Source organism: Carettochelys insculpta, chromosome 5 (genome assembly GCF_033958435.1).
Source record: "Carettochelys insculpta isolate YL-2023 chromosome 5, ASM3395843v1, whole genome shotgun sequence".
Classification (NCBI taxonomy): Eukaryota; Metazoa; Chordata; order Testudines; family Carettochelyidae; genus Carettochelys; species Carettochelys insculpta.
The window spans coordinates 52,147,590-52,291,768 of record NC_134141.1 but is presented as its reverse complement, the minus strand read 5'-3'; the positions used below and the strand labels follow the sequence as shown (position 1 = coordinate 52,291,768).

Genomic DNA, 144,179 nt, shown 5'->3' with positions numbered 1-144,179 from the left:
AGATTCAGAATACAGTAGGGCTCAAAATTCATGAGGGCTCCATGTTGAGAACCCTCGCAAATGGTGAATTTCATGAATGCCACTCCTGTCTGGAGCCCCAGGGAAAGCAGCAGTTGCTGGTGCTCCCTGCCCGGAGCCCTGGGGAAGCGTCAGCCACCAGTGCTTTCCACCCCACAGCACCAGGAAGTGGCGGCTGCCAGCGCTCCATGCCCCGGAGCCCTGGGGAAGCGGCCACTGCGGCCACTTGCAAATACTTGAATTTGCGAACCATAGATTCATGAATGTTGAAACCCTCTTGTACACTGTGACGGGGTGCAGTCACAGTTGGCTCCTTAGGATAGAATCATAGAATACTAGAACTGGAAGGGACCTCAAGAGGTCATCAAGTCCAGTCCCCTAACCTTATGGCAGGACCAAACACCATCTATATCAGGGGTCCCCAAACTTTTGGGCATCACACCACCCTTCTTTTTTTTGAGAAACCCTCACACACCCCCACCTCTTCTTCACCATCATCCAACCCCCCTTTTTTTTCAAAAGAATTCAATTTGTAATTCGAAATAAAACACAAACATTTAATATAAAAATGTTATTTAAAGTGAAAAATAAATATAAACAATTTTTCCTGGCCCCTTGCAGGTGCCTGGTGCAGCCCCAGCTGGCCAGCTGCCTGAGCCCCATGCCAGCCACCTGCCCACCTGAGCCCTGTGTTTCCCAGAGCCACCACCCAAGCTGACTGATCCCCATGCTGCTGGGGCCAGTCGCCCACTCACCAGCCACCCACCCACCTGAGCCCCACACTGCTGGGGCCAGCTGCCCAAGCCCCATGAGCTGCCTGCCCAAGCCCCTCTCCTCCCCCAAAGCCAAGCACCACCAGCCACCCACTCTTACCCCATCTCCATACCCCTCCACCAAGCTAGGCATCCACAGCCCCCATCTAATCCCATCCTCTTCCTCCTCTTTTCCCTCCTCCCCAACCCACACAGTCACCTTTGCAGAAGACAGCTAGCTCCACATAAAACTTTGCCAGCTACCTGCTTTTTGTAGCGGCTGTGCCAGGTTGCCCATGTAAAATGGCAGGAGCTGAGAGCAGGAAGCAAAGGCCTGCTCTTTCTTGGGGGATGGGAAATGATGAGGGGAGCTAGGTCACTTCATGTCCCCTCTGTAATTTCTTCACGCAACCCCAATTTGGGAAATCATGATCTATATCGTCCCTGTTAGATATTTATCTCACCTGTTCTTAAATATCTCCAATGATGGAGATTCTACACTCACCCTAGGCAACTTATTCCAGTAATTAACCACCCTGACAATTAGGAATTTTTTCCTAATGTCCAGTCTAAACCTTCCTTGTTTCAATTTAAGCCCATTGCTTCTTCTCCATTTTTTGGAGGCTCAGGAGAATAATTTTTCTCCCTTCCACTTTTAACACCCTTTTAGGTAGTTGAAAGCTAATATCATGTCTCTCAGCCTCCTCCTTTCCAAACTAAACAAACCAGTTTCCTTTAATCTTCTGTCATGGGTCATAGTTTCTAGACCTTTAATTATTTAAGTTGCTCTTCTTTGAACTCTTTTTAATTTCTCCACATCTTTCCTAAAACTTGGGGCCCAGAACTGTACATGGTATCCCAGTTGAGGCCAAATCAATGCAAAGCCCATCCACTACCCTCACTACCAGGAGCTGCACAGGCTCCTGGGGCTGAGGAAGGTAGCCAGCCCAAAGCATATGGTGAACACCTCCGTTCCCTGCCCTGACCCCCCCAGACAGTGGCAAGAAGGTGGGCCCCTCTGGCACCACCAAACCCCCATGCAGAGACCGGCCCACTGAGACCAAGGGCGATGACAGGGGCTCCAGCAACAGGACCCTCGTCATCACCCTCCCCTCTGGAGCACCAAGCCAGGCATCATCCAGCCAGGCCTCACCCCAGCCCCAGGAGGTCACAATCAGTATGTTTGGGAAGGGTAGGACATCGCAAGGGATGGGGACAAGGCCCCTCCCAGAATAGCCCCATTGTCCACACACCTGAGGATGGGGGAGCATGGACTGCTCCTTGCCAAGTGGGAATCCTTGGGCATCCGGGATCCCACAGGCCAACAGACAGCAGGGAGGTGGGGCAGGGGGCAAGGGAGCAGGAGATCCAGCCCCCCTGCCCCGTCCCGCCCCCCGTCAGGTGTCAGCATTCACGGTCTGTCCTCTGTCCCCCCCAGGTACCTCGCCAGCCAGCCAGCCCTGCAGGCCTGAGCAGGCCACAGGTGTGGAAGGCTGGGAGGCCACCCCATCGCCAGAACCTGCATCCCCCCCGCCCCCACGGCCATGGACGGGGCCCTCAGAGACGGCACCGGAGGCACGAGGAGCCAGCCGCCAACCAGGCGGTCATGCAGGAGCTGACCAGGGTGCTGCGGGAATGGCTGGAGGTGGAGCATGGATGCCACGCTTCAGGCCTTGGCTGGCCACCTCGCCCAGCCTCCTGCCCCCTCACCAGCCCATCCCATGGCCACCCCTCCAGCTGCTGCCCAACGTGTGGTGGACCTGTCGCCAGCTGAATAGCTTGAGCTGGCCCGGTGGCTGCTGATGAAGGCAGGCGCTCCTGGCCCAGGCCCAGTGGCCCCTCCTATCTACCCCATGGGGGCAGAACCGGGGCACCCCCAACCCCAGCCCTACCTCCCTATGGTCCCAGTCCCGGCCCTGTCACAGCCCTGCAGGGGACCCTGGTCCCAGGGTGGTAGGGGCAGCCATGGCTGACATGGTTCCTGACCCCCCCATGCCTCAAACCCACTGACCCAACCCCCATCCCAGCCCCCCTCCCAGTTCAGTCCCCCAGCCGAGCACCCTCCCAGTTCAGTCCCCATCCTAGCCCCCCTTTCCAGTCCAGTCCCCCACGTCCCCACTGCCAGCCAGTCCCCCCATGCACATGAAGGTTTCCATATTCCATTCAGCATTGTATGTTAGCTCATTTCCCCCATTAAAGTTTCCCATTTCCACCCTAGCCCATGTCTGTGGTGCTTCCTGGGGAGTGGGGGGGAAGGTGCAGGGTGGTGTGATGTGTGGTGTGGTGTGATGTGTGGCTGTGGGGTGGAGTCAGGGCTGGCCCTGTCTGATGGCCCGGCACAGGGCATCCTGGACCCTGACCCAATCCCTCTGTGCCTCAAGGCACAGGGCAGTGGGCAGCTGCTCATAGCTGACCCCCCAGACTGCGGCTCAGCCCTCCATGAAGGGCTCCTGGCAGCCCTCCACAGAGTTGTGGAGTACACAGCAGGTGGCAATGACTGCAAGGGCATTTGGGAGGCTGACATCCAGCCTAGTGAGGCGGCACTGAAACCTTCCCTTCAGCCTCCCGAACTCCCGCTCGACTGTGCCGCTCGCATGGTTGAGGTGACCATTAAAGATGCCCTGGACCAGCATGGTGTGGCCAATATAGGGCCACATGACCCATGGGTGCAGCAGGTACACGGCATCAGCCATGATGCAGGGGAGCATTGTGATGTCCCCAAGCAGGAGTTCCTGTGGTGGGGACATACATGCCCTCCTGCATCCGGTGTCCCAGCCATGAATTCTGGAACACCTGGGCATCGTGGGCCCTGCCCAGCCACACCACACACAAATCCAGGAAACGGCCCCCAGCATCCACCAGGGCCTGGAGTACCACCAATGGTACCCCTTCCTGTTTACGTCGGTGCCCCCACTGTGGTCTGGAGCCCAAATCGCAATGTGTCCCATCCAGGGCTCCAAAATAGTTTGGGAAGCCCAGGTCCATGAACCCAGCAAGGGTGACATCCAGGTCCCACAGGGTCATGACACATTGCAGAGCACTGTGTTGATGGCTTGGACAACCTGTAGGGGGAAGAGGGGACACGTCCATGAGTACTGGACTGAGGGCCCCCTGCCCCCCACTGGGAGCCTCCTGCCTGGTTGCCCCCCTCCCCGAGGTGGGTCCATGGTGAGGGCTGGCCATAACTCCTTCAGCACTGCTCTGACGACGGCCTTGCCTATGCCAAATTGGTGCGGGCTGTGGGTCCTGGGATGGGTCCTTTAAGGGGGTGGCTGGCTGGGAGCCAGGAAGGGCTTGTCAGTCATGTAACCCACCCCCCATGCCTTCATCATTTCCTGTCTCCTCACTTCAAAGTAGGGAATAGTTGTGTGTGGACATTTAACTTTGAAGTATGGGAAAGCCTACTTTGAAGTAAGGGAGTGTGCATTTTGTGTGTGAACATTCTACTTCGAAGTTGCTTACTTCAAAGTTGTACTTGGAAGTAAGGAACTTCAAAATTATTGTGTAGTGTAGACACAGCCTGAGACTTATGGCATACAGATTCTTACTCTAAAGAACACTTCTTATGTCAGGCAAAATGCACAAACCAGAGCTGTTCTTTTTCTCTGATTTGGGTCAAACAGCCTTTCATAGTCTTTTTATTTTTTTTCTTCTTAGGGTATGTCAGGGAGATTCCAGAGTAGGCGGAAGCCAAAGGAGCTGAAAGATTCCTACTACTTAAATGAATTTTCCCCCAAGTGGAAATACCTTGCTTTAGCACTTCCCCGATGAAAAAATACCCAAGGCCTGTACCAAGTAGCATGGTCTTTTTTAGACCAATCACCTTCTGGACTTACAGGACAAATAAAACCATTTACAAGCCAGCAGGTTGATTGCCCAGTCATCACAGTCCCAGAGACACCATTAATGGTGCTCATTAACGCATTTAAAAGCTATAATCACACATACATTCCATATTTCTAACAAACTAGAATGACATATGCACAAAAAAGGATAGACAGATCCAGTTGATTGTAAACATTGAAAATGATATGTTAAAAGTAGTATTTCGTCCAAAATATCTGAGTTATGCATATTTATATTCACAACTCATTTAGAATAAAACATGGGGTAGTCCATCAAACGTATGCTATTCATTTGTTCAAAGTGGTAGACCATTTACTTCCACTTTGCTGTGTTTGTGCCTTTTATACTGCTTTTGTTGCTTTCCATTTTCACTTTATAAACATCAGAGACTCCAGCACAGGTACTGTGCTTCTGTATATCTAAAAACGTATTAACTAGTTCATAGTTCACTGGTTAAAATAAAGACAGTTTTAAAGGCACCCCATGCCTTTTTTCCCCAGCATTGACATTGGCCTCCAGTTCTCCAATACAGAAATAGTAGGCTAATTTTGAGCATAGCAGACAAATTACAAATTCTACTAAGCGCTAGAAACCTTTTTTTCAGCTTTAAAATTGATTCAGGTGAAAATGGCATGCTCTTGAAATGTTCCAGATTGATAACTTGTACTGATTCACAAAATAGACACTAGCAACATTTAGGCATGTTGCCTCAGCTCACATCTAAAAAGCTAATTCCATGACTTACAGAATTATTCAAATTTCATCCCTGTTCAATTCTTGGACTTCATTAAGAATACAATAAATCAGTTCAATTTATGGGTTTGACTTTTTGTGTTGGGGACATATTTCCACTAGTAATTGAACAGAGAATTCTTTCACATAAGTCACTTTATGATATGCATCCAGTAATAGATTTCACATTCTTCTTTTATTAAAAGAAAATACCTAATATCTTCAGCTCACATTTTGGTTATGCCTTTATTTCAGCGACCATCCTCAGTATATTCTGAATTCTGCAAAATCAATAATAAATTGGGAAATTCAGAGGAAGAAAATATTCCTTTCTTTATTATTCACTTATAACAAATCGGCTAAAAAAATCTCAGTGAGATATAGCTGTCTTTTTTCAGTGAGAATACTGGCAAAACAGCAGAACAGAAGGCAAATTGGATTTATCCAGTGACTTCCATTAGGAAGCAGATACTGACATTAGTTTTTAGGTTACACAGAGAGGGGTTAACCTTATTCTAAAGAGGCTATTTTTCCATCACTAGTCATTTCTATTTCTCATTTCTTTTTACTACTTGGAGTCTGGGGGCTTTGTGGGTCAGGGAGGTGCAATGATTAATTAGCCAAACAATGCCTTCAAGTAGCTGGCATTTCTTGTTTGGATGTGACAGGATAACACAATGTTTCAATGTTGCACGCAAGAGAGGATGTTAGGGAACTGTGCATCCTGAAAAAAATTATCGAGAGAGAGAGACTCACAATGCACGAGAAAAGGGATGAATGAGAAGCTGGGAGCCCAGATTGAGTGCTTCAAAAGGACTATGGAAGGGGAATACAGTGTTAATTGTCCTGACCTGTGATACCAGACATGGAGTACCCTTAACATTTTGCTGGGATAGCCAGCTAAATTAACAGTGCTATAAAACAATGCTACTTCACTTTTCAGAAAGGGGATCTCTATCATCCCTAAAGAGACAAACTCATAGTGGCATTTTGACTGAAACTGGTCACTATTTTTACATGTTTTCTCATTATAATTCATCAACGTTTCACAGGTGCAGTGTGGAACTTCTGGTGAGAAAGCAAAACCCATCTTACAAAAGTTGTATTGTAGGATGCAATCCAGAAAAGAGAGGGGTTCTATCAGTGCTTTTCCAGTAAACTTAGAGGCACAATGTTCTTCTGCTGCGGCTCTCATGTCAAGATGCTTCCAAGTCAGCATATAAGTATGCGGTCCCCTGTTCTACTGCCAGTAGACTGCCTGTTCTACTCAGCATGGGTGAAGGTTTTTGATCCTACCACTCTGCCTACAATTCATCTCATTTTCTGAAGGATGAATCCAACAAAACTACCCATCCTAAATTTTTCCAGAATCACCTGCTTGGTATGTCCAGCCCCATCCCAGAACATTCAGAGAAATAATGGGGGTTGTTTGCCCCTTTAAAAGAGGGACACGCACAATAAACCTTATTGACTTAACTAGACTAAATGTGCCCTTCCCTTCAATTACAGCTCTGAGTTGGTTTATTGTAAAAAGTTTATTAATTAAAGGACAAAGGTTACAGATACAAATGGAAAGAATAAAAGTTTGATCTATGAACAAAGGTAAAATGTACTACTTGCTAAGACCTAACAAACTACAGCTTTATTCATTGCAGTTCCTTACCAATCTTCTATTCCCAGAGACGGCTTGAAGGACCCATCTTTCCCAGCTCGCAAGAACTCTGTCCAGTGATGGATGCCAAGATGGCTTCTCCTCCTTCCAGATATTTCCCCTCAAATTACTGTTGTGTCTCCTTATTCAGAAGGACCTTATGCTATCTTCTCCTACTTGTGGGCTTCCCAATTGCCTGCTGATGTGTATATAAATGGAGGTTCCATTGTTTATCATCAGACTTTGCTTAATTTCATTGGAAAGAGGAAGAAAGTCATCTACCTACTTGGAGGGAACCTGTTTCTTTCTGTGTTTGGTCACAGACTTAAGATTATCATTGCATATTCATATGTCCCTCATATAGTATAAACACCTTTCTGACAATGATAATAATCAGTAACATTAACTTTCAGAAAAGACCTCACAGTTATAAAAGTGCCATATAATATTGTACACAATTGATTTAATTACTTATCATTTGAGGCACCCTCTCCCATCTTTACAGTCTGGATAAAGTTACCAATTCCTGCTGGACGTACATACTATTACGTCCTTTCCCCCTTTATTTACTTGTATGTCTGCCAACTAGGCTGGTCAGAGAAGCAGACACATGTTGGCTACGTTTACACTTACAAAAAACTTGGAAATGGCCACGCTAATGGCCAAATTGAAGAATACTAAGGAGGCACTGAAATGACTGTTCAGCACCTCATTAGCATGCTGCCAGCCACAACACATTGAAAGTGCTGCAGTTCACTCTCCCGCGGCTCGTCTACACGGGGGTCCTTTTCAAAAGGACCCTGCCAACATCAAAATCCCCTTATTCCTACCAGCCTAGTTGTCAGCCACACAAGTAAATAAACCAAGGGCCTGTTGAAGTGTCATGGCTGGCAGCATGCTAATGAGGCGCTGAATAGTCATTTCAGCTCCTCCTTAGTAGTCTTTGATTTGGCCATTAGCATGGCCATTTCCAAGTTTTTTGTAAGTGTAGACATGGCCATTATTACCTGGGGCATTGGTATTCTTAATGGTCACTGGTAATGATTGTTAAAATTGGTATTTTAACAGGTAATTTCAAAATTTGTAATTTAATTAGCTTGGTACTTTATATTTGGTATTATAATTCAATTTGTACTGCAACATAATAATCTAGCACTAAAGTAAAATTTCAGAAAAGTAATTTTGAAATGAAAATTTAAACAAGTCAATTCCAATGAGGTCCGAGCATGCCTTATTGAAATGAAGCATTTCAATATTTTTGCCCTCAATAAAATGTTGAAATCAACACTTTCCCATGGAGCATTTTAATTGTTTTTCTACTGGAAAATGCCAGTTCAACAAATTCCACTGGAAAGTGTTTAATGGTCTATACACAGTATTTTAATAGTAGATTGTTCTTGACTGGGTATTTCAGCTACAGAAATTCCTCTTAGTACTTGCAGGTAGAACTGTTGAAAACATTTTCACAGCCCCTGAAGTCACTGGCAAAATTTTTTGAATATTCCTTCCAGAGATCAGAAGATGCATTATAATTTCCCTGACTAATGAGGTAACCATAGTGGTTGGTTATGAACTATTATAAGAACTGAAAGTTAAGACGTAACAACTTTTTACATTACCAAGATCTGGAATATCTAAATGTACAATCTAAATGCTGTTTTTGTGATCAAATGATTAAATGAGTAATTACCAGGTTTAATGCCTTTTGCGATACTGATCCTGTTATAAACTGTCTCTTGAAAACTGATATTCCTTCCACTGAACAGAATTATCAAAAGGCTGTCTGTATTATTATTTTTAGCGTGAGCATCTGGGGTCTCAGTATTAACATTAATCAGAATTTATTAACTCTAGCATTAAGCTGTAAGGTCCTTCTGGATTGTGAATGCGAAACACAATTAAATGAAAATCCTTCTATTATCTTTTCAGCTACAGACTCACATGAAAAATGAGTGCATATCCCTTGATGTCCTGAAACTTACTGACAGAACTTGATAAATAAGAAAAAAGTTTGTTCCCCTTTAGTCCCATTAAAACCAGCCAGAATGTGATGGGGTTTTTTTGTTGTTAAGTGTGAAGAGTACAATTATTTTGACATTGCAGGTAATGTTTAACAAGTAGAACAGACAAGTGTCGTAGCATTTTCATTATTATTACTACTATGCACATTTCTAAATGCCAATTCGTGTAGTACAGAGGTCCCCAAACTATGAGGTGTACCCCTCTATGTCAATGCAGAAGAACTTGGGGATTCATGGCAGGGCCCAGGCCAGTCTCTATTCAGGATGGGGAGGAAGTACTACCCAGCACTTCCCCAGCCCCAGAGCTGGCCGGTTCTGCCAGCAGCTGTGTCCTTGGCTCCCAGACATACCATGGCTCTGCTCCTGGTCCTGCCCCAACTTTGGCTACTCACCATGGCTCCATTCCCAGCCCAGGACCAAGGCTGGGAGGCAGGACCAGAAGAAGAGCATCCTCCCTCCCCTGCAGCTCATTTGCAACTCCACTCCTGCCTCCCAGCCTTGTCCCCTGGCTGAGGTTCCAGCTCTGACCCCACTCCCAGCCTCACTCCTAGCTATGGCCTCTGTCTCAATACCTTTTTATCTCTGACCACACACACACACACCAGCCACAGCCCTACTTCTAGCTCCAGTGAGGAGAAGTCAGGTTGCAGGCAAGTGTTGAAATATCCTCACCTGAGGTGATTAATGTCCCTGGTCATGGGCTGTAGTGTCTGTGTGTTCCTCCCCGCATCTTAACCAAAAACCTTAGGAACTGAGCATTTAAACATCTATGTTGTTTCATTCGTGACTTTATTCCCTATCAAACCCATAGAAGCTCTTTGTAAAAGGTTTACTGTAAAAATCCCCTTTAAAAACACTATAAAGGGCTGTGTAATATGAAGTAAACAAAACTGAGTTGAAAATGACAGTTGGTGTTAATATTCATAAGTGATAGTTAATATGTATAAGTTGAAGTTTGAAATCTTAATCAATTGGTTAGTTTTCGATACCTTATGAATATGTAACAGAACTTTCTTTGGTTGCCGTGGTAACCAAAGTGCAACAAGGTTTTCAACTAGGTCCTCACTGGCTCTATAAAGTTAGAAGCCAGAGGCCACTGAACTTCACTTGCTTGCTTGCTGGCTTGCTTCACTTGCACTTGGACAGTCGCATGGGAGCGGCTGAAGAGAGCTGATCACTAGAGAGCTAAGAAATCACTAGAAGAAAGAAGGTGACAAGCGTCGTGTCAATCATCGTACCCCAGCCGCCGTGGGATGTCGAAGACACGAAGAGGACGACTACAGGAACTCGGACTGAGTGCCCATAGTCATCGAGGGACGTAGAAGAGCTTCTGCTTGCCACCATCTTTGAAGGCTCTGGTGTTTTTACCCGGAGGGTTTGTCTCAGCAGGTGACACCACCTGACGAGCGGACGCCCTGTGACAGGGACAAACCGCAGCAGCGGTCCTGCCCTTCCCCTCATCGACCATTGCCAGTGGCCAGTGATGGGAATTAAAGCCTGTTTTTCTACAGGAGGTTTTTTGTTAACCAAGTTGGTGCTTTTTCCTCCTGTTCTTTGTTTTCTCCTCTTTCTGTCAGGCCTTGTGCGGCACTGTAAAAATGCACCTGTGCTGGCCATCACTTCCTAGCTCCTGTAAGAGGAGATTGCAGGCCCAGCGCCTGGAGACAGATCTGGGAAAGAGGTAAACCAAAGTGTATTTGTCATGAGGGGTCTAATGTGTTTATTTTATGCTTGCTGCTGTATATTTGCATGTTGTTGGATGTGTTAAATATATAGTGTTGTTAGATTTAAAATAACAGCAGCATATTAAAAGTAATAGGCTGGGACTGCCCCAGGCCTTACTAATGTGACTCAGATTTTGTAACCCCTAAACACTCTAATTTAAATGTAAAGCACAGGGGGCTATATTTAAAACCAGCCAGAGAGCTAACACATACAACATATTAGAATAAGGAATTACATTTTATCTAACCCTTAAAGGGACAGAGCTTATATATTGTTTAAACTTTAACCCGTAAAGGGTGGACCCAAAATCTAAGGATCCACTGTAAGAGGTGGTCCCGAATTTGGGGTGATTAAGGGAGTACCGTAAAAAGGTAGCTCTAATTGTGAATTGTCCAAAGAGGCAACCCAAAAACTAGGAGTCACCCAAAGAGGGACTCCAAATTAAGGTATAGTTGGATCCATCGTAGGAGGTGAGCTCTCCACTATACCTCGGGAGCTGTCCTAACAAGGTAGCCCCATAAGATCTGCTCCCCCCTTTATCGAGAGGGAGGTTGAGCGACCGGAGCAACCGTAGGAGGGAACTCTGGGAATTGGGTCAAGAACCAAAGAGCTCTCCCATACCTGTTGTGTGGGAATAACACCCCACAGCTGGCTATATATTATATTATCCTAAAGCTCTGTATTCTAACAACTTTCCCTTTTCAGCACACAAAGAAGACAGCAATGAAAATCCTGGGATGTGCAGTAAGTAAGAGAGTTTAGTTAAAGGTGCTACTTGTCGCAGCGTTTAGAGTTCGAAGGCTCTAGTTTTGAAATAAAAACCCCTGTGCTAAGACTGGTAGTGTGAGGGAAATATTTAGTCTGTAGCTAAGATTACTCAGTCGCCCTGTTTTTTGTCTGCCTTGTGCAACTTTAAATAAACTAGTCTTGGTTTCACCTTTAAGAAAAAGTCTAACTCCTTCTTTCAGCGAAAACACCAAACCACAGATCCACATCACAACCCTGTATAACCCTATTGGACTGGCCATCGTAGACAGCAGCCTGGGTTGCAGGGTAAAACCCAGAAGGGTATTCCCTCGGGAGATTTAGGTTATTCGCACTTTTGTGCGCCATGCCTCAGTTTCCCCTGTCGCATGGAATCTCCTTGGCAAGCTCTTGTTTGCTCGATAGCAAGTATACAGAGGGCATGACCCACAAAAGTTTGGGGACCACTGCTGTAGCATCCAGTGTATTATGTAAATATAGGAGTATATTATTTCACTCAAGAAAGAGGATCAAACATCTTGCCCCCCGATACATAAATTAAATCAATTTCCTATAAAAAAAAGAGAATCAGATCTACCCAGTTTATTTCCTAGAGCATCCACCTAAATCCATTTGTCACTCATCTTGTTGTGTCCTAAAAGAGGTAACAATTGGGATCAACTTGACCCCAGGAATTAGTTATAAATTTCACCTGGGTGTGTCTCTCCTTTGAAAACACTCTGACCACCACCATTCAAACTTCAGTCTAACTGCCACAAATGGATTCACAATAAGAGTTACTCTCTCAGATTAGTTTGAAAGCCCTAAACTGGCTTGTCTGTTAAAGACCAGTGGCTAGAGCCTTGGTACAACTAAGACTCCAAAACTCCTTCCCTATACTTCAACACAGCTTTCCTCCCTTTTCCCAGTGCATCACACCCCTGTTTTCAGACTTGAATGTCCAACTTTCTCTACACTCCCCTTCTGAAGGAAGATTCTGCCCTTTTCACAAGGACATTGTGGGGGCAAAAGATTGAAGTACAGTCATGTTCATCAGATCACTAGCGTATGGAAATATTTTGTATTTCCTGGGACAGGCTTTAAGGATGTAGGTCTTCCTCTGGACACGGTGCAGTTAAGTTTTTTTTCCATTAGCCTGGCTGTTCCAAATGTCAGTCTCTTTCTCAAAAAATAGCCCTTGGCTTCCTCACTCAGGGCTGGACAAGCAGGCTGGGCTTCCCCACTGAATAATGGAGCTTTTTTGTATATACTCATATATAGCCCTCCTCTTTATTCACCTAACCATGGGTAAGAATGTTGAGGATTTCTTAATGAAGAGTCAACATTATTCTGTCTCTCACTGGAGAATATCCTTCCCCACCTGTGCGAGCAGCTGGTTTACCAAACCAGAACACTGTCAGAAAAACTCCATCTTACACCTACTGTTTTGTTCCTCTGCTTCTAGCTCAGAAATAAAGCTTTTCTCCTTGGGAGGTGCAAAAGCAGGCATGCACACACACAATGCCCTTCTCTTTCCTGCATTGCAATGATAGTTCCAATAACTGTCCTGCCCTCTAAAGAGTTTATCCATGACTCTCAAAAGAAACCTTCTTCCCTTCTGGGATTAAAGTCAACTTTACCTTGAGAATGGGATACCAGGTTACCACTTATCATCTTTTTCTCCTTTTTCACCCTGCAGCTGGGGATGATAGGTTACTGAGGCCAGCTGCAGGAGCTACCACACCCTTCTCTGTCTGCTTCTATACCTTGAAGAGCCAATCCGTGAAAGAGGGTTCAGCTAGAGCCACTCCAATGTTTTCAAGCTGATGAAAGTAAAGTAGTAATAGATGAAATTTCATTACATTAATGCCAAAGCTTGATTGCCTGAATTGTAACATATACTTGTGGGTGGGCTTGACTATCCTTGGCCCCTGGACCCTACTCCAGTTAGAGGGGTTCAACATGGACAAAAAAGTTCCCATCCTTCATCCTCCACCCTAAATAAATTCAGAACCCAGGAAATGAGATTTAATGGATAGGATAAAAAGCAAGAATGATGCAATACTTGAGACTACTTACTTAAAGCTACATGTGGATTAAGGTACATGCACATGCACACATTCTCTCTATCAAAAGCATCATCCACTCCATGCAAACTAAAATAGACTCCGGTCAAAATTCAACCACTGCCATCTTCAGAGCTGTGACTCAGTCTAAGCCTTGACTGGAATTTCTCATGCAAGAGGTTCTATGTGGCAAAAATAAAATTATAGCTGTTCACCCATGAGCTTTTAAAACACTTTTGCCAAGAAGAGGAGATTGGACAGAGGCCAATAATTAATAGACTTCATGCATAAAGAGAGAAGACTTTTTAATGAAAGGAATAATTGCAGCCCTATTGAACTGAGAAGGAACTCTTCTGAACCGGGGCAGTTATAATTGCAGTAAAGTATGATGTAAGAGGACACAAAAAAGTTAAAGCAAGGACAGGGTTGCAAAGAAGAGAGGGGAAGACTGGGCATTAACTATTCACATTGAAAGGCTTATCTTCTGTGTATGGCATATGTAGAGGCTGTATAGGAACTAACAGGTAGAACTGGGTGGGGAAAATACTTTCTCTGCTCTGTGTGAGATCAAGATTTTGAAATGTTTTCATTATCCTGAACTTAGACAAAAAGTTGGCATCTTCAAAGTTTTCACAGCATATAAAAATTCAGGTCAGGTCAGAAAGTTTTCTTTTGATTTTGTGAGTCAGAGAGGCCAGCAGGAAGCATGCAGACATACCCTATGAAACCAAAGATCAGCTGGAGAGTTGGTCGCTGGAGCTAGGTTCTGCTTTTTATACCATCTGAGAGCACCCCTCACCATGCTTTAGACATGAAGGGAAAACAGGGTTCTGGCTGAGAGGAGCAGCAAGTAGGTGGAGCCTGGCTTCTCCTGCCTCATTCCTGCAGTCCTGGTGCACTGGGCACAAGGAGGGAGAGGTATGTTGCACCAAGTAGGCAGGGTAGCAAATGATTCCCCCTAAAGAAAAAGTCACAACTATGTCACAGTTCCTCCTATGGTTGTCCTAGACCAAGACAGCTATGAACCCCCCTTGGACTGGGTTGTGACCTGGTTGTTTTCATTGTTCTGTTTGCAATTGCAATGGATACATCTGGGCACTGAAACTGGGGACCTGTGGCAAAAACCCTACCCAATAATGTTCTCTAGTTTGGCATAGAACATATTCAATGCATGCACGACATTTATACTGCAAGCAGTAATTCTATTTTTATATATAGAATATTGTGTGTGGCAACAGTAGTACACTGAAGTGTCTGTGTTTCTTTCAAAGTGTCAGATTTTCAGTTGTTTTCATTTTACTTGTTTTTTGTTGGGTTATTTTAATTTATATCATTGTCCTCCATGGAATATTTCTTATCTGCTTAAGATTGCTTAACAACCGCACTCCAAAATAAACAAGGGCAACATTTTTAATCACACTATTGATATTTTTGGTGATAACTGCCCTCCTGTAAGACACAATCTTCTAGTGCTTCAATAAAATTTGGTGTAATATTAACAGGTAAAATCTTTTGTTCTTATTTGCATCCTGGTTTAAGGCTCTGGCTTGCAAAAATAATTTAGCATCTTGAAAATTATCTATTTCATATTTAAATTAGCATTGGTCCTGGTCCTAGGACATGAGGATCACCTGCAGCTCTCACTAGGTTTGTCCCCACAAAGAAAATGTTATAACTTACAAGCGTTATAATGTCCCAGGTTGCTGATGTCAACTGCCCATTGTTTAACTCAGGGTACAAGGAAAGGATTTGTTGACATATATAATGTATAAATATTTAGTTGGAAGGAAGCTGACTGATGACATCTTGGCACTGTAGAGAAAGCACTACCATAGTAATAACCTCTTTGCCCCTACTCAGCTCCTTATCTTGTGCATATTGTTTGCCTCCATGCTGCTGTTCAGATCCACCGGCTCCTGCCTGATCTTTATATCTGCAGGTATCCTCATCCACAGTTCATTTTTGCAAACACAGATGTGGATACAAATTTTGTACCTAGTACTCTGCAAATCTGCATATATCAACTTTATATCTGCAGGTGTCTGTATTCGCAGTTGTTGATGCAGGTATCAACAGCTGCTTTTTGTTGATATAAATGTGGATGAGGATACTTAAATGCTTGTCTTTTGTAAAAAACTATAGCCAACATCCTCAACTTAAAATGATTTTTCTAAATTTGCTAATTGTTGTCATACCTACCATTAGGAGTTTTGAAAGAAGTCATCCTGCAATCCGTTCTAAGAGTTGCTCCATGGTCTGTGTGCTACCAAATCAGCAAGAAGCATTTTATAGTCTTTGGTTGGGATGCAGATGTGGTATAGCCTATAATGAATAAAGTTCTAGCAAAAAAGAAAGCCAGAAAATAGTTAAACTGCATTTAGAGTCTCTTGTCAACCAGGATACTAGAAAATAATCTCAGTAGCACCATTAACAGCCTCACAAAAATGGAGGTGGGAAACAGTTCCATCTTCTTCTCTGAATTTTTAGCCAGCAGCATCCTAGCACTTCAGTCAGTTGTTGAATATCAAATCCAGATTCCACAAGGCAAAGCATACAGTACTATACTTCAGAACAAGCACAAAATGCAAACCACAAAATAAGGTGTTACTTAAATCTAGCACATCTAAGATGTCAGCATATGCAATTCACTAGTACTGAATAATCAGATGAACTTTGCATCCTGGATTGTGGGCCGCTTATTTTTTAAAACTGTCTTTACATTTTTGAACCAATATTCATACTCTGATGCACAACATAAGGGGTTTGAATTATTTTGATGCTGGAAGGTCTTATCTAATAGTGGGGATCCTGTTGAGTTCATTATTGAAGTTGTCTTTCTTTTAATGAATATTTCCTGCTGTTCTCACACAGAACAAACTCAGGAGGCTGGTTTGTCTGAGGCTGTGGGAAGTGATGATGGAATTATTTCTCATTTTCATTACGGTATCGAATACCAGAGGATGGGGTAGAAATGTTTAACCCAGTTGATGAACGTGGAGTTGGAGCCAAGAAAATGGGGCTCTACAGAAAAACCATGCATCTGACCACTCCATGCTGTGGTTTGAGACACCTGTCTGAGTGGAGAGGGAGTGAGATCACAATCAACTGGCAAGCTCACCTCAGCATTTACTTGCGAATCCATTTGTTGATTGATGTTTGACACATACATCCTTGTACATTGCTGTTTTTGAATGCAAATGGTTGTATTTTATACATCAACATTACATAAGCAGAAGTCATCTGTAAAAATCATTAGCACTCTCTTCTGATAGAATCTGTAGAAGCAGATAATGTGCATACATCATCTTGCTAAGACAAGACCCAAAGAAATGTATGTTTTCTAATATTTGCAGCCAATTAAAGGTTTTGAGTATTCCTTTATTAATCAGTAAAAGAGTAGCTTTATTAGAGACAAATAATGAAAGGACGCCTTTATTTTCTTCTGAAATTTCTACTGTTTACTTGAGACAAAACTAAGTTTAAGGATGGTTCAAATTCACGGGTGATATATTTCACTGCACTGGAGTGGAAGCAGGAAATGGTCCCTCTAGTCTTAAAACAAGAGCCTGCAAAGTGCTGTCATTCTGACAACTGTCAGCCCTTATATATATATATATGCTTTGAACTTTGTGCCCAACCAATTGTTTTCTTCCTTTGTATAGAAACCAATCTTGAACGTATAGAGATAAGAGTACTGATGAGATGAATAGAAATGTGCACTTAACCAAGCAAAGCACCTAAAGTCACTGCTGGTATGTCAAAAACTACCTGCTTTCCAGAGGTAGCCAGGTCACCAATCAACTTCAAGTAATCAGGGCAGATGTACAGTCTAAGTCAGTACCAGCTTCAAATCTCTACATGAAAGAGTGGTGCTCTGTACATAGGCAGCCATGATGGTCTGTCATATTACATTAAGAAACTAGCCTACCCCTTCCCAATATGAATTGATGTCCTGACCTGTACAGCAGCTAAAAGGTAGTAGAATGGATGCATACAGTCAGTGTTTATTTTATATGTTCAGAAGCTGGGATGCTGACTGTTCTCTGTACTGTGTGCATATAGAGGATGAGAAGAGGTTGCCAGCCATCTATATTATTTCTGGATGACTTGCCATGTCTGATCAAAATTAAAAGGAAAGACTTTCTAATAAGATGGGTGAACTGGAGTACCTCATATCAAAGGAGGAAGTTGACATAATAGGCATCACAGAAACATGGTGGAATGAGGACAATCAGTGGGACACTATCATACCAGGATATAAATTATATCGGAAAGACAGAACAGGTCGTGCGGGTGGCGGAGTGGTACTGTATGTGAAGGATAATATAGAATCAAATGAAGCAAAAATCCTAAAGGAATCAAAATGTTCCATAGAATCATTATGAATAACAATTCATTCCTCTAATATGAATATGGCATTAGGAATATATTACCGACCACCTAACCAGGACAGTGATAGTGATGCTGAAATGTTAAGGGAGATTAGAGAGGCTATCAAAATAAAAAACACAGTAATAATAGGAGATTTCAATTATCCCCATATTGATTGGGTACATGTCACCTCAGGACAGGATTCAGAGATTAAATTTCTTGATGCCTTAAATGACTGCTTCTTGGAGCAGCTAGTACAGGAACCCACAAGGGGAGAGTCAATTCTCGATCTAGTCCTGACTGGAATGCAGGATCTGGTCCAAGAGGTAACTGTTACTGGACCACTTGGAAATAGTGACCACAATATAATAACTTTTAATATTCCTGTGTTGGGAAGAACACCGCAGCGGTCAAACACTCCGGCATTTAATTTCAAAAAAGGGGAATTACACTAAAATGAGGAAGCTAGTTAAACAGAAACTAAAAGGTAGAGTAACTAAACTAAGATCCCTGGAAGCTGCATGGAAACTGTTTAAAGACACCATACTAGAGGCCCAACTTAAATGTATACCCCAAATAAAAAAACACAGTAAGAGACCTAACAAAGAACCACCATGGCTTAACAGCCATGTTAAAAAGGCAGTGAGAGAGAAAAGGGCAGCTTTTAAAAAGTGGAAGTCAAATCCTAGTGAGGAAAATAGAAAGGAACACAAACACTCCCAAATTAAGTGTCATAATGTAATATGAAAAGCCAAAAAAGATTTTGAGGAACAGCTAGCCAAAAATTCAAAAAATGATAGTAAAATGTTTTTTAAATACATTAGAAGCAGGAAGCCCGCTAAAAAAGCAGCGGGGCCCTTGGACGATAAAGATATAAAAGGAGCAATCAAGGAAGACAGTGCCATTGCGGAGCGATTAAATGATTTCTTTGCTTCAGTCTTCACGGCTGAGGATGTTACAGAGGTTCCTAAATCTGAGCCAGCCTTTTTAGGTGACAAATCTGAGGAACTCTCCCAGATTGAAGTGACATTAGAGGAGGTTTTGGAGTTAATTGATAAGCTGAATAGTAACAAGTCTCCAGGACCAGACAGTATTCACCCAAGGGTTCTGAAAGAACTCAAATGTGAAATTGTGGAGTTAACAACAGTGGTTTGTAACCTATCCTTTAAATCTGCTTTGGTACCCAATGACTGGAAGACGGCCAATATAACGCCAATATTTAAAAAAGGCTCTAGAGGAGACCCTGGCAATTATAGACCGATAAGTCTAACATCAGTACCAGGAAAATTAGTAGAAACAATAGTAAAGAATAAAATTGCAAGGCACGTAGAAGAGCACGAATTGTTGGGCAAAAGTCAGCATGGTTTCTGCAGAGGGAAGTCATGTCTAACTAATCTATTAGAATTCTTTGAAGGGGTTAATAAACATGCGGACAAGGGGCACCCAGTGGACATAATATACCTAGATTTCCAGAAAGCTTTTGACACAGTCCCACACCAAAGGCTTTTATGTAAATTAGGCAGTCACGGGATAGGAGGAAAGATCCTTTCATGGATCGGGAATTGGTTAACAGACAGAAAACAAAGGGTTGGAATAAATGGTAAATTTTCACAATGGAGGGGGGTAACTAGTGGTGTTCCCCAGGGGTCAGTCCTGGGACCGATCCTGTTCAACTTGTTCATCAATGATCTAGAAAATGAGGTAACCAGTGAGGTGGCAAAGTTTGCAGATGACACCAAGTTGTTCAGGACAGTCAAAACCAAAAGGGATTGTGAAGAACTACAAAAAGATCTCAGCAAACTAAGTGATTGGGCAGCAAAATGGCAAATGAAATTTAATGTGGGTAAGTGTAAGGTAATGCACATTGGAAAAAATAACCCAAATTACACATACAACATGATGGGGTCAAATCTAGCTACGACAGATCAGGAAAGGGATCTTGGAGTTATAGTGGATAGTTCTCTGAAGACATCCACGCAGTGTGCAGCAGCAGTTAGTAAAGCAAATAGGATGTTAGGAATTATTAAGAAAGGGATAGATAATAAGACAAAAGATATCATACTTCCCCTATATAAAACTATGGTACGCCCACATCTTGAGTACTGCATGCAGATGTGGTCTCCTCACCTCAAAAAAGATATATTGGCATTAGAAAAGGTTCAGAAAAGGGCAACTAAGATGATTAGGGGTTTGGAACGGGTCCCATATGGAGAGAGGCTAGAGAGACTGGGACTTTTCAGTTTGGAAAAGAGGCGATTGAGGGGCGATATGATAGAGGTATATAAAATCATGAATGGTGTTGAGAAAGTGAATATAGAAAAATTATTTACTGTTTCCCATAATACAAGAACTAGGGGACACCAAATGAAATTGATGGGTAGTAGGTTCAAAACTAATAAAAGGAAATTTTTCTTCACACAGCGCACAGTCAACCTGTGGAACTCCTTGCCGGAGGAGGCTGTGAAGGCCAGGACTCTGTTAGGGTTTAAAAAAGAGCTCGATAAATTTTTGCAGGTTAGGTCCATAAATGGCTATTAGCCAGGGGTAAAGTATGGTGCCCTAGCCTTCAGTACAAGGGCGGGAGATGGATGGCAGGAGATAAATCACTTGATCATTGTCTTCTCTTCACCTTCTCTGGGGCACCTGGCATTGGCCACTGTCGGCAGATGACATACTGGGCTGGATGGACCTTTGGTCTGACCCAGTATGGCCATTCTTATGATCTTATGACTACACAGCAACCACCCCACTGTAACAAGGGATCACATTCTGCTATGTGTCCAGTGTCTGTTTAACCTTTCATGTTGGCATTTTGTTCAAACACCATTCAATCCTGGGAACTAGTGAGGCAGATCAGCAAAAAAGGAAATGGCTGAGAAAGAATCCAGAAAATCACTGTAGTTTCCATTAATATCCTCTAGCCTTCACCAGTCATTTAAAAGAAATTTCCAGTATCGTACCATGCGACATCAACATGGCAATCAGAGAATTAAGTATCTCATTTTCAAGCCTACCAATGATCTCTCTCATTGTGCTTGTCAATCTTCTTTCCTGGCCTGGAAGTTGGGTATTTTGAATCAACATAGGAAATATTGATTAAAAAAATTGTGATTTTAACTTGTCAACAGGGTTCCCTCTAATTTTTTTCATCCATGAGCAAAATAAATTTTGTTATGGGCAAGGTGGTATGTGCGGATGTGAGCCACCAGTACTAACACCTCAAATCCGTCGATAAAAAGCAATACCCACACTACCAGGACCTCAGGACCCACAACTACAACTAACAGGGCTGGCAAATTACAAAAAAAAGGCAAAGAGACTGGGGTGCGGGGGGGGGGGCAGGTGAGGAAGACCTTCCACCAGCAGAGGGTTTCCACTGACTCCCATCATTTTATGAGCTTTAAAACTGAAACAGGCTAAGCAAGAGGAGGTGGTTTGAGCATTGGCCTGCTAAATCCAGGGTTGTGAGCTCAGCCCTCAAGGGGGCCGTTTAGGGATCTGGGGCAAATATAACAGGTGGCGAAAGGCTGATGCTTGGTCCTGCCTAGAGGGCAGGGCACTGGACTCAATAACATCCTGTCGTCTCTTCCAGCTCTGAGATGTGCACTTCCATAATTTTTTATTAAGAGGAAGATATTCAAAAAGTGAAGTATTTTACCATATTCAAAGCCACCTCAGTTTTAAACTTCAAACCTCCGGTTTGGCCCCTCACAGACAAAACAGCCAAGGACTTTAAACTAACATTTCCTGAAAAATTTGATCAGTGGCATAAAAACTCAAGGGTGGGATTTTCAAAAGCCCTAACTCACTTCAGAGCACGTCCCTCGAAAGTCACTGAAACACTTTGGAAAATCTGAGTTATTTATATATATGGAGAGTACAAGTTTAATGTTTTTTACAAAATTGTTCTAATTCCCCAGATAATTCAGTTCATTCCTACTACCTACCACAAACCATTCTTCCTGGAAGAAACAGGTACATCAAGTGAATTTTTCAACCACACACAAGAAGTCTAGCTTGAATCCAAGCAACCAAGAGTAAATATAATGACAGACATTTGTTTCCTTAGAGTCCTTCCCAGATTAGGCAAGTATATTCAGCATCTCCCTAAATTAGCATTAATTAACCACTAATTCAAATTTAAGAAACATGATTTCAGTTATACAACATATGTAACATATGCAAAATATCATGTACAATAGGATGACAGGATGAGACACATTTAGAGTCTGACTTATTCAGCAACATCTAGAGCAGAAATATGTCAGGTTAGACTATCATGAATTAAAAGGAAAAAAGAACCTACCAAATGTGGGCTAGAAGTAGTTCATGCTCCCATGGAAAATGTCTGATGAGCAACTGAGCTTACAAAACATGAGCAGAAATTTCACTTGATTAGACACTCTGAGAAGATTCCTAGCAGATCTGGATGGGAAATGGTGTGCCTGTTCCGTGAACATTTTCAGAGTTCAAGATATCATCCCATTTCAGACAGGAACAAAAAAGAGAACTTGAAAATGTTTGCAAGCCAAATAATTCCCCCATCCTGGTTGGGTCTACCAAAAGATTTCATGTTAATTGACTTTTTTTTTTTTTTATTTTTAACCTTCCTTTCAATCTAATTAGCTTAATTTTTGAAACAAAGTTGTTTTCAACCAAAACCCCACCCTGATATTATAAACTCTGAAAATGTTAAAACTTTCCATTTTTTTGGGTCAGGAGATTAGTCAGAATCAACCCTGTTTTGGAAACAATTGCAGTTTCAACAAATCAGCGTTTTTCAAAGACAAAAAAGATTAATCTAAAAAGTTGCCACTGGCTCTGATTTCCAGATTTTGCCCCTTGCAGGAATACTGTGCCTCGTGATTTTTTTAGGACCTTTGGTCTGATCAATAAGCAAACCAGGAAGTGAAGTAAGGAGGTGCAAACCTGTATATGCCAGGTGTATATGTGCAAAGAGTGTGTTGAACACCCCCACCCACACACAAATGGGTCACCCCACCACTTCCCCATGCCTCTCCCATTCTGACCCCCTGGCTCCCTCCCCAGCCAACCTGGCCAAGGATTACCTGGGGCAGGGGCAGGTGGAGGTATCAGTGGCTAAGTGCCTTGTGGTGAGTAAAGAGAGTGGGAGGAGCCGAGGGAAGCGATCCTCTGTGGCTGTTGTTGCCCTCTGCCCCAGGTCATACTCTTCCTCCCCCAGCCCAAGTGGGGGGTGGGGTATTGTGGTTGAACAGGGGGACTGTGTCTGGGTTGGGGGTTGTTGGGGCCTTGTGGGGGAGAGTTCAGGTTGAGCAGGGATTGGGTTAAAGGTTCCTGGAGCCGAGGAGGGAGTGGGCTGTTCAGGCTGAGCAGGGGGTGTGCGGAGTGAGGATCTTCAGTCCTAGTAGGAGTGGGGAAGAACCTGCTTGGGGTGGGGTAGGGTGGGGTGAGGTGCAGTGCAGGGGTCGAAACAAGGATGACCCTGCCACTGCAGATCCAGCAGCCATGGTTCCATTTCCATGATTCCTGGCTGTGGTAGTGGCTCAGCTTCACTATGGGCCCCAGCAGCCATGTAAGATACCTCAGCCCCAGGATTGTCCTCCCCTCCCCACACACAATGTACCCTTCCCCCACATTCTCAGGCCCCTGCCCTGTCTCCCTTAACACTCCACTCCAGAGCCCCGCCATGAGCCCCGCAAACCCTGGTGCCTTCTTCTGGGCCTCTTCTCTTGAACCCCTAACATCCCTAGCACCTGCCCTAACTTCTACACCCTCACACACTGCAACCCCCAGCCCTGATCCCCTCATGCACCCCAACCCTGATTCTGCGCCTCCACATCCCCAGCCCCCTACCCTAACTTCTGCATCCCCTCCAATCCTGTACCCTAAGCATCTCCTATACCCCAACCCTGACTCCTGCTCCCCGACATACACTGCTCTGAGCCTCCCATGCTCTATCCCATATTTTTGGGCTATTTCTAATTGACTCCAATGTTTGGTTAGCATCCTGAAGCTGAACTATATTTGGATAATATGCATTTTGGTGTGTTCACTAGCTTGAGTTAGAAAGGGTGTTAACACACATACTCCTAGACTAGTGTTCATTTTCTTTTTATTTGATTTCATATTAAATAAACATCATAAGCATTGCTCCTTGCCCTTATTTTAATATATTTTCTTCCACACCTATGGATCGTTTAAAATATATTTTTAGATTTAGGTTTTTTTTGTTATGCTAGTGGCACAGATCCACATACTACATCAGAAAGGGAGTTGCACATAAGAAAAGTTAACCTGCCCAAAAGAAAATTCAGCCTGTCAGCTTCTATCTTTCACAAATACAAGACAATCAAAACAAGAACACAGTAGTAGAAATTCAGCTGTTGAACATTGCTCCTTAATGTCAGGGAAAGAGTTCAGAGATCTATGCACTAGCATAACAGCAACATCAGCTGTACGTGGAAATCAGGTACTAAAGAAATGGCATTCACTGTGAAAGCTGCACAGTCATGCAGTAACAAGCTCCGTACAGACAAACTTTGATATGCAAACTGTGTGTTTAAGCTTTCCAGAGCTTGTTAGTAACAAAACTAATTTGAATGTGAAAATGATTTAAACTCGAACACTGTTCTTGCAAATCAAATTTCCAAGAACAGATCTTACCTTCATTTCAGACAACTCAAAGAGGGGCAATGTAAAAAACGTGCTTGTGTCATAGGTCACATTTTAATTCAAAAGTATCTATGAAAAAAAACTGACATCTCATTGCATCTGGCCCTGTGGTTATACAGTCATATCTATTGACTTTGGCGACAAACACTTTACACCTGTTTCAGTCAAACTTAACTGCAGGAGGGCTGGATTCCATTCTTTCTGGAGCATCATCAGATGATGTGTTCACACTATTCAATTAATTACCCCCTCTACACTACATTAAAAAACAACAGGGTTGCACAGATGTCATTGTGGGGTAGCATAACTGCAATGTGTGAGGAGGAAAGAGACAACCTTGGCTATCAGAACCTAAGATAATGTTAAGGGCTAGCAGTGTGGGGAAAAAAAAAATCATTACCTAGGGGAATTCAGAGTATCTGACAGGGTAAAAATCAGTATGACATTCAATATGGCACCCAAATGTGTTGCTTGTACAGTTATCTTTTCAGAGTATATTTGCACTTTTCCTTTCCATATCCTTATTTTGTTCTCAATATTGACCAATTTCACAAATCCTGCCTGTCTTAACTAAGCAGAGAGAAGGTTCCACTTGATTGTTTTTCATACCTGATGATGCCAAAACAGAGAAAGGCAGCATTTCAGCAAGCAAAAATATGAATGCCACAATTTTATGTCTTCACGACACTGTTTTGCATTATAAAAAGGCATTTATTGCCAGCATCACCTGTATATTAATATATAACATGATATTTCATCAACAATATGTTTTAATTAAAATATCTATTTTTTCTATATTAGATTTCCCATTGTCCACCCTCACAATCCTTAGTCAGCGTAAATTCAGAAAGGATGCATACAAGAAATGGAAACATGGACAGTTGACTAAACATACGGCTGGAGAATGCCAGGCAGTAATCAGGAAAGCGAAAGCACAATTGGAACTGCAGCTGGCAAAGGGATGTGAAGAGTAACAAGAAGGGTTTCTACAGGCATGTGAACAATAAACAGGTTATCAGAGAACGTGTGGGGCCATTACTGGATGAGGGAGGTAACCTAGTGACAGATGATGCAGGAAAAGTTGAAGTACTCAATGCTTTTTTTGCCTAAGGCATCACGGACAAAATCAACTTCCACATGATGGTCCTAGACAATGTAGTAAGTGAAGGTGGAGGGCAGTCATCTGTGGGGAAGGAACAAGTTCTGAGCTATCTAGAAAAACTAGATGTGCACAAGTCCATGGGTCTGGATTTAATGCACCCCAGGGTACTGAGGGAATTGGCAGAGGTCATTGCTGAACCTTTGGCCATTATCCTTGAAGACTATTGGAGATCAGGGGAGATACTGGATGACTGGAAGAAGGCAATTGTAGTGCCCATCTTTGAAAAAGGAAAGAGGGACAATCCAGGGAACTATAGACCCGTCAGCCTTACCTCAATCCCTGGGAAAATAATGGAGGGAATCCTCAAGGAATCCATTTTGGAGCACTTGGAAGAGGGGAAAGTGATCAAAAGTAGCCAACTTGGATTCACCAGAGGCAAGTCCTGCCTGACCAATCTGATTAGCTTCTATGATGAGGTAACAAGCTCTGTGGACATGGGGAAGTCAGTGGATGTGATATACCTTGACTTCAGCAAGGCTTTTGATATGGTCTCCCACAACATTCTTGTCCATAAGTTAAGGAAATATGGATTGGATCCTTGGACTATAAGATGGATAGAGAGCTGGCTTGATGGTCGGGCCCAACAGGTAGTGGTCAATGGCTCAATATCTGGATGGCGGTCTGTTTCAAGCGGAGTGCCACAAGGCTCAGTGTTTTTCAACATCTTTATTGATGACCTGGATGAGGGACTGGATTGCACTCTCAGCAAGTTTGCAGATGATGCAAAACTAGGGGGAGAGGTAGATTCATTGGAGGGTAGAGAGAGAATCCAGAGGGACCTGGATAAATTGGAGGACTGGGCCAAAAGAAATCTGATGCAGTTCATTAAGGACAAGTGTAGGGTCCTGCACCTGGGGCGGAAGAATCCCAAGCATTGTTACAGGCTGGGGACCGACTGGCTCAGCAGCAGTACGATGGAAAGGGACCTAGGGGTTATGGTGGATGAAAGGCTGGATATGAGTAAACAGTGTGCCCTTGTAGCCAAGAAGGCTAACAGCATACTAGGGTGCATTAGGAGGAGCATTTTGAGCAGATCTAGAGAAGTAGTAATTCCTCTTTATTCAGCACTGGTGAGGCCACATCTGGAATATTGTGTCCAGTTTTGGGCCCCCCAGTATAAAAACAATGCTTCCTCAGTTCTCATCCCCTAGTGCCCCTCCTCTGCTTGCACTACATTGATGACATCTTCATCATCTGGACCCACAGGAAGGAGGCTCTTGAAGAGTTCCACCGTGATTTCAACAGTTTCCACCCCACCATCAACCTCAGACTGGACCAGTCCACAGAAGAGATCCACTTCCTGGACACTACCATGCAAATAAGTGGATGACCATATAAATACCACCCTATCCCGAAAACCCACGGACTGCTATGCTTATCTACACACTTCCAGTTTTCATCAAGGCACACTACACGATCTATTGTATACAGCCAAGCACTAAGGTACAACCACATTTGCTCCAATCCCTCAGAGACAAACATCTACAGGACCTTCACCAAGCTTTCCTGAAACTACAATACCCACCTAAAGAAGTGAAGAAACAGATTGACAGAGACAGACATGTTCCCAGAAGCCACCTGCTACAAGACAGGCACAACAAGGAAAAGAAGAGACCACCACTGGCCATCACATACAGCCCCCAGCTACAGCCTCTCCAGCACAATCAGTGACCTGCAACCCACCCTGGACAATGATCCTTCACTCTCTTGTGATCCTTCACCTTGGGAGACAGGCCTGTCCTTGCCTACAGACAGCCTGCCAACCTTAAACAAATTCTCACCAGCAACTATATATCACAACACAGTAACTCTAAGCCTGGAACCAATCCCTGCAACAAACCTCGCTGCCAACTCTGCTCACATACCTACACCAGCGATATCATCACAGGGCCTAAAATCAACCCTACCATCATGGGCTCCTTTACCTGCACATCTACTAATCTAATATATGCCATCATGTGCCAGCAATGCCCCACTGAAATTTACATAGGTCAAACTGGACAGTCTCTATGTAAAATAACAAATGGACATAAATCAAACATTAGGAGGGTAACATACAAAAACCTTTAGAACATTTCAGTCTCCTTGGACACTCAGTAACAGATTTAAAAGTAGCCGTCTTACAACAAAAAAAATTCATAATTAAAATGGAGAGAGAAATCTCTGAGCTGCAATTCATTTGCAAAATTTGACTCCATCAACCAAGGGTTTAACAGAGAGAGTAGATGGCCCATTGCAAAAGTAGTTTCTCTGCTCTTGAGGGTCACACCTCCACATTAGCATCTGACAATGGGCCACAACCTCCCTGACTGAACTGACTTGTCTTCTCCTTTCTTGATGTTCACTACTCCACATTAACTACTGATAATGGGCCATTTCCACCCTGACTTAATAGACCATGTCAGCTCTGGCTTTCCCCTTTACTGATACCCCCTCTTTAAATCCTCCTCTGAAACCCTCCCTGCCCCCCAACTCATGCATCTGACAAAGCAGGTCTTTGACCATGAAAGCTTATGCTGCAAAATATCTTTAATTTATAAAGGTGCCACAGGGCTTCTTGTTATTTTTGAAAAACAGAAAAACAGCCTCTGTAGTAAACTGCAGCAGCAACATATTCTGCAGTGCACATTTCTGTTAAGTGTCAACAGAGCAGAAGAACTAAAAATGGAGCTAGGAAAAGCCAGGTGTAATAACTAGATTCACTGAGATGAGATGGAAGAGCTATAGCTGTCAGCTGTGTAGTGATCATCCCACATATTATTGTATAACGTAGGAAATCTAATTTGGCGTATATCAAAGAATTGGCTGAGAAACTGGGAATGTCCTGAAAGTCTGGAAGAAAATGATTGATGTCACAGAAGGACATAAAAACTGAGGAACATTCACCAATCAAACAGTTGACATACACCCAGGATTTGAATATTCAAAGGTTTCACGCCCAAACTATTGAACAAAGAGTGACAACAAAAGAGAACCATGAAAAGGTATTGTAAGCAGAATTAGCGTGGTCCTCACAGTATAACCCATTGCATTCAGAAAGCTCAGAGCCAACACTATCATGCCTCCAATAACTCACTGCAGATACTGCATGTATTTCAAGGTACTGTGTTCTGGCAAGTATCTTGCTATTTGTGCTGTAAAATAGGATAAACCAATGGGCAGAAAGTTAGAGAGTGCCTACTGAATTGGAGGAGAGCAGGGGCTCCACTTTCCAGTTACTCCAGAAAAATAAAGGTATCCCACCACTGGTCTTTCATGCCCGAGGCATGAGGAAGGAAAGATGGTTAAAGACACTAAGCCACACCTAAAAAGGGGAGCTGAAGATAAGCGAAAGAGAAACCAGAAGCTGAAAGAGAGCGTGGATCTGGGATAGAGAAGACGTAACGAAGAAATCATGCAGCATAATTTGGAATAGTGTCTGGTTTGGCCTTATGGAAGACCTCCTCTCCCTTCTCTCTCCCACTAAGGGGACAGGTTCCCATGGCTGGGTTCTCTCTCCTTTCACTCCTACCCAACAACCTTTAAATGAGAACATCTGCTGCTACTTGAAAATGAAGAGGAACCTGATGGATTTCTTGATTCTCCTAGAAGCAGTGGGGATGGGGAAGACATGTATGAAGTGGGGGTTTTCAAGAGTAGAAAAGCACCAGATGGGCACATCATTCTGGTTTTAGACAGGAATAGTAAGTACAGTAGCCCTTGTAATATTAGGCCACATCACAGGGATCATAGGATTCTGTTTCTGACTAGGTGACAGAATGCTGGGGCAAGTTAAATACCTAAGTCTCTTCCTGGACCCCCATAAAGTGGGGAACTTCATGAAAAATGTTCTGCTCTTGTGCCATCACTCATTCTTGGTTTGTGGAGTGAGGACTTCACTCTTCAGGGCTCTGATTTTGGTAACTGACACAAAGCACTAAATACAGTTACAAATAAAATTAACTAAAAACTTCTAAGAAGTGTTAAAAATAGAGGGGGAATGGTAGCAGGTGGCAAAATAAAATACAAATTTGTCCCTTTGCTAAAAAGTATTGTTATTCTACTGAAGTTTGTACAATAAACAACCGAGAATTCATTCATTGCTATATAGCAGTCTTGATGGATTAGTAACAAAACAAAAGAGCAGTCCAGTAGCACTTTAAAGACTAACAAAATAATTTATTAGGTGATGAGCTTTCGTGGGACAGACCCACTTCTTCTTCTGTGTGAAAAAGTGGGTCTATCCCATGACAGCTCACCACCTAATAAATTATTTTGTTAGGTCTTTAAAGTGCTACTGGACTGCTCTTTTTTTTTTGATAGAATGTAGACTAACATGGCTCTCTCTTGATGGATTAGTAAATTTCCACATGCAGTTATCTGTATTCAAAAAGCACTCTAGAAAAATTTTTGCAACTTTATTTGTGGGATCAGATTTAAAATTAGTGGTGTTTGTTTTTTCAGGCCAGATAACCTTTTTAGGAAATTTGTGTCCAGCTTATATCTTGGGAAGGCTAGTTCAGCTGAGAGGAGATCAGATCACTGCCTGTTTGTTTGCTTTAATATTTTCAGTGTTTGTTGCGGTGGAATTCTCTCTTCTCTTCCTCTAAAGTTTTGGCCTGCTTACTATCCTCTTCAATGAGAGCGATGAGTGATCAAAAGAGCAATAGTAAGATATATGCAAAATAGTTGATCAAATAATTTATTTTTCAGTTGGTGCCTAACTACAAAAATTGGAAACAAAATATTTTGGTTTGGCCAAAAAAGGTTTCCCCCCTACAACTTCTATTTCATTTTGCTGTGTGTCTGGGTGCTTTCCTTTTTTATATTATTTTTAAAATCTAATTAAAATCCTAAATGAAATGTTATTTCAAAATGCAAAGCTGAAAACACTCGAACAAACTGCTTTGACACTTGAAAGAAAAAATTCCAAAACTACTTGCCAAATTTCACTTTACTATACAAAAAATTTCATTCAACCAAAAAGAGTGCTTTTTGAGGGAGGAATAAACTATTTGTTGGGGAAAAGAATCATTCATCTGTGACAGAGATATTCTCTAGTTTTAGCTGAAAGAAATTATGCAACACTTTTATCTATATGACCTAACTACCTTGATTATTACTAATAAACCTCCCAGATTTCCAAAGTGATAAATATAAGCTCAATATGACAGCTTGTTCACCATTAAATCCCCAAGACTTCTGGGCTTCTCTCACTCCTCTTCAAGTTAACTGCAAAATTTTCATTGGCCTTAATAAGAGCAGTATGTCCAAAGGAATTAAAGGTGTTAGACACTTTACAGAATTGTACCCTGATTTACCTTTAAGGACATAATTTATAGAGAAAATTCATCAGTACCTTCCAGATAAACTGCATTTCTGACTACTTTTTGCTCCTAGAGCCAACTAATGAGATTTCTATGGGTCTCCCTCTTGAACTGAAGACATTACAGCTATCCAAAACAACATATTTTCCTGCTCTGCTTTTGGCATTGTAAGCCTATTGCACGAGAAGTCAGACAAAATTGATCATGAAGAAATACACTGCAATTCTGGAAGATGATAAAGACAGAGCAGATTGGTGATTCACCCTAAGGTTCGGGAGTAACAATGAATGAAACACAGTTGATACATTTGCAAATGACTGTGTTGAGTGTCTATCAGTAAAGAAGGTCATATTGTGTCTGACATAAATCCAACTACTTTGCTGTCAGTCTAGGTATCAAGATACCGTTTTCTCCGATACATGGAAGAAATAAAACCAGTTCTGTCTTCTTTCTGATATTCTATAGTCTGTATCTGTGATGGTACAAAGAACAAAAAAAAAAAATCTCGTCTGGCAGCCTAAAGAAGACAAAATACCTTTTGCAAATTTCAGTGGTTCATTGTATTAAAATTCAGCTCAAGAACATTTGATAGATATCTCCCCCAGAATGCTCAATAAAATTTAACTTCATTTTTGTTTTTAGGAAGCTGAAAAAATTCTCGTTACTTCAGACTCACATTGGGTCCCCACAGGGATCCCAGACAAACCAGAAACCTCTAGGAATTATTGTTTTTCTAAAACTTTTGCAACATCCTGGTTGTAGGCAACCCAAGTTCTCAAAGCAACAGTTTCCTAAGGGTTGATATTCCTTCAGCAATCCCATGCCAGTGCTACCACAAACTCCACTCTGCAAAAGCAGCATTGCATGTCTTGGAAATACTGACAAAAGAATATTTCTTTACTGAAGACATGTTGAATGTCCTTTTTCACTACACAAAAGGTCATAACATCAAATCACTAAGGAAAAGGAACATGCTCTTATGAGCATACTCACTTTTAAAAATGTGCAGTGCAGTGAGCCAGATTCATCCCTGACTATATAAGACTCTGTATATTTTTTTTTCCTTGCAGTCATCTTCATTCCAAACTGGCACAAACAGATCTGACAATATTGCAGAGGATTCATTTTGGCCTAAACCAGAAGCATAAATGTGTGATGCACAGTAAGCAATTACTGCTAAAATAAAATACAAAACGTAGAAATTAAATTTCTTGTATTCTAGAAAAAAATATGTACAGAGAAATCAGCAAAGTTTCATGTAACTGTATGTCAAGTTTACCTTTCAATGTTTTGCTTGCAATAGTAAGATCATTGTGTGGCCCACATGTGCACGAGATATATCTTTCTATATCTTGTGGGGCAAATGTTTTAAATATTCAAACTCCCCACACCAAGAAATCTGAGGTCTGGGAAATCTCAAGTCTATTAATGTGAGGAAAAAGGTTTCCCTATACTACCATCACCTCCATCAATTATCTTCATAGCAAGACACTATAGCTACAGCTACATTAGAGTTTTCCTGGGGTTTTGTAGACAAAACTCGTGGATTGTCTACACACAAAATGTGGTTTTTTGATAGAAATAGTAAACAAAAAAATCTGTGTAGACACTCCATGGGGGGCCCTTTTGTTGACAAAGTGGATCAAAAGATGGATCTGCTTTTATGTGAAGGCGCGATCTGTCGACAGTTTTGTTGGAACATCTCTTCCGCCAGTAACATCTGTAGACAGACGCTTCTAGTGTAGACCTAGCCTACATGCGTGTATACTCCAGAGTGGGAGTCGAGCTTTTCTATCTGGCTCTGTCATCAATGCACTGTGTGGCCTTGGCAAGTCATTTCACCTGTCCGTGCTTCACTGTCTTGAGCTCTCAAATAGAGGGTGATATTTTCTTTCATTTATACAGCATATTAAGATCCTTGGAATTAAAAAACTATGTAAATGTCATATATTACTATCATGACAATCTCTACAACAGCACCATGTTTTTGAAACCACTGGCCTCAACTTCTACCCAGCAATGTAATTGTTTAGACCTAACTTACATTTATCTGGGTAATTTGAGTAATTCATGTGGCTGTTCCTTGTGTAGTTGCCAATAAATACATGCCTTCCTTTATTCCAGGCATAAGTTAGGACCCAACTTTTGAAAAAAAATGGCCATGAAGTGGCTTAAAAAAGAATTACCTATGTACAAACAATAACAATGGGATTTATCAGAAGTGGAGAACAGTGGCCAAAGTTAATGGTCATTTTACTATTGACTTCAAAGGGAGCAGAGTCAAGCAGAAACTGAGCACTTTGAGAATCTCACTTACATGAGCAAAAGTCTTTAAATAATTACAGTGAAGGTCTGGCATTCACACCATAGCCGTGTCTACGCTAGCCCCAAACTTCAAAATGGCCACGCAAATGGCCATTTCGAAGTTTACTAATGAAGCGCGGAAATGCATATTCAGCGCTTCATTAGCATGCGGGCGGCCGCGGCACTTCAAAATTGACGATCCTCGCTGCCGTGCGGCTCGTCCCAATGGGGCTCCTTTTCAAAAGGACGCTGCCTACTTCGAAGTCCCCTTATTCCCATGAGCAGATGCTCCACCGTCAGCAAACCTGAATTTGCAGATCTGGATAGCAACAATGACACAGGGAAGCAAGACAGTCATCAAATAAACTAGTGCTATAGAGTTTTGTGCCCAATTTGTGACCCACTCAGAAGATTTAACTAAAAAATCTTGAGCAGCCCAGCAGGCTAAGGGGGTGGGGTACACTGCTTCCAACACCTTCCTGCTCCAAGAGACACACTTCGGGCTCAATTTCTACACCCTCCTTAGACAAGGAACTCTGATTATGACAATACCTATCACTATACTTGTCACAATCACACCCAAGTCTGCATGGAGTACAAGTACTGCCCACCCCCCACACGTCCCACACAGTAATGTTTTTAGCCTCATATTCCTTTATCGTAACCAAAAGACGACACCAATAGAGGTCTTTTAAAAAGGGAAAGAAAGGTTACTCACCGTAGTAACGGTGGTTCTTTGAGATGTGTCCCCGTGGGTGCTCCACATTAGGTGTCGGGCTCGCCCGGCGCCGCAGATCAGATCTTCCAAGCAGTTTCTGCCGGACCGCGCATGCGCCGGTGCGCGCCACTCCCCCACGCGCTCCCGGCCACGTGCGCGATCCGGTCCCCGCCAGTTCCTTGACCAACCGCCTCGGATGCTCCTGCAAAACACTAAACAGAGATCCGAAGTGGGGAGGATGGGCGGGTAGTGGAGCACCCACGGGGACACATCTCGAAGAACCACCGTTACTACGGTGAGTAACCTTTCTTTCTTCTTTGAGTGTCCCCGTGGGTGCTCCACATTAGGTGACTACCCAGCAGTAACCCAAGATGGGAGGTGGGTAATCGGAGTATGTGCAGCTTGTCCCCGAGAGGACCGCTGTCGAGAGACGGGTATCCTCTTGGAATACCCTGTGAAGGGCGTAATGTTTGGCGAAGGTGTCACAGGATGACCAGGTCGCCACTCTGCAAATGTCTTTTAGCGCAACGCCCTTGAAAAAGGGCTGTTGATGCTGCCACCGCCCTAGTGGAATGAGCTCTGGGCATGGCCAGGAAAGGAGTCTTTTTGAGTTTGTAGCACTTTTTAATGCAAGATACGATGTGCTTCAAGATTCTCTGCGAAGAGAGACATTCTCCTTTTGATTTGGGAGCGACAGAGACTAGGAGTCTATCCATTCTCTGGAAGGACTTGGTCCTGTCTATATAGAAAGCTAGCGCCTCCTCACGTCCAGGAGGTGTAGGCGCGCGTCTTTGTCAGAGTTATGAGGCTTTGGATAAAATGAGGGTAAACAATAGGTTCATTAGTATGAAACTCAGAAGAAACTTTAGGAACAAAGGCTAGATGCAGCTGTATGGTTACCGCCTCCTTGGAAAAAACAGCGCAGGGTGGCGTTGCCATAACTGCCGCAAGCTCGCTCACCCTGCGAGCTGACGTGATTGCGAGAAGAGAGGTCGTCTTTATCATAAAGGAGGCAGAGGGAAACCATGGCCAAAGGCTCGAACGGTGGTCCCCTTTTCGCATTAAGCACCAGGTCCAAGTTCCACGAAGGTGGAAGCGGTTTCCGAGGGGTGGGGTATAGGTTTACCAGCCCTTTCAGGAACCTGGTAACCATGGGATGGGCGAACACCGTGTGCCCTGTCTCTCCATGTCTGAATGCCAAAAAAGGCGGCAAGGTGGACCTTAAACGAGGATAGCGAGAGTCCTCCTCTCTTGAGGTCCAGTAAATACTCCAATATCACAGCCATAGGCACCGAAAGCGGAGCTAGCTGTTTGGTAGAACACCATGCCGTAAAGCGAGTCCATTTCTGCTTGTAGGTCTTCCTGGTGGAAGTCCTCCTGCTACTTTCTAGGACTTGCTGCACTTCCTCCGTACATGTGCTCTCTAGGGAGCTGAGCCATGGATTAACCACGTTTGTAGTCGCAGGCCTTGGGGGTGCGGATGCACTATGGACCCCTGGGCTTGAGTGAGCAGATCTGGCGCCACCGGAAGGGGCATCGGTGGCCGGTCCGACATGCGCAGGAGTAGGGGGAACCATTGCTGTTGATCCCACGTTGGGACTATCGGGATCATTCGGCTCCTTCCCTCCTGGCTTTCTGCAACACCTTGTGGATGAGCACTGTGGGAGGGAAAGCGTAAAGCAGGGGGCCCCTCCAAGAGATCGCGAAGGCGTCCCTTAGGGACCCCCGTCCCAGTCCTGCCCTGGAGCAGAATCGTGGGCACTTCTTATTGTGCTGAGTAGCAAATAGGTCTATCTGGGGAAAAACCCCATGCATGAAAAATCGGTTGCAGCAGATCGGGACGGATCTGCCACTCATGCGTGAGTGCGAAACGCCTGCTCAGCTGGTCTGCCTTCACATTGTGAACGCCTGGGAAGTACGAGGCTTCCAGGGTTATATTGTTGGCGATGCAGCAGTTTCACGACCGGACTGCTTCTGCACATAAGGCACGGGACCGAGCTCCTCCTTGCCGATTCATATAAAACATGGTGGAGGTATTGTCTATACTGATCCCGACTACTTTGCCTTTTATATGGTCTCGAAAGTGTCTGCAGGCGTTGAACACTGCTCTGAGCTCCAGTATATTTGTGTGCAGTGACTGCTCCGTGGAGGACCACAGCCCTTGCGTCACCTCTTCGCCCATGTGTGCTCCCCACCCTATGAGGGAGGCGTCTGTAGTAAGAAAAACCAATATGTGTGGTTGGTGGAAGGGTACCCCTGTTAGCAGGTTCTCAGGGTTTACCCACCATTGCAGGGATTTGCGCACCTCTGTTGTGGGCGACGCCACCCTGTGAACAGTGTGTGCTGCCGGGTTGTATATGCTCACCAGCCAGTGCTGCATGCTGCGCATGTGTAACCTGGCGTTCTGTTGTACAAACGCCGCTGCTGCCATGTGGCCCAGCAGCTGTAAGCACGTCAGAACCAGCACCGTAGGGCTGAAGGTGAAGACTTGCACGAGGGAGCCGACGGCCCGAAAGGGAGTCTCTGGTAGATACGCCCTCGCTGTAATAGAATTTATGCGTGCCCCTACGAACTCTATGTCCTGCGAGGGGTCTATCTTTGAGTTTGTCAGATTGATAACCAGGCCGAGCGAGAGAACGTGCCTGTTGTGACGCATATTATGCGTAGTACCTCCTCCTTCGAGGCCCCTTTGAGTAGGCAGTCATCCGGATACTGGAATATAAATACCCCCTGTCTGTGCAGGTAGGCTGACACCACTGCCAAGGGCTTGGTGAAGACTCTGGGGGCCGAGGAGAGGCCAAATGGTAGGATCTTGTATTGAAAATGTTGTTTGCCTACCATGAGAAACCAGAGGAATCGTAGGTGAGCCGGATGAATAGTTATGTGAAAATACGCGTCTTATAAGTCGAGGGCTGCGAACCAATCTCCATCGTCTAGTGCCGTAAGGATGGAGGCGATTGTGATCATCCGAAAGCGTTGCTTGCGCAGGTACCGGTTGAGGCCTCGAAAATCTAAGATGGACCTCCCGCCTCCTGTCTTTTTCCCTGTGAGGAAGTACCTGGAGTAGAACCCTCTCCCTTGCAGTTGCTCCGGCACTCTTTCCACTGCCCCTATGAGCATGAGATGGTCTACCTCCTGCTTGAGCCTCGCCACGTGGGAGGCCTCCCGGAGGTGGGGCCTGGGTGGAGGTCATGGCGGTGGGAGCGACTGGAAGGGGATGGCGTACCCCGTGGCTATGATCTCCAGCACCCATTTGTCTGTGGTGATCCTTTGCCACTGGTTATAGAATGGTCGGAGGCGATGGTGGAATAACCGCTTCGGATGACCTTGCGACGGTAGTGATGGCGCAGCCCTGGATCTGTGTGTCAAACTTGTGGCCTTTGGCCCTGCCCCGAGGACGCACGGCTGTGTTGGGAATGACGCCTGGGAGTTCTGTACGGCTGGTGCTGTTGATGTCGCCCTTGCTCGTAACCCCTGTGGTACTGGGGACGCTGTTGCTGAGTCCGCAACATCCAGGGCGATCTGAACTCCCGTCCTCGAGGCCGCGTAGCCTTCTTGCATGATGGCCTTGAGCACTGGTTTCTTGCCCTCTGGAAGCGAGTCCATGAGGGAGGTTAACCTAATGTGGTTATCGAAATTATGGTTCGCTAGATGCGCTGCGTAATTTGCCATTCACAACAGTAGAGTGGAGGAGTAGTAGACCTTTCTGCCCAACAGCTCTAGCTTTTTGGCATGTTTGTCTGTTCCCCCACATTGCGACGACTCCACCACCAAGGAATTTGGTTGTGGGTGGCTGAACAGGAACTCCATGCCCTTTGTCGGCACGAAGTTGTTGTTTTTTTTGTTTTTTGTTTTTTTTTCCGCTCTCTTGTGGACAGGCGGAATAGTCGCAGGAGTCTGCCATATCATAGTGGCAGACTCCAAGATTGCGTCATTAAGCGGTATTGCTATTTTGGAGGAGGCCGGAGGTCTCAGATTTTTGAGGAGCTTATGGTGTTTCTCTTGCACCTTAGCTGTCTGGATGCCTTGCGTGAAGGCCACCCTCGTAAAACAGCTCTTGGAACTGTTTGAGATCGTCCGGAGGATGGACGTCCCCCGGGGCCGTAGCCTCATCCGGGGAGGAGAGCGAGAAACCGCTGGGATACGTCTCTGTGGACCCTTCCGGTTCCTGCTGGTGATGGTACACCCTCTCACTAGAGGTTTGCCAGGGAAAATCTCGGGGTTCCATAACCAGTCCCCCCTGAGATGCTTGAGTCTCTGTCCCCGGTCGCAATTGCCCTCGGGGGTACGAGATCGTTTGTGGGGATCTTTCCCTGGTAGATAGCCGATGGTGTCTATGCCCCGCGTGGTAGGGGTGACCATGGCAGTATAGGCACTGTTCTTGGGAAGGTGACCTAGACCACTCCCTTGGTGCATACCCTCTGCGTCTGGGGGAGGGCTGGAGAGAGCGATTTTGCATAATAGTCCAGCGGTTCAAACCCCAGGAAGGGTGAAGGTGGTCCCAGCCAGGGTGAGGCTGGTTGCAAAAAAATGGAGAAGGGGGCTCCGGGTAGGCTAGGGGGGACCCCTACCTTCTGGTTGGAGTCTGTAACATAAGCGGAGGGCTGTGAGAAAGCAACTCCACAGCCCTGTGCGGAGAGGGGCTGCAATGCCTCCTCTTGTGTGCAGCCTTCCCCCTCCCTTGAGGAGGTAACTCCGCCCCCTGATGTACAGGGGATCCCGGCCCCGTGCGCACCGAGCTCGGCACGCTCGAGGGCGGTGCCGCAGGTGCAGTGTGCTCCGGTGCCTGCAGGCTGCGTGCCTGCGCGCTCTGCACCGCCAGTTCCCCGGGGGTCGGTGCCGCTGCCTGCGGTGCCGCCGGTACCGGCGCTTGTTTAGCCGCCGCCCTGCCTGCGGTGCGGGGCGGCTGGCTGATTATCGGAGGCTGAGCCGCTTCCACGTGGCTCTCCGTGCCGCCGTCGATCAGCTGTTGCTGCGGCTGGGGGCTGCTCGCTCCTCCCGTCCCGCTCGCTATTGTTGCTGGCAGGGATTGGGCTGGGGAGGCTTTCCTCCGTTTTTGGCAGCTTTCCTTTTATGGGCCCCGCAGGGTCCCTCCTGCTGCGGCCGCTCTGGCACGTCTGGCTGGAGGGCCTTATGAAAAGCAGTTTTAAGCCGCTGCCCTGCTTGCGGTGCCGGGCGGCTGGCTGATCATCGGAGGCTGAGCCGCTTCCACGTGGCTCTCCCTGCCGCCGCCCATCAGCTGTTGCTGCGGATGGGGGCTGTGTGCTCCTCCCGTCCCGCTCGCTGTTGCTGCCGGCAGGGATCGGGTTGGGGAGACTTTCCTCCGTTTCTGCGCTGATGGAGTGAGGGAGGCAGCTTTCCTTTTATGGGTCCCGGAGGGTCCCTCCTGCTGCGGCCGCTCCGGCACGTCTGGCTGGAGGGCCTTATCCAAAGCAGCATTTTAAGCCGCATCTCCCTGTCTCTCCTTAATCGCCTCTCGGCAGGACTCACATTTTTTTAAAGCCTGAAGAGGACATTGTTGGTGAGTCTTTCAGTTGTTAAGCGGGTACTTAGCACCTTCCCTGTGCTGTTTTCCCCTCGCGATGGCCTGCCTCAGCAGAAGGGCTGATGGCCCGATGCTCCTGGCCTCCGGCGCTTGTTACTGGGACTGGATTGAAGCTGTCCCGCTTGTACTTTGTTTGTTGCTTTTGTTTTTTTTGTTTTTTTTTCAAAAATAACAACCGGCTAACTTGCAGTAGCCTAAGTACTTGAAAAACTTTAAAGAAAAACAGATAAAGTCGTTGAATACGCTACTTGGCCTTAGCCTAGTTCGGATTCCGTCTGCAGCCGACGGCGGTTAAGAGGAACTGGCGGGGACCGGATCGCGCACGTGGCCGGGAGCGCGCGGGGGAGTGGCGCGCACCGGCGCATGCGCAGTCCGGCAGAAACTGCTTGGAAGATCCGATCTGCGGCGCCGGGTGAGCCCGACACCTAATGTGGAGCACCCACGGGGACACTCGAAGAAGAACCTCTCTTTTAATAAGAGCCCATGGAGCAAGTTGCTTTCCTGGACTTGTTCAATTTGCACTCCAACCGATACTGCTGCTAAGGCCAGCTTTCTGACCAAGCTGCCGAAATGGTTATACAGTTCCCTAGAGTGGAGTCTCGACTGGCCATCTCATGTACAGCACAGTGAATTGACTGATTTCCTCTTTTGGTATAGAGATGGTTTAAAAATGCCAAATCTGAAACCTAGCCTTTAAGCTTACTGTGAACAGATGGGCCACTTCAGACACCTTCTGAGAGCCTCAGTGTAGCCCTGCAAGCAGCCCTTCTTCATTTTAATGGCTTTACGTGATGGAGAGTGTTCTATATCACAAGGTAAGTATGTCTCAATGGTTAATTAAAATTTTGCACCTTGTTAGCCTGAATTTCGCACCTCAGCTTCCAGCCTTTGGATCATGTTATACCTTTCCTCTGCAAACTTGAAGATCCCTCTATTATCAAAATTGAGTTCGCTGCACATGCCACCTCCAAAAAAAAACAACACACACTGTCTCTCAAGCTAAACAAGTTGGTCTCCTAGAGTCTTTTAATATAAGGCATGTTTTCCAACCTTCTAATCATTCTCTTGGCTAACCTCAGAACCCTCTCCAGGTTATCAACATGGGTTTGTTTAGTTTGGAAAAGAAAAGGCTGAGAGGGGACATGATAGTCACCTATAAGGCTGTTACAAGGAGGGAGAAAAATTGTTCTCTCTGACCTGTGATAAGACAAGATGCAATTCACTTAAATTGCAGCAAGGGATATGGACATCGGAAAAACTTCCTGTCAGGGAATAAATTGCCTTGAGAAGTGGTGGAATCTCTATCACTGGAGATATTTAAGAGCCGGTTAGATAAACATCTGTCAGGTATGATCTAGATGGTGCCCTGTGCTGCCGTGAGGGCAGAAGACCAGACTTGATGGCTTCTCAAGGTCCCTACAGTTCTAGTATTCTATTATTCTTGCACTGTGGACACCTTAACCAAAACTACCAAACAAAAAAGCAGTCCAGTAGCACTTTAAAGACTAACAGAATAATTTATTAGATGATGATCTTTTGTGGGACAGACCCACTTCAGATCATAGCCATACCAGAACAGACTCAATATATTTCAGTAGAAGTTGCACGAGTCCCAAATAGAAAGATAGTATCACTCCCCCTCATCCACACACCAAATACTTGATAGTCCTCAGTACACTCAATTTTCAGTCTAGATGAACTAGGGAAATTTGAAGACCTAAATATAACTTAGATGCAGCACCAAATTGTTCTAGATTTAATTGGTAGTATTAAAATTGTGATTTCCACTATAGCCATCCAGAGGTGAAAAAGCAGGGCTGTGTGGGCTGGCCTGGTGTACTAGTAAGAAGCAGCTGCTGGTAACAACCCAGATGACAAAGTTCTGCCCCTTTTGCTCTCCCCCCAACATGAGCCCTGCCAGCAGAGTCTATCAGCATCCACAGGGGAAGCATAAGGAGCAGCTGCCCTGGGGATCGGTGATTTAAAAGCCTTCAAATAGTCACCAGAATGCTGGTGCTCCTGGCTGCTGCTGCAGTGGTGAACATGAGGGGCTGGCTGGGGAGTCTAGTACACTAACACCACCCTTTCCACCTGAGGCCCCAACCCTTGCAGAGGCCCAGAACTGCCCCCCTCACCTTGCCCAGAACCCTGGCATATCAGTAAATCCTGGCACTTACTTTTGTCACTGTAGGTATCTAATAATGTGTTCCATTCCAAGTTTCAGAACTAATAATTTAAGAAGACAAACAAGATTAAAATAGGTTTGGCATTTAAGAAATTAGAGTTTATGCCAACACAATTACAAAGAACAAAAAGAATCAGCAATGCTCAAAACATTTCTGTCATTAACATCATGCAACCCTTGACCTATACAAGATAATCCGATGCATAGTATGAAGTGTGAAATAAAAAGGATAAGTTTTGCTTCTTGGAATGTTAAACCACAGGTGTGATCCAGAATGCAATGTACAGTACCCAGGCATACACGCTGAAATAAAAATACACAGCTTTGGGGATGCTGTAAAAATAAAATAAAATTACATGCCAGGCATATTGGAGGCAAAGTAATAAAACGTTTAAATAATTTAGGAGCTAGTAGGTTGCTACCCTGAGGCCAAGAGAATTACATTTTCCAGCTCCAACACTTGCATTTTTAGGTTCAGGACAGGAAATTAAAAGAAAACTCTTTTCCCTTGTGCCATATGCAGATATGTTTTAAGTCCAGGGATTTGAAAAAAAAAAAAAAAAAAAAAGGCAGCTTGATCAAGTGAAGTCAGGCACAGTGCAGGATTGACAAGACCACCTGAATAGCACATGACTAGTCCTGTACATAGCAAACACAGAACTGCCACAGCTACTAATTACGAACTAGTCCTTTTACCATTTCTAGAGGAACAGAGCACCGAGGGAGACCGAGCTTCCATGCTGAATTTTAATTTAACTTCTCCATCTGTGTGTGTGTTTGTGCACATGCTTAATTGTGCTTTTTTACTCTAGAGAAGCAAGTGCATTTTCTTAAGACTGAAAGATTTTATAACTGTTAAGAACTGTTACAAATTCTGAAATTTTAAAGGGTTTCTGAACAGAAATAATCAACACACCTTTAGCAAACTTGGCTAGTGCAAATGATTATGAGTGCAGGCAACAAAGGAGACTGAACACACAAGTAGGTTAACATTGAGGGCTCTTATGAGAGTGGGACATATTAACGTTTCTTCTGATTTTGATTGCTCCTTCAGAAGAGCAATTCTCATTTAATTACTGGAAAACTGAAGAAACCCCACTCTGTCCAAATACTGCAGCATGTGCATAAAAACCTATTTTTAATCCAGTATATAATGTCAGGTGCTAGAACAGTAGCTCCTTGTCACAAATTCATCCATTCTATCATTTCATTTAGCCTAGCTCTGAACCAAAGTAGATCCTGCTAAAATCTACTGCATGAGCACCTGTCAAAGCACAGTGATTCTTGGGAAACCCTCCCCTCCTAGTCCTAAAATCCAGCAGATTAGCAAAGCAGGCACCTTTGGGATATGGCTGCACTCAAAATCTTATCTGCTATGATTTATGACTCAATTATCTTCATTGCCAGTTGCAGTGCCTAGAAGTTGAGCCAATTTGAAGCCATAATTTACAATGTGGCAAACAGAAGAGGGATAAACCTGCCATTTTCTAGAGATATAAATTTTGTTCTCGGCTTCTTCTAGCTCAGTGCTTTGAGAACACAAACTTACACAACATTGTTTGGCTTGATCTCTGTTCATTGGGAAGGAAATTTGTGCTTTTCCGCACCTTCATCTAAAGAGCCCTTTACATTTTAATTTATTTAGGTCCATAAAAGATATAATTCATGTTTGGAAACAATTCCTTAGGTTTTGATCTACACTACAATGTAATTTCCCTTAAAATGCTGGCAAGATCTCCCATGGAAATCAGAATATAACTGTTAGACATTGATAGCTTTTTCTTTATTTCAATACCGTTCTGATGAGCTGTATATATTTTGTCAGAATAATGTCTTGTAGTTATAATGATTAAGTCCGCTTCTATGTTACAATACTCACTTATTTCCTCAACAAATATGCCTTTCTACTTTTCTATATGGACTCAGACTATCTTAAAGAGAAGGCTTTTATTAAAGAAAATACTTAAATACTGAAGCAAACAGGCTTCCCACACAACTCAAGTTCCAGCTTGTCCAACTCTGTTTATCATGGCCATTGGCTAGAACTTGATCCAGCACACAGATACACAAAGCTATATCCTGCAACATATTAATCTTTCTAAAAACAAACAATCCAACTCTTCCAGGAAAATGTATGTTTCAGACAAAAAAAACCCAGAAACATCAACTTAATCTCAAAACATATTATACGAATATGAAAGATTTCTCCAACAAAACTAGCAAGCATATGACAGAAAACCTATTTGAAAATGTGGTATATATTTTTCCAATTTACTTTCCAACCCTCCATGTTTGGTTCTCTCTGGACTGATGACTTACCTCCAATAAATTAATCCTTCACCGGATGGCATTTTTATTTTTTTGGTGGATAAAAGTAGGGTACAGCTATAGAAAAGTTGCAGGGGGCTATTCACATACCCATTCCCTCCCACAGATGGCAATGTTTTCAACTACACAGGTTCATCCACAGAGGAACAGCTTGCTTTAGCTGTGTCTACAAATCCTGTTAGTTCCTCCTGACATTCCTGTAGGAATGCCTGTAAATACAATATGATCGTTGCCTCCCAGAACTTGTTATAATTAAAGGGTCAATGTTAATTCTTGGGTTTACTATCACATTTTCCTGCTTTTCTTGTACTGTTATTGTGTGAAAGATCCTGTCTAAAGAGAGAAGGAAAAATAGTAAAACTAAACAAATTCCTGTCAAAGGTGCGTGCAAAGTAGATGGGAAATATTTGTTTTTTAAAGAAGTGTATTTGAATTTTTAATATTGTACAACAGTTATTATTAAAACCTTTTGTTTTCACATAAACCTGCTTTTTTGAAATACTGAGATTTTGGCAGGACAACTCAAGCAAATTTTAGTCCAAAATGTTTAGGTTGATATTCCATTCTCATACACTTCTCTACGTAGTTAAAAATAACATTCTAAGCACCTCAGTGGAGCTAATACAAAACACAGACTCTGCCCACTTCTAAGATGGGGGCCTGAGTTAGGATAACGTAACAAGAAAACATTACAAAGAAAGAGTATCTGGAGAATACAAGTGACAGTATAAAAATCACAGCTTGAGCAAATTTGCACTACTCAATATAAAACAATTTCATTTTTAAAAGAAATGTGTCAGAAATCCACACTGGCCATCTCTTGGCTGTTATGAGATTGCAAGCAAAAAGCTATAGGGGAGGAGACAATAGGAAATCAGAACAATAATGAATAGAGAGGAAGGGGCAGTTGTTGAAAGGCTTGAAGATGAAGATGCTCACTTTGTGCAGTAACGATGGTTCTTTGTGATGTGCATCCCTGTGGGTGCTCCACTCTGGTTGTTGGTGCGTCCTTGCACCAGGACACAGAGATTCTTCCATAGCCATGGTTTCCCATGCTGCGCATGTGCAGAAGCATCTCCTCGTGCCCTCTGATGTGCAGACAGCCCGGGCACCTCCATTCCTGCTCTACCAGACAAACAGAGCAGGATGCTCCAAAGCAGGAGAAGGAGAGTGGGAAGTGGAGCACCCACAGAGATACATCTTGAAGAACCATCATTACTGCACAAGGTGAATAACTGCCTCTTCTTTGACTAGTGTCCCTGTGGGTGCTCCACTCTGGGTGACTATAAAGCAGTCATCACAAAATGGAGGTGGTCTTAGAGCTCAGTCACCACCACAGTAGACAACACAGTTTGGCCCACTTGCAGAGATGATGTGATGGTAGATGAGAGAGCGTAGTGTCGAGCAAACATGTTAGTGGAAAACCCAGGGGCCACCTTACAAAATGTGTGTAAGGGGTATACTCTTGATGAGAGCGGTATCGGAAGACTCGGCTCAGGTGGAGTGGGCTGTGATGGCACCTGGCAGCTCCCTATGATGAAGTGTATAACGTGTGGATGCAAGAGGAAACCCACACTTGGACAGTTGCTGAGATGAGATATGCAGACCTTTGGACTACTCTGCAAAGGATAAGAACAGCTGGGGAGACTTGCGCCAAGGCTTTGTGTGGTCCATGTAGAAGGCTAACATCCAATGGACATCTAATGTATGCCACAGAAAGAATGTAGGTATGTGAATAGGTTCATTGATGTGAAACTTTGAGGGAACCTTGGGGATGAGGTCGCAAGGTACCTCTATCTTTGGTAAAAACAATGTAGGGAGGCTAAGCCTTCAGGCCAGCTAGCTCCCTGATGTGCCTGGCTGGCATAATTGCTGTGAGGAATGAGACCTTCATAGACACATGGAGCCAGAAGCACATTGCCAAGGACTCAAAGGACAGCTTCATCAGGCAGTGAAGTACATGGTTAAGGTCCCAGATGGAGACCGGAGGGGAAGACTGATGGAAAGGTGTTCTGAAGGCCCATTACGAAGCATTTGGTGATAGAAGGGTTTTCATTCCTGTTCCATCCTTTGGGTTGGTGAAATGCCACTATGGCCACAGTGTGGACTCAGGCCATTTACAGACTAAGACCAGACTCACAGGTGCAAGAGGTAATCCAAAAGGATGAGCAAAGGTGTGGTATGACATGGTGTGGAGTGCATCCAGTGAGAAAACTGCCACCATTGACAAAAGGTAAGACTTGCGTGTCGATTCCCATCTACTGTTGACAAAGATTCTCTTCTTCAGAGCACGTGGTTTCAGAAATGCTGAGCCATGAAGGAGCCACGCGTGGAGATGCAGTTTGATGGGATCAGGATGCAGAGTGCAGCCCAAGACAGAAGGTCATGGTGAGGAGGAAATGGATAAGGAGCCGCTACCGACATCCAAAAGGTGTAAGTGTACTGAGTTTGTCTGGGCCAGGCTGGGGCTACTAAGATGATGTGGGCTAGGTCTTGTCTGACCTTGAGTAGCACCTTGTGGATAAGTGGAATGTGGCTGAGAGGAACACATATAGCAGAGGCATGTCCCTCATGATGGTAAAGGCATCCCTGAGTGAGTGCCTCCTGAGTCCCACTCTAACAGTATCGGTCACATTTTCTGTTGGTTCTGGTGGTGAACAGATCTAGATGTGTAGCCCCACAGTTGAAACACGCTATTGAGGTCAACCATGTTGATCTCCCATTTGTGATGGTCGGTCAACATACGACAGAGGGCACAGGCTGTCACGTTGAGAATTCCAGGAAGATACACTGCTATGGGATTGATCTGGTGTCAGATGCACCATGTCCACAATCTTACGGCTTCCACATTGAGAAAAACTGTACACAAACTCCCCTTTGGCAGTTGATGTAATACATGCAAGTAGTACTGTCAGTAAGGATATTGACTGACTTGCTGGCCAGAAACTGCTGGAAGTGTTAGCAAGTGTAGTGGACTGCTCGGCATTCCAACAGGTTGATGTGGAGCATTTACTTGGTGAAGGACTACCTGCCCTGCACCATGTGATGACCGAAGTGCGCTCCCCAGCCAAGGAGAGAGGCATTTGTGGTAAGGGTGACCGATGGTGGCAATTGGTGAAACGGCTTGCCCATGAGAAAGTTGTCTGGACACATCCACCACTGGAAAGAGAGAACCTATGGAGGAATAGCTATCATCTTGGAAAGTGGATCCCCAGTCATGGCATAACATGAGGCCAGCCATTACTGAAGGCAATGTGTGTGAAGCCTAGGTACCTTGACCACCTGAGTGGTGCCGGCTATATGGCCCAGTAGTGCAAGGCAGGTGCACACCATAGTGGTGAGAGACAGACCTGTTGCCTGAATGAGGTTGCACAGAGTATGAAATCTTTGAATGGGGAGGCTTTCTCCAAGGCATTTCATGCAGGACACATGACTGTCCAAAGCAGGCATAGCATCCTTGCCTGTGGTGCACTACTTGAATCCCAGAGAGCCTGGCATAGTGGTGACACAGCACAATAACTCTAATGAACTATCTAAGAACTATTTTTTCTTTATTTAAATAATGTAGAACAAGGGTAAGTAATTTGGACAAAGAAACACCTAAGAACAAAACTAACTAGCTAACCACTCTTCAAACTCTTTTACAGAGAGACTAGAGATGCTTGGTCTGCAGCTGAGGATGGTACAGAAGGAATTGAACCTACAGCACATCAAACAGCATAAGGAGGTACAGCACAGGAAACCACAGCAATGGAAGAATCCCTGAGCGCTGGTGTGATGATGCACTAACACCCAGAGTGGAGCACCCACAGGAACACTACTTGAAGAACAACTTGACGTTGTTACTGTGGAGAGAGAGAAACTAGTGCAAGGATTCCAAAAATGGTACCTGATATGATTGAGATGACAGGCAAGGAAAATAGTCATAGCTCTAAATAGCTTCATTTTGAATGGATTAGAAGGTGGTGACATAGATAAAATACACAAACTAGATGTTAAAATCCAAGCTCAGAAAAAAGGAGGGAAAAAAAAAAAAAATCACACAAATAATCCCATAAACAGGTGATGCTTTGGAATGCTGTATCATATTCATGGCACTTGCATTTACTTGTTATATTAGTCAAGGGCCTTAGCAGTGAATATTCAAAACTATCCAGCCCCTCAGAACTTCATTTTTTTTTTAACTCTTAAATTAAAGGTCTTGAGTCAAACCATTATATATTATGCAATGAATCTGTAACAAAAAGAGCTGTATAACATTGCCAGCTAGTGGTCAGTGGACTTCAAAACAACTCCAATCTAGCACAGTTTCAATATTTTTGAAATTTAATAAAAGCTTTGACTTTGTAGTTTAAGACAATGGCAGTAAAAGAAATAAGCACCATTCTGTAGCACACTTACTATGGGCTAAGAACTACATAATGGTACATTTAATGGACATTGTAATAGTTTGGTACCTTGAACTTGCACTGCTTTTTAGTTTCCCAGTTTAAAAACACTGGTACAAACAAAATCACAAAAAATTCATACAGAGTTGCTAATTTTGCTTGGAAGTTTTCCTGGATGTCTCACCACGCTACAATATTTAATGAAAGAGGTAATATTTCATTCCTAGAAATTCCAGGACAATCCTGGAAGGTTGACAGCTCTAAATTCATAGAATGTAAGAACATTAATTTTAATAATTTTACTTTAATCATTTTAAAGTAATTTTACTACTTTTACTACCAGACCCATTACAAAGGGGCAGATCAACTCTTCTGAGGGCCTCGGGCTAGATGATTTTGTGGGGTCCCTAGGATCTAGGGTGGGGTCAAAATGAGGGGCTCAGTGTCTGGGATGGGGCTGCCAGAGAACAAGATGGGGGTGGGAAGCCTGTACAGGAAGTAGGGTGTAGAAGTAGGCTGAGTGTGGTGTGGGGTCTGGGCAGGCAGGAGCAGATTAGGGTGCTTACCTGGTGCAGATCTTGGGGGGGGGGAACCAGGGGCTCCATGTGGCACTGTTCTTGCAGGCACCGCCCCCCAGCACTTCTATTGATCATGATTCCCAGCCAATGGGAGTGGCAAGGGTGGAACCTACAGGCCAGTGCCTTTAATGATGAAACATAGTTCCAGCAGAAGCAGCAAGAAGAATGGCAGCACACAGTCACTTATACCCCGCCCCCAACCACACACACAAACCAAGCAGACCCTCAGCACACAGGGGCTTTAGTGGCTGCATCCCAAGGCCTTAGGCAAAGGGGACAGTAGAGTAGATGCGGTAGGAAGGACAGCAGCATGGGCTAGGGGCCTGAGTACAAACCCAGTTGGCACACACTGACAAGCTCACATGTTGCTGCCACTAATCATGCTTCCACGCTACACTTTTCAAAGTGTGTTGCGCAAGAGCTAGCACAAGTGTGTTTGTGCTACCTGGGAATCACTCTCCTACCATGCAGTGTGGATGTAGCTCTACCAGTGTTAACTCTGTTACAAGGGGTGAAGGTTGGTTTGGTTTCTACTATAAGGAAAAAACCAAAAAACAAAAAAAAAAACAAACTCTTTCTGTGGTAGTTATATAGTCTTCCATGAAAAATATATCCAGAACACAAATCCAGCCATCATTTTAAACAGGGTTTTGGCTTGTTCAATGTAATGTAAATGTCATCTATGCTTGCGTGTGTAGGAAACAATACAAGCTTCATAAGGCCATTAGGTGACATACTGATGATATAAAATTTATTGCACTCTGGGGATCCTATTGAGCTAATCATTTCCTCTGACCAGAATGCACAATTTAATGAAACTAACTCCTTTTCAGATTTTGCAACTAGAGACAAAGCATTAATGCACAAATGCACCATTACTACTTGCTAAAGCTCCCTCTTCTGAAGGTGGCCTTTCACGTATGTGGGCGTAGATAGAGAAAAAAATAGTGGGTGCTTAGCACCTATCAGCACCCAGCTCCCCCCTGCACCTCCTGCCCACTAGCAGCCCCACAAATCAACTCCCACCCTTCCCTTCCTCCCAGCACACTCAGCTGTTGCACAGCATGCAGGAGGGAGGAGGATGGGGCAAGGCTTAGGAGAGAAGGGAGAAGTAGGTAGGAAGAGGTAGGTGGTGGTGGAGTGGGGACAGGAAGATGTGAACCTGGGAAGGGGCTGTGGCAGAAGGGTTGGAGTGGGGCAGGGCTAGAGGCTGAGAAGATGTGTGCACTGCTGGGGAAACGAGAAAGCTCTTAACTAGCCTCATCCCTGAATCTTGATCCAGTGGCTGAGTGCAAGCAAGGGGTAGCTAGGCCTGGTGTACCAGAAGGGCCCCTGATCCTGTCATCTCTGCTGCTTAGGAGCTAGGTGTGTCCTGTATCACCCCACTCATCGAGGTAGCTCTTACGGCTGCCCCAACAGACAAAGAGGCTGGAGGAGCAACTGAAATCCTGGGCACCAGCAGCAGGAGACAGGCAAGCTCCATGGGCATGGCATTCCTTCCCCACTGCCTTGCTTAATATAGGTACAACTAGCCTTATGTGGACTTTGTGAACTAGCCAAGGATCAAAACCAGGCAACCTTGTCGTGTGAACTTCCTCTTCAATGTTGTCAGACTGTTAAATTCTGGGATATTCTTTCAGAAGCAGAAGGCAATTTCGCATGTCTGCATGTGGTATTACAACACTATTTACTACTTACAATCCTTTGAAAATTAAGTTTGGAAATACTGACATTTTCTCTAAGAGTTCAGGCACATTAATAAAAAACAGCAAGGGCAAGACAAGAAACATACCAGACATATATTGGACTGATGGGCCTTTTTATTACAATTTTGAACAAGCCCTCCAAAAATTGTTCATGGGGAAAGCATCTTAAACTAGAAAAAGAAAAAAAAAGAGCCCTCTGAAGTGTAACCTTATACTCTATAATCATACTTGCCTGGGTTCTGCTCCAACAGCTACAGTCTTAAGTTAAACAGCGTTGTTAAATTCTAATGCTAAACCTCCTAGGGACAAGAAATTGCAGACAAACACCACATGCGATTTCAAAAGCATGTGTCTTTAGTAATTTTATTAATAGAGCCAATAAAATCATAAAAGTAGCTGTATTTATAATTCCAAAAATTATACGTACCATGCATCACTAACTGTAGACATTCTCACACACTCCTAAGACATAACAGAGTCTGTTGCTCCTCACATGGATTGGCTGTCAATGCAAGAGAGGTTCTTGCTAGACTCTCCCATAGGAAGGCTCAGTTTTCCCATTCTGGCCACACCTTTTAATACTGTGATTTTGTTTACATTTACATTCTCCACCTGTTCATGAAAGTGTCCACCCTCTATTCTCTTATTGGTCTATGTCCTACAGACACTTAAGGGAACCCAATTTTTTATGTGATGGGGAAGTCTCAATAGCACTGATGCACAGCCTGCATCCTGTGATTAAGACACATCTGAAACAGGTTCACTTTTACAGTATTTTTATGATCCAATATTAGCCTTCTGGGCAATTTTGCCCATCACCATTGCTACCTCTTCTCTCACAATCTTAGGGGGCCAGATTATTTTCTGGGCAGCTCACTGTCATTTCTTGTCTTCAAAACTTAAAAAAGCTAAGCAAAGATCTTACAGGGTTTAACCTACAGGTCCTTGTGTTTCAGTTTGTCTTATTCATGTCTAGTATACAGTTCAGTATTTAGAGGAACTACTTACCCTACAAACTTGTTCTAGTATACACACAATGAATGTGATATGATCATATCACACAATAAAACAAACTAAAATCATTGTCAACTAAATCAACCCATAACAGGGTTACCATAGCTAATATAGCTCAGCAAGAGAATGTAGACAGCACTGCAGATCATACCCACGACAAGCCACAACATGCATTTGGCTCACCAATGTAACCCCAAGTCCAAATCTGCTCATCCTTGCGTTTCATGCAAATAGCATGTAAGATATGAAAATGCTCATACAATTGTGTTCAATTAGCTGCCTTTCACTGTAATCCAGCAAATACCAGTATGTGTTAGGAGTCACAAGTGTTGCAAGAATGATCTTCCACAACACCTAGGAAAAGGAGAGACAATCCTGGGGCACAGGCTTTATACTCCTGTAACCAGAAGACCCACTTTCTATTTCTTGGTCCGAAGCTTCTTGAAGCTGGTCAAATGTTGTCTGTTCCTTTATCCTATAGAGCAGGGTGTATGCTTCTCAGTTTGGTGCTCGTTTATTGTAACTGAGTACCTGACAGAAACCCTTTAAATCCATAATTTACAAAAAAGCTTCCCTATATCCAGCTTGGTGAACAAGACCCCAAAACTTTCAGAAGATACCAGTAAAACAAAAGGATTGTGCACACTGGATCTAAATGTGACATGTAAGCAGATGGCATCCAGCCACTGCAATCAAGCTTCCCCAAAAAATGAGTTTGGAATTCAAAGACATGAAGTATGGAGTTTAAACACTCAAGCTAGGCATCACTCAAGCTGCAGTCATCAAATATTTGAAGACTTATGCAATGGAACAATTTAGGATCCAACCCTCTTCCCTGCCCACCAAAACAGAAACCAAAACCAAAACAAAAGAAAAAAGCAAACAAAAAACAAAAACAAAAACCAGTCAAGTAGATTTGACAACTCAGATCCATAAGATTAATGTATTTCACTGTTACCAGTCTTCCCATATCTACTCTGCCCATTTCTCTGCTGCACCCAACCGTCAAACCTTGTCAAACCCCCACTGTGAGCTCTCTGATACGCAAAGCGTCTTATTTATTACTTGTATGCACAAACAAACATAAAACTAAGGGGCTATGAAACCTGTTTAGCATATTGAGCCTCTAAGGTAATATAATTGAATGGTAAGTCATCTTCAATCCAAAATAATTAAAAATGAACTGCAAGAACACACACGTGAAATCTAGAAAGTATAAGTTGCAGATTTATTACGCCTTAGGAAGCTTAACTTAAAAACCAAACTGCATAGTAAAAAAGGTCTTCTCTTTGCTCAAGGTGGAACAAGTTTCAAAATATATAATTTTTTAAAAATTTGTTCAGGCAATACACAATCTTTTATAAAAACTGTATATTTGTCACTACTGTCACTGTATTTATAAATACAAGATTTATACAACATCCCCATTTGGAAAAAAAATTAGAACTCCTTACAAATATCTACATAAACTTCATACATACAAAACATTTATAGGAGTACTTTGTTAAAGTCAGGCTTTGTTTAATGGTTCATTTACATTGCAACAAAATACATATAAATCTATATTTTTCAGAAAATGTCTAAAAATTAGCATAATACTTTGTAGACTGGACTTTTTAAAGCATCTTTTAAAAAGGAACTTAATATGCATATTTCCTTGAGATTCAGCAGGTGAAACACATTGATATGAACGCTATATAAGAATAAATGCACACTAAGTAGCAATTAAGGCAGGGGTGAAATTAGTGGGAAGAGTCATTTCATACAGCAGATCAGAGTGACAAAATGTAACAAACACACCCAAACCTTGATGTAAAAATGTCTCATCATCCAGTTAACTAGATCCCACACAAACTAAAACAGTCTGTATTTGTGGTGCTACTTGGTCAATCATTAAAACCGTTTTCTACTAGTAGAGCACAGAGCACTGGTGCCATTAATGCTCACAAGTGCCAACTGGATTTTCTTTTTAGTCATTTCAGGTCAAAACATTCTGGAATGTGGGTTTAGGATTTTAATAGGTCCTTCTTTCATAGACAAAAGTTGTCATACCTGATCCCTTACATGAATAATTGTTTAGTTGTATCAAAGCCCTATGGAGGGCTGTTGAATTTTGTACTAGTATGAGATACAAATATTTGAAAATATGGGTTCAAGAATTTTAATGGCCTTTATACATCAATATTTCAAATAATAAAACTATATAGATTGGATGTATGGCTCTGTGTAGCCCTCACAGGTTTGGAAGAAACCAAAGAAAAGGCTAAAGAAATGCAAATTTTAACTTTTAACTATTTCATTATAGTCTGTTTCAAAATTTCTTATTGTGTGTGTATAACAACTTTTAGAACTGAAAGTTAAAATTATTTTATTAAAGTTTGTTCTCTGCCAGGTCTGCATATTTAGGTTTTCAGTCCAACATAGGCCTTCAGGTGGCATTTGCAGTTACATGGGAGGCACAGGGAAAAACGGGGTTAAACCTTACCTTGCCCTAGTACACAAATGTCTGGTAATATGAACCCCAAGTAGACGCCAATATCCATATGACATGCACAGTGCCTTCACTTGTCCATCCACCCTTAAAAGGCCAGAAGCTCACCACATTCTGTCCTGTCTTCTGGGTTCACAGTTCAGTGCACAGATTTTGATTTGCAGCCTACAATTTTCAAAGCTACCCTCATACACTGCTGTCTTGCAGCAATGGTTCAACGTCCTCGTCACTGCCATGATCTGGGTTGTTGCTCTGGACACTGCTGATGCTGTTGCTGTGCTTCCTGATACAGCTGGTTTTACTGTGCTCAGGAATGAATAAGGCAACCAAAAAAGCTAGAAGAACTGCACATGCTCCAAAGAGGAAAGGTGGACCAGGGATGATAGCTCTCTGCAACAGAATAGGCACATTAAGAGAACATGAAACTGAAATACCTTATTAAAATGTTATACAAATAAATTGGGAGGCAATAGAACATTTTTAAAAATCTGTTTAACAAATGCACATCTAACTGCTTGCTCAATTTGTATGTGCATTACAACTACAGATGGCTGAAATTCAGTGAGCCCTTCACTCCCTGAAAAAAATAAAGTTTCGTTTAGCTGAAAACTACAGTAGACCCATGAGTTATGTGAGGGTTGCGCTCCTGCGCACCCTTGAATAACTTGAATTTCACACAGGTTGGGAGCAAGCCAGGAACCAGGCAGCAGCCTGGCTCCCAGCTCCCCAGGCCTTGCAGGAGCTGGGAGAAAGAGGGGAGAAGCCATGCTGCAGCAGCCATCTGCCCGCCTTTCATGCAACCTAAGCGGTGATTAAGATTTTACTTAAGCTTCAGCTGTTTTGCCCCCAGTGAGGACAGAGGGTCACTTTCTTTTTTGATTTTGGTTTACTCTTAAGCAGCAAAGGAGAGACATCTTCAATATACTCTGTGCTTTTGACCAAGGAGTCAGCAAATGAGCATGTAACTGCATGGTCTGCACTTAACCACACTTGCATGTATTTATGTCATTTCCACAGCTCCATTTCACCTTGTTAGGCTTTGATCTACCAATCCACATAAACAGGTGGGTCAAGCCTCACCATGTTGACCAGTCTTTACCTGCTGTCAGAAAAGTTCCTCTTAGGGTTTCAAACGTATATCAGTGCACCTAATAATTCTTAGGGGAGGGTAAGGAATGGCAAGCACCAAGTTGCACATGATGAATCAGTTTTAAGAATCTGAATAGCAGGCACACATTTTTACCATGAATAACTATCGAAGGTGCCAACTGAACTTAGTTCAGTGCATTCACCCACCACCCGCCCATCCTCCCTGCTTCGGAATCTGTCTGGCGTTTTTCAGGAGCATCCGAGGCGGTTGGTCAAGGAACTGGCAGGGACCGGATAGCGCACATGGCCTGGGGTGTGCAAGGGAGCGGTGCATGTTGGCGCATGCGCGATCCAATAGAAACTGCTACAAGAATTCTGATCTGTGGCGCTGGGCGAGCCCAACATCTATTGTGGAGCACCCACAGGGACCACTCGAAGAAGTGTTAATCTCTACTCAAGTGTACTCTTCTACAGTGTTTACATTTAGAAATATGGTTGTGTAGAAGATGCTCCTCTTGTTATGATCCCGTTATAAACTATGCGCCAAAGCCTTTTCATATATGCATCATCAGATCTGTATTTTCATGTTCTGAGGAAACTGGCTATAGTTAAATTACCCTTTTAATGTCCCCATCAGCAATAAATCATATCAATGCATCAAAAAAATCACAGCTGCACAAAGTTTAATCTTATGTCAAAAGTTTAACACCACCATAACTAAAAACCGAAGCTACTGCTTTGATTCTAATCTCTATTTACTTTGATGCAGTCTTTAAAGTGTCTAATGTAATTAAGAACAAAACTAAAGCATAGGAAGAAATACAAGGAGCTCAATATTAAAATATTTGAGTCATGCAAATTTGATATTTCTGACCAAAAAACAATGCAAGGTGGCCACAAATTTACCTCATCACTAGAATCCTGCATGGCGTTCTTATCAGAACTCTGGACAGGGGCCAATTCACTGAGCTCCACATGGAAGAGAAAGAATATAAAGCCATAGAGAGCTGGTCCAAGACCATTACACAGACCTCTGATTCCAGTTATTATTCCCTGGACAACACCTGTGGAAGGAAAACATAACAAGAGTGAAGACAGCAGCCTTTTCTTCAACCATCCCATTTTTCTGTATGATAAACTGCTAAACTTCTTAATTACTGTTTAATTCTACCATATAATAAATTAACCTTGCCTTCCACATAAAAGGGTTTTAAAAAATGCCTTTAAGAAAGCTTACCTGGATTTTAGTTAGCATCCACATGGGCATAGTTTGTTCAACATATTAGTGTGCTACCAGCAACATTTTCAGTTTCGAACTTGAAGAGGTTTGAATTAGAATGCCAACATTTCCCAATTGTAATGGATGAGTTCAGCATCTATGTTTTCCCTAACTCAAATTCTTTCTACACTTATACTGAACAAAGTAGCTTACGATGGCATTTGCCTTAGCTAAAAGATACCCTTGATTATAAACAAAAAAGGACATTTCTACCTGAAAAAATACCTCTAGAAAGCTATGGACTCAGTTTTTGTTCTCTCTTAGTAACATCCTTCTGTTATCTGATCCTCCTCAGATAAATCTTATTCCTGCTCCAACTCAGGGATAGCTCAGGAATTTCTAAGTACTAAATTAATAAAGGTTTTGCCCACATATGTTGTCGTTTGACAGACACTCTTACCTATTAGCACTTTAACAAGTGTCAATATGAAGCACTGCCTATGTACAAGATGATGTGTGAGACAAAGGAAGACAATCTAAAGAAACAGACAAGGGGGGAAAAAAGATCCTTAGGTTGATGTGAGCTATTTTTAAATTAAGTGGAGACCACATTTTACTGACACCCATATTATAATATCAGGGAGATTGTGATTCCCATAAGTCACTGGAACAAAAAAACAGTAGGGAAGAATCCTTTTGTGTTTTGTGAGTACAAGTCACTTGACTTTGTTTAATTTCTGTTCAGTTTGGGGGCAGACATGCGTAATTACAACTGCTGTTTCCTCTCCACTAGGTGGCACAACTTCATTCTGAAATTACATAAAACTCTTCATTCACACAGCTTTTTAGTAACATTGAATGAACACTGTTTTCCCACCACAAGGCTCTTCCCTACTTAACTGTTTGTTTGAAAGACTATTCTTTCCCCAGTACAAGAAACCAACAAGCTGAATTGAAACTGAGTTCACGCTTAGAACAGAATCTGTGAGCTGTCAGCCTACAGAAAACAGCCAAACATATACTAATACCAGCTTTCACAACAGAAGACTGCCTCTGTCTACTGCATCCTCTCTTTAATTTTTGTCTTTCCCATTTTATCTTACTGTCCTCATTTCTTTGTTCTAATTTTAGACTGTAAACCCATCAGGGCAAGCCTATATAGTTACATTTGCCTTTAAAAAGTATCAAGACACTACAGAATACAGCTAATATTCCATCAATATTGACTGATAACTTATGTACTTTAAAGCTCATGTAGGTTCTCTTCCTCCAAAATACCATTTGAAATATACATGCATGCATACACTTCATCTGTGTCCTTACTTTACTATTTCTGCTTCCCTAAAGAGATGTTATAAAGTTTTTCTTTTATAAGTTTGAATCAAAGAGTAAATTGTGCTGCCAGTCTTTCCTTGGCATGGAGTGAAGACAAAATGTTTCTCGTGTATATATAGTAATAAATCAGACAGTAGGAAAATGGGGACTTAGCAGCTTGAAAAAAGATGGTACTGCTACACTAATGCTGCTTGTTCGTAGGCAAAGTGCTTTCAAAAACAAGTGGAGAAGAAAAACCATGCAAGTTACTGTAGCTTCCAGCATCTTTAAAGGCAATTATGTAAAGAGATGACTGCGCTGACCAGAGCAATGCTTTTCAGGAAGTAATGAAAGGCAAGTGTGCCTGATGTGACTCCATCTCTGTACATAAACACCCAGAGACAAAAGCTTTCATTCCTACTGACAAAAAGCTAATTACCTCCTTTGTCATCTTATTTGAAAAGCACAGCTAGATAGGTACTGTGGGTTTTTTAAGAAAATGGGTCCCAAGAAGAGAATTTTTCAGGAGCACAAAAAGCAATTTACTCCATTTACCTTGTTGATCTGGCTCTGCATTTCGTGAAACCAGAGCACTGATTGCTGGAAATGTAATACTTGACATTGCTGCTACAGCTCCTGCTGCCCACATCATCCTGTGTTGATTAAAAATATAATTTGAACAAAATATAAAGCAGCAATACTTAAGTACGAAAGGATTTCTCCAAACAAGCAAGAATATAAAACATTTTCAGGTTCCTCAGTTCAGGTTGTTTCTTCTACTGGTCACTAAATCATTCACCATTAAGCACCCAAAGACATACTTTTTGGAATTGCAATGCATTTACAATTGTTACTTTCTTCTCTCACAATCTGTCAAAATTGCCTCTTATAGTTCTGAGCTACAGTCAGCTCACCTAAATTAAACTGATTGAATTCAAACCAATTAAGAAGAGAGGTGAACAAAATATGATGATGCTTATCCTCCTTTTAGTTAAGGTCATACTAAGAAGCAATTTTAATTAATCTAGTGCACATGTAGGTTCAGACAGGCTCCTTGGAAATGGTTAAGGTTTATTAAATTCCATACTGATTAATTTTATTTAGTGTCCCCTCAAGTTAACAGAACAGGGTCTGAGGTGATGTTCAATATACAGGGCAGAGAACATCTGGCTTTTGAACAGCTTGACTTCTGTTCTATTTCTTCACCATCTAATTCAGTTCCAAAATTCATACAATGTTTTAACACACAACCTAAAATCTCTTTTTAGGCACTACTGCTCTTAGTAAAGAGGATCGCTGGCTCATGTAAATTGATATGGAAGGCTACAGCGGAAAAGCTGGTAGGGTATTCTTCGCTATAGCACTGAAGGAAATGGTACTCCAAGAAAGAGAAAGTTTTTTGCTTCAGTGCCATTTACTGGTACAGCAGTTTGGAAATAAGATATGAATGGACCCAAGGTGGCATCTAAAGCTAGAGGAAAAACCCATTCACACTCGTCTCAGAATAAAAAAGTGACCATTTTAAAAGGACAGTTAGCCATAACTCTAGGAAAAAGCCAATTACAGCTCAAAAATTAGGAGTCGAGCTATACACCTAAGATACACAACTAGCTTGAAGGGCATGTGTGTCATATTCTTAAAGAAGATTATATTACCACTGATGTTCAAAATACAGGGAGATTTTGAAAAGTAATTTAAAGCCTCATGACATGTGTAGTTCAAGAGATGTGCGCTTACCAAGGCTGAGATCCAAAACCATACCAGGTCAGCTGAAGCAGCTGAAAGCCAAGGCCAAGGAGGACTGTATTCTTGTTACCTATTGATCTCATCAGGATACTGAGGAACACAGTCTGTAAAAATAACGAATGGAGTCAGCTGAGTAGTATTTTAAACGTGAGATCTCTACTACAGCTTTCACATATCTGGGAAACAATCTAAGAGAAGCTCCATCATTACTGTATAAATTCCATTGACTCAATTCTGACTTGTGGCATTTTTGTAATCCATAATCCTAACATAAACCCTGGATTTGATCCTCAATTTGATGTATTGATATTATTAAAAGCATACCCACATACACTAATTACCTTTTCGAAAAGGCAGAGATTTCCTAACGTTTTTGAGTTTATTAATTTTTAAATGTTTAATATTTAACATGGAACAGTGTTTGATTTTGTTCAATACACATACCTAGCACATGCAATTTTTTACCTGTCAGTTCTCAAAATGAGAGTTCAGTTTTATAAAATCTCTTAAAAGAATCAGTATCCGAAGTAGCTGAATGAAATGAAATGAAAAAGTAGCCCTGTGTCACCTTCAAGACTAACAATATTATTTATTAGGTGATCAGCTTTCATGGGACAAACCCACTTCTTCAGTTATGGACAATACTGATAACAGAGAAAGAGAATTTAAAAAAGAACAAGAAAAAATGATGAATCAGCTAGACAGGGTGGAGGGGGAGGGGACTGGAATAAAAAGACTAAGTGTCTGTTCAGTTAAGTGGGACGCCTGCGGTCACTGTGAGTATCAAAGGTAGAGAAATTGTCCTTATAATGCCTGAGATAACAGATATCTTTAAGTCCATGGTGACAAGTATCAAACTTGAAAATAAACTCCAGATCTGAAAAAAATCTAATGAATCAGCTAGATAGTGCAGAAGGAAGTGGGGGCAAGAGGGAGAAGAAAGAAAAAGCTGAATTGGAATGTATTTTCAAGTTTGATACCTATCACTGTGGACTCAAAAGATATCAATTATCTTACACATTACAAGGACAATTTCCCCACCTTTGATACTCGCAGTGACCGCATGCATCCCACTTAACAGACACTTGCAGAGGCTTCCCCCCCGCCCTTCTCCCACCTAGCTGATTCATTTTTTTCATATCTTCGTTAAAATCTCTTATCAGTATTCTACGGAGCTGAAGAAGTGGTTCTGTCCCACGCAAACTTATCACCTAATACTCACAGAAGCAATTTCTCCTCTCTTGATGCTTGCACGTCCACATTAGCTACTAATAGGCCACATCCTCCCTGAATGATTTGATTAAATCCTATGTCATGCAAAATATCTTTGTACATGTCAAAGTTCCCAACTTTCAGAGATCAACATTTTGAAGGGCCAATTTTATCCATTTATCTTGAGCTGATGTGCATTTTAAAAATGCAAAAGTAAAAGGAATCCTTTTTTTTCCTCTCCCCCTGCCCTCCACTTGAACTTCTGTTTTGATAAATTGAGGGAAAGCAGTCAAGAAATAAGATTTGTATTGTGTTTTGAAAGCAGTTAGCTTAGTTGCCATTTTAATCTCTGGCCAAAATAAGGGTCAAAACCTTGGTCCAGCTGATGAAAGAATCCATTTTTGTGGGCTTCCACAGCTTTACTCTCAGTTCCACTGCTTCTGAAGTATACAGTTGATTACCGGAGGTCAAGGAGAGAGGTAATCTCAGGAGGAATCTGAACGAACAGATGTTCCTTTACCTGAGCAAAATCTGCTCTGAGACTTTAAAGAGTGGAAAACAGCTTCTATATGCATAACTGCAACATTTCAAAAATGACACCTTAGTAGTATTCATTTAATTGGTTATACTTATACAATTGAATAAATATATTCAAGAAACATACTGTATTAGGTTGGACTAATGTAATACAATTAGTACAAGTTTTATTAGCACAATTCCAACAGCTATGATTATGTACACATACATTCATTTTTCTTCTTTGTATATCCAAAGCATCAACCATTTCTAAAACGCTATCAGGATAACACTTACCTGAGCTATTATAGACAGAATTCCTACCACAGCTATGAATGCTGCTATGCTAGCAGGACCAAAACCTATAATCTAAAGGAACATAACAGAAAATTTGTAAAGCAAATTCTAGTTTCAGATAATTAGTTAAAACAGTTCCATAGAAAGATAACTTTTAGAAACACTGGAACACAATTACCCTAGTAAGAACTATGCACAGATATTTATAAAGATGCTTAAACATTCTTCCTAATTTTGGCAATATGTACTCCATATGATCAAGACAAAACAAAGGACAGTAAAATGTCATGATTCATTTTGGTGCAAAATTCATGTTCGTAAGAGGTACTGATAGCTCTGGAAATGAAGCTCTGGCCACATGTGACAACTCGAGCTCCTCACAAGAGACCACATCTACGGACAGAGCTGTTCATACTTCCAATGACAGTGCCAATTAGTGCCATTTGTGATGGTTGTTTTTTATGGCATGGGCACTTGTTTACTAGCAAATCAATTGAGACCACAAACTTGCCTCACACAAATCAAAGCAATTTCATAGTTAGCATCTGACCAGCTCAATCCTGGGCAAAATTAACCTGTGTCAAAACCTTATTACCACCAACTCAACACCATCCTTCCTGGTCCTAAAATCCTTACCATCTCTGACCTATTCATTGCCCTCTCTCTGCTTCTTCTCTGCCTCCAAGTCATGCTGCTTCCTCTTATCTCTCTCAGTTCCCTCTATGTCCAAGCTCCTGACCAAACTATTCCCAGTTCCTTATCAATTTGTCCTCAAACTCTGTCCTCAACCAGATCTGGCTTAATCTCTCCCACTATGGAAAGTCTAAAATTCTAAAAGAGAATAATGGTTTTTAAAAGCTCCAAGAGGCACTTTACACTGATTCGCTTAGGTCATTTAATATAGTCTCAAGAATTGCTTCACTGATTATCTTTTCCATGGACTTCTGAGGCTTGATTCTCTTCCTGCTTTGCCGACTGCTCTTATGTTACCCTCAATGGATCCTCTTGTCTTGCTGATTCCTCTGCCTCTGGACAGTTTTGTCATCTAGGATATTGCCTCTTGACATAGGGAAGGGACAGAATAAGTGGGAAGACATCTCCACTTATCATCACTCCCTATACTTCCAACATCTTTTACATCTATTACACTTTCTAATCTCTGCCTGAAAAATTTCACGTTACCTCACGGATCACCACTCCTAAGTCATTTACTCCTCTATGCAGCACAGAAGTATCAGGAAAAACACAAAATGAGTAATATTGTATCTCCTATAATTTTTCTCTACCCTGCTGGATATCAAATGCAAGAATATTTGACAATCTACTGAAAAATGCACACAATTACGTCTTCATGTTAATGGACAGCATTAGGAAAAGCCATTGAACTGATGATGCATGTTTAAGATTGCAGTTTTCTTAAGAGTATAACTGAGATGTGAACACATCAGTAATGCACTATAAGACGACAATGTGCTACTCAAAGGTTATTGATAATCAATTCCCTGATTCATCTCAACTATGCTCTCATATTTTCAGTGCTTTGGGCTTTAAAAGAAAATATGTTCTTACTGTTTTAGTTCTGAAATGTAAAGCTATGCTGAGAGGCAGGATAGAATATTCACCCACCCCAAGCAACTACGCAAAAACACCAGAATCATAAATGCATTTTAAGGAACTTACATGGACTGGCAGGGGGGGAAAGCAAGAAAGGAGGTACAATTCTAGCACAAGTTTAACCTGTTTTCATTAAAAACACTGTTATTCTAGAAGCAAATAAATATGCTATTAATTATACAAGCTTGTTCAGTATTAATACAACTAGAATTCATTAAGACCTTTCCAGCACTACTTCAGAATTAAGTCATGTACTAGAGGAGTTTTGAAAAAAGTCTTTAGACCACTAAAATTTACAAAGAAGTTTTAGCAATAGTTTTACAACAGCATCAAGAGTATTTTCCCTCAAGGAAATCTTGCTATTGTTGTATATAAACTACAGTGGTAATCCATATTTGTGTGCACATAGTGCTTGAAAGGTACAGTTCCCCAAAAGGAAAATTATATTATATGTATTCTGACATAGAACTCTGACTATGCTAACTGAAGTGTAGCTTGATAGGCTCTGAAAACCTGACATGCATTCTTTAGTGACCACCAGTTACTCACCTGGCGCAAATACAGAAAAAAGCTAGAATACTGGCCAGCCTCGGGAAGGTACGACAGAAACACAGTGATACAGATCAGGAGGACTGTAGAATCTTTTCCAACTTTCTTCAAAGACTATCAAAGTGAAGAGAAGCAAACATGAGCCAGACAGGACTATTCTGAAAGCTTCTTGTAAGAAGGGATAAGAATGGTAGTTCCATTACATTTTTCCATTACTAATGTTAAGTGAATGAAACTCTATGGAACAGTGAAAAGGCCACTATTACAGTAAAAATCAACTGAAAGCAGGATTTCATTACTAGCTGAACATGTCATAAAAGAATTTTAATTTGATTCTTACTGTTTCCTCATTTTACACTTTATTCAACAGGGAAAACATGATCAGGCTAATTAAAATCACTTTGTCCTCCTACACTAGTGTAATACTGCAACTGCTGGGGAAGGGTTTCAGACTGACAGGGAAATAGTTTTCATTAACTTTTCATATAGCCACATATGCAGGTTGGGTCTTAGCCACCCATGTTGTCCATTAAATATTAATGCAGAGTGTCCAACTGTAAACCTGAATGCTAGATAAACATACACATTATTGCTGCCTTTATGAATTACTCTGTGTTTAAGGTTTATCACAGAAACCTTACTGAAGAAACTTCTACTACTAATCAGCACAGATCCTACTTACTCTTCAGTAGGATCACAGCTTGCTATATCACAAAAGCATTATTGTATTATTTTTGCTGTGTCCATCCGTCTGTCTGTCCAAGCAAAGTTCTACCATGTCCTCCCCTCCCACAGTGTGCTGGCCCCAGCCCCCCATTGAGACAACCCCCTACCACACCATGCCAGCTCCTCCCCCAGCCAGTGCGGGGCCCAGTCCAACCCCGACAGCCCTCCTCTCCCCATCATGCCAGCCTCAGCCGCTGCCCCTACTCCACCCAGTACAGGGCCCAGCCCAGCCCAGCCCAGCAAGAGAGTTCCCCCCCCAACACTATTCCAGCCCCTCCACCACCGTGGGGCCCAGCCCAGCCCCTACTCTGGCCAGCACAGGGTCCAGCCCAGAGCACCTCCTCCTCTGAAGGATAACACCCTCTCCCCGCCCCCGCCACACACCTGACCCAGGCCCTCCCCCAACCAGTGCAGGGCCCAGCCCAGCCCAGCCAATGGAGCTCCTCCCCTGGGCAGCGCGGGGTGCAGCCTATACACTAGGGCTGTCTAGAACTGTTTCAGCCCAATTTCCACTTGCAAGTAGAGCTGCAACAGGTCCTCTAGTATTTCTTATATTTGCTTATTTTTAATAATAAAGTGCGGAAACCAAGTCCCTTTGCTGGAGTTTTTCCAAGCATGTCACTCATTTTCCAACAATGATGCACCTTCTTCAGAATAACTCCCAGCAGTGCGATTTCATTAAGAACAATTCACTTTTTAAAACAGCAGCATAAGAATTCACTTATAGAAGCCAACATCTTTACAAAAGCAAACATACAATTACTACAGAAAACTTGCAGTGTCATTTTATTGTTTCAAAGTGAGTTCACAGCAACTTAAGAATTTAAACATTTTCCTTTCCCTGTGTTAAATGAGTCTGGAGAGCAGAATGTTCCCTCAGGACTTCCCACCTCCAGACCTCCACCATACTACAAGTTTTGGTAACTGCTTTCAAATGCACAGAATATCCAACACTGTTTTCATTAGAGTTAGAGCTGCTTTGCAGAAGGAGTGTAAAGAGCAGTGTATTAGTTTAATGACTAATTTAACATTAACATTAATTATTTTTGATGTGGAAAAAAGATTTAATAACTACTTAAAATATTTATAAAAATGTATATCTTACTGCAAAGGGATCTGCTTGTTCCCATGATATAGGGGCTCCCCATGAAGCAGGTCTCATTTTTTCCGGCAGAGATTCTGGTACGGCTAATAGGATGAAACAGATATCCAGGACAGCTACAACTGTGGCCACTAGTACTACAAGGTTATCTCCTTTGCTATCAGACAGATATGCTCCAATGGCAGGACTAATTACCAAACTTGCTGCAAAGGTGGCAGAAACCTAAGTATAAAAACAATTTTATAAGTTACATGGGTTTTACTACTATAGTATACAATTAACAAAATAATGCACTTTTAAATGGCTTTGAAAATACAAGTACTTCATTTTTAAAAATGTTACAGCTGTGCAAAAAATGGGAAAAAAATGAAAATATAAAAGCTACAAAGTTCCTTTATGAAAAACAGATTTTCATTTAAAACTCCAGTTGTCCAATGGGGAAAAAGAAGATTGACGGATATTTTCCACAAAAATTCTAGTATACCTGAAAACCCAGTTTCCCTATGAAAATAACCAAGTTAGCTCTAGTCAATATGCTCAACTTAAATTGCTTTAAACTCTGAACTGAAGCATTCACATTTTAGGATAACTGCTAGACAAAAAATACATTGCATAAGGCCTTATCTACACTAAAACTTGAAGATCTGAAGTAAAAAGAGTAGAAATGCATCACTTTAAACGCAAGTACAAAACAAGACTCAAGCAATTTTATCATTTTACAAAAATCTGTTAATGGCTGATAGCAACTAGCGGTGCAGATACACCAGTACTAGAAGATGCGTGTCAATTTCTCAGGGCAGGCACACCCTAACTTATAAACTGATACATACTGATTCAAAGGATTGACAAAGCTCACGATTTTAGGCTCTCAATATATTTATGATAAATGTTGCGGTTTTCTTATGTCAGTTAAGGTTGTAGCTCCCAATCTTTTCACTACAGGTTGAACCTCACTCGTCCGGCATCCTCAGGACCTGACCGGTGCTGGACAAGAAAATCTGCCAGACCACAGGTCAATATTTTCTAGCGCATTACCAACACTTCCACTGCTTACAGGGCTCCTAGAAGACATTTAGAGGTAAATTACAGCTAAACAACAGCACAGAGCCAGGACTAGTAGCTGCAAACAAACTTTATGGGACCATGGGAAACGTGTCCAGCTAACTAAAATCATGATGGATTATGCTGACAGATGAGAGAGTTCCAAATTAGAGAGATTTAATCTGCAGTGCAGACCCCCAATCATGCCCCCCTGCAACCTCAAACTATTCAAGGACCACCAGCAAATCCTATTCTATTTTCTGTGATAATTTTTACTTATCCGTCTCCTCAAGGACCCCCCTACCATATCTTCATGGACTCAAGGTTGGGAACCACTGAATTAAGGGATTTCTTCCGATTAGAAGCTGCAAGTTATGATATTTAACACCGTGCTTCTTACTCTGTGGCAAACTGAACCCACAGCAAAACCCCTTTATTTCTGTGACAAATTGGTAATTCTTTAGCAGGTACAAAATTTTTCAAAAATGAAGTTTTCCTTCAATAAAACAGGCTTATTGCGGCTGTATGGGTCACTACTGGGTACTGACACCTGCTCACCAGTGTCCCCCCAGTGGGGGCTGCCAGTGGGGTTTTGCGCCCTGCCCCACCCATGGGAACTGGAGGCCATACCTGCTCCTCTTCTCATACAAAAAAAGCATTAAAATAAAATATGAAAATGAATACGGCTAGTGTTATGTTACCATACAATCTGGAGTACACAAACTGAAGCATTGTGTAATTGACTAACATAACTGTAAAAGCTGTGGTGGAGGGGGAAGATGAAGAGCAGAAAGTTTTGACAGCTGGGCACTCAGGAATACAATGTACAATCGTCATCATTATTAAGAATGGTTATAGTTATAACCATAAGGACTAGAAACTTAATTTTACATATATTCTGAAGCTACAGGACCATAAACACATTATTAGGAACAACTATGATGAATTCTAAGATTGATTTTAAAAAGGCACAATCCTTACTGGAACAATTTCTCATCCTAGATCCTATTCCTTTCCAGAAATTTGTATTGAGAAATTCCAAGAGGTTTTATTTTATTAAAAGTCTAAGAAAGGAAAATGATGCTGCACTTAATTAGGTTACAAACCACAAATGGTGATTTATAACCTATCCTTTAAATCAGCTTCGGTACCCAATGACCGGAAGACAGCTAATATAACGCCAATATTTAAAAAGGGCTCTAGAGGAGACCCTGGCAATTACAGATGGGTAAGTATAATGTCAGTACCAGGGAAATTAGTAGAAACAAACAGCAAAGAATAAAATTGTCAGACATGTAGAAGAACATGGTTTGCTGGGCAAAAGTCAGCATGGTTTCTGTAGAGGGAAGTCGTGTCTTACAAACCTATTAGAGTTCTTTGAAGGGGTTAACAAACATGCAGACAGGGGGGATCCAGTGGACATAATATACTTAGATTTCCAGAAAGCCTGTGACAAAGTCCCTCACCAAAGGCTCTTATGTAAATCAGGTGGTCATGGGATAGGAGGAAAGATCCTTTCATGGACTGGAAACTGGTTAAAAGACACGAAACAAAGGGTTGGAATAAATGGTACATTTTCACAATGGAGGGGGGTAACTAGTGGTGTTCCCCAAGGGTCAGTCCTGGGACCAATCTTGTTCAACTTGTTCATCAATGATCTAGAAAAAGGGGTAAGCAGTGAGGTGGCAAAGTTTGCAGATGATACCAAGCTGTTCAGGCTAGTCAAAACCAACGTAGATTGTGAAGAACTTCAAAAAGATCTCAGCAAACTGAGTGATTGGGCAGAAAAATGGCAAATGAAATTTAATGTGGGTAAGTGTAAGGTAATGCACATTGGGAAAAATAATCCCAATTACACATACAATGTGATGGGGCAAATTTAGCTACAACAGATCAGGAAAGGGATCTTGGAATTATAGTGGATAGTTCTCTGAAAACATTCACGCAGTGTGCAGTGGCAGTCAGTAAAGCAAATAGGATGTTAGGAATTATTAAAAAAGGGATAGAAAATAAGACGAAGAATATCATACTTCCCCTATATAAAACTATGGTGTGCCCACATCTTGAGTACTGCATGCAGATGTGGTCTTCTCACCTCAAAAAAGATATACTGGCGTTAGAAAAAGTTCAGAAAAGGGCAACTAAAATGATTACGGGTTTGGAAAGGGTCCCATCTGAGGAGAGGCTAGAGAGACTGGGACTTTTCAGTCTAGAAAAGAGGAGATTGAGGGGTGATATGATAGAGGTATATAAAATCATGAATGGTGTGGAGAAAGTGAATACAGAAAAGTTATTTACTTGTTCCCATAATATAAGAACTAAAGGACACCAAATGAAATTAATGGGTAGTAGGTTCAAAACTAATAGAAAATTTTTCTTCACACAGCGCACAGTCAACCCGTGGAACTCCTTGCCAGAGGAGGCTGTGAAGGCCAGCACTCTAACAGAGTTTAAAATAGAGCTTGATACATTTTTGGAGGTTAGGTCCATCAATGGCTATTAGTCAAGGGTAAAGTATGGTGTTCCCAGCCTTTAGTCAAAGGGTGGAGACAGATGGCAGGAGACAAATCACTAGATCATTGTCTTCGGTTCACCTCCTCTGGGGCACCTGGCACTGGCCACTGTTGGCAGACAGCATACTGGGCTGGATGGACCTTTGGTCTGACCCAGTATGGACGTTCTTATGTACTTAACGATACTGCATCATTTGCACAATTCTAATTGCAATAGTCTGTTAACTATTAATAATAAATCGAGCCATTAACCCTCTAGTCTACTGGCTACTGTTTAGACCTCCCTAATCTGGCACGTTTGGACCAGATTGGTCCCAAATGAGGGAATGTGTCATACCAAGGGTGGTCCCCTTCTGCAGGTCCCCCAGCACTTCCAGCCCCAGCCAACATCCTGCCACTGGCTGCTGGTGGGCTGATCCAACCTTGGTTTCCAGCCCTTGCTGGCCTACCCCCTGGCCTGCTGGGAGCTGCTGCTGCTCCCTAGCTCCAGCAACAACTCCTCCACCACTATTATCATCTCCTCCGCCCACACCACCAACACGGCTCCCTGGCCACTGCCGAGCCCCACTCTGGGCTGCTGGGCTCTCTGGTCCAGCAGCCTCCATAGTCCTGTTGGACCACAGATGTTGCCACACCAGAAAAGTACTGGATTTCAAAAGGTGCAGCCTCAAACATGGAAGACGAGACTAGAAAGACATCTATGCTGAGTTCACATCTAAATCTTGTCTTTCCATCAGACAGACAGATGGACAGAAGCATTTTTATTCCCAAGACTTCCCATTGTGTCTTTCTAGCTGATCTTGTAACAGCTAAAAAGTAAGAGAATATGGTACAACATGCCAGCAACTAGAGTCTTGAACAAATATCTTTGAAACAGACCCTATTACTGAAGGGATGAAGGAAGAAAAGATTAAGTTTCAAGGTCCATTACTATGCACCTCCTATCTTGAACTATGCAAGTATATGTCTACAGTGGTGTACTGTACACTAAAAGAAATTAGACAAATTTTCTCTATTCAGATTCAACTGACAAAGGAGCTGCTTCCAAGTAGCCACAATACTCCAAATTTTAGTTGCCCAGAAAAGGCTATGGCAAATAAGTATTAAGTGGCTTCTTGTTATTTGAGGAAGATAATTACAACAGCTATGGCAAAGAGCTATACCAGCTAACCCCATCTTTAAGAGCACTTACGATGTAGAGATGCAAATAACTGAAGAGAGGTCTCTACCTGCCAAATATATCGAGCTCCAATTGTTTACATTCATTTCAGTAAACTATAACATAATTTATCTGTACAGTTGAATTTCTTGTTCAAGCCATGCACTCTGACCCAATGTCCAAACCACTCAATAGTAGCAGAAATGTTGATACATACTTCAAAATTTGTGCCAAAAATACTCAGAATGCCAATGAGTTACTATGGCCAAAGAATTCAGCAGCAGCTGTTCACTTTCAAGAGCTGCACACTGTTAGCCAGACAAGAGGGACTGTTTGATCAGGTGGCCTCAGAAGAGATTCTTTATGAAAAGAAAAAACAGGAAAGTAATTTGTTTACAAAGATTGAGGCTTTGTCTAAAAGTGGCAGATGTAAAACAGTCAGTTACAGTGGTGCTCACAGAAATCAGCAGTAAAACTGCTGTTGTGTCTCCACACTGTCAGCAGACTAGCATGACTGCATTTGAGACACTTCCAATGGCATTTGGAGCAGGGCACTCTGGGCAGCTACCCCAGAGCATTTCTCCTTTATCACTGAGGCTTGTGAGAAGGGTCGCGAGGTATCCTGGGCCCCGTGGTGCATCACTTAGCATCCAGCAAACCCCGTGCTTCTGTCCCACTTTTGGTGCTATTTTTCAAACAGCTGTAGTGCTGCATATGCTGTCACCTCAGTTGTCAGGAATGGATCCTGCTGTTCTGAAAAAATGCGGGTAGGTCTCACTAATACGTCAAGTTATTCCTTAAGTGCAAAGTCAGAAGTCAGACACTGAGCCTGCCACACACCAGACATATGATACAAGATACCTTGTGGCATACATGGGAGTGCTGACCACAGTGGAACGGGGTTTTGGGCATGGGAAACAAGCACTGAGTGAAGGGATAATGTTGTCATACAAGTTTGGGATGATGAGCACAGGCTGCACTTTCCTCTGTGGAAAGCCACCTCCACAGAACTGTGTGATGAGCTTGCCCTCCAACCGGCAGCGCAAGGACACAAGAACGAGAGCTGTCCCGCCAGTGTGGAAGCTGGCTACTCGAGACAGCTCTCAGTAGGTCACTATCAGTTTGGCGTGGGAAAGCTGACCATTGGACTTGTGTTGACAGATTAATGCAGGGCCATAAATTGCATCTTGCTTTGAATGACCATGATTCTGGGCAACACAAGGGACACTGTGGATGGCTTTGCACGTATGGGCTTCCCTAACAGTGGAGGGAGAATAAGTTGCATACCTATTCTAGTCGTAGCACCAGACCACCGAGCCTCTGAGTACATTAACAGGAAGGGGTATTTCTCACTGGTTCTCCAGGCGCTTGTGAATCACTGTGGGCATTTCACAAACATTAAAGGTAGGCTGGCGTGGCATCTTTCAAAACACTGACCTGTTCAGGAAGCTGCAAGTGGGGGGCATTCTTCCCAGACCAGAAGGTAACTGTGGGAGAAGTCAAAATGCCCACTGTGATCCTGGGAGAGACTGCTTAAATCAAGGAGGACGACACCTTAATGCCCTGGCCCATGAACCCATACACTAGGGGACTTGACAACAGCAAGGAGTGGTTCAACAACAGGCCAAGCATGTGCAGAATGATGGTGGAGTGTTGTTTTAGCTGTTTAAAAGCCTGCTGGCAATGTTTGTACAGGAAGCTGGACCTGGCCAATGATAACATCAAAAGGATTATAGCTGTGTGCTGTACTCTCCATTATATTTGTGAAGAGAAGGGTGAAAGCTTCATTCAGGACTGGACCACTGAGGCTTAGTGTCCAGGGACTCAGTTGGAACGGCATGTGACCAGGGCTATTAGAGCAGAACAGAACAGAAAACGGCCATAAGGATCAGGGAAGCCTTAAGGCAGAAATTTGATGCTGAATGCTAGTAATATTTGTTGCCAAGTACATGAATGCAGTGGATGCAATGTTGGGGGGGGGGGGCGGGGGCTGGGGTTGCTCTGCTTGGTCTCTATGATGCACCTCGTACAATAGTGCCTGTTGCTTTGCTGGGCTGGGCTTGCTTATTTTTGTTCATTGGAATAAAGAGTGCTTTCAAACCCAAGAATTTCACATATTAAAACCAACAGAACACACATGGAGCATGACACATACATCGTCAGGGGTGGGAAAGGAGGCCATGGCACTTTTACAGATTTGTTAACTCTGGGTGTTATGTGCAACCATGCTGTCTGATGAGCTGTGCAATGGGTGCTGGAGTTCAGTGCGGCTGGACTGCACAGGCACAGGAGCATAAAGCACTGGCTGCCTACAGGGCTTCTGCAGGGCTTGACAGTGAAGGAGCAAGTGTGGGATTCAGTGGGTGCCAAATAGGGACAGAATGGTGGCCTGTTAGTGTCGGGGGAAGGGCACGCATGGGAAACAGTTTTGGGAAACTAGGGCTACGTCTACACTAGCCATTTCGAAGTTTGGGGCTAGTGTAGACGTAGCCCTAGTTTCCCAAAACTGTTTCCCATGCGTGCCCTTCCCCATCATGGTAATAAGGGGACTTCGAAGTAGGCGGGGTCCTTTTGAAAAGAAGCCCCGTCGGGACAAGCCGCGCGGCGGCGAGGCACGTCAATTTCAAAGTGCCGTGGCCGCCCGCATGCTAGTGAAGCGCTTCATTAGTAAACTTCGAAATGGCCATTTGCATGGCCATTTTGAAGTTTGGGGCTAGTGTAGACACGGCCCAGCTGTGGGAGGGAGGGGACAGTCGCAGAGCTGTGCCAACTGTGGTGCTAGCAGCACCTGGAGTGTGTCAGCTTGACACTGCAAAATGGTTAAGAGAGAACCCATGGCTTCATTCCAACACTCAGCATTCTTCTTCCATTTCCTCATCTCACTGTCTCTCCATTCCTTCAATTTTCTTTTCAGCAGCAGCCTATAGCATAACTTAGCATATCAAGTCATCTTACTTCTCTGAGGCTGCTTCCTTACCCTATGCAGGCATTCAGAAAGCAGTAACAAGGAAGGCTGGGATCCCAAGGTTAAATATGTGAAGATAAAATGTTACATTTGGCAGAGGAGCCACTGTTAACACATGACAAGACCAAAGATACTACCCAATTTAAACACCAGCACTGCTCACATATCAATGATTGACGGGCTGTCCCAGGGTGAGCACACATAAGACACTCAAAATGGTGAGTCACCAACTGGAGCACAGGAATTTATCGGGTCAGTGTCTTACTGTAGTCTGGGGAGAGCACTACAGGTGTTATGCTTGTAAGAAGCACACAGGAAAAAAGACTAAGTGCTATTTTTATCGAGAATACAAATTAAGGACATATGCATTCATTTGCAGACATGCACCCCAGTACCGCCAATGACTGAGGCACATTGGCCTATATTCTAGCAACATGGATGCACTGGGGGGTGGTCTATCACAAGTAATAGCTACACATTTTCCACAGGCTTTCATCCTGCAAAGCATTTCACTGCTTGGGGTGAGCAGGAAAGTAAGGGAGAGTCTCTTAAATCAATCCCAGGTTCCATCCAGGCCCATATGCAGTTTGCCCTTCGTGGAGTGATGGGGTCCTGCTAACATACACACTTACGGCACAGTGATGAGGGAAAGCTACCCTTAATACAAAAGTGAAGACAGCAGTTCTACCGAGAAACGTGTGTAGGCAGATTGCCCAACAGCTTCATGACTGTTCTAATGAGATTTATGAGGCCAATTGCTGTGGAGTGAAAGATTCCATCAACACATTACTGGTCATCTGACTAGCTCCGTGTTGGTACTAGAACCGCACAGGCCCAAAGTCTGCTTTTTGCAACCCCTTCCTTTCCCCGCCCCCAGCAACTCACTTGAGTGCTTCCAGAAAGCAGATTATTTGCTGATAATTGGCTGTTTGTTTTTCCTTAACCACCAACTGATGTGACCAGATAGCCTCCACAGGTGTAGAAAAGAGCTCCTGACTGCATGCACCTGTGGGTGCAGAGCCATTCTCTGGCTCCTCCCCTCCTCCTTGGCACTCTCGGCCAGGATTTCCTTCTTCTGGCTCAGTCCACTCTGGCATGGCCCTTAAGGCCACGAAGTAGCCACAGGCATCTTCGTAGTGGACCTGGGGTCACACCCATCTATCTCATCCAGCTCTTTATGGAACCAGCAGGTGGCAGGCATAGCACTGGAGCAGCAGTTTGCCTCTCACACCTTATGGTAGGCATTGTGCAGCTACTTCACTTTGACCACACGCTGCAGTCTGTCCTGGTCACAGCCCCTTTCAGCCCATGCATCCTGAGATCAGCCCAGAGATCATAAATCCTCTGGCTGATGCACAGCTGGGACTGGGCAGTGCACTACAACTGCAGAACTAGTGCACACTATGAGCCTTGCCGGTGTGGGCACCTTGGGAGTTACAGCGCTATGAGCTGATTCACTGTGCTGTAACTTGCCAGTGCACATTTGGCATTAGGAAACACGCTTTGGAGGACAACGCATAAGCTACAAAGGAAGTCTCTCAGGTAGGTCATTCTAATAGGTTACAGACAGACACATTACAAGCTGCTGTTTCATGTGAATATGGACTTTTTAAACCAATCACTGTGCTACCTTGTCTCAGAGAAAGGCTGACGCTGCTTTCAAAAACAGACTCAATAGTCTGAAATAGCTATTTGACAGATGGGAAAAAAAAACTATGCAGTCTATGGAAAGGCATTTCTGTATCTACTTACAATCTCTAATTCCCTGACAGCTCAATTAGCCAAAGAAGACTCTGAACTTACCTTGCACCACCTCCGTGCCTGAAATAATTTTTTTTAAAAATACATGCACAATGAATTCTGAACAAAGGCAAGGAAGGCAGGCGAACTTTCTTCTTTTAACCATCAAGATTCTGTTAACAGCGGAAATTACTAAAACACTTCTCATAAATTTGTGGCTCTGCCATACAGCAGCACCAAATCAAACAAAAGCAACTATTTACCTCAACCAGCAGACAAAAAAGATGGGCGGTGAGGAGAAATCAAGAAGAGCCACCCATCCTGCTACTAAACCTCAAACAAATGGCTTTACAGCCTTCTAAGAAAATAATCAAATTCAGGCTACAGACCAAAGTTGGAGCAAGTTACACAATTACAGGACACTAAGTAACACCATTTGGACAGCATTCTTTCTTTTTAAAGAACAAAAGCTGGAGTCCATCCACTGACTGCAGCTGAAGCAATGTCATGTCATTAAACTCTTGACCACTTCAAAAATAACCAGTCAGTTCAGAAGGGAGACTGAATCAATGCACCCTTCCTTCCTTTCCAAAAATAAGGCAAAACTCACTCATTGGCTCAAGTAGCACATGATGTTATCCTAAGCAAGATACTTATTATGGAGCTCAATGAAAGATGCCGGTATCATCACAAAGAAATGGAAGGAAGGAAGGAAATTTACCGTCAGAAAACAGGATACTGGGCTTGATGGACCTATGGTCAGACACAGCATGGCTGTTCTTATTTTCTAAATAGGTTATGCTCCTGCTTAAGCCACTAGGAACGGCCCACTGAAAGCTGGATCAGGCTGAAGATTCTTGGCATAGGCAGTTGCCTAAATGCATAAGAGGAAGCCTACTCTTGGATGCCAAAGCTCCCTTTACACCAGGGAAAAGGATAAACCTCATTAGTCCAGGTTAAAAATAGAAAAGACAGTTCTCACTACATGATGCAAACAGTAAGAATTAAGTTTACAGGAAGAAAGAAAAATATTTCTTTTACAGAATCAATATGGATACCCCATGGTTGTGTTAGCCTGAAAAAGATCACTGAAGGAATGGGGCTTAAGTAACTTTTACACATTGTGTTCATGCATTAAATTCCTTTCACACACTTCCCAGAAAATGCTTCATTAAAGCAAAGTTAAATTTAAGCAGTCATTTAACTAATTAAAGGGTAAAAAATCTCTCTAGGAATGTTGTACTTAGTAAAAAAAAAAAAAAAAAAAAAAAAAAAAAATTTGCCAAGAAATTCACCATGTTAACCTTTCAAGCGTTAGCTTTGTTTAAGACTTAAAACTTTTTCCATTCAGACATTCAGGTTTCAGGAGCTTGCAGCTTTGTGGTCTGTGGATCTAAACAGACACGAAATCACAGGGACCCAATTGCACCCTCAGTATTTTCGCATCTGGTGCAAATTAAACTTAAACTGCACTACGATTAGAAAGACCTGATCTAACCTGGCCCATACGAGATTACTACAAAGCCATAGGTACCTGAAGTAAATAGTCGATTAGAGCACTGCTTCTCCTTCAACCCTAGAAGCATCTCTAAACAATTGTGGCCTCTTCTCTGGTGCTCAGTAACTCACGTGACAGCTGCCCTCTCCATTGCACAGGTGGAAAGGGGCTGCCTGATTCAAATATTTCAGTTTTTACTTCAGAAGGCAACACATTTTCAATGTATAATTTAACACAAGTTTCCTTCTTTCTCAAGGGCCAGAATTTAAAGACAAGGGCCTCAAGTTAGAAATCACATCTCTAGTGATAATAATGTAGTGTGCAAGAATTTACATTTTTATATACATCTTACCAGTCCGTAGGCAGTACTTCTCTCATGTTCTTGTGTTATGTCAGCTACATAGGCAAATATTACAGAGAAGGTAACAGAAAAGATTCCAGATACTGAAATCATTGCGAAGTACCACCTAAAACATCAGAAGGAGAATTAGAAAATACTCCAATTTATCACACTGTTTGAAACATTAATATTTACTCTAAAACTTAATATAAATTTAAAATTCAACTATCCACAAAGTTAATCAATCTGTAGATTAAACTGTAAAAATCACTGTCAGTTATCAAATATCAATAACAAAAGCATCTGCTTTTTTTTCCCCCCTTGAGAATCATGAGAAGAAACTCCCAATTTCCGACTAGCCTCTAATCAATACTTCAGCAGCCACAGACCACAGCACCCCTCAGGCCCCGCCAAAAGCATTTTCGGGAGCTTGCTGTTTATTGTAGACACCTTCTGGTTTTACATTTTGGTTATAAAATCTTTTTGCTAATATCTGCTATCTGTCTTTATGCTTTGACCCTTTCAGAAACATGGGGGTAGGGTCTAGTTGAGAGTCCTGTTCATGTTGTAAGTTTAGTGTATGTTATTTCCCTGACATCAACTGTGTTGGCATTACCTGTGTAGTGGAGGGGGAAGTCAATAATTTTTTCCTAGACTTCTCCTATCCTCTTCCTTCTAACTTTACGATACAGTCTGGGCTCCTGTATTATTTTTCAGGGATCACATGCAATGATGAGAGGTGGGACACGCAGTGGGTGACCAGTTGAAAATATAGTCATTGCATCCATGGTGGCAATATAATGTGGAGGGAAGCCAAAAATTATTTTTTCCTAAACTTTTCTATTCTTTTTCTTCTAACTGTGAAGGTTCTTGTACTATTTCCAGGGATCAGATGCAATCACAAATAGAGGGACACTCAGTGGATGGCCAGTTTAGAGTTCAGCTGCAGAAGAAAGATTTGTCAACTTTTTTGCTGTCTGTGTGGCTGCCCTACTTTTCTTTCCTTTCAACAGGAAAAACGGATGTTTGCTTACCACAGGAGGGGAAATGAGGAAAATGCAATGTGGGAAGATTATGTCAAAGACCAGCAAGCATACCCAGAATGCGACAAGGATGAGAAAACTGTGGGATAGGTTCCCACAATGCACTATTGCAACAGTCAATGTTAGCCAATGTGTGTGTGGCAGCAATGACAACTTCGTGAGGAGAACGTGGGAAGTGAGAAGATGGTCAAATTTGAACTTATACATTCCAGAATTACAAATTCAATATTAATACATTCAAATTTATCTCATAGGGTAGATGCAGCCTTAATCAGCTTACAGGAAAATCTGCTTCTTCAACAACACTATGCATAAAATCAATGTTTAGAATATGAACAAAGATTATTAAATCACATCTTAAGGAAAATATTTTCTTTTTGCCTAGTTATCCTTATTTTCCAAACATCAATTTGCCTTCAGTTGAGTTCACCACAACCCCATACTGTACCACTTACCATGGACTTATCCTCATTAATGGTATTGGGACACAAGTGAAGAAAACTGTAACAAGAAGAAACGACTTTCTTCCCCACACATCAGATAGAGCACCTATTAATGGAGCACTCAAAAAGGATAAAAAACCCTATAGAAGAAAAGAAAGTGATTTAAATGCATTTTGAAGTTTGTTTCTTTTTTAAAAAACAGTTTACATGGAACTGAGTTCATTTGTGCTTTGATTCTTTGATGATGTAGGATAAGGAAACTTTGGAGCAAATCAAGGTTTTAGGTTTTATTTAAATTATAAAACAGGATTATAAACCTATAGCTAAAAACCTACATGAAAATAAAGCTTATTACAGCTACAGGGCACTTATAAAACACTCTTCTTCCACTAACTTTCTGACCAACTCAGTTATCCTATTCTTTGCATGACTGTAACAAGGTGGTATAGGTTTCTTTTCCCGCATCATGGAACTTGTTAGGCAATGGAACAGTTTTTCCCCTAGTTTAGTACCAATGTTTATTATTTGCTGCGTACTGAAACCCTGCAGCTATTTCAGATTAATTGATACCCTAGCTAGGATGCCTTCACTTTATCCACAAATGGGTAAAGTATCCCTTTTTTGTCTATTTTCCCTCAAACCTTTGCCTTAGAAGAAAATAGTTTCAACCATTTTCAGTCTGAAAGGGAAGCTGGACAACGTTTTTCACAAAAAGACTACATTACTCACAGGCTAAACCAAGAAGAAGTGAACATTCACAAAGCAGGTGGCAGTCACCCATCTTCTTCCCACAGACCAACTAGTAATTTAGCTAACTATACTAGACCGTTAGTGTGAATTTACTGGTCAGCAGTGTTCTAGCTGGTCTGCAAGGTGTGGTGCATGCTTGGCACCGCAGCCAGCAGTGTCAGGATCAGCTAGCTCTTCCCACTGTGGGAGGGTGAAAAGTGAAAAGTTGTAGGCTGATGATAATCCATGTCCACACAAGTCAACCCCACCTCCTAGTGGTGCAGACTAGCAACTACTTCCATAAGGAGGCAGGCTAATGGGGCTCTGGCCACCTAGAGAGGGATGGGCAGATTTCAAACCTCGCAGAGCCCAAGACATACCTCAGGCGCCCCAACGACCTCAATCAAGGGACTGATGATGATGATGATGATGAACGTTCTAGCTAATCTCTTCCAACTGCGTGTGAATCTTCTTCCATCCATGTGCAGAATTTTTATGTGTACCCAATGCATGTGTGAATGTGCATCACCAGTAGAAAAAAAAAAAAGACTTGGCTACTGGCATAGTGCCAATCAGCTGGATGGCATCTGAATCTCTTCAGAGGGGCCACACAAGTGCACAGCTTACAGGGAACATTCTGAGATACTCTAAAATAGGGATAGGCAAAATATGGCCACCAAACCACCAGATCCATCCCGTCACCATCCTGCAGCCCAGATGCAGCCAAGGGCAGGCTCCGGGCCTGCCATACCCCTGTATGATGCTCAAAGTGGCTGACTGTAGGGGCCATGCACATTTCTGCATGCTGGGATGTATGTACGCCTTCACATACTGCCCCGGCCCCAGCACAATCTCTCAGCTCCTGCTGGCTGAAAACTGGCCAATGAAAGCTGCCTCGACTGTGCTTGCAGTGGACACAACAAGTGGATGCTCCCCTCACCCCCAGGTGCGAAGAGAGCACATGGCCCTTGCAGCCGGCTGCTTCAAGCCACGTTCGGGGCAGAGCAGGTAGGAAGCCTTCCTGAAGGTTCCACTGGGCTGCTGGCCAGAAGCCACCTAAAGTAAGCACCTCCTGGCCAGAGGCTGCACCTGGTGCTCTATGCTTTTCCTGTGCCTAACTCCCTGACCCAGGTAACATACCAAACCCCCTGCACCCCTCTCCCAAATCACAATCCCCTCGTAAACCCTGAAACCAATACCATGGCCCACGTCACAATCCCCTCCTTTGCCCAAACTCCCTCCCATACTCCATCTCCTCTCAAACCCTAATCCTTTACCTGAGCTCCCTTCTGCACCCAACCTGCATCCCAGACTCTGCACCTCCTCCATTAATATTATGGAATGCATCTGCCCTTGGCTGCTTACCAAATTCTTGGACAGCCCCCCCCCCAATCAAAAACTCCCCACTCCGACACTAAAATCTAAACCTCAATTCTCTTGAGAGGCTACAATATCAAATAAATGTTCTTTAAAATGAGAAAATAAGCTTGAGTGGACAATGTTTATTTTTAGCACTTTTTAAACCCCCACAAAAATATGCGCATCACCCAAGTATTACAATAATGATGTAGTCTTCCCTCAATGCTCCCTTTTAAGTCTGCCCAAGATCTATGTACTGGCAAGTGCACACTACAGTGCTTCTAACAGTGCCAGAACACAAGGGAGGTCTAATCCACGTGACTTTACTACAGCACAGTTCAAACTCAATAACTGTCTGGAAAAGTTAGGTCAGGTGTCTTGGGACATTGGCCTGCTAAACCCACGGTTGTGAGTTCAAGCCTGGAGGGGGTCATTTAGGGATTTGGGGCAAATAGATTTAAAAAAAAAATCTGTTTAGGGATGGCAATAGGTCCTGCTGCGAGGGCAGGGGCCTGGGCTTGATGACCTCTGAAGGTCCCCTTCCAGTTCTATGAGATAGTACAACTAGGCTGCGGTTGTGTACCTATGTCAGAGCTTGAACAACGGAGAAATAATGTTTTTGGGCACTGATAGTTTAGTTACTGTAAGCTAGTTACTGTAAGCTAGTCAACTAAAATTGACAAGTAAAAACAGAAGTGATAAGCCTTAGCTCACTAGGACATAGGTATATTACTCAATTGTAGACTAATTTTTTGTCCACTACAGCCAAAATTGAGTGAGGTACGTGCTGCTGTGCTTTGCTGAACTGGGGCCTAAAACAATTTTAAAGTAAAACAGTAACTGCCTCACATTTTTTTTAGAATGAAATTATTAAATCAGAATCAGGAAAGGAATGACAATCAATTACGTCCACTGATATATATCTGCACCATGAGCTAAGTGCAATTTTACTTCACAGCTCTAAAACACATTGTAGAAGACATTTCAAAAGCAGTAAAAAGCTTTTCCTCAAATGCTTATGTACGATATGAATCGACTATTAAAGCTTACTACGTAATTCAAGTTGATCATCCATTTAATTTTTAGGTACATACAAGAAATTACAGGAAGTTACAGCACGTATTTTATAAAAATAGCTGACAAAAGCTTCAGATTTACAGTCACATATCTAGCAGTTCTGCAATTATCAATAAACTTAATGCATTATACAAAAAAAAAAAAAAATCTACATTTTCTTCTCCTGAGGTTATTTAATTTTGGAGAAATTCTGGAATGGAGAGAAATCACAGGAAGTAAAAATATCATTTGCTATTAGGCTCTTACTCAAAAAAGTTTTGTATCACTATAAAAACCATGTAAGAGTAATCTTTTTCAGTTTCTTTGAGTTGTCACAGGATGGAGATAGTATTCACCCTTTCTGAAACAGGGCCAGTTTGCATTTTGCTACATGTTTTCTTTAGTAGAGCTGTATTAACAGAATTGTAGTTTACGTTGGCATGTTTTCTTTATGAATTTTGTGTTTTTCTGGGTCTTTTTTAAACAAATGATTGCTTAAATGGTGCTTAAGGGCCAAGCAGATTCTTTTCTCTGTTAAGGTATGACCAATTAAATTGCACTCCGATAATTCTTTAGTAAATCTACAATTCCACCAACTTAAAACCATGGAACAGCATTCACAAACTCATGCTATGTCTAAACTGCGTGGTACCCTCAGCAAAAGATACGCAGATTGTACACCACTTTTGCACCTCTCTTGCTGACAGTTCTGTCAGGAGGGGCCTTAGCCGACATTTGGCCCATCCACAAGAAGAAATCCCTTCTTCCTTGTAGAATGAGGAAGACAGGGATGTCAGCAGAATGCTCTCGACATGGCAGATTTCTGCTGAGACCCCTCTGGTCTCCCGACAGACACCTGCAGTCTAGACATAGCTTAAATGTTTGCAAATGGAAGACTAAAAATTTCAGTCTAAGAACAATGAGCAAAACATTTACGAGTGGTTAAGGATGCATGCTTAAATCTAGAGACACGAAGTCCTGTGTAGCTTTTCATATAGAGTTACATTAATTAACAAAAAATAGGTCCATTCATGGCTATTAGTTGGGTCCTACCAAATTCATGGCTGTGAAAAACATGTCACCAATAGCGAAATCTGTTCCCCCACGAAATCTGTGTAGTATATGGCTGAAATACACAAAAAGCCAGACTTCAAAAGGTGAGAAGACCAGTTTCTCAAACCGGAGATTCCAGCCCAAAAAGGGGTTGGAGGAGAGGGATTACAAGTTTATTGTAGGGGATTGTAGTACTGCCACCCTTACTTCTGCACTGCATTCAGAGCTGTGTGGCTGGAGAGTTGAACCTGTTGGCCAGGTGTCCAGCTCTTAAGGCAGTCCTCTGCACACAAGTGTCAATACTGCAACCCCCACTACACATCCCTTTTCTAGGTCATATTCTGTGCACAGTCTGTTCTCAACTGGCCCTTCACCCACTCTTCCCTGTGTGAAGGGGTCCAAAGTTAGAGGAAAGAAGATAGAAAAGATTAGGAAAAAAGATTTGTCTTCCCTCTTCACTACACAGGAATTGCCAACATGGGGTATGGCAGCAACTCCCCAAAAATCTCAGCCACCAGGGAAGATGTCCCTGTCCCGTCCCGTCCCCACCCCCCCTCCCCCGACAACCAGTGACTGCAAGGCCCCAAAAATCTTAGCTGCTGGCAGAGACTTCCCCCCTCCAGCGGCAGCTAGCCCCCAGTGTCCTTTTTTGAGTGGGAGACGTGTGGGGTTAATTCCACCACCGATATTTCAGAGTCAAATTTCTAAAATAAAATTTTCAAATTTTATAGATTCCTAGGACCAAAAAACTGACCATAGACAGGAACTCAACCAATGCTTCAGGTTACCCCAGGACTTTGAATAACAGAAATTGAGACAAGAAAGTAAGATCGCTCAGTTGCCCTGTTCTGGTCATTCCCTCTGAATCACCTGGCACGAGCTACTGTTGGAGGCCACATCTACACTATGAAATAAATTAGAATTAAAGGCAGTTAGCTTGATATTACCATGTGACAGTCTTCACTGTAAATACCATTAGCTTGATTCAGGTAACACTAATATTGCTATCATAATATCATCAGTACCTGATGGAGGTGTAGCATTAAGCTCAAATTCAAAAGTTCAAAGTGCCACATCTTAAAGATCAAATTTATTAGCCTCCAGAGATGGCCTGTATGTAACCCACAATGCTCCCCAGTTCTCCACTCTGGCCGCTGTTCTCCAGGTGTGCAGCAATTAGGTAACAAGAAAACCGTGAATTTCAAATTGAGCCCAGGAAGCCTGTGGGGTCATGTTTGTATGAGAGCCTGAGAAACGTCTCTCTCTTTATTATTAGCACTGTGAGAGCATTCATCCATTATAAATAGACCCTGCACCAAGTTCATGGTACTATCTCTACACCTGGTATTTTTTTCTGCACTGCCTGGCACCAGCCACTGCCCCAATGCACCACGTGGCAGCAAAGCTGTTTTGGGGGCTGTCCTTGCATAAGAGGCCAAGAAACTTCTCAGCAGTTTACATTTGTGCGTGCCCCTCTTTCTCCCCTACAGGCGCCATGGAGTCAGGGTCTTTCCTGTGCTCAGCCACATCACATGGTTAGCCTCTGACCCAATAAAAGGATGTGCCTGCCGCTCGGTGCTGACCATGCTACCAAGCAGCTCCATGCCCTAGCTTGCAGGTAGTTAGGGTTCCAAAGGCAGGAAAGATTTTGGGGGGCTTGCAGCCACCAGGGGGAAATCTCCCCTGGCAGCTAAGATTTTTCAGGGCCTTTCTGCTACACAGGGAGACTACTTCAACTGGCCCCACACTGAAACCTCCCATGCCTCCTGCCCCAACAACAAGGACCCGGGCGACCAGCTGCCACCAGGGGAGAAGTCTCCCCAGGTGGCTAAGATTTTTGGGGACTTGCAGCTACTGGGGGGGCAGGGGAATCTTCCCATGGACAGCTAAGATTTTTGGGGTGTTCCTGCCATCCCCTATGTTAGCAATTTCTGTGTAGTGAACAGGGAAAACAAAAACCTTTTCCCCTAGCCCTTTTTATCCTCTATCTCTGGACCCCTTCATGCAGGGAAGCGGGGGTGGGGGGCAGCCAGTTGAGAATACAGACTGTACACAGAAGCAAACTGGGAAGCCAAATACCCTCTTCTCAGCAACTCTCTTTTTTCAGAAACTTTACTATCAACTCTTTTTTCATGATTTCACTGTCCCTGAATTCAGGGATCGGCTTAAATCAAGAGGGGGGGGGACAGTCAGTGGATGGCCAGTTGAGAACACACATACATGCTGATTTTTATAAAATGCTTGATGATTCAGTTACAGAAGAAAGATGGCAAAATTAACAGAAATCTTTCTTGATGCCCTATTTTTCCTTCCTTCCAACTGAAAAAAAATGGACACTTGCTTACCATGGGAGGGGAATAAGGGCAATGCAATGTAGGAAGATTATGTCAAATACCAGCAAAAATATCCAGACTGCTATTGGAATGAGGGAATTGTGGGATAGGTTCCCACAGTACACTGCTGCAACAGTTGATATTTGCTGATTGACTGGGGCAGTAATAAGTTGTCTTTGTGAGGAGCACACAGGGAGATGAGAATAGGTAAAATTAAATTTATAAAATCCAGCGTTACAAAAATCGATTAATAAATTTGAACGTATCTCATTATGTAGACAGACAGAAAATAGGTTATAGAGCTAGAGATCATGGGTCAGCCCCAGTATTGCTATTCTCATTCACATTTCTTTGAAATAATAGTTACTGGTTTACTTGAGACAGAGGGAAAAGCAGGGGGAGAAATGGGAATGTCAATCATGTATTAGTAATGTTTATGAATTAATGATTTGAAAAATAAGGGCACAGGTACTAGACTGCAGACACAATAAAAGCTCTGGTAGGTTGGGGAAATGGGAGGGTGCCAATTAATTGAATATTCTGGTTAACTTATACTTTCTCAATGGAATACAAATTTTCAAAGACTTAGAATATAATAAAATAAAAATAGCACAAAAATAGTATATAAGTACTCACCAATTCCATAGTACTCTACTTCAGAGTGGCTGATTTCTTGAAGCACTTAGGTATATAGAAGTAAAGTTTTCTATACAGTAAGTCATCTTACGACACTGCATGTAGCTATGGGCAGTGCATGACACTCAGATTATTAAAAATGCACTTAACAGAACTATACTGAATTTTAATCTTTCTTTGATTATTCAGAATCTTGCAGTGTCTTACAGTCATCAACACGAATTACTGTAGCTGTAGAAGGTGTAGGAGATTAGGCTGAATTTGTAATGACTTCATGATACACCCTGGAAGCTGTTTTTTTGAAAATAAAATCTCACATTGGTTTGCTTACTTGTCTTCTGTCCCTTTTGCATAAGAGTGAAATCCATAATGTGCAACCAGTTACTAGATTAAAGATTTGTATCAGGAGATATCAGAAATACCAGGTAATTAAGTGCTGGATAACAGAGCTTTTACTGTATTATGAAAAGGGATTCCTGCCAAGGCTGCTCAAAATACGACCTGTGTTTGCTGAATAAAAATATTAAAAAAAAATTCCAACAACAGTATCAAACTGTATTAGCTTGTAAAAAATGCCTAGGTATGGGTGGGGGGGACGGAAATCAACGGACATCTATTTTAATTCCAAGTATTCATGATATTACAATAAAAATTAATAAAAAGTAACAAAATAAAATAAAAGTAACAAACAAACAAAAAGATTATGTTCAACAGCCTACTGGATTCTTACCTTAACACCCTGAATAAGACCATTCATTAGAAATGTATGCTGAGGAAATGTTTCATGTAAAACCTAAGGGGACAAAAACATTTTAAAATTTACGTTGTACCTAAATTAAGAAACAAAAGAAGGGAAAAGGAGAAATCACGACAAATTTAATCCTCTCAGTAATAAGGAAGAGACAAATGCAATTTTACTAATCCTTGTTAGAAGTTTATCTATCAGAATCAATAGAAGTTTTGGACTTGTCTACAAGAATGAATTACACTCATATAAAATAAGATATGAATCTGAACTACAGGCTGAACCTCTCATCTGGCACCCCTGGGACCAGACCTGGACGAGAGAATTTGCCAGACCACAGAAGGTCAATATTGTCTTGCACATTACCAGCACTTCCACTGCTTAATGAGCTCTTAGAAGACACTTAGTGTAAACAACCTTTATGGAACCACTGGAAACTTGGCCACACCCATGGTAAGCGGTTGTCTGGCTAACTAAAATCATGCCAGATTACAGATGTTGCTGGATTAGAGTGTGCTGAACTAGAGAGGTTCAGCCTGTAGTTTATTTATGCTGATATTCTTGAGTGTACCAGGACAAAAGTGTTCTTCTCTGTAGCTTATCTTGTATGGGAAAGGATTTAAACTGAACCAGAAAAAAAAAAAGTCATTCTTATCCTGAAATAACCATGTCCAAACAGGAGTTCCTATCAATATAAACACACCAAAAATACTGGAGTACAATTATACCCAAATAACTGGCCCAAATGCCATTTTCAGTCTAATTTGTTTATAAATTATTCTTATTAGCAGGATAATTAACTATTTGAAAGGATGTTGAAAAGTTAGAAACTTATTTTAATAAGATCTGTACACACCTTTCCAACTCCCACACCAATTACAGACATTAAGCCTCCAATTTTACAGTTATATGGCTTTAGCCATGTCTTAATTTTTTCCTATCACGAAGATTACGTCAGTCAACTATGCTGCAATGAGTGCAGACCTGGTGGCTCTCTAACAGTTATGCAATGGGGGAAGGAGAATCTAAAGTTACTAGTACAATTATGTATAATAACCAATAATTATTTATATGCTTAAGTGGATTTTTGTTACAGGCCCTGAATAAAGCACATTAAACAATCACATACTTGTTCTTGAACTAGTCCAATAATTAACTGTCAAAAAAACTTGCTAGACTATTACCGCTGAGGCATTTTATCAATTGCTGTTACTTAGTTCTGTCTATTAGAAGAGTAAAAGTGCATATACAACTTCCATGAATTAGACAAAGAAGTGGATGTTATAGTTAAAAAAGGAAATGAACTAAAAAGACCCAGGTAATTAGACCAGTCAGCCTAATGTTGATATCTGGAAAGATAATGAAACAAGTGATTAACCAATTAATTAGTAAGTATCTGAAGGATAATATGGTTATAACAAATAGCCAGCATAGACATGTCAGGACCAAATCAAGCCAAAACAATTTCATTTTCCACTGACAGACTTTTTGATCTAGTGGAGAGGTTGCAGACATGATTTTTCTTCCCTCTGGAAAAGCTTCAGACTGACATTCTAGAAAGCAAACAGGGAAATATGACATATATGAGAACTACTTTAAAGTGAGCACACAACTATTTGAAAGACGAGACTACACAAGCAGTTATGATTTGCTGGATCATTGGAAGGTCATAGCTAATGGCATTCCATAGGGGCTCTCCTGAGTCCAGAGCTTTCAATATTTTCATAAATCATTTGGATAATGGAGTGGAGCGTATTCTTATAACATTTAAAGATGATCCCATGCTGGGAGGCGTTACAAGCACTTTGGAGGTCAGGATTAGAATTCAAAATGATCTTGAGAAACTGGAATGTTGGTCTGACTGTAACCAGATGAAATTCAACACACTCATCCCTCGTTTAATGAGTATTTTACTTATGAGTAGTCGCTAAAACAAGGGATACACATACCTGCATATGTTCACTAGTTTAGTGAACTTCCCCCGCTAATATCAGCCAGCTGCGGGGTCCCTGGCCAGGATGCAGGGATACCTGCAGTCCTGCAGCTGAAGCTTTCTCCCTCCCTTCCCTCAGACATGCATTGCCTGACAGCCCCATGGCTGTAGGAAGAGGGAGAAGGCTCTTCACCTGGTTCCCTCCCCTGCACTGGCAGGAATGTGAAACTGACCAGACATGAGCTGATCAGTTTCCCGGTCCACAAGCCATGGGGAGACTGGAACCAGCCTGCCCCTGCTTCCCAGCTCCTGCCACTCTGGGAGCCAGGAAAATGATCAGCTCTGGTGGTTCCTGGTTCCCATCCCTTTGCAGGAAAATTCAACTTATGCAGGGTTGCAGGAACAACCCTTGGGTAACTTGAGGGTTTACTGTATTAGTTCCCCTCCCACACCCACCCCACAGACCTCAACCTCAGCCAGGTTTTAACCCCTCCACCATGGCCCCAAACCGCCTGCAGCAGCCCCAAACCACCCCCAGCATTACATCCCCTCCACCCCAGCAGCAGCCCAAAACTGCTCCAGATTTAGATTCTCCCTGCAGTTCCAAACTGCTGCCAAGCATATGCCCCCCACCCCCCCGCGGCCCCAAACTGCCCCCAGCCTTACACCCCACCCCCAAACAGCCCCTGCCTTAGACACTCCTCCTCCTACAGCCTCTTGACCAGAGCCACTCAACTGGGCGGTTCCACCAGCCCTCCTGTTCCAAAGCAGGTAACAGTTGTTAAAACCAATTAAACTCAAGTGTTAAGGTTTCAGCACCTAGGCATAAGGTAATTGCTGCCCCTATGGATAGCGATAGCTAATGGAGATGGCAGCTATCTCTATGGATAGATCTGTCTGAGGCAGCAATATTAAGAAACTGCAAATGGCTTCTTTAACTTGGAACTGCCCAGCTGGCAACCTTTAACAAATCTAACTGGACCCATGTTTGGGTCCCAACCCATAGGTTGGAAATTCCTGCTCTATATACATACACTACGTCCTATTTCTGGAATCAAATTATTCATATACATCAGAAAAGTACCTAAACTCAACTGGTTTATGTCAAGTTACAAGCACCTGGAACAAACTGGAGACTTTTCCATGCATTTTAATGGGAATTTAGGGTCGTTCTTACGAGTTTTCACCTAAGAGCAGAAATTTGGGAAATTTGGCCTCGTATAGCAAGGGATGAGTGTACAGACAAATGCAAGCACAACAGGAAGAATATGTCAAATGCATAATGACAACATGAGGGTTTGTTAGTTAGTGGTATTAAAAAAATATCTGTTGGTTGTAGTAGAGCACAGATTGAATATGTCAACAATGTAATGCAGCTGTGAAAAAGGTTAATATTCTGTGGTATAGTAATGGAGTGCTGTAAAATGGGGAAGTCACTACCCACTCTACTCAGTCTCAATCAGGCCTCAAGTGGAGGAGTGTGCCAAGTTCTAGGCACTACACTTTAGGAAAGATACGGGCAAACTGGAGAGAGTCCGGAGGAGACTTACACACCCAAGGAAAGATTTAGAAAATCTTACCCCCCAAAAAAGAAGCTAATATTGGACATGTTTAGCTGTCAAAAAAGACTGAGGGGAGTTAGTCTTTCAACATGTTAAGGGCTGTTAATAAAGAGGGCCCTGGTCAAGTATTCCCCATATGCACTGCAGAAAGGACAAGCAAATGGCCATATTTACAGCAAGGAAACTTTAAAAGTTAGATATTAAGAAAAAAAAACTTTCTAACTTTGGAGTAAGCTTACAAGGGAAGTTGTGGAATCCCAGTCATTCAAGGTATTTAAAAAAAAAAACAACTAGGGCATACAGGTGACAGGAATAATCTAAAGTTTGTTTGGCCCAGCCTCAGCACAACAGGCTGGATTTGATGACCCTTCAAACAGCAGGTAAGCTTCTGTTGTTATCATCATTAAAAGTTAATTCAGTGTTGGTGAATAGCATCAAGAGTAACTGAATAGGAACCTAAGCCTACTACTTAAAGAGCCTATGTAGCAGAAAAGTGTCAAACAAAAGTGTAATTTAACTGTCATGAGAATGCATAACTACCATTCTGAAGGTACTAAGAAACAAAGTAATAGTGCTTTTCAAGCAGCACTGAATCTTTAACCTGTTGAAAGATTACCAGGATGTTACATGGACACTTTTCAGTGAGAAACAAGACAAACACTAGCATACATAACTAAGACTGTTTGGCAACTGCTGTAGCGCTTCAGTGTAGACACTCAGTCTCAGACCATTTCTGGTCCTCCCATCACCGTAGTCAGCCCACCTCCCTAAGAAGGAAAAGCTAAGTAAGCAGAAGAAATTTTCCACTGACATAGCACTGTCTATAGACAGGGTTAAGTCACAACGGCCAAACCACATATCTCAGCATGTGGAGTTTTCAGGCTCCTCAGAGACACATTTATGATAATATAAGGACCAGTCCTTCTTAGGTAGTCTTGATTCAGAAAGACTTTACATCATTAACCAGAAGATAAAAGGCTCCCATATCTTATTACCAATCCTTTAAATGACCTAGATACCTGAAGAATAACTGCCTTCTATAAGGGTTTAAGCAGCCATAAAATCTAATTCTAACAAGAAAAATCTTTAAGTTTTACTGCAAATGTTATGCTAACAGCCGCCTACAGTGCAGTACAAATTATAATATTTACTGCCCATAATTGTTAGGACTTGCAAATAAAGCACACACTAAATTCCTAATATCAGGAATTGAAATCTCTGTGGATAATTTATTCTTCTAAGTACTTTTTATTCTAATAAAAATGAACCTTTGAATACACTTACGATAGAGCACCTGCAGAGCTGTATCAATGAATTTCAGATCAGACTTGCAGTCCCTCTTACAGCCCAGGTGTGGTCTTATTTAGCAGAACACCAAATGTACACATCACACTGGCTTGATACAAACAAAGAGTCAGAGAGACCTCAAGCTGCTTTACTAAAGCAGTAAGGAAATAGGGAATAAAACAAAACTCATTTAAAACCAAAAAGTCCCAGAGAGTATGAAACAGGATCTTTACAGTAAAACTGAGCTCTGACATTACTGTAGAGAAAACCGACTGCCAACACTTACTTTTAGCATAGGAGTTGTCAATAGGCCCCAGGCAAAGAATTCCAGGAATATGACCACCACTGCATGGTACACACTTGGTCGACCAATACCTTGTTGCTAAAAAAAAGAAAAAGGTGTTTAAATATAAATAGTGCATATCTTTTGAAGTGATTTCCCAAATTATATTAACAGTTTGAAATAGGAATAAGCCTTCAATTTGACTTACAAATTAAAGGTGATCTGATTGTGCTGGGTTACCTGGGTAAGGAGAAACTGATCAAATCAGCAGTTACACACACACACACACCTCAAATGCCTAGCATGCAGCCACCAGCCATTCCCCATATGACAGGTTTAGGAGGCTAAAAGTGCACAAGTTATAGGCAGTATGAATGATTTGTAGAAGCAAGGAGTAAACAGACCAATAATGAGGTCTAGGGGAAAAGCTCTAGAGGAAAGAAGCCAAATTTCTGCACTCAAGACACAAGGTAGAGGCTTCTTAGATTCATCTAAGACAATGAATCTCAACTTGTGGACCATGGGCTGCTTTTGGCCCAGTCAGTGCACAGCTGCAGCCCACAAGATAACCTCAGTGGCCTGCAGCTAACCAGTCTCTTAAGTACTGGCCGTAAGCCTTGCTCAAAAGTAACTCTTGCAAATCTCAAGACCAGCTTCCCCAACCTCCAGCTGATTAGGAGAAACATCTCCCCAAACCTGTGTGTTAGGAGCCAAGTTTCTGCACTCTATGCCAGTGTTTCCCAAATTAATTTGGACACAGAACACTTCTGGTCTTGGAATATATTGATGGAACACATACAGGCTTGTCTTGGGGGGGGGGGGGGGGGGGCGTAACAGGACAAGAGGAGTTAATATAGAAAATTTGCTGTATGTAATGCTCAAAAGTTGATTTAAAAGAGTTTTTTCTAGACGTCTTATTTTACAGAGAACAAAAAACAAAATAAAATAATCTGAATGAACAACTATGTCCTTCTGATAAGAAGGATGACCAGCTATCCTATAATTATAAAACAATAAAGTAAAACTCCAAAACATCAGCATAACAGCTAAAAAAGGATGGTTGGTGTCATTCTTTTGTATAAAAATATAAAGGACAATATTCAAAAAAAGGACCGTACTTCCTTTAAGCTTAAGAAACATTTTATGAAAAGGGAATAAAATAGATATGGAAAAATATTTAAATTTTTACAAATTCTCATTTTTATAGAAAACCATTGGATAATAAAATAAGTAACATTTGATTTCGTTTTTTAAAATGGGAAGAACATTTATGCATCTTTTGATCACAAATCGACTTAATATTTGGAACAATGTTGGAGAGTTGGATCCTCACATCAGATGCAGCAGCGTGTACTTCCTCTGAACACAACTTGTGCCAAAAAATCCAAACTGACTCTGTTTTGGTATGATTCACATTACTACTATGAATGCATTATAAATACTAATATAGCTACAATCTAAATACCATTCAAATACCTTAATATTTTTTGATACACACAATTTCATACTTCTATTGTAGAAAGAAAAATATCGCTAGCATCAAAATTTTTTCCACAGAACACCTATTCACATCACACAAACACCCGTGTTCCGCAAAACACATTGGGAAACGCTGCTCTATGCCATCTCCAGTCTCCTTTTTTTGGAGGGCCTTTCACAGCGAATGCCTCCAGCTCCCTTATCTTCTGCTACAGGTAGGTTACCAAGCAGCAGAATTAAATGCAATTTTTCCTCTTCACTTTCACTACCGTCCATAGGTTTTTGCTCAGCACAAATGAAACTAATTATTAGTATAAACTACTTAGGCTATGTCTACACTATCCCCAAACTTCGAAACGGCCATGCAAATGGCCATTTCGAAGTTTACTAATGAAGCGCTGAAATGCACATTCAGCGCCTCATTAGCATGCAGGCAGCTGCAGCACTTTAAAATTGACGCGCCTCGCCACCACGCAGCTCGTCCCAACGGGGCTCCTTTTCGAAAGGACCCCGCCTACTTCGAAGTCCCCTTATTCCTGTGAGCCGATGGGTATGAGGGGACTTCAAAGTAGGTGGGGTCCTTTCGAAAAGGAGCCCGTCGGGAAGAGCCGCGCCAATTTCAAAGTGCTGCGGCCACCCGCATGCTAATGAGGCACTGAATATGTATTTCAGCGCTTCATTGGTAAACTTCAAAATGGCCATTTGCATGGCCGTTTCGAAGTTTGGGGCTAGTGTAGACACGGCCTTAGAAAAGTTTAGCAGCAGAGCCACTAAGACAGTATCTTCAGAATCAGAAAGACAACACTGCAGAGCATCACATGCTTAATGCACAGAAACATGACAAAAAGTTATAGTCTGCAGAAGCTGAGGCTTTGGCAGCAAGCAGAGCTACCTGTTCATTAGTAGCAAGTAATTTTTCAAGTCCTGTACACTTGCAGAGAAATGAGGAACACAGATCTTTATCAGCAGGTTTCATCCTAAACAGCAACATGGCATGATGTATGTAGATGTTGAAGTTTTCTCCCATTGTTTTCCTTTTCATATAGAGTACAAGCTTTATTATCCAGCATCCATGGGGCATGCCGGATAATAAAACATGCCAGTTATTTGCGCTGGGGCCACTGGACCCACAGCTGCCGGCCTGCCAGCCAGCTCCAACTGGGCAAGCCGTTTCACTAAGCATACCAGTTAACTGAGCACCAGATAACAAGCTTCTACCATATTTAGCTCCAGGGTATTAAATTATAACATGTGCTTTGCTACATATTAGCAAGACTACATATTCCACCTAGAGTAATTGCATTCAAGTTCTCAAGCTCTATAGATTTAAACATATGATTTGAGCTTTAGTCCTGACTCAATCAAACAGTGCATTTTTCAACTTGCAACAATTTTCCTTGTATACATAAAATAACTAACAGTCTTAATTTTTAAGACCATATGATTACAATTGAAGAAAAAACTGTGTTGAGAGAAATACAGACTCAAAAGATTAGAGACCCAGAACTTGTTGCCCTACTGGCTCTGAAAAACAGACACTTTCCTCTGTTGTCTAACTAGACCATCTGTTAAGCAGTAAGAGTACCAACCACAGAGGGAGTGTTTTAAGACTTCATAAATTCATGTTTATGAAGCACTGATGAGGAAAACACATAATATAGTTGTAAAACTGCTCCTCCTCTACACAGTGGCTTTGATGCACCAGTGGGAACTGTATGATTGTAAATGTTGTTTAATCAGGGCCTGTAACAAGGCATTTTTATTACCATGTTAGTTCATCTGAACAGAATTTTTAAAAAAATTCTGTATTAGACACTGCAGGCAAATCTACGCTGGCAAGTTACTACACAGTAAATCAATTCCCCGTGCTGTAATTCCTGAGGTGTCCAAAGTGGCAATGTACTTAATGTGCACTAACTTTATGGTTGCTGCACTCTCAGCAAAACACGTCATTGGCAAGCACAGAGCTCGCTACACAACTGTTACAGTACTGGGATGCCAGTATGGATGCCATGGTGTAGTACTGCCTTACTCCCGGCCTCGGGTACCTGTCCCCCAATGTCTGTTCTCACCTCTCTGCTCACTGGTTTGAGCTCTACTACATTGCTTGCTGGGTACCAAGCTTACACCTTTATATTCCTTTGGAAGTTCTCTTCCTGTTAGCTCAGTGACAGCACTGTGCTCTCAGCACACCCTTCCAGCTAACCATGCCTCCTCCATAAACCAGGAGGTGCCCACCAACTTGGAGCCCTGCCCAGGTGATGGACCCCAGCCTATCCCAGCTGTGCTCCAGCCTTCAACTGATGGGGCCACAACAAGGACACACTGGAGAAGGCACTCCATTCACAGCAGTCCGAGGCTGGGGAAGCAAACAGCAGAGGTGCCTGGGAAATGGCTTTGATTTCTGAAAGCACTCAAGCAAGTTGCTGGGAGTGGGAGGGTACAAAAAATAGGCTTGGGTTTAAGTGCCACTAGTACCAACACAGAGCTACTCAGATGTGGAATAGGGTGTTTACTGAATCTCTGGCTTTTTGGCAATCAGCATCACAGAAGTGTCATGGAGCTCTTGGGCAAGCCACCTCTACAAAGTTTCTTGGCTGAGATGCTGTGTTCATTGTCCCATAAGCGCAACATTCCCTTACCACTATGCTGTAAGAGAGATGGAGAGACTACTGCTGTACAAAGTATTGCCAGACAGAACCCACACTTGATTAAACTCTGACTTCCCTGCTCACTCCAACCAGCGAAAGGTCATCTAGGATCAGCCGCCTGTGGAAAACTAGTGGCCACTATTAATTATAGGACCCCCCACTCCCCCTTGATCTCCCCAAGACACACATACCCAAAGTACAGTATGGCCCTGTATCAGCAACTTACCCTGCCCTCATGGTTAACTCACCCTGGCCCCTTCCCTCCTAACAAGTGCATATATGTCAATCTGTGTGCTTGTTTTTAATAAATGAAACTGTTTTTAATTAATATTTTTAATAAATGAAATTTATGGGTTTCAATTAATCTTTATTCCTTCACATGAAAGCAAGCAAACAAGCAAGCATAACCCAGCAAAGCAATGGTCACTTGACTGAGCTAACCTTGTTATCCCCACCCTTGCTTTGGCTTATTTATACCTGGCCCTGCAGATTTCCAAGACCAGCATCTGATGAAGTGAGTCTGTGCTCACGAAAGCTCATGCTCAAAACTTTTCTGTTAGTCTATAAGGTGCTACAGGACCCTTCGTTGCTGTTTTAGAACTAAGCACATTGCACGGACCAGGAAGCTTAACTACTGAGCAATGTAGTCACTGCTCTCCCAAGGCCTGGCAACAAATATTACTGTCAGAATCAAATTACTACTTCAACTCATCCATGATCCTTATGGCCCTATTCTATGCTCACCTAATAGCCCTGGAGTCAGGCTATTCAAACAATCTCCAGCAGCTGTGCTTCAGTGGATCAGTCCAAAGTGAAGTTTTCACCCTGCTCTTCACAAATATTATTGAGGGTACAGCACACAGCTATAACCATTGGGATTTTATCAACCAGAACCAGCTTTGAGTGCAAACATCACCAGCAGGCTCTTTCCACCATTCTGCACCAGCTCAGCCTGTTACTGAACTTCTCCTTGCTTCTGTCCACACTCCCTGCGTATAGCTACATGAGCCACAGCATTAAGGGGTACACAGAGTGTTGCGGGATCACAATGTACTATTCAACTTCTCCCACAGCAACCTTCTGGTCTGGGAAGAAAGTCACTGCTTACATCTTCCTGAACAGGCCAGAATTCCAGAAAGGAGCATGATGCACACATCTTTCAGACCAGTCTATGTTGCTGTCTGTGAAACGTCTGTCATCCACAAGGTCCTGGAGCATCAGACAAAAAACCCTTTTGACAGATAAGTTCAGCATGTGCCTAAATGTTTGCAGGACAGGATCTTCCAGTGGTTATATTAAAAATTTACCCAGTAGTTATTGTTACAGACGCATTGACCAGCCAGCACCATTACACAAAGTGAAAGTTTTCAGCCCTTTCTTGCCACAACCAAAGGTATTTCTGAGAAGTGTGTCTTGTAAATTCCTTTCAGAACTCAAAGTTGCAATATTTTACAGGAACATGCCCTGAACATTTAGTTTAACAAAACTTCTAGAAAGGAGAACTTGCCCTGAAAGGAGAAGTAATTAAAAACAGTAAAACATACAGCTCTGGTATCTTTCAACTGGTTTAATCCAGTTTAAAAGTCAAAACATAGGTTTAGACAGCTGTAAGTAAGAAACGGATACGAGTTTTAAAATATAACAGTCTCAGGATTCTTGAAACTGGAAGGTAAAGGACAGGCTCCTCACCTACAAATCTTAAAGGCAAATCAGAACATTACAGTAATATAGCAGCAAATGAGGGGTACTAAAAGCATAAGTGATCTAGAATCTCGATAATCATCGGAACCACAAAAATTAATTCTCGTCTCAAATCACATTTTAAAGTGTTAGTATGATAAAAACATAATGCCCCCAGTCATGAAGAAATGTCAGAAATGCCATATATATCATATCATATATTTCTTACATAAACTTCTGGAATTTATGCACTAAAAGCATACAACAAGTTTCATAGGGCAAGATAAACATACAGCCTTAAAAAAAAAAAAAAATCAGTGGCCAAGTATATGCGCACCACAAAAAACTCCCCTCTCTCATTAATATCCAACAGTTAATATTATTAGCTTGCCAACAGTGCTGGGCAAAATTAAAAATTCTAAAAGTAATTTAAAGATGTTAAAAATACAAACAACAAAAGACAAGCTCCATTGCACTATACCAAGGACAACGAGAAGTCCTATGGCACTTATAGACTAACCAATTTTCTGGAGCATAAGCTTTTGTGGGAAAATACCCACTTCATCAGTTGGTCTTTGCCTATGAAAGCTTAGGCTGCAAAAAAATCTGTTAGTCTGTAAATTACCACAGGACTTCTCATTGTTTTTGCAGATACAGACTAACATGGCTACCCCTCCGATATTATACAAAGGCTGAGCAATAATTCTTGATGGGGAGGGGGACACTGCAAGAATTTGGAAAGTGGCAAAGGGCCACACTCTTCCTTTATATTAAAGGAGGAAATGCAGAGTCTGGGATGGAGGCTGGGTGCAGAAGGGAGCTTGAGATACAGGACAGGGTGTGGGGTCTGAAAGGAAGTTTAGGTGAACGAGGTAGCTGTAATCTGGGGCAGAGATCTGGGATGCAGGAGAGGCTGCAGAGGTTTGGGTTGTGACTCAGGGCAGGAGGTGACTGTGACGAGGACAGGGAACTGGGATGCAGGGGTTTGGGCTATGGCCTAGGACTGGATGGGGTTGTGACCGGGGGCAGGGGAGTAGGGCGCAGAGTCTTAGAGGAGTTATGGTGCCAAATAAAGATGTAATAGAGTGTCTGGTTACACAGCTAAACCAATAAACATCTGCTTATTGGTTAGTGTTACTCGCAGCGCTCCTTCCACTGTTAGGGTTAGGTTGGAGTGCTATAGCTTGTGCGTGATTTCTTTAAATAGACTCCATTTTGTATTCTATTTTCAAAATGGATTCCCTGTATGGTTTCCATTTTGAAAGATGCCCATGGATGTGAGCTTGTCTTCTTCCCCCAAGCAAGGCGGGGAAATTAAGGCACAAAAATTATGGCAGAGAATTGACCTTAATCTGCCCAGATACAAGGGCATACATAAAGGGGCGGAGGCAACCCCTCAGGGCTCAGTTTGGTTGCTTCCTCTATTGCACTCTCTAGTGTCCCCTGTCAGAACTGAAAGCTAGGGCAACAGCTGCATGCTGCTAGGCCTCGTAAGCCAGTCTGACAGAAAACTAGAGGAAGGCTGGCTGGCTGCTCGCTAGGGTAGCAGTCAGAAGACTGCTAGGCCTCGTAGGTCAGTCCATTTTAGTTTATCTTATTTTATTTCTGGTTAAAGCAACTTCCACATAAACTCTCACACATCCCAGAAGATCATTTCCTTTGCACATAGCTCACACAGGACGGCAAGTCAAATGCAGAAGAAAGACGACGGAAGACCATACCCTTGCTCGACGGTTCCTGTCTCCAGCCCGGAGCATCCCTGAAGACTAATCCCTGAACTCTTTCGCCTGGGAAATGGTACCGTGTGATTCGTCTCTTCTCTGAACTTTCCTTTGAGGGTTTAACTACACTAACATCCGAGCCGTTATTTAGTGTATGCTGTATGTTATAGGGAGTCCTATTTCAGTTACTGTAATGTATTCTATTGTTACATAGTTAAAAATAAAACCTTTTTATCTTTACTCCACTACCTCGTCATAACTACACCACTACCAATGATGGAGGCAGAGGAGTAGAGCCTTGCAGCCCAGTCCATCTTCTGACAAGTTCTGTAATTCTGTCTGTCTCAGCCTAACATCACCTCCCAGGGTAAGTAGGGAGTGGGGTGGCTCAGCCTCTATCCCAGCTTGCACCAGGACCAGGCAATTTCTCCCCGGCTGCCACTCAGCATTTAAGAGTCTGAGCCAGTCCACAGGCTTATGTCCCCACCGCAAGGACTGACCTCTTCCCCTGAACATCAGGAAAGGAGGGGAAGGGGGAGATGAAAGAAGAGCCTGATTCCCACAGCAGGAGCAGAAAACTGAGCCAGCCTGTGTGTTGGCTCAGACTTTTAAATGCAGAACAGTGAGGTGGGAGGGTTGGGGAGGGACAGTTGAACGAGTAACTGACAAACTGTGGCAGTTAGTCAGTTAGCAGATTACTCACTCTAACATCCCTAGTGCCAGAGGTGGGAACTGACCAAGCTACTTACCCGGCTGGCTCCCAGCCAGCAGCCCTGTGGCAGGCTCTATCTGCTGCAGGCAGACCACTCCAAACTGCTGCCTGTTCCCTATAGCTCTCTGCTTCAGATGCCAAGGGGAGAGGGGCAGGCTTCATGGGCCGTTCCTGCCTCCCAGCAAAATCTCTGAGCTCCTCTTGGCTGTAAACCATAAACTGGCCAATGGGAGTGGAGATATTTTGCAAGGGGATGGGAGTAATGCACAAAGCTCTCCCCTTTCTCCTAGCATATGGACCAAAGAGCTAGAGGGAGAAGGAAGCCACTTACAGCAGCGTCTGACTGTTCTGTGCCTGAGGAAACCCAAGAAAGATCTGGCTACCCTCTCTTACTTTCTAAGTTCCATTCTGCCTCTTGTCCCAAAAGTTAGATTTGTCTGTGAATGACAGGACAATAAATTCACAAAATACTCATTTTAATGTGTTGCCTGTGATTTGAATACAACATTCTTGGAATGCAATCAAAAACATTTTTCAACCAGAACATAACTGCTCAATATGAACACATCTGTTCTCTAGGCTCCAAATGAACACTTGTAAAGGATAAATCTAGCTAGTTGAGACTGCCACAAAACAAGAGGAAGAGCATAACAAGAAGGGGTGGGAGAAGAAAAAGAAAAAGTTTGTTTCATTATTGGTCCAAATACCATACTTTTACGATTTTCAAGTGTTACATTTTTATTATTTCCTTGAACAAGTATTATAGCAGGGTAAGTTTGAGAACCTATTTCATGTTCTTTAACTCCTCTCACCAAAGTTACACACTGGTGTCGGGCTCCTCTTTTGGGACTATTTGTTCCACAGACAGTTTCACAGCAATCGTTTACCTATTAATATGTTTCCAATTTCTTTTCATGTATAAAGCTTTATCTTTGCAATATAATTCAAACTTCAACATCAATATTCTTAACCATCTTATTTACCTTAATTGAACTGTCTAGTTAATGTACTTTCCGTAAAATGCAACTGCCTCTCACGCGTTCCCCAAGCCAAAAGCCCCAACTGTCCCTTTCTGACGTTATTTCATTTGCATTATGTTAGCACCAAAGAGTTCTATCAGGATCAGGAACCCAGAGTGTTAAATTCCGCACCCATTCAGTGCACCTTCTCCTGCATGGCATCATTTGATTGGATGCGTTTAGTTCAACAAGATGCATTTTATCGTAAATCACATTAGTTGCAAAATGTGTGCATCTACTAAATGAAGAAAAACATTAATTGAATTTACGCTATGATTTTTTTTAAATTGACATTTGCAGGAACTTTACTTTTTTTCCTCCCCATTCTGAGAATTCTTTCCCAGACAATAAGATGTACTAAAACGACATTTGGTACCAGCAAAGATTTGTTATATATTTCCACTGATGTGAATGTTGTATCAATGCACTGTTCATAACAACAGTCAAAAAAACATATTGTCTATATTAAGTGAACGGATAAGTTAAGGCAATAAAGTGAGGAACTGACAGTTAAGGAATTTATAAGATGTTGCATTTTGCCTTCATAATCTCGCACCACTCCTGTACCCATACTACAACAATCAGCTGAGTAACACACAACACTGTTTCAAATGCTAATCACCTATCCTATATTTTTAGTTTCAAGATACTTCCTTTCTTTAAGCAAATAAAAATGCCACAGTGTGCTCGTCTAACTAAATCTTCCCATTTTAAAATATTTTGATTTTATGTAGTAAATTAAGCTTTTACAACACTTCCATGTACCCATTTCAGGTCAGAATCAACATTGTAGAAACTATTATATTCCATCTAATTACCTGTGCCGTTGCTTTAAACAAAAATGAGACCAGAAGTAATACAACACTAACCAAATTCCATAAGTCAAAATCTCCCACACCAACTGACATGTTATGCTATTTTACACCTATACAAGTTTACACTGAACAAAGTATAAAATACTACATAAATGACAAATTATTTTGCCAGTGACTCTAAACACAATTAGGGAATTCTTGCTCAGCATACATACTTCCTCAGCAGCATGCCTTGAGCACTGTGTGTAGGTGGTAACTGAAATCTGAATTCTCAGACATCAAATACCCCATTTGTTTCCATGAACAATAGTGATGTACTGAACAGTCGTTATTACAAAATTAAATGGCATAGAGATAAATTCATACCCACTGGACAAAAAGCCATTTGAAAGTAACTTTAGTAGTGGGAAGTATCGGAGGGGTAGCCGTGTTAGTCTGGATCTGTAACAGCAATGAAGGGTCCTGTGGCACCTTACAGACTAACAGAAAAGTTTTGAGCATGAGCTTTCGTGAGCACAGACTCACTTCATCAGATGCTGGTCTTGGAAAAACCAAGTAGTAGTGGGGTACTAGGTACAACACAAGAAACTTGGCCAGAATTGCAAAGCAAAACAAAGACGGCCCCCACTGTGCTGCTTTAGGACCTTGCTCTATTCACAGGGTGATCAGCTAGCATAAACAAACTCCAGCTTGTCCAACATATGATACTTTGAGATAGAGCCTGCCACAGAACACACGACACCTGTTGGTCATATTCTCCGACTACTTTGACGACCATTTCAAGGTGCTGATACTAGTTATCAATGATTTGGTGACAGACTACCTCAGAGGCCCCCCATTAAGAGAGCTACACTGAGTGGGGCCAAACAAAAAAAGGTCCAAGGTAAAAACTTGCATGAACTAAAGGAACAGCATTTGTGATGTTAGTTCCTAGACCACTGGTAGGCAACTCACGGCCTATTAGGGTAACTGTATTGTGGACCACAAGACATTTTGCTGGTCTTGACCATCCACAGGCTGCAGCTCCAAGAAGCCCTAGTTCTGTTCCCAGCCACACTGTATCTCGTGACTGCTACATTAAAGAATCATGGACTACCAAAACAACTTCTCCTCAAGTGGTGAGCTAATCTCTTCTTACCCTTTCCTCTGGTTAAAGAAACAATCTAGATTGTCGCAACATACCACTGATTTCCAGAGGAGATCTCGATTCTAACAGTTGTTATACCAACCTCATTTCCATAGCATTTAAGCTCTTTTCACAAACTTCTGCTACCTGTGGCTTGTTCTCTCATCTTCCAGAGGGGAGAAGCAAGTGTAATGGGATAGCATTTCGATGGAAGCTTTTGGAGCTTTTAATTTTTTTAAATTATGCACTTACTCCTATGTCTCTCAAAGATTTGCAAGCTTAAACAACAGCGTCTTGCACTTAGAGCACATGATGGAGAGATGTGTGACCATTGTTTTCCACTGGACGTTGGTTCCGGTTTCAGACCAAACCTTCAGAAACTACTGCCTTCAGCAGACTAACTTTACCTTTTAAGTACTATTGTGCCAAGATATGGAGTTGTCAAATCATTATCATCCCTGAGTTTCAAGCAACTCAGACTTCACAAGTATGCCACAACACCACATCCTACATTAAGTAACAATATTATTTTCAGTCTTCATGTTTCTTCCCACCCCCTATGCCCCAACATGAATACTTTGTTTCTGTTGCACAGAAAACTTTTGCCTTAGTTGCTTTTGGTTCACTTCAGCTAGTAATTGTACAGAAGGTATATTTCGTTTAGACCAACTCATTTAAAGCTAAGAAACCCATCAGGTGTTAGAAAAAAAAAATCCACAAAGAACAACTCTAGATGGAAGACTATGACATACACACACACAATTTAAAGCATGAATGACATTGGAATATACGATCCTACTACTTTTGAAAATGCAGCCTATGGTGACCAAAAAAAATAAAGTCTCACTAACTACCTTCTACACTCTAATACGTCAGGTTTAAACATAAACCACATCACAGAATCACAGGGCTGGAAGGGACCTCAGGAGGTCATCTAGTCCAGCCCCCTGCCTCAAGCAGGATCACATGGTGTAATAAAAACATTAAAACATTGGTTTTGAGCATTTTGACAGGATTTCAATTTCTAGCCACGTACTCCTTGACATAAATCATGACAAAAAGTTATCTACTAAGAAATGCAACACACACAATTTCCTCAATATAAAAAATTCCAAGGGAAAATAAGTATATGTTCAGTTATATAATTGCTGAACTAAATGCAGAGAAAAATAGCATACCCTTCTGTCAAGGTTGATCCCCACACTCTGACACGCCAAGTACAGAAGGTGGGGCCCACAAGAGACCTTAAAAATACCTTGCCTCTCTGTAGGCCTCCGCTTAAAAAGCTTCCCAAGGTCACAGATTCCCTGACCCTGGGATGTAGCTGCCACCACCCAAGTGAGAAAGAAAGAAAGAAAAAAAAAAAAAAAAACTTCCATGAATGAGTGCAGGGAAGGAGTTAATCTCTTTCAGATGTAACTTGAGGCCAGGTGAGCCAATGGGAGTGGAGTGACTTTTCTGAACTAAGAACTGCAGTTTCAGGGGCTTTTTTCTGCAAAGAAGGCAGAGAGAAGATGGAGCAAGAAGGATGTCTCCCAGGCAATTGAAATGAATCCCATAAATATTCTGACCACCTCAGAATCAGCTACAGAGGTGTAAGCAGAAGGTAAATGTATATTTAAATGCAATCAGGTTACGAATATCAGAGGTAGCCATGTTAGTCTGTATCTTCAAGACAACAAGAAGTCCTGTGGCATTTTATAGACGAGCAGATATTTTGAAGCATAGGCTTTCGTGGGCAAAGACCCACTTCATCAGATAAACGCGTGGTGGGGGAGTTTCCAGAAGTGTATTTAAAGAGTGGACTCCCAGTAAAAGGGAGGGCCAGAGCTGACAAGGCCTATTCAGCAAGGTGGAAATGGCCCATTATCAGAAGTATGTATCCAAAGAGGATCAAATCCCCCCGTCTGATCTGACTTGTTTTTTCTTCCTTTCGATACATTCCACTGATAATGGGCCAAAATATCTATTAGTCTATAAGGTGCCACAGGACTTCTTGTTCTAACCAGGTTAGGGTTATTTTGAATTTGGCTGAACTGGTTGGTTTGGGGTTTTTTTGTTGTTGTTGCTGCTGCTTTGATTAATGACTTGAGCTTTCCCTCTGTAACTTTTAAGCTGCATGCCAGGGAAATATTCCCTATGCTATAACCGGTACAATTTATTTTCTCCCTTTTTGTGAATAAATTCCTGTTTTAAGCAACTGATCTGATACCTGTGTCCTTAGTACGGGCTGTCTGTACGTGCCTTAACAAGTTTCAGCTTTATTTGTTCTCAAGTCCTCTGTAAAGGGGAGAACAGAGCTAGAGTTTTTCCCCTCCGTAAAGGGCATTCCCCAGTATGCTTGCCTGCGTTACACAGGTGTCCACGAACTGGTATTGTGGCAGCATATCTTCCCGGTTCTAGGGGATCTGTGGGCTTGGAAGTTTTGAAGTAAAGCCTGTGTATAGGCAAGGTGTTTTAAGTTTTTCCAGGCTCCCACTTTCTGCATTCGGAGTGCCAGAGTGGGGACAAAACCCTGACAAAGGCACACTTTGGATGTCTACCAGTGGGGTAATCCCAAACTCTTAAGCCTCCCTTAGAAGAAACTTTGAAACAAAGAGTAAGAAATTGAGCAGCAATCTGATAGCTGACCTTTCAGTCTTAGACACAGATTCAGGACACAAGAACCAAACCATTGCCTTTAAGAAAAAAGATGATTTATTAACAAAACAAAAGATTAAAGTATATCAAGAAAGTGATGAAACCTACTTGGTTGCTCAGTGTCACAGAGCTACTTTAAAAATTAAAAAGGTAGAGCACATGGCATTACTTCCCTGGGATTTAGTTTAGGAGTTACAGTGTGGGGGGCAGGGAGAATTCATCAGCCAGCCTGAGAATTCCTGCACCAAACCCAAAGTTAAAAAATAACCTGATCACGTATGACTGAACATTTCCTTTCTACTTACTTATCTGTATGCCCAGGTTGTGTTGCAGCCTCAGTGTTACTGGATTCATTAAGCCTGCTCAGGATTAAACATCTTTGCTCTCTCCTAGGGCCACATAAAAGAAACACTTCCTCACATATAACTGCTTCAATTCATATGATACCCCTTCTTCCCACTGGTTCACCTGACTGCTTGCCAAAAGGGAACCCACTCTCCCTCTGAGTTTAACCGTCCACAGACATTCAAGACACCTTCTGGTTAGCAACTATTAGTATCAAATTTAGTTTAAAAAGCTACATTTGGTTGCAAATCAACACATTTTAATGGTTATACCAACCAATGAGAATGCATCTGCTCCTCCTCTCTTCAGGGCAGCAACCAAACAGAGAGGTGCAAAACAAGATTAAATTGTTTTAAATCAAGGTTTGCTATTTTTGCTTTAAATCCTTACAACAGGTGACTTACATGAATCCACTCTGACTGCCTTGAAAACAAGGAGTGAGATACTGAATTTGATTTGGTATTCTCTAGCAAGCCAATGTAAAGACAGGAGGACAGGTTTAACAGGCTCACACCAGCTTGTGTTGCAAAGAGACATTGCAACTTGCTGTACTAGCTGTCATTTCCTAAGGCGTCATTGCCTTAGGCCCACATGTATCACCCTGTTGTAGTTCAAAGCTTCAAACTGCAAGACACTTGTACCTACCTCTTCTCTAAATCCTATACAGGTTTTCCTATAAGCTTCTTAAAGTGTGGTTATAGTTTTATAATAATCTCACCAACACACCATACAGATGTACATTGTTTTCCTACTCCTACTAGATAAACATGTAAGGATAAAAGTCAAGCATCTTTGCAATATATGCACTGACCTAACATGGTTCAACTGAGTCAGGGCTAATGGACAGAGGGAAAGTCTTCAATTTAGCCTGATCTCAAACTGCAAACATTTTTTTAAAATGCTTTATTTCTTTAGCACTGCTCCATTTTGTACTACACTGAAGGTAAATACCATCATGAAAAACTAACAACTTTAATAAAGTCTCAGCTTTTTTCAAGCCAAGAATAAAGAACATCTAGAAGACCTAGAACAAAGACTATTATTATGGCTATGTTTTGACACTGGTGCTCAAAAACATCTCACCTGCAAAACTAAATCCTGTACTCTGCTCTTCTATCTCAAATAAACTAATTCAGTTTCTTATACAGAAGCTGTTGAATTTCACTATTGGAAAACAAATGTTCAAATTACTACTAATTCAGAAAGTTACACAAGCATATTCCTTCCTCTACATTTAAAATTTTAAAAGGAAAAACATGTTACACAATAGACTAGTTAGCATTTAATAATAAATTATTTTGCTATCAGTGTTACATCATGGCTATGTCTACACTAGCACCCCCATTGAAAGGGCATACTAATGAGATGCTGCAATGAATATGCAGCGCCTCATTAGCATTACAGAAGCTGCGGCACTTTGAAAGTGCCGCTTTCAATCACGTGTGACTCGTCTACACGAGGTCCTTTTCCAAAGAACCCCACAGACTTTGAAATCCCCTTATTCCTATAACCAAATACGAAGAAAGGGATTTCAAAGTCTGCGGGGTCCTTTCAAAAAAGGACCCCGTGTAGACGAGCCACGCACGATCAAAAGCAGCACTTTCGAAGTGCCGCGGCTGCCGTTATGCTAATGAGGCACTGCATATTTCACTGCAGTGTCTCATTAGCATACTGCAAAGTGTCTCATTAGCCTGCCCCCTTTGGAAGGGGGGCATTAGGATAGGCACAGCTCATTAGTAGTAAAATAATTATATGAACCTCCTCAATAGTTCTAAAAATAAAATTAATTTACCCTGGTACTTGGTTGTAACTCTATACCATCAGAACATATTGTATTGCCTGAAGAAGCTTCTTTAGAAACCAACCCAATGTCCAGGTGGAGAATTTATTTTTAGAAGACACTAAGCCAAAATTATGACGCTTTTATTACCAGTGTAAATGCATTTACACCGTAAGAATTCATTTAGTTAAATGGGAACAGAATTGTAATATTAGTTTCAAGGGAAATATCCCTTTTCTAAAGGGGTCACATTCACTGAAAATGTCCTTATATTTCTACAATGTACGAGAACAATGAAAATAAACATCAACAAAACTTGACCAGGGAAATTAATTCCTGACACCAAAATAAAAGCCTACTATCCCAAGCAGAAAACATGCATGACTACACAGGTTTACTTCTAAGTACTCTTCCACTCTGCCAAAACAAATCAGTTTAAAATCTATTATAATTCCTCTGTCTTGCCAAATATGGCACCTATTATAGATGCCAAAGGGGAAAAAAAATCAAGAACAACTAGATGTGGGGTGAGTGACCTTTTTACGTAAGACTCCAATTTTCGTCCCTCCAATTAGCAGCCCTCCTCCCCCACAATCTGTCTAACGTAATCCAAACTGACAGAAATTTTGATTATGTTCATATAAAAAACCTTTTGGCACATGTAAGAAAATAAGTATGTAGAGCAAAAATTTTATCAATTGGAAGACAAATGTAAAAACATATACATAAAAACATTAACATATTTCAACATGTTTAATGAGCTGAATGAGCCTGAGACCCAGCAGCTAATCATGCTGCACTTCCCTCATGAAATTTCATGCACCCCAGAAAAGTGAGGTGCAAGCCCTTTCACACCCCTGACGTAAATGACTAAAAATTAATGTCATGATACTTCTTGTTTTAACTACCAAAGGGCAAACATCAGACTTAATATCACAAAGGTTTGCAAATGCACACCCATGAAGACAAGTTGGTCCTTATTTTAGTTTGAATAACCCCATTCAATAATTCATCATACAGAAGTCTAGCAATGTGACCATCACATGGATTTCAACTGAGATTACATAAACAGATTAAAAAAAAAAAGATACAGAATGCTTCAAAAGTAGAGATTAATTATAACCAATGTTCATAACTGAACACAATAGTTTTGGTTGCTCTTTAAAAAGTTTGCAACTGAATAGTGACTTAATATGGCTTTGAAATGTTACTATGCAGAAGAAAATACTGCTTTTAAGCATCTTAGTGTAAATTATACAAACAAAAGCAGTTTCCTTACCTTCTCAGATGTTTTTTAAAAATAAAGAACAAGATTTTTTTTAGTAGTTAAGGTTTAAATGAAGTACTGTACTTGTTTGATTTTGTGTCTGCTGCTAAGTGAGCTTTTCAATTACTAAATGAGCTATGTGATTGACTGGTCAGTTTGGTGTTCTTGACTTTTGAGTTCTATTGTATATAATGACCCATCCAATACTCAGACTGTGGTCAGATCTTCAACTAACCTACATGTAATTTAAACAAAACTACTCCACTTTAAAAGAACTAAAGATGTGGTCCCATATCTTAATTCCTTTGTGTAGCCTTTTATAAAGGCTTTGAAGAGAAGAAAAAGTCTTCCTGAAAATACATGTTGTATCACACTAAAAAAATGCATTCCCCCTTAACCAAACAGATTATTGTATAAACTAAAGATCTGGATATAGCCATGTAAACTGGAAATCTTAATACAAGTTAAACCTCTCTAGTCGAGCATCCCTGGGACCTGACTGGTGCCAAAACAGAGAATTTGCTTAACCACAGGAAGTCAATACTGTCTAGCAGCATTACCAACACTTCCACTGCTTACTGGGGTCTTCAAAGTGACTTGGGGTAAATTAGAAATAAACAACAGCACAGAACACAGAGAGCCAGGACTGGTGCTGTGAACAAACTTCATGGGACTGCAGGAAACTTCGCCAGACCATAATAAGTCAACATTTGGCTAACTAAAGTCACGCTGGACCAAAGTGTGCTGGAGCAGAGACATTCAACCAGTATTCAAGAATATTTAATTCTTTCTATTTTGAGAGCTATTTGCCTCAGTATCATGAAACAAGCTCTGCAAGTTGTCTTCCTTTTTCAGCTGTAAATTTGTCTCCATGTAAATTTGTCAGCCTTCTTAGACTAACCTACGTGACAAAAATAGGTTCGCTTAACTACACTGGTCAGAGCCATGCAAAATTTTATGACCTGAATAACTGTAGTTAAAACTGAGTTAAGCAAGAGGTCAGACACTTCTGGATCTGTAGAGGAACTCTTCTATAACATCTGAGAGGTGACAGCAACAGAAGAATATCCATCACTAGAAAGTGTTTACACTACAGAAATGACACTATAGCATTTCTAAACTAGACAGATGGCATCAGTCTCCAGGGTGGATAAAAAAGTAGGACTTAATTAACAGATTTTTTAAATAAATTAAATACTAAATTTTTTGTTTAAAAATAATTACAATTAAATCTCATTATAAAACTTACTACAAATAGGGTGTGCCTTCACTAGAAACTACCTTTGAAGTTAGGCACTATATCAAAATAGCCAGAGGAGTCTACACACATTTTTCCCTTACTTCAAAGTAGGGAGCCCAACTTCAAAGTCCTTACCCTATGTTGAGTACTGCCTTTCTTCCATTCCCGGGAATGGAGTGTGTGTAGACACTCTTCTTCGAAGTTATTTTTGTAGTGTAGACATAGCCACACAGTATAATAAAGATGAAGTAATGGCTCATCTGTGGATCCGAACTACTGTCTCTTGCTTCTTGAAAGTTCTGGGCTTCCAATTACTGTTTCGCCACAGACTAAAAAGGAGCATGTAAAACGAAAGACCAGCTCGATAGGATTATTTTTGTTTTGTGCTTAGGTGGTGATGGAACTTGGTCAAGCACGGCAGAGGACTTAGTTGAGACACTGTCTTAAGACACACAATACATAGGAAAGGATGGAAACAGCAAGAATGGAACAGTGGAGGGGACTATAAAGAAAAAGGGAAGAAATTATTCAGCAAACTCACTTTCTATATTCCCACACACATTTGCCACAGAAAAACTGTCATGGCTTCTGGGTAAGAAAGACCACATCTGGGAATATTCTGAAGAAATCTGTCCCCTATGTATAAAAGGAAAATGTGTCTAGTGTTAATAGTTCAAGTTGATTCAGGACCTAGCTGCAAGAATGAAATATGAGAACTGCTTATTGGGAGACAATGGTGAGAGGATGAAGATGTGGATAAGGCTGAAGAACTACATGGTCCACTGGTTAATAACGTAAATAATTCACTATGCAATGCATCATTTTTCAAAACTCTTTTCATTTCTTTTTGTATAGGTGTGATTCGACAAGTAAATTCTCAAGATGTCTCCAGTGTTGGATGTTGGAAGAAAAATTTTGCTTAGCTAATCAGTATGAGCTGTTAATTTCTAAACCTAGTTAACTATTTAATCACTCAACTACAATACAGAAAGCTGCAGTAAGAGAAATCTAGAGTTGCCAGTGGTCACTGTCATTTTCTTATTTCATATTACATGGTTCAGGATCCTTATGTTGAAGCATCATGGCTACAGACTAACGGTGATGCCATATCTACTCTCTATTTTACTTTAGCATAAGTCAGCTTTTCCAAAGGAACCCCATTTGATATTTGTTTTCTGGAAAACAAAAAAAAAACAAGACAAAAAACCCCACATCACTGAGCTCACTGGGGCTTGCTTCAAAATTATCTGAACTCTAAGCACAGTCAGAATTAGATGTTTTAGTAACTTTGATTTATATTCCGCACCCCCCTCCCCAATCTACCCTGTCAGTTTCACAAAGAAACACAGAAGGAAAAAGAGTTAAACAAAAATGGAGATTCAGAAGGAAATCTATTACCTGACTAGACTGGATTTCAAGTTGACAGCATTCCATAAAGCAGGTAATAGCTCCACCACTTAAGTTTAGTGGACAGAACTTAGCACATAGTCACACATATAAGTCTGTCCTGGTATGGCTATGGTCTGAAGAAGTGGGTCTGTCTCACAAAAGCTCACCTAATAAACTATTTTGCTAGTCTTTAAAGTGCTACTTGACTGCTTTTTCTTTTGATAACAGAAATTGGAAGACGGACTTTTGAGGGCAGACTATACATAACCAAATACCACTTTATTGCTTATTTATCTTTTACCAGGGTCTCATGCTAAACTGCCACTTCCTTCACCTGAAACATAGTAATGAAAACTCAAACCGACTTTGTGTGAGTCCAGGTTAGGGGAGAGCAGCAAACCAACTGCAAAAGCATTGAATACAACTTCTCAGCCACTATAACAGATTGGGTCTGAAACCAAATTCATTCAGCACAAACTGTTTACAACATTATGGTCCCCTCCATAAGAACTGTAAAACCCATTTCCTTTTACTACCAAGTTAAGCAGAGATCTTTATTCCAACTAATTGAACATTTTGACCTGATTCTAGTATATAACTCACAAGGAAGTGAAACTATTATAAATAATGCTGTTCGAAATTCATCCCATGTAAAGAGTATTTTTTTAAAAAAAGTGCATCATACAAACAGATTTTTTTCCCCAAGCACATGGGGTTGGGGAATTACTGAATTACACATCTGGAGAACCAATGACCAATGCTAGCATCAATGAGATCAGAAAAACAAAACAGAAATTAAATTCACATCATATCCTGTAAGCACCTTTTCATCCCACACAAAGTCAACCTTTAAAAGTTACAAAGAAAACAGTTACCCAGATTGAAATGTGCTGTTTTTGTGAAGGTAACACAAGGCTGATACCCCACTGCCTTTCTGTAGGAACCAGATCTTTAGTCCCCCCAAGGCTGCAGACAACACAAACTTTACCAACAATAAGACATGAATCACTAAGTTTTACCCAATAACTTTGCTAGTCTTCGAGGTGCCACATGACTGGTTGTTATCCATGAACAAAGTAAGGATGAAACCTCTACACCACATGGCTGTGGGACCATAGGAGGGGAAATTAATGCTCCCCCTACATATACACACACACAAGTCAGGGCAGTCCGGTGTCCCAGACAAAGCAGAAGGGGACAAGTCACCAGACCTCACCCTCCTCTGAGAACTGACCCGACTGCAGGCCGCTCGGGCTGCTCTGCCCTGCGCTGCGCCCCGCTCCGCTCCCCGGGGTCGCAGCCGCCTGTCCTCACCGCACAGCACAGCCCCACCACGAACAGCCCCCCAGAGCCCCCGTCCTCCCTCACCACGCTGCCACCTCCCACTTTCAGGCCGATCCTCTTCACGACCATGACGCAGCTGCCCCGCTTCTCGCCGCCTTCTCTCGCTACGGCCGCTGCCGCAGCCGTTACCGCTGCCCCCTCCGCGGCCGGGGCTGGCGGCGGCTCCGGCTCCGGGCTCATTTCGCTCCCATCCTCCCGGTGCAGCCGGGACTGCAGAGCGGTGGGGCGAGATAGGGGTGCGCTCGCGCCGGCACCTTCATCCGCAGCCACCGCGCTCCAGAGAAGCTGCGGAAGGGGCGGAGCAGCGCTCCCCCGCCACAGCGACCGCCACCACCACGTGACTACCGCCGCTTCTCTAGTGCCGAACCCTACCGGAAACTACGTCACAGAGGTCCACCGCTTGCCGGGAAGGGTCCTTGTGCGTAGCCTACCACTGACATCGGTGGGACAGGCATCTGGTCACGTGATGCCTGCGCGGTTGCCTCGCCCCTCCCAAGTGCTGTAGAGTTAACGTGTAACCCTCTCGTTGCCACAGGGCAGGGCTCCCAGCGCGTTTGAACTAAACAGCCTGCTTGCCGCGGTACCTGGGGGCGGGGGAGAGGAGTGTGCCTGGCCCAGCCAGAGCATGTCCCGCCCTTGGGCAAGGTGTCCCAGTTGATAATGCTGTCTGGGCATTGTAGCTATTCTCAGAAGGCAGCCGGGTTAGTCCGTAGGTTCCCGAATAAGCAGCAGGTCTGTAGCACCTTGCAGGTTAACGGGTGGCTTCCGTGCTGAGCTGTTGTGGGTGAGGCTGAAGAATAGGTCTGATCCATGACAGCTCATTTAGTCTTTAAGATGCTACAGAACTGCTTGACATTGTGAGTTTCCATTACAGGTCTTCTGAGGAAACACTGTCAGAGTCTTTCTTCACTGTGGCTAATGGCTTTGCTTCCTGTGTTTCAGCTCTCTCTCTTCCGCTAACATCACAGAACACTAGGGCTGGAAGGGACCTCGGGAGGTCATCCAGTCCAACTCCCTGCTCAAAGCAGGATCAACCTCAATTAAATCATCCGAGACAGGGCTTTGTCAAACCTGGCCTTAAAAACTTGTAAGGATGGAGGTTGCACCACCTCCCACACGTACCACCCGTGGTTTCTGGCCAATGGAAGCTACAAGGATTGTGCTGGCTGTGTGCTCAGTTTTCTTGTCTGCAAACTAAATAAACCCAGTACCCTCAGCTTCTCCTCATAAGTTATGTGCCACAGTCCTCTAAGCATTTTTGTTGCTGTCTACTTGACTCTCCAATTTGTCCAGTGGAGGACCCAAAACTGGACACAATACTCCCAGTTTGGCCTCACTAGTGTCAACTAAAGAAAAATAATCACTTCCCTCAATCTACTGGAAATGCTTCTCCTAATGCAGCCCAATAAGCCATTAGCCGTCTTGGGAACAAGGACATACTGTTGATTCAGGTCCAGCTTAATAATACACCATAATTCTTAGGTCCTTTTCTGCAGAACTGACACTTACCCAGTAAATCCCCTTTGTGTAGCAGTTCATGGGATTCTTCCATCCTAAGTGCAGAACACTGCACTTGTCTTTGTTGAACCTCATCAGATTTCTTATGGCCCAATTCTCCAATTTGTCTAGGTCACTTTAGACCAGGCATGTCCAGCTCGCGGCCCGCGGGCTGCATGCAGCCCTGGACAGCTAGTAATGCGGCCCCACAAGATCGTAAACTTAACATTATTATGTGATTTTTAGCGATATTTTTCATGACTCGATTGCGCGGTACTCAAGCGTGGACTGCGTAGGTGACAATGGAGCGCTGTGTAGGGGAGGGCTCAGCGCAGTGCTAACTTCGCCTCTTGCGTCCGCCACACACAGTCAGTCGAATCAAAACCCGTGTGTGTGTCAGACGTTATATGCGCTTGTGGGACTTGGCGAGTAAAATGCAACAATTACCGATAATACGTGTGTGATAATACGACGTATGTGTGCCTGTGAAGACAGGCATTTATTGTTATTAACTCAGCAAACAAATGCTAAGTTTTTTCGCTGGGAAGCAGACATGTAAGTTTTCTTATTTAATTATTGCACTTGGGCTTGTATTACTTCATAAAATAATTCAATAAGTTAAAATAAGTTAAAATAGTTGTTTAGCAGCTGTGGTGGAGTAAGTACAAAAATGAATCAAATAGATTTTTGCTCATGATATTGATGTAATTACATATTATAATATAGTAATTATAATACTAAAAAAATAATTATAATACTAGAAAAATAAATGGTTGCTTATTTATTAATTTTTTTATCTGAGCATGACTTCAACGTCGTGTCAAAAGAAAACAGAACCCAAAAAAAGAAAAATCGTGGATGAAGGAAGAGTGTTCAACGAAAAATGGACAGATGAATACTTTTTTGTCGAGACAAATAATAAAGCACTATGCTTAATTTGTAGGGAAATCATGTCAGTTTTCAAAGATTACAATGTGAAAAGACATTATATGCAAAAACATGCTGCCAAATTCGATGCATATCAAGGAATGTTTTGTAAAGACAAAATAGCGGAACTGAAAAAAAGTGTCACCTCAACAATTTTTTTTTTAAAAAATTACAACTCAAACAGACTCTATTGTGAAAGCTAGTTATGTGGTAGCAAATCTGATTGCAAAAAAATCAAAACCATTTACTGATGGTGAGTTATTAAGCAATGTATGGAAAGCGTGGCAGATATAATTTGTCCTGATAAAAAAACGGATTTTTGTAAAATCAGTTTGTCTCACCAGACTATAGCCAGGCGAATTGAAGAAATAGGAAAATCTATCGAAAGAGATTTGGAGAGTAAAGCTGCTAATTTCGAATTTTATGTTTTGGCGATAAATGAAAGTACTGATGCTACAGATATGGCTCAACTTGCCATTTTTATTAGGGGTATTGATAACGAATAGAATCTCACTGAAGAAATGGCTTCTTTGGTGCCATTAAAAGACACAACTAAATCTCTTGATTTGTATGAAGCAGTAAAAATTACATTAGAGCGATTTTCTTTAACCTTTGCCAACATATCTGGTATAGCTACTGATGGCGCCCCAACTATGGTTGGTAAAAAAGAGGGACTTATAAAACTAATAGAAAACAGTGCAATTGCCGCCAGCAACTCACGTTCAATGAAATATCACTGCATCGTACATCAAGAAAATTTATGCGCGAAAGCTTTAAAAATGGGTGACGTCATGCAAATTGTCATCAAAGCTGTGAATTTCATAAGATCCAGGGGATTGAATCATCGCCAATTCCAGGAGTTCCTTAAAAGTATAGAAGCTGATTATGGGGACATCATTTACTTTTCTGAAGTAAGGTGGCTAAGTCGGGGTAAAATGTTGAAAAGATTTTATAATTTCGAAATGAAATCAAGTCATTTATGGAATCAAAAGGAAAATTTGTGCCAGAACTTGAAGATGAAAAATGGCTCACAGATTTAGCATTTTTGGTGGATTTGACTGCTCATTTAAATGAGTTAAACATGCGTCTTCGAGGTAAAAATCAACTTATCTGTGCTATGTTTCAAACCATAACAGCATTCGAAATGAAACTTAAATTATGGCTAGCTCAAGTTATGGCAAATAATTTTATACATTTTGATACGATGGCTAAACACAGTCCTGTGAACAGTGAAAAATATGCAGCCTTGCTTTCTGTTTTGATACAGGAGTTGGATAATAGGTTTCAAGATTTTCGAAAAAATCATCAATTTTTTGGTATATTTGCGACTCCATTTTCAATCGACATAAATACATTACCTGCGAATTTTCAAATGGAATGTATAGAGTTGCAATCAGGCATTCAACTCAAAGAAAAATTTGATCATGTCTCTTTACTAGACTTTTATAAGTCCTATCTTCCCAGAGAAAACTATCCCTCGCTTCACAATCACGCCTTATTCATGTCATCGCTTTTTGGCAGTACGTACATTTGTGAACAACTTTTTTCAAGGATGAAGCACACGAAGAGTAAAATTAGATCAAAATTTTCTGACGAGTACCTTGAGAACTCACTAAGAATTGCAACCACTTCCATCGAACCAGACATTGATGCATTGGTTTCACAAAAACAAGCTCAGACATCCCACTAGTTTTATATTTATATTGCCCTCTTTTGTTTTAATGTTATAATAAAAATATAAAAAAAAGGAAGTTTGTTATTTATATACATTAACTATATTATATATTTTATATGTGGCCCAAGACAATTCCTCTTCACTCAATGAGGCCCAGGCATGCCAAAAGGTTGGACACCCATGCTTTAGACCCTATCCCTACCACCCATTTTATCTACCTCTTCCCCCAACTTATTGTCACCCATTAATTTACTGAGGGTACAGTCCATCCCACCATCTAAATCATTAATGAAGATGTGGAACAAAACCAGCCCCAGGCCTGACCTCTGGAGCACACTGCTTGATACCAGCTGCCAGATAGACTTTGAGACATTGATCCCTATGCACTGAGCTCAACAATCTAGCCAGCTTTTTATTCACCTTATAGTACATTTATGCAATGCATAGTTCTTCAGCTTACTGGCAAAAATACTGTGGGAGACCATATCAAATGCCTTGCTAAAGTCAAGGTATAACATGTCCCTTGCTTTCCCCATGTCCACAGAGGTAGTTATCTCCTCATAGAGTATAGTTAGGTTGGTCAGGCATTACTTGTGCTTGGTGAAACCATGTTGACTGTTCCTGATCAGCTTCATCTCCTCCAAGTGTTTCAAATTGGATTCCTCAAGGGACCTGCTCCATGATTTTTCCAGAGATTGATGTGAGGCTAACCACTCTGTGATTCCCCAGATTCTCATTCTTCCATTTTTAAAAAATAGATACATTTGCCTTTTTCCAGTTGTCCTGATCGCCATGAGTTTTCCAAAGATAATGGCGAACTCTCCCACCACCCTTCAATGTGTTAGTTCTAGCCCCATTGACTTCTGCATGTCCAGCTTTTCTAAATAGTCCTTAATCTATTCTTTCACCTCTGAGGACTCCTGACCTCCTCCCTATGCTGTGCAGCCCAGTGCATCGGTCTGGAAGCTGACTTTGTCTTTAAAGATCAAAGCAAAAAAAAATTTTTTCTTTTAAATCTTTTTAAAACACCTGCACAAAATCAAGAGCATTCATACATTTTGGAATTTTCTAGATTACTATACTTTTTCCAATAGTGTAAGTCACTGTTTCCCAACTGGCATTCCATGAAACTCCAGGGTTCCATGAAGTTAAAATAAGGGTTCTGCAAGAAAATTTCATTACAGTAATGCTTTGTGATTTAAAAAGTACTATTTAAGCATTATGAATTTTATTAAAAACAATTTTAATTTGTGTTTGCCACAATGTGTCTCTGTGTAATGGCAACTTAGCCAGAGAGGGGAGATGATGATGTTACTGTTCAGCGCTGTGCATGCAATCAGTGGTGCAATCACCAGTTATATACCACCATAAATCCCTGTACTCGTTCTCAGGGAGCATGGATCACATAAGTGACTGAATTTTTTGTAGACGTTAAATGTGAGTTTTGTTTTCAAATATCTGCAAGTAAACTAAATGTTGATCTCATGACATAGCTTAGCATTTATTTATTATTATCCTTACTTGTGGTCTACTTTTTCAGCTCCATATGTAAAGACTGTTATTAGGGGTTCCACAATTTGTTTTCAAGCTTAAAAGGTTTCTGTGGCCAAATAAAATTGGGAAACACTGGTGTAAGTGAATGTAAGATAAGCAAATAACTAATGAAGGTGCATTAAATTATGAGAAAATTTACTTTTTTGTTTCCTGACTTGTGATTGTTTAAAATTATAATCTTAACATTATATGTGAACATAAAGAAGAGTTTTTTTTGTTGTTATTTAAATTCTGAGCTTACTGTGGCTGCTACTGCAGTGTAACTAATAATGTATCTCCTTATTTGTTCTTTGTTTGTGTAAGAACAGTGAAAAAGGAGGGTCATTATCATCTCATGTAAATTTTGTGAAATTAATTGATTAAACTGGGGATAAATCACTATTCCTTTTACTTATCTAAAAATAAAACAAAACTGAATGTCTTACTTTTGAAAAAAATGATTAAAAAGTATGAGAATTAAATCTAACCCACTAAGCTGTTATAATTTAGTTACTTTTACCAATAATAAGAACCATTGGAAAAATATAGCATGTACTTTTTCTACCTGAGAAATGTCAAAGCCCCATTTTCAACAACTTATTAAGCAAAATGATTCATTCTGCAGCTACTCCATACAACTCAATTATTTATAAATTGTGGGAAATGCATGGTATGTAGACTTAACCATGCAAATTACCTGCATCATCTGTTCTTTAAATATATCTATCATAGACAAGAGGTTGCTTTACCATTGTCATTATTTATTAAATATTCTTAACAGTTTATCACATAACTCTCAAATTTCCAGTCTCCTTTATACAGAAAAGCAAGTGAATGGTTGTGTATATTGGAGAACTGATTTCTACTGAAACAAGGAAACACATAGGATTTTATTTTTAATTTTGTGGTCTGGAATGACTTCAGTGAAAATCTTAATCACATATCAAAAAGCAACCAGTGTACAGTGCAATTCATTTTCAGTGAATGTGTATTGAGTGAAACTGCTTCTGATTTAATAGAATACAAGTAAAATATCAAGATATTACAATTTTATTTATACTGAAACTGTTTATAAACCCAGAGTATTTTCTCTTTCACTCAGATTTCATGGTAAAGTTATTTCTGTATAACAGGTTTCCACTGTTTTGTAAGATGCCTCAAACTAATTGCTCTCATAATAGACAAAGAGCGTAATGTTTGTTAAATTAACCAAATACGAAATATATCAACTGCTGGCTACACTTCTGATGATTCATCACAATACAGTACAAGACATGAAATAACATGAATTTAGCGTCTGTAAATATCTGTTTAATGTAACCCAGTGTTAGCCGGTGGCCAGGTAATGTGCGGTGAGGTACTCCCCTGGGTCCTAAACAACCCAGTTTTTTACTGTTAGAGGAGGCAGCTCCTAGCACACTCACCCACGGCCAGGCTGTAGTAACCAAACGGTTAAAGTTCTTTTGTTGTGCCGGCTGTGTTGCAGTGACAAAAGGGTTAACAAAATGGTTAGGCTCAGAGCTTAACTAGTTACAAGTTTATTTAAGCTACAGTTATAAGTGTGCGGTTACAAAAGGCTATTGTTTACTTCTTATATGCTAGCAAAGTACAGGTGTTAACAAGTTACGTTACAATCCAATACAAAGATATCTGTTACCATCTAACACAATGATATCTTGGCACAATGACATCTAGTTACACAGCTCTAATTCTTTAGCTGTGCACAAAAAAAGTCAGAGACCTAGCATGGGTGTATCTTACCCTCTCTGCATCTCTCGATACCAGCGTAGCCAAGCCGGATCGGTCACTCAGTTCTGCGGAAAGAAGAATACGAGGTTGGGCGTCCCCAGTTGTGGACCTCGGGAGGCAATCACCTGACCTGACCAGCAGGAAGTTGGTTGAATGCACTCAAAGTTAGAGTTCTGCTGGACCCATCTTTTATACCCCTTTTGGGTTATGTATTCTCTTTCTTATCTATGGTGCCAGATCATACTGGTCTGTCTTTGTGACACCAGTTTGTTACAAGGGCATTTCTACTTAGTTTGCACTTGTAAGACAAGAGATAAGCAATTTAGGAGTACAGGACATTCTTTTGTGCGGGCGGGGCATGTCCCCTTCTGGGTGATTGTGTGTGTGCATCATGTTGATCAATGCCAGCTGGGGTGATTTCTTGAGGGTCCCCCCCCCCTCATGTTGACAGTCTGGCCTGTTAGCCTTCTAGCTGTACTTTCTGCTTCTCAGGGTCACGATAAGCCAGCATATGGCATCAAAGACTGTGCTGTCAGCAGCCGTTTCCGTGCCCTGTGTGCTCCTTAGTGGGGGGGGGGCAACGAGCAAGCTGGCTTGTAAGGGGGAGACTTTGTCTGGCTACACCCAGAGATAATGCTGCATCAGAGAGAAGGTGTGCATATCTCTCTGTGTACCTTTGTGTCATAGCAACTGTTACTCATGTAAATAAAGAATGAACTGAGGTGGAATAAATAAGACCAGGGATTAATTTCTGGCAGCATACTGAACCTACGGAACCAGTCATTATCTGCTACATGAGTACAAGAAACAGGCAAAAACAGGTAAGTGGAATATGGGGTAGCTGATAAGTAGAAAAATAACGAAAAAGAGGAGTGTACTTTTGACTCATTCATTGTCAGTATTTAAACATTTTCTCATGCCAAATAGAGCTTTTGAGTTTGGAAAACCTATTAGAACTACTGTACAAAGAATGAAATATCATTAATGAATAACACATAAAACTGTTTAGTAAAGAAATCCTGATTATTGTTTTTCTTTTAAATCTTTTTCAAACACCTATAGAAAATCAAGAACATTCTCACATTTAGGAATTTTCTTGCTGACTATCTTTTTTCCCAATAGTTCAAAGATGGCATTAGCAAGTGGACGTTGGATTAGAAAATTAATGCTTGGAGACACTCCAAGCCTCAGGTATGTTATAATTGTGGTAACTTACTACTAATTGCCAATCTCCTTAAAACAGTGTATTTTCTGTTCTACGTACAGTATAATTCAGCTTTGATGTCAGTTAGACTTAGTTCATGTTGCTGCACCTAATTTGGTTTATGAATAAGAAAATCTGCTGTTATTCAATGTGTATAGTGTTTGCTGTTATGGCTTATCATTAATTTAAAAACATGTGTCTTTCAGATAAAGTATAAAACTGAAATTCTGATCACTTGTGGTTGTATGAGATCCCACAAACACAATTTTTGCACAGTTAGGGGTTTATCTTGGCTATTTTGGCCAAATTCCAGTTTGGGTAATTATGTTTTATAGATAGGCTACATCTATGCTACAGTGATCTATCAACAGAAGTTGCTGTCGGAAGATATCTGCCAACAAAACTTCTGTCAACAGATTGCGGCCGCACATGGAAGGGGATAGCTTTATTGATCTGCTTTGTCTGCATAGTGCAGCCGGACCGCCCAGCTGCTCTCTTGATGGAACAACCAACTGGAAGCTCAGTGGACAGGGCTGCCCAGTGACCCAGAAGCCCTGTCTGTCAACAGAGAGCACCCCAAAGCATCCACGTGGCTTTTTTGTCGACAGATTCTGTGAAGAACGGTGTTCTGCCTCATGGGGAGAGCCAGATGTCTGTTGACAAAAGTGCTGAGTTCTGTAGACAGTATGTCAACAGACCACAATTTTAGTGTGGACACGCAGTAAGTGTAGTGTGGTGTAGACATAGCTATATCTAGCTAGATAGATAGATTGATAGATATCAGTCTTCAGATAGTACTATACAACAGTTTGTAAAGTGGTTTGGGGTCATGCCAGATGATAAGGGCTGTACAAACAAGGTAATTATGATCAGTTTTCCCTGTAAGCTGGGTGCTTGTGTGGCAGCTCAGAACTTCTTATGCCATCCAGCTGATTAGTAGATGAAACTATCTTTTTGTTTCTCCCGGTGGTGTACATTTGCCCATGGCTCAGTGCACATAATAAAATTTATTCTGCAAATGGATGGACAAAGTCCACACGTGGCTGGAAAAAATTAGAGGGAACATTGGTTATGATGATTACTTCACTTATTATGACAGAGTAACTTAGCTATTGAAGAAACTTCAGATTTTTAATTAGTATAGGTATCAGAGTATTTTATTTACTCGTAAAATTTAAAAAAGTTCATGGTGCTAAGTTGATTTTTTATTATATTTGAAAATTTGCAAATATTTTAGTAGTGTAAATATCCATATGCACTCTACTTATTTTTTCTTTTCTCTCTGCTAATTAAAACGCATATAAAAATGCTAAGCTATCTTTTTGTTCATGGTGCTGGACCCTGTAAAACACCATAGACAATCACTATAAACATACAGACTACATCTACAGGAGAAGCCTCTGTCAGTAGAAGTCATTGTCAGAAGGGATTCTCCAGCAAAACTTCTGTTGACTGACTGCACCTACACACAGAAGCAGATCAAAACAACAATCTGCTCTGTTGACAGAGAGCCGCCAGACTGCCTAGCCATTCTCTCAACAGAAGGACCAACCGGAAGCTCAGCAAACAGGGCTGCCCAGGGAAATGGAAGCCCTGTCTGTGGATAAAAGAGCCCCTGGAGCATCTACACATCTGTTTTCTCAACAGAACATTTTTGAGAGAGGTGCTATACCTGGACAGGGAGATGTGTAACACTGCCAGAGGATGTGCTGGGTTTTGTTGACAAACTGTTGACAAAGTGCATTTTGCATGTAGATGCTCCACGGGTTTTTCCAACAAAACCCCAGTTTTGTGGAAAAAACCCCCTCATGTAGATGTAGCCAAAGTGTATAGACATTCGTTTGGGGAATAAGGGAATTTCCAAGTGTGGTGCTTATTTCAAAGCACCTGCATCTATACAGCCAGTCTGCGTTTCCAAAGCAGCACTTTTGAAACACAACTGGCTGCCATTATGCTAATGAGGTGCTGAATATGCACATCAGAACCTCATTAACCTGTTCCAAAGTGCCTTATTAACATGCCCCTTCTGAAAGGGAGGGGCATGTGTAGACACGGCCCTTACCTGCTTTCTTAGATTGAAGCCATAAAAGTCCAATACCACCAGCTGACTCTGAATGCAAACCCTTACTTCAGCTCAAAAGTCCAGTAGGACTCCCTGTTGAAATAAGAGTCTGTGTGTGCAAATGTGCTGAGAGGATTAGGCCTGTAGTTCTAAACTGGCAAATGTTATTCCAGTCAAAACTAGAGAGGAAATTATTCTATCCCTGAGCCACTCAATACCAGGCATAAATTAGTTTGAAAAAATATTAATGTGACATATTGCAGACATATCATATTGCACATAAAACCAGGAGATGGGTAAGCATATTGTAAGAAAGAACTTCTCCAGCGAGGGGGTAAAAGAGTTTATGGCTGGAATGTATAAAGTGAATCCTTTCCTCGACACTAATGATCCATCATGTTATTTATTGATTTAATAAAACTAACCACACAGACACTTGGGAATTTTTTTAAATCTGCTGAAATTGTGTGAATATTTTTATTTGGTCATTATATAATCTTTGTACTTGGATACTTAATCACAATTAAAGCTCTGCTGGGATGTTCTTTATATTTGAACAGTTCATCTCTGGAAAACAGCAATGTTAGACTGGCAACTAAAAGAACATGGTGATAATAATCCAAGTATTTTTTTTTTATTTCCCCTTCTCATCTGCTATATAGCAAAGTGCTGTTTCATGTATTTGAAGTGCCAATATTCCAGTCAGTTGTCAGAATATGCTTTCTTTAATTTTTAACTATCATGCTCTCTGTTTTACAGCACTCTCTCTTGGATTGCTTAATACCAGAGAAACTTTACTTGTATTAGATTCAATTCTTCCTTGACATCAGAGTCCATAGAATATAACAGTCCTAGGATCAAACTATATTTAGGTTTGAAAAAGTAAGACTCAAAAGTGACAGAGATCTTCTGGTATCACTACCAAAGCCCTGAGGAGACACTTTTGGAAGTGCTACACTAACCACTAGTATTATCTGCAATGGGAGAGAAAAGGAACAAGTAGCCTGAACACCAAAATTCCCTCAAGGTGAGAATGAGAGGGGGATGAAAGACACCCTGCCATAGATTTTCCCCCTGTGCCCACCAGCATCCCATGTAATCAATTGTAACCTATTGTCTGGCGCTGTTCACTGAGCCTAACGAGTGAAGGGACACTCCACCAGCACTGTGTATAATAAACCCTCCTGCTCACTTAATCCACGGCATGCAGACTTGATTCCAACACTGAGTGAGGATGCCATTTGTCCTCCCATGAAAGTTACCAAATTAAGAAATCTGTAGGTGTCTGAAGAATCATCTCTGATAAGAAATGAGAGGTCACAGAATTATCAGAAGCACGTGGGGATGTGGGCTTCAAATTATTAAAAGAGAATATACGTTTCCAAACACCTAGGACAACCCTTTTGCCCAAATCTGCAAAGGCCTCTGAAGTTTACCCCGCCCTATCTATTGATCCTATTATCTTGTTGTGAGGGTTACCCCATGCCTGCCAGTGAGGGCACTAACAGTCGTTTCCCTCTCTCAGGCAGCTTCTATGCTGTAGGCTTGTCTACACTTGCCCCCAAATTTGAAGGGGGCATGTTAATCAGGGTGATGGGCGATTACTAATGAACTGCTGCGGTGAATACGCAGCACTTCATTAGGCTAATTCTCCCCTGCAGCAATGTTGAAGTGTCAAACTTTGAAGTGCCAGCATGCGTGTAGCTGTGGGCACTTCAAAGTGCCCGTGCTACTTCAAAGTGCCTTTACTCCCTGAAGTTGAGGGCAAGTGTAGACCCAGCCTATGAAATAAATTTGATTGTTAATAAATTTGATTATTTAACCTCAATATTATGAATTCAAATCAAGTGTCCACAAAGCATCTTGAAATTCGGCCCCCCTTTTTTCTGTATCAAGTCTCCATGTCCCCATTGCCCTGTGCAAGTTCAACAGCGTGAGCAGTGCATTGTCGGTACCCATCCCACAGTGCCTTAGCCACAGTTGCTTGTGGGTGTTTCATGTTTGAATCCCAGAATTCCAAGCACTGTCCCAGAATTCAGAGCACCCAGTAACTGCACAAAAACAAACTGGAGATTGCCATTTCCTGCTGCGGCATTCCAGCATAAGCATGGGTCCCCAAATGCTTCAACTCATAGCACACATAGTTTTGGCAACCACACTGGCTGTCATACAATTTTTACTGCAATTACAAAGCTCAATGACAGTTCAGTATCATAATGGTGCTGCTGCTGATGATGACAATGGTTTGGAAGAGCAAATCTCCCAACTGCAGTCCAAGAACTCGGAGCTGCTGGCTGCCATGACTGCATTGCTGACAGTGGAGCAGCAGTTTTGGACTCAAGAGACCAGCACACACTGGAGGGACCACATCATTTTTAGAGTCCTGGGCTGACCAGCAGTAAGTGCAGAACTTTTGCATGTGCAAGTCCACATTTATGGAACTTTGTGATGTGCTGGCACCCGCCCTGAAGCACAGCAACACCAAAATGAGGAAGGCTTTAACAGTTCAGAAGCAAGTGGCAATTGCACTGTGGACGTTTGCAACACCTGACAGTTACTGGTCGGTGGCAAATCAGTTCAGGATGGGCATATCTACAGTGGGCTCTGTGGTGATGAAGGTGGCCCAGGCAATCAGTCAGCATCTCTTCAGGAGCACTGTGGTCCTGGGACATGTACAGGCAATAGTGGATGACTTTGCTGCCCTGGGGTTTCCTAATTGCAGTGGGTCCATAGATGGCATGCACATCTCCATCATGGCCCCGGACCACCTGGCCTCTAAGTATGTGCACAGAAATGGGTACTTCTTGATGATGTTACAGGAGTTGTAGATCACAAAGGTCATTTCACCGACATCAACATTGGCTGGTTAGGGACGGTTCATGACGTGCACATCTTCCAAAATTTTGGTGTGTACAGAAAGCTCCTGGACAGGACTTTTTTCCTTGATTGGAAAATCATGATCAATGATGTGAAGATACCTTTTGTTAGATTGGGCGACCCAGCTTACCCTCTACTCCCTTGCCTTATGAAGCCCTACACAGCAGGTGCAGAATGGTGGTGGAATGCCCCTTTGGCCATTTAAAAGCGAGTTTCAGATGCTTATCAACATGTTCAGACCTTTCTGAAACTAATGTCCCCACTGTGATTACAACGTGCACTATTTTGCACAACATATGTGAAACCAGGCAGGAGATTTTCCCGTCCATCTGAAATTCCAAAGCTGAGGTCACATGCAAGGATTACGTGCAGCCGCCTACACGACCATCCACCTGTAGCCATACTGAGGCAGCAGCAATAAGGGATGCTTTAAAAAATAGTTTCATGAATGATCTGTAATGCACATGCTACCCATGTATTTTTCTGATATAATGCCAATAAATCATACCATGTCTTAATGAATGAATGCTTTTACTTGGTGGGAGGTGGTTAAATTGCAGCAAGTGAAATGCATGTGGTGGGGAGCTGTGCCTTCAGCCCTCCTCCAACCCACCCAGTTCCATCAGCTGCACATCTGCTGTGGACCTGGGAGTATCGCTGGGCAACTGTGCCTTAAGCCATCCCCCCAACTGCCTGGGTCCCTCCGCCATGCACCTGCTGCAGACCTGCCAGTATCAGAGTGTAGCTGTGTCTTCAGCCCTCCCTCAACCTCCCAGTTCCCTGAGCCATGGGTCTGCTGCAGACCAGGGAGTATCAGTGGGCAGCTGTGCCTTCAGCCCTCTCCCAACCACCCAGTTTGATTTGTGTTTTCTCCATATTCCTGCATGCCACGAAATCACACCAAGCTCACAGGAATGATTTTATTTTGAGGGTAGGAGAGGTTTAAGAGGCAGGGAAAAGAAGCCTTCTCAAGGGTGCTTGAATAGCCCTTTGCAGTGGCCCTTGGGACTGGAATGGCATGCTATCTTTGCCCTCCCTCCCCGCGTTCGGGGACCATGTCAATGGGTGGGTGACCTCTCCTCAGAAGACTTCGACCAGCAGATATCTGCTCCTGCAGTGCTGTGTTGGGAGTCCCTCTGCAGCTACATCAGGGAGCACAGGACCTCAGTTTGCTTCATAACTGACATTACAAGCTTTGCCACAGCCTCACTCTGCTTTGCCACTTGCTGCTTTCTCTGGTTAAACTCAGCTTGGCTCTGACGCCACTCAGCTGAGCCACTCAGGTGTACTATGACACCACTGAGCAGCATCCTTTGTCAGCTTGGTGTGCTCTGGGTCAGTCTTTTCTATGTGCTTCAGGATAACATCCTGTTTGCACTTCTTTCTTTTTCTGTTCCTCTCTGCTATGCTGGGCATTGGCTCTGGAAAATGAAGGTCAAAATTAAGGTACAATTCACATAATGAGCTTTGAAATGGAATGAATGGGTCTCTGTGTCTACTTTCAGGGAAAGTTAACTTTTTGAAGGCCACTGAAGGGTTATTAAGGATGGGATAGAAAGCGTGCATCTCACAATACATCAGTTGCCATCACTTATCCCACACATTTCTTTGTGGACATGGTAAGCTATAATTGTCTGCTTTTCAGGGGAAGGGGAGGGCTGCAAAGCAGGGATAGATGCCAGGTATCCTGGCCAGGAGTCCTGGGGGTGTCCTGTGGCAGGGTAAAAATTTGTTCAGCCATTTCTATATCCTCCCCAGTGATCAAGCTACATGGACAGGACGGTGGGGAAGTGTTAAATTACAGCCACATGGAGAGCTGCATGGGGGATTCAATGTACAATAAAAGTAAGGAAAGAAAAAAAAAATCCAGAGAAAGGCTGGATGTAAAAGGACATGGGAGGGGAGATGCCCTGCAGTGCACAGCAGCAGCGTGGCAGTGGGGAGTCCTGAAATATCAAAATAAATGCTGGTGAAAAGCCACAACAAGTCAGGCCTGCCCAAGAACCTCATGAAAAAAATACAAAAGTGCCTGGATGAGGCCTTTGAAGAGCTCTTCAAAAAGGAGAAGTGTTCCATCCCAAGAAACATTAACACACTGTTCTGAAGGGTACAGACGCATAGCTAGCAAACCTGTACCCATACACAGCCCTTTAGCTATATTCACCCACAACCCGCTTCTAGCACGCAGAATAAATACTCACCCAAACCGCTCTGTCCAGGGGGCTGGGGCCCACTGTGGAGGGGCCTGGTATTGAGGGAAATGCCGTGGAGGGGACTGGTTCCAGGGCTCTGGTGAAGAGATCCAGGCTGTCTGGCAGAACTTCCTTGGGCTCCTGCACATTGCTCCCTTTCTCCTCTCCATTACCCTCTTCCTCCGGGCCACCCAGCTCTTGCACACTCACCTCAAACTCCATACCAGAGCCTGCAGAAGTGCTGTAATTCATACTGGGCTCCATAATGGGGTTGTTCTCCATAAGCATGTGCAGCTGTTCATAATAGTGGCACGTACGTGGACCTGCCCCGACTGCTGGTTGGTTTCCTAGACTTTTTGATAGGCTTGCCAGCATTCTTTCACCTTCATGTGGCATTGCATTGAGTCCCAGGAGTAACCTCTGGCAGTCATCTCACGCGACATTTGATCATGGATGGCCACATTTCTCTTGGCCACCCAAAGTCTCTTTGCCATCGATTGGTCTCCCCAAATGGCAAGAAGATCCAGAATCTCCTGGTGGGTCCATGCTGGGGCTCTCTTGCAAGCCTGAGAAGTACTAGGCAGATCACTATCCTGAGTGCTCATGATTGCAGTAGATGGCTAATGGTGTAATTGCTAGTGATGCAGTGCAGTGGCTACTGATGCAGTGCTATGCGCAAAGGAATTTTTTCATAAGGGGCACCCTTTATATTTGCAGGGCTGGGTGCTGCTGAATTCCAATTCAAATTCTAATTCAAGTTCAAATTCAATCAAAACTTCATGGGTTTCCTGTGACCTTCTTGCGCACCTCGATGGAGAGCAGCATACAACAAAGGGGCCATACCTGGAGGGTCACCACATAGCTTTGTGGGATACATATGGGACATTTCTGGAGGCTAATATGTTCAAATTAAAGACATGGTGCTTCCACACTACCTTTGATTCGGGATTTTAAATTTGAAATTGATGCTGTACCCGGTCCATAATATTGATATTTTGTAATCGGCATTATAGCTCAATAAATCAAGATAATAGTATTAACCGTGAAGACAGTGATGTTTTAATATCAAGCTAACTCACTGAAATTTGTTTTTATCTTGTAGTGTAGACACAGCCTCAGAATCACTTTCAAGCTCTCTCCCCTTATTGTTACTTATGTGTAAGGAAAACCTCCACCTTCAGGTTCCTCCTTAAAACTCACCTCTACTGCTATGCATTGAGAAAACTAACAGTGGATAACGGCTACCCAAGTGGCAAGTTGTGATTGCTGTTACTGATTGGCTAAGAATTATTTGCACCCAGTGCTCATCCGTACTTTTACATCCAAATATTTGATATCTCATTCTCTCCCTCCTCCCTTCCTGTCATGTATTGTAATTTAGGCAATAACCACTTTCGGACATATCTCAGAGGGTAGGTCTTTACTACAGGCAAGATAGACTCTGCTGTGGTCAATCTTTCAGAGTTTGATTTATCCTGCCTAATAGGGATGTCGAACTTACAGGGCACCTGCGTTGGCTCCGGTACTCCTACCCTCTGCTTGGAGTAAGGGAAGTTGGAGGCACATGCTCCCATCGACCTCCCTTAATGGAGACAACTCAGAAGCCTGAATTAAGGTATGTCAACTCTAGCTATGTAATTAACATAGTAAAAATTGTGTAACTTGGTTTGACCTTCTGCTCTAGTATAGACCTGCCCAGAGGGATAGCTGTATTAGTCTGTATCAGTAAAAACAAGAAAGAAGTCACAGCATCACAACTGGGCCTCAAAGGGTATCTTGGTTGATTGGGACACTGCAGGGGCAGCTTTCCATCAATGGACATTCATGTCTTCCCATCAACTACGTTGAGTGGCCCTGGTCACTCTGATTGGTCACCCTGGTTGGCAATGGATAGTGAGTGACTTTTTTTTTTGCAATAATTTTCTTAAATATTTGTTGGTTCTTGTGTTTCCATTCCAGTCCATCTGATAAAGTTGGTTTCACCCACAAAATGTAATTCCCTAGTACATCTGTTAAGTCTCTAAGATGCTACAGAACTCAGCATCACTTTGGGACAGTAATTCTTTAAGCATCTAGCACAATCAAGTTCTGATTTGACTGAGGTCTCTTGTTTTTGCCACTATATAAAGGATAAATAATAGAGCCTTAACAGGAGAAAAAATCTTGCACTTTCATGTCAACAATCCAGGCTATTTATCATTGTTCTGTCTTATTTTTCAGCATGGTCATGCATTGACAACAGCAGGCAACATAGCATTTGTATTTGGAGGCTGTTCCATTTATAATACTTTTGTAAGTACTATTGGGTATCACTGCCATAATTTATTAAACTGTTAACACTGAGAAATTTGCTGTGGAACTGTATTCAAAGACACTGTATGGTGCTTTTTATTTTAAATCTTCTAAATTTATTTATTGTTCTGAGTTCAGGTATATTTACTTAAAAGTCATTGTCAGTCCATGTATTGTGTGCTGAGATTTATTTCAGTACTGCACACACTGCTCCCTTGGTAACAATCTGTATATTACTTCTTGTACCAGTCACTTGTCATATCTGAAACACCTGTTTAAATAAAAGGGTTTTCCTACTTTGGTGGCATTATTAATGTCCCAAAAATAAATATATCAACTTCAGTTTATGTCTCTGTCTTTCTCCCTCAGTATGATCAAAGAACATATTTCAATGACTTCTACATGTTGACAAGTGAGATAGTCATCTTTCATAGCAGGCAAAATACTCATAGATTTATTCCTCCTTTTGGAGTTGCACAGATTTCACTGTGTTAGGATGATCATTTGTGATACATATAAAATGTTATCACTATAGAAACGGTGAAGGGTTACTGCCAAAAGCATGAGAACAAGACTAAAATTGCCTTTCAGTAGTTTAAAAATTATTTCAGATTTTCTTCCTGTTCCAATAAGCATGAATAGATGTTCTGAAACAAAAGCTGTTTAATCAATAGTAAGTCTCCGTGGATTTGAATGTACTTTTTGGCTATAGTTACACTATAGCAATCTGTCAACAGAAGTCACTATCAGAGAGGTTTCCCAACAAAATTTCTGTCGACAGAGTGTGGCCACACATGAAACCCAATTGTAAGAGTACTCTGCTCTGTCGACAGAGCAGCCAGACTGCCCAGCCACTCTCTCGACAAAACAGGCACCTGGAAGCACAGCAGACAGGGCTACCCATTTTTCTGGATGCCCTTTCTGTCGAGAGAAGACCCCGCAGAGTGTCCACACAGCATTTTTGTCAACAGATTCTGTCAACTGCAGCGTTATGCCTCATGGCTGAGAAGTAGAACGCTGCCGGCAAAGGTGCTGAGTTTTGTCGACAAGCTGTCAACAACAAGCATTTTATGTGTGACTGTTCCATTTTGTCAACAAAACCAGGGTTTTGTCAGCAAAACTCGCTAGTGTAACCATAGCCAATGTGATCAACCAGTATCTCCTCACTCAGAGACTATATCTATATTACAGCAATCGGTCAATGGAAGTTAATGCCAGAAGAGATCTTCCAGCGAAACTTCTCTCAACAGATCATGTCTACACACAAAAGCTGAATGAAAGAGTGATCTGCTCTGTCAGTAGAGAGCAGCCATTTGGACGTGCCACACAGTGGCAACCTGCCGCAATTTCAAAGTGCTGCGGCAGCCGGCATGCTAATGAGGTGCTGAATATGTATTTCCGTGCTTCATTAGTAAACTTTGAAATGGCCATTTGCATGGCCATTTCGAAGTTTTGGGCTAGTGTAGATATGGCCATTGTAAATTTCAGCTTGATTCAACTTTAATTTGTGTTCATGCATAAGAGTTCATCAAAAAGTTACTTGATCATTTAAAAGTTTATGGATGTGCAGAAGATTCACCCATGGGTAAGTAAAGTCTTCATCCTTAGAAATGTGTTTCACATTTCTTTATTTAATAACTATCAGATTAGATAGCAAATGCTCTTCCTTCCTGTCAGAATCTTTCCTCGTCGTATTTAGCTATACACTGCCATATGGGCGCTTTTCACTGTGGTCTATAGAGAATGAACGAGATTTTTAAGTTGATTCTTTTGAACACATATAAATACCATTATAAAAAAAATCCTTTAAAGGTACTACTGCTAATGAATAGCCACTGTTATATTTGAGTCTCTACAGAAGAAAGGCATGGAAGATGTTGTTGCATACAGACATTTTTAAACGTTATTTTTGAGATCATAAATTGTAAATGGTAGCAATCACTTGGGCTCCAGCAGGGCCATCCTTACCCATATGCAAAATACGCAGCTGCATAGGACACCCAAAAAACTGAGGCACCACTGGGTCTTAATGTTGATGACCTTGCACTTTTCTTGTCTTTAATAGTAGCTATAGGTATTCAGCAGTTTCAAGATAAAGCCTTTGTTTTAGCCTAATTTTAGGTATTACATTTAAAAAATTTTGGTCCCAGTATCACTGAAAAATGAGAGCAGAATATCCTGAACACATTTAATTGACAGCTAGCTCCCATAAACTGGCCTACCATTTGTCTAAGTTGTTTAAGGATGAAGACGTCAATATTTCAACATCAAGAATTATATTGTGTATAGAATCCTATTAATATAGCTTGTCAGGGACCTTGCGAGGTCATCTAGTTCAGCCCCCTGCTTTGAGGAAGGCCTACTATACCTTGATTATACCTCATTAGAGCTGCCAACTTTATAATATTCAAAAAACAGGCACTCCAGCAGGAGTGCTGGAATGTCCTCCACTACTCCTCTGTCCCCCCCCCAAGGCCCTGTCCCCAATTGTTCCTTGTCCCTTCCCACTGTCACTTTCTTATTTACCCCTCACCACCCCACACATTCATGTCAGGAGAGACTGGCCTGTGGAGCCAGACTGGGAGCTGAAACTGCCCAACACAGGTAGGCGGTGACTCTAGCTGAGTAAGGATGGTGCAAGTGATGACACAGCACCTCTCCGCCTGCCTTGCCCTCAGTAACTGATCTTGTGGTGTTGGGTCAGTAGATATAACCGGACACTTTTGGGTCCCCTTTTAAATCAGATTTTCCACTTGAAAACTGGGTACCTGGCCACCCTATCCCTGACTGTGTAACCTATTCTTAAAAATCTTCAGTGTCAGGAATTCCACAACCTCCCTTAGAATTCTAGTCTTGGATGTTTATATTTGGAAGTCTGATCTGCCTTGGAAGTTTATACTTAGCTATCTTTATAGTTAAAAAATTTTTCCTAATATCTAACCTAAAGCTTCCTTGCTTCAGATTAAGCCAAGTAGATCTTTTCTTACCTTCAGTGGACATAGAGAACAATTAATCACTGCCCTCTTTATAACAATTTTATTATAGCTTAAGACTTATCAGGTCCCTATTCAGTCTTCTTTTTCAAGCCTAAATATCTCCAGTATTTTTAACCTTTTTTCTTGGTCAGATTTTCTCAATCTTTCATTATTTTTGTTGCTTTCCTCTGGGTTCTTTTGAGATTGTCCACAGCTTTCCTAAAGCGTGATGCCCAGAAACAGAGATGCTACTCCAGCTATAGCCTCATCAGTGCCAACTAGAGTGAGACAGTTATCTCCTGTGTCTTACATAAAACACTTCTGTTTGTATGCTCCATAATTAGACTTTGTTAAACTGCCTCACATTGCTGAGTCATATTCAATTTGTGATTCACTATTCACCTGAGATATTTTACTGCTGTACTACCGTCTAACCACTTATCCCCCATTTTGTAACTGTTCTTTTCATTTTTCCTTCCTAATTATTGTATTTCAATTTGCCTGTATTGAGTTTAATCTTCTAAATTTCAGACCAATTCTCCAATTTATCAATGTCACTTTGCATTCTAATGTCCTTTAAAGTGTTTGCAATCCCTTCCAGCTTGCTGTCTTGTACAAATTTTATAAGACTACTCTCAGCTGTTATCCAAGTCATTCATGAAAATACTGAATAGTACCAGGTTTTGAGCAGACCCCTGTTGGACTCAGCTTGATACACTCTCTGATTTTGACAGCAAACTTTTTGCGTAGGGTCTTTTGGCCAGTTTTGCACTCAGCTTCTAGTAATTTCATCTCTTCTTCATAATTCCCTCCAGGAGAGCAATTTCTGGGCGTGAGTATCCTCCACAGTAAAATGGATGAGGCCTGCCTTCATACTCCCATTCTGAACTCTCTGTAGGACATTGTTTGCCGTCTTTTGATTGTAAGTTAAATCAATTGTGCTTAGGATATTACACTGCAGGTTTCTGGCATCCTTAGTAATGCATCCGTTTGATATTCATAAGAATCTGAATCTTTATGGCAAGCCACTGTGGGCAGATCCTCAAGGGCCATGTGCTTTGAAAATCTACAGTATTTCTTTTTGAGTGCAGTCTAGAGTCTACATGCTAGCAAATATCTTAGGAGGCTTGTGTATTACAGCACTCATGGTAACTTTCTGCTGGTGGATCAGTTATAAACCAATGATACTTTTTGCAGTACTCCGGGATTTTCTTGAATCAGACTTCAGTTTAGTACAGAAAACAATCTCAATCAAATAAAAATCTGTTATCCACAAAGCAGAAGTGTGTGTATGAAACATTCACAGCAAGACTCTGTCTAATCAAATTTTTTAATCATTTTGGAATCACTTGTCAGGAACTTTAACATTACCCCTGATTTATGTACCTTGCCAATATAGATCATATTAGAGTACCAAACCTCATTCTCAAGAGAAAATGGAAGTCTTATTTTCTAAAAATAATAGGACGCTGCCATTTTTCTGAGACTTTCAAAGCTCTTTACAACATTAGTTAGTTAAAACTCACAGCATCTCTGTGGAGCAGGTTAACTCTATGCCCCTTTTTATAGATAAAAGTCCCTATGCCTCACTCTCTTATGGTGCCTTCAGAAGTCTATGATTCAGTCAGGAGTAGGATTAGGAACCTTGCCTCCTAGGACCTTCCTTTGACCCATGTTCCCTCCTTTATTCTTGTAGTCTTGGGCTACGTCTACACGTGCACCCAACTTCGAAATAGCTTATTTCAATGTTGCGACATCGAAATAGGCTATTTCGATGAATAACGTCTACACGTCCTCCAGGGCTGGCAACGTCGATGTTCAACTTCGACGTTGCTCAGCCCAACATCGAAATAGGCACAACGAGGGAACGTCTACACGGCAAAGTAGCACACATCGAAATAAGGGAGCCAGGCACAGCTGCAGACAGGGTCATGGGGCGGACTCAACAGCAAGCCGCTCCCTTAAAGGGCCCCTCCCAGACACACTTTCATTAAACAGTGCAAGATACACAGAGCCAACAACTAGTTGCAGACCCTGTATATGCAGCACGGACCCCCAGCTGCAGCAGCAGCAGCCAGAAGCCCTGGGCTAAGGGCTGCTGCCCACGGTGACCACAGAGCCCCGCAAGGGCTGGAGAGAGAGTATCTCTCAACCCCCCAGCTGATGGCCGCCATGGAGGACCCCGCTATTTCGATGTTGCGGGACGCGGATCGTCTACACGTCCCATCCGCTCATGGGGTTAGCGACTTCGACGTCTCGCCGCCTAACGTCGATTTCAACTTCGAAATAGCGCCCAACACGTGTAGACGTGACGGGCGCTATTTCGAAGTTACTGCTGCTACTTCGAAGTAGCGTGCACGTGTAGACGCAGCCTTGGTGTGTTAATTTATTTGTCATCACAATATATATTCTTGCAGTTTGGGAGTGCATAGTTAATAAATACTATCTGTGTGACTGACCTTTGCCTTTTTAGAAATGTTGGTTTGGATTTTATATGTACTACAAACAGAGAGAATATCTGACAGACAAAAATTTTATGGCAGGGAGTCCTTAGTGATACCAGACAAGTACAAGTGGGGCTGGGAAGAAAATAACTGACATCACTGTATTTTAACATAGTCCCTACTTGAGGTTTACATTTACGACTTCTACCTTCCATGGCATGTCCCCATGTAAGCCATAGCAGTGGACCTTTTCAGTTTGCCTGCTCCTGTAAAATCAATAAAAACAGATATGCAGGGTACAAAAGATATGCAATTTCCTTGCATTAATTAAGCCTGCTCTTCAGAAATACTACAATTATCAAGATTCTTGGCTCAAAAGAATCTACATTTTCATAACAACATCCACTAATTCATCTTCACACAACTGAAGCTTATTACAGATACTAGAATGCATTGGATGTTAAATACTGACTTGTTTTCAAACATTACTACAAGGTTGTACCCAGTCTTTAAGCTAACAAGTGACATGTATGTCTACAAAAAGTGCTCTTTAGTTGAAACAAACTACATTGACTATCTGGGAGTGCACAACAAGCAAACACAGTTGCAGCACAAAGTCCTTCTTTAGCAAAACCAACACTGCAGAAATAACTTACTAAAAAGAAATACTAATAATTTACATTTTATTAGCATCTTTTACCAAACATTTAATTGTGAAGCACAAGTGTCAATAAGATGATATAAGATACTTGTACTAATATTATGGAGAAATGAAACCGGAAGCAAACTGTAAAAAAAAAAAAGGAAGTTGTGGTTAGAATGCAAAAGTCATGTTAGGCAAACTGCTAAGGATGAGTAAAAGCAGTTATCCATGTTCCACTTTGTGCAGATTTCCGTTTGCTTTTCCAAAGAACTTTTGATGCACCTATATTGTCCTCTCTCTATTTTTTTTCTTCTTCCTTTACACCGAGATAAATGGCTGTTTTGTCTTAAATACTTTCTCTGGAAACCTGTGATTTCTCATGAACTTCTTTCTTTTCACTTATGTTTTTGTTTCCATGAAAAACTACCTATTAGTTTTCTGATTCAGGAAAGCCTCCTATCTGAAGCCTTAATCTGCTGTTTTTTTCCCTTCCTTTCCTTAGATTCATGGAGTCTATCGTTTCACAATCACTTTCACCCACATTACCTCCAGGTTCACACCTAGTTTCTCCCAGTTAGTCAAAATCAAGTCTAAAATGGCTGCCCTTGCTCACTAATTCCTCCTCCTTTTGAAACAAGAAGTTGTCCCAAATGTATTCTGAGAACTTATTTGATATTTGTGTGTTTTGCTGAATTTTCTGAAGATATTTAAAGGGTAGTTAAAGCCTCCATTACTACCACGGCTTAAGTTATGGATATTTTTGTTATTTGTTCTACAGCTGTCTCATAAGCCTTCTCCTAGTGATTTTATGGTCTGTAATAGGAACTTTGTCATGAGGTCACCCTTTCTTTCTCCTTTTTGCTTCCACACATGTACCTTGGTTGAGCAGAGACTTTCAACTGATCTGTGTAAGGGAAATGGGAAAGTACACTCATCCCTCGTGATAAGAGCACAATTGGTTCCCAACTTTCTGCTCATAGGCTAAAACTCTTAAGAGTTTTCCCATTAATTCCCATTAATATACACATAAAAGTCTCTGACTGGTTCTTAGTGCTCCTAACTTGGGGAAGGAGTGTCAGCACGTGGTGCTGCTTTTGAAAGGTAAGTGAACCTTGCGTTTGGGGGAAGGTTGGAGAGGGTTAAAGGCTGGGGGCAGTTTGGGGCCATGAGCTGAAAGGAGGGTTGAAATCTAGTGGCGGGTTGGGTCCGTAGGGCAGATGGGGGGGTTCAGGCTGCTGCAGGTTGGGTGTGTGGGGCTGGCAGGGGCATCAGGCTGTGACAGGTTGGGGCTGGAGAGCCAGCGGGGGGGTCAGGCTGCAGCAGGGTGGGGCCACAGAGCCACCGAGGGGTTCAGGCTGCCACGGGTTGGAGCCATGGGGTGGGGTTTAGGCTCATATTAGCAGCAGGGAGTTCACTCATCCAGTGAACAAAGGTATGTATATGCGTCCCTCGTTTCAGCAAGTACTCATAAGTAAAGTACTCATTTAACAAGGGATGAGTGTAGTCACACCTCCTGCAGATTGTACAATTTGTGTGGTTATCAGTCTACGGTTTGCTAGTCTACAATAGAATCTGCTCAGTACTTTATTTTGAATTGGCAGTAAGTTGGATGAAAGGTGGTGATTTTATGCTGTTCTAGATTTGATTCTGTGATTCATCCCCTAATGACATATACATATGGTGAGAGAACATAAATGTATATATCTGTCTCCTTCTATCTCCAAATTCTTTGTGTGTCACTTGTCTCCTCAGGATCTGAGCCTGCAATCAGATCATGAGGCTGGACCCAGCACCTGAACATAGTTCCCTTTCCCATGATGGAAGATCAGGATAAGTCTTTGTGTTAGTCTCACAACTCTTAAATATCTTCTCCACGGCTCTTGATCCTTGCAAAAGCAAAATTCTCTGTTTTTTCCCCTAGTTTTAAAACTAGATATCTATCTCCATATATAACCCCCTTTGTCAAAATATAATCTGCCCCTATTTTTATAAGGCAGATATATAATCTTAATAGCTACTTAATTTAGAGTTTGAAACAATAATCCACTAAGTACTTGGTTGTAGAGAGCGAGACCCTACTGCATGCACACTGATACCATGCATAGGCTTCATAAACCTTGGTACCAGTCATTCAGGAACAAGTATGAACTGCACACCTGCTACTCTGTCTCCAAAGCAGGCACCCAGAAAGTGGGCAGAGCATTGTCTCCTCACCAATGTGCCAGCAAGTGAAGCTGAGCCATCATGGGGAGAGTAGATTTAAAAAATTAAATAAATAAAAATTCCAAATTCTCATTCTTTGGGAAGAAGAGGGGTTTTTTTTCCTACAGGAATAAGGTCATTCTCTCTCTCTCCCTCTCTCTCTCTCTCTCTGCCTCACACACATACACAGACACACACACAAAGTCACTAGATCCAAGGAATAGAAATGTAAAAAAGTCCCAGACTTTATTTTTAAAAAGAGATAGAAATCATCAAAGTGCTGCAGAAACTCAAGGAGCATATCTGCTGAGAAGCCTCTGCATGTGTGCCACTCATGTGAAAAATGTTGACAGAGCTGATGTTTTCTGTCAGAGATGCTTTGCTGAGGAGATCTTGTATGATGGGCAGAAGCTAAAGTGAACATTTTTGTTTCCCTCTCCACTTGCTGAAAATAGAGGATGTGTCTTTAAAATTTTGGTTTGTTGTTTAAGGTTCTTTAACGTGGTAGAAGGCAAAAACCAATGGCATTGCTCCTTGGACCCTCAGACACAGTTCAGTAGTAATAGGGCACGATATCTATGTCCATAGTGGAGCTCAGTATGGAAAACCTGTTGATCACCTGTATTTGTTCAGTACTGGTAAGTAAATCTATTCTGTCAGAAGAAATCATTGCTCAGATCCTAGGAAAGTATATTTGAGTCCCATTATTTAAAAAATAATGGATATAATTTTCCCCAGAACTATGCATCTTCCAACCCTATGAAAAATTTCTGCATTAAAAATCTAAATATTTTATTAGAATAAGGACTGTGAATTCTATGCAGCTGATGAAGCAGGTCTTTGCCCACGAAACCTTATGGTCAAAAATATCTGTTAGCCTGAAAGGTGTCACAGGATGGCTCATTGTTTTTTTAGTGAATTCTATGTCACAAACTTGACCAGCTAAAGAAAGTCTACAAATTACAAGTAAAAGCCCAATTATCTGGCACTTGCAGTTAAGTGACGTGCCTAGTCAGCCACCAGCAATCAGGCTGGGGCTGGCAGCCCAAGGGCTGATTGCCTGGCTGGGCTGTCTACAATGGGGCTGGCTGCCCAGCCAGGGTGTGAGGGAGCACAGCAGGGACAGCCGCCTGCTTCTCAGGCAAGGGGCAGAGTGCTCTAATAACCAGCACACGGTATAATAAAGCTTATACTTTACACAACACATCTCATAGAGCTGGAAGGGACCTCAGGAGGTCATCAAGTCCAGTTCCCTGCCCTCTTGGCAGGACCCAGCACCACCACCACCCCTTTTTTTTCCTCCTACTTCTATTTGCCCCAGAAACCCTAAATGGCCCCCTCAAGGACTGGGCTCACAACCCTGGGTTTAGCAGGCCAATGCTCAAACCACTGAGCAGTACCTTCCCCTGTACAGGTCCTACCTCCCTGAGCCAGCACCTTCTAGCCCCACTTCCATGCTCCCCTTGCAGCTGCCAACCACTTTCAAGCGTTGGCCCCTGCACCCCAGCCCCAGCTCACCACAGGCTATGGCTCTCTCCAGCCTGAGCCACAGCTTCCCAGGCCCACCATGTCCCAGGTGCTCCCAAGTCCTGGCAGTGGCTCCACAGCCACAGCTCACTGCAAGCCATAGATCAACATCCCCACTGTCATCTGTTGCTCCCTGGACTTGACCACAGCTCCCCAGCCCTGATGCAGTTCTCCATCCCTGGCCATGCTTCCCAGCCCCACTGTGGGCCATTGCACCCCAGCCCCGGCTGCAGCTTCACAGTCCCTGGGCCTGCCACAGGAAGTCACTCTCTGGTCCCGCTGGAGAGCAGCAGACCGTGATCAGGGCCAGAGAGCGATAGACTGAAGCAGGGCCAGAGAGTAGCAGACTACACCAGGGCCACAGGACCATGACCTGCAACTGGGGATAGGGAAGGAGCTGACATCAGTGGGTCCTGATAGCCATGGTTGGATGCTACCATCCTTGTCTCCCAGCCCCCAACTCTCAGGGTTCTGCAGCTCTGTGGTCCAGCAGTGTCTGTGGTCATGCTGGACCACAGATGTTGCCAGGCCAGAGAATCCCAAATTCTAGAGGTTCAACCTGTAGTTTGAAGCTTTCTTCATTTATTCCAAATAAGGGTTCAGCTTTCCCTTCCTTTCTGTGGGTTCAATTTTTGTGAACCTAAATCTGTGCCTTCAAGAATGGAAGCCAACATAAAAATCAGGGCCTTTGTGTCTTTTTCTTTCTTTTTTTTTTTTTTTGGTGAATCTGTATAAACAATTATTAATCATCAGTAAATTGCTAGCTGTCTTGCAAATTGTACGTGAGGTACAACCAAACAAAGAGCATATAAGCTAACATTTTTCACTTGGGCACTTTATTTTAGTTTAAAACATTGACCACATTGCAAGTAAAATACCCAAGACCTTCATACGACTGCTGTAGCAACTACAACATCTCTCATTCACTCCACATTCTGTTCATGTGAATTATTGTGCTCTGAAAACTATGCAGTAATACTGCATGAACAATTTTAAGCAGAACTCATGAATGCAGTGCAAAAATGTTGAATTAGTTAATACTACTATTAATGTAGCATATTGTTAATGACTTGTTTGCATTCCCATTACTGTATCTTGTAATTTAAAATTCTATATTTTTTAGCACCTGGTGCCATCTGGTTTAGCAGCTGGTGCCAGGTTAGTGCTTTTCTAAGGGAATAAGAGATTAATTGATTAACGGGATTGGATCAAAATGGAGTCACAATAAGGAAGGTTTTGCCAATTAACTCCAGTTGCTACCCAGAAATAGCAAGACTTTACTTCATATGTAGGATAATTTTGTGCTTCTTTCGGATCTTCACAAACAATGGCAACTTTTTAATATAGTGATATGCAAATAATTAATTAAAATTATGTTGAGACTGTGATAAAAACATGCATAATAAGGGCAGACGTGCTGAAGAATTCTGTAGTCACAAAACAGCTCACATTCAGAAATTCATATATAGAATCCTTGGGCCTTTAAATTAGAGAATAGAGTTTGTTCGTGCTATAATAATGATTTGGATCTGAAAAATAATCAAGCATAAAATATAACTTTGATAAAGAATACATTTTCCTGGATGTTCAAGACTGAAGAGAGCGACTTTCATCTCAAAAAACAACCAATATTTCACTAAAATCAAACAAAAAAAACCCAAAAAGTCCCGTTGTATTTAGTTGTCTTCTGAAGAGTTATTGGTCTAAATTTGGAAACTAAGCAATGAGATTTTGAATCCTGTCTTTTTTACAAATCCCAATGCAGCCTAAGTGAGGGCAACTTTATCAATGCCTCCCTAACTCAGTACTTATGTAAAACCTGTTTGATGACATTGATGGAATTCTTCAATTCCACAGAATTTCATTATTAATATTCTGCTGTTTAATGCTGTGTTCTGCACCTGATGGAATCTCTATCCCAGTAGGTTTTTAAGCCCCAGCTTGGCAAAATCCTGGCTGGGATGATTTAGCTAGAGTTGCGCACATCTCATAGAGTTGGAAGGGCCCTTGAGATGTCATTGAGTCCAGTTGCCTGCACTCACAGCAGGACCTATTACCATCCCTGACAGTTTTTTAATCTAATCTGCCCCAGAACCTTAGCAGTGAAATTCTTATCACAAAACTCAGCAAATACAATTTAGATGAGGCTACTATAAGGTGGGTGCATAACTGGCTGGATAACTGTACCCAGAGAGTAGTTCTTAATGGTTCTCAATCCTGCTGGAAAAGTATAACAAGTGGGGTTCCGCAGGGGTCTGTGTTAGGACCGGTTCTGTTCAATGTCTTCATCAATCATTTAGATATTGGCATAGAAAGTACGCTTATTAAGTTTGCGGATGATAACAAGTTGGGAGGGGTTGCAACTGCTTTGGAGGATAGGGTCATAATTCAAAATGATCTGGATAAATTGGAGAAATGGTCTGAGGTAAACAGGATGAAGTTTAATAAGGACAAATGCAAAGTGCTCCAGTTGGGAAGGAACAATAAGTTTCACACATACAGAATGGGGAGAGACTGTCTAGGAATGACTAGAGCAGAAAGGGATCTAGGGATTATAGTGGACCACAAGCTAAATATGAGTCAACAGTGTGATGCTGTTGCAAAAAAAGCAAACATGATTCTGGGATGCATTAACAGGTGTGTTGTGAACAAGACACAAGGGCCGTGTCTACACATGCCCCAAACTTCGAAATGTCCATGCAAATGGCCATTTCAAAGTTTACTAATGAAGCACTGAAATGCATATTCAGCGCTTCATTAGCATGGGGGCGGCCGTGGCACTTCGAAATTGACGCGCCTCGCCGCCGCGTGTCTCGTCCAGACAGGGCTCCTTTTCGAAAGGACGCCACCTACTTCGAAGTGATGGGAATAAGGGGACTTCGAAGTAGGCGGTGTCCTTTCAAAAAGGAGCCCCGTCTGGACGAGACGCGCGGCGGCGAGGCCCATCAATTTTGAAGTGCCGCGGCCGCCCGCATGCTAATGAAGCACTGAATATGCATTTCAGCGCTTCATTAGTAAACTTCAAAATGGCCATTTGCGTGGCCATTTCAAAGGTTGGGGCACGTGTAGGCGTAGCCAAGAAGTCATTCCTCTGCTCTACTCTGCACTGGTTAGGCCTCACCTGGAGTATTGTATCCAGTTCTGGGCACCTCAGTTCAAAAAAGATGTGGAGAAACTAGAGAGGGTCCAGAAAAGAGCGACAAGAATGATTAAAGGTTTAGAGAATGTGACCTATGAAAAAAGGTTGAAAGAATTGGGCTTGTTTAGTTTGGAAAAGAGAAGATTGAGGGGGGGCATGATAGCAGTTTTCAGGTATCTAAAAGGGAGTCATAAGGAGGAAGGGGAGAACTTGTTCTTCTTGGCCTCTGAGGATAGAACGAGAGGCAACAGGCTTAACCTGCAGCAAGGGAGGTTTAGGTTGGACATTAGGAAAAAGTTCCTAACTGTCAGGGCGGTCAAACACTGGAATGAATTGTCAAGGGAGGTGGTGGAATCTCCATCGCTGGAGATATTTAAGAACAGGTTAGATAGATGTCTAGCAGGGATGGTTTAGATAGTACTTGGTCCTGCCATTGGGGCAGGGGGCTGGACTCGATGGCCTCTCGAGTTCCCTGCCAGTCCTAGTGTTCTATGATTCTATGATTCTAAGTCCCCCTCACAGATTGCACTTACAACACTGGGTTTACAAGGCCAATGCTCTAATCACTCAACTACCCTTGAGCCTGCTTTGGGCAGGGGGCAAGACTCACTGGCTTCTCGGTGTCT

At 42.2% G+C, this 144,179-nt stretch overlaps 1 protein-coding gene across 1 annotated transcript; it reads right to left on the bottom strand.

Moving 5' to 3' along the window:
* Positions 1-52,983: 52,983 nt before the first annotated feature.
* Positions 52,984-112,935, bottom strand: MFSD14B (major facilitator superfamily domain containing 14B). The gene is made up of 12 exons (XM_074995094.1): positions 112,640-112,935; positions 91,411-91,506; positions 86,328-86,390; positions 78,444-78,571; positions 76,958-77,072; positions 65,693-65,911; positions 63,862-63,975; positions 61,699-61,770; positions 59,665-59,777; positions 58,483-58,580; positions 56,301-56,458; positions 52,984-54,695 (listed from the first exon to the last, which is right to left on the bottom strand). The coding sequence occupies exons 1-12, from the start codon at positions 112,793-112,795 to the stop codon at positions 54,492-54,494; spliced, it is 1,536 nt and encodes a 511-aa protein (XP_074851195.1). The 5' UTR covers positions 112,796-112,935; the 3' UTR covers positions 52,984-54,491.
* Positions 112,936-144,179: the final 31,244 nt, after the last annotated feature.

Coding starts and splice junctions, on each gene's coding strand:
- MFSD14B (XM_074995094.1), bottom strand. CDS start 112,795: ATGAGCCCGGAGCCGGAGCCGCCGCCAGCCCCGGCCGCGGAGGGGGCA. Junction 91,507..112,639: donor AAGTGGGAGGTGGCAGCGTG/GTGAGGGAGGAC, acceptor TCTTTTTTTTAG/CAACAAGGTATTGGTCGACC. Junction 78,572..86,327: donor GTCTTATTCAGGGTGTTAAG/GTAAGAATCCAG, acceptor TTTCTTCTATAG/GGTTTTTTATCCTTTTTGAG.